General features: G+C 40.2%; 4 protein-coding genes and 1 long non-coding RNA gene across 13 annotated transcripts; 1 reads left to right on the forward strand and 4 right to left on the reverse strand.

Annotated features, from left to right (window-relative positions):
• Positions 1-54044: 54044 nt before the first annotated feature.
• Positions 54045-58477, reverse strand: CH25H (cholesterol 25-hydroxylase). 4 transcript variants are annotated; one of them, XM_027880502.1, is made up of 2 exons: positions 58413-58477; positions 54045-55529 (listed from the first exon to the last, which is right to left on the reverse strand). In XM_027880502.1, exon 2 carries the CDS (start codon positions 55405-55407, stop codon positions 54583-54585), a length of 825 nt encoding a protein of 274 aa, XP_027736303.1. In that variant the 5' UTR covers positions 55408-55529; positions 58413-58477; the 3' UTR covers positions 54045-54582. The 4 variants fall into 4 exon arrangements, with proteins under 4 accessions (XP_027736303.1, XP_027736304.1, XP_027736302.1 ...); XM_027880503.1 differs by lacking the exon at positions 58413-58477 and adding an exon at positions 58285-58404; XM_027880501.1 differs by lacking the exon at positions 58413-58477 and adding an exon at positions 58285-58404 and having other exon boundaries at positions 54045-56809.
• A 1984-nt stretch (positions 58478-60461) lies between these two features.
• LOC114055896 (putative lysosomal acid lipase/cholesteryl ester hydrolase) lies at positions 60462-74077 on the reverse strand. The gene is made up of 9 exons (XM_027880500.1): positions 73895-74077; positions 72244-72364; positions 68254-68452; positions 67798-67907; positions 67003-67139; positions 65416-65562; positions 64126-64197; positions 63029-63100; positions 60462-62394 (listed from the first exon to the last, which is right to left on the reverse strand). Exons 1-9 carry the CDS (start codon positions 73997-73999, stop codon positions 62161-62163), a joined length of 1197 nt encoding a protein of 398 aa, XP_027736301.1. The 5' UTR covers positions 74000-74077; the 3' UTR covers positions 60462-62160.
• A 4543-nt stretch (positions 74078-78620) lies between these two features.
• LOC114055893 (interferon-induced protein with tetratricopeptide repeats 5-like) lies at positions 78621-83739 on the forward strand. The gene is given in 3 exon segments (XM_027880493.1): positions 78621-78826; positions 78828-78865; positions 81728-83739. Coding segments are annotated over 3 exon segments (1647 nt in total). The 5' UTR covers positions 78621-78652; the 3' UTR covers positions 83163-83739.
• LOC114055898 lies at positions 78731-88653 on the reverse strand. Its single transcript, XR_003570858.1, has 3 exons — positions 86119-88653; positions 81731-81821; positions 78731-78830 (listed from the first exon to the last, which is right to left on the reverse strand). It is a non-coding gene; the product is annotated as an uncharacterized LOC114055898 (long non-coding RNA).
• A 394-nt stretch (positions 88654-89047) lies between these two features.
• On the reverse strand, positions 89048-121689 carry SLC16A12 (solute carrier family 16 member 12). Of its 6 annotated transcripts, XM_027880494.1 has the most exons (8): positions 120598-121689; positions 120338-120432; positions 97552-97760; positions 95522-95625; positions 94353-94496; positions 91369-91960; positions 90140-90399; positions 89048-89459 (listed from the first exon to the last, which is right to left on the reverse strand). In XM_027880494.1, exons 3-8 carry the CDS (start codon positions 97659-97661, stop codon positions 89197-89199), a joined length of 1473 nt encoding a protein of 490 aa, XP_027736295.1. In that variant the 5' UTR covers positions 97662-97760; positions 120338-120432; positions 120598-121689; the 3' UTR covers positions 89048-89196. The 6 variants fall into 6 exon arrangements, with proteins under 6 accessions (XP_027736295.1, XP_027736297.1, XP_027736296.1 ...); XM_027880496.1 differs by lacking the exons at positions 120338-120432; positions 120598-121689 and adding an exon at positions 120159-120197; XM_027880495.1 differs by lacking the exons at positions 120338-120432; positions 120598-121689 and adding an exon at positions 118174-120016.
• Between the last annotated feature and the right edge of the window lie 9481 nt (positions 121690-131170).

The following is a 131170-nucleotide window of genomic DNA, read 5'->3' on the forward strand; positions in this document are numbered from 1 at the left end:
ATTCATTGCTGTGTAAGTTTGAGCTTGATTCTCTCTGTTCCAGGGTACACCTAAATTATTAGGTTAGTCCCATTAGTTATCTGGTGGATGAATGTCACTGGAAAGGCAGACAAGGAATTGTTGTTTGTGAACCCAGCAAATGCACAGGGGCTCAGCACTGAGAACTCACTTGTAGACACTGGCATCTAATGAGATGTTAGGTACGTAAATTCTTCTGTGGGACTAATTTGGGTTAGATTGCAGGAGTTCACAAGAATAAAAAAAACGTGCTATGAAGACGGTATTACACTATAAAGTTATTTACTTAGTCACACCACACTGTCCTTTGGGAATTTTTTGTGTATTGTTCTTTTTTCCTAATAAGGTATCTGGGACTTTCTTTTTTGAAGATACAGTACTGTTTATAATATCAAACAGGAAATTAAGTCTTCCAGCTAAGGTGAAACCCAGGAATTTTTCCAGTTGAACAATGGACTCCAGAGAGAGTTCCTATTTAGATAAGAAAGGGCTGGAAATTCCAGCCACCTTAAAATAGATGAACAAAAGTCTTTCTGCTTTAAAAGCTACTGGTTACTTTCTGAGACTCTAAGACTAGAAGGGACTTTGAAAGGTCATTTATGCCAGTCCTTTGTCCTGCCAGTCCTTTGCCCTAAGGCAGGATTAACTAAATGTTTTTATCCTATTTCAGAGATGGAGACTCCAAAATTCCCTAGGTCATTTTTATTGATATTTCACAACCTCTACTCTTTAGAAGTTTGTCTTAATATCAAAATTAACTCAATGAATTTCCAGTCTTCTACAACTTGCCATAAACACAATGATGTGGAGAAGAGATTTCTCCCTTCCTTTTTAAAACAAAGGAAGCTTTAGGCTACACAATACCAGTTTGTCCAGCCTTTCTTTGAGAGCCACATCTTGTGCACAATGACAAGTACACAAAAATGAAAAGAACATTTTTTCCCCCCTTTTTCACATGATCACATTAGCATGATTAAGCATGCTAATTCAGTTACCCTTGAATTTCCCTATGGTTATCTACCTCTAAAACTTACTAATTAGTCTCCAAAGTAAAAGTATACTTTTAGATGTATACATTTCTGTGTACATTGCAATCCACAGATAAAACCAGATTCTCCCTCATGTGGCAGTATATAAGCTTAGGGATATATAATGTCTAATCCAGGATTCTTTTTGAAAATCTTATGCTCAATTATTTTAATTTAATTCTTCTAGTTCTCCTGTCTTTGTTACCACCTCATCCAAGGAAGCAGAATTTATGCAGATAGTGCTTTAGTTCCACAAATACTTGGCAAAAATGTAACACCTGAAATTAATTTCCTTTGCTCCTAACCAGGCACGTTTTGCTAGTGTGAAGGTATTTAACACATGACCAAGTTTGCTGTCACAACCAGACCTTGGCCTATTCTGGCTCTTTTTTTCACATATCCTCTAAATGGTGCTCTGTGAGAAGCCTATGGAGTTGGGCTCTGTACAAAATTTTTGGGTATTACAATGATCTGGATTTCATTTCTGGAGAAAATGTTTTCATCAGGATGAAGTTTGTATTCACCTAGTTTACCTATATGATATAAAAGAGCTCTGTGCATCTGTTTCCTTTATTGTGCTTTCGTGCTAAGGGTCTGCTAAGGAATTCTCTCTTTCCTGCCTCATCCTTATTGAAACAAGGCCACAAATATTCAGTTTATTTATTTGAATGGACACCTTTTTCTGTTACTGTGCCAGGTCCTAAATAAATTTCTTAAATTTTTATGGGATCATTAAATCACTGGAAATGTTAGTATTTATCTCTTTAAAACTACAAGAACAAGACTTAATATTTCATGCTAACCAGAGTCCTTTAACCCCTGCCCCTTGCTGTCACAGTTTAGCTGCTTTACCCATTTAGTTACAAGATATAGACAGACCATTACCAAGGAAATTGCTGTAACTGTGACCCATCAAAAATTAGTTCTTTCCTGGAATTAGTCTTTAAAATTTAATTTCAACGTAACTCTTATCCTCCTTGTGACTGTAGCTCTTTCTGAATCATTGTAGTGGCTTTCTGAATCAACTCTTTTTCCACTGTTGGGACATTGCAGGCAGTCAGAGAAAGTTCTGATTCATTCTTTTAAGACATAACTCTTGGTGTGCTCAATTTTGGCTGCTGTCCCAATAGGGCAGCCAACACTCCATGCTCCACCACACATCATTACTTTGTGGGCAACAGATAACAGTATATGAGACAGAAGAATAGATAAAATCTTTAGATTCAAAGCTAAATTTTCCTCTTGAATATCAGTAACAAATGGTTAACCTCCTGGGAAAGAACCCTAAGCACAACACAAATTCAGGCATTCATTCAGAGCAGGTTTTAGGATGTGTATAGGTAGAAACTCCATCAAGAACACTGCTCAGTGCCAGAGGAAATTCTTTTTAAAATACGTTATTGCTAAAATAAAATCTGAAATTAAATTAGATAATTGGATATTGGTAATACTAAATGCATTAAACCAAGCAAGGAAATAATTATTTGTATCCCCAATTCAAAGGCATAACTTTATATATAAACATATAAATATATAATGGGTTATGAGAATATGTGCAATAATTTAGTTGAACAAAATAATAAAGAATAGTGAGAAGCAGGCATCATGTGCCCTAAATCCTACATATCCGTGTGTCCTGCATGCCATCCATTACTGCTGGGATTCCTTTCACATCAGGGGTTGTCAACATTACTGGTGTATAGATCACACAACTAAGATCCTATAGATGTGATTATTTTCTGTCCATCACTGCCCTGAAGAAGACCAGTTTTCAGATGACAGCAGTGAAGCAGTTTATTACCAGTTTAAGTTAGGATTTCAAATAATTTTTGGACCTTGAACCTATTAGCCATTTGGATCTACATCCTTAGAGATGCTACGTGACTTACCAGCTTGGAGGGAAGCTCTATGATCCAAGCTGGGCACCAGCTCTTTTGGCACCTTTCCCTGCACAAGCAGACAGACTTGCTGCATTCTGATGAAGTGAGAAGGAAAAGAAAAAGAAATACAGAAAATGTTTAGCAGAAAGCCCATTTGAATATAAATAAAGTAAACAGCATGTGCCACAGCAACAGATAAATGTTTGGAAGAACACACTACTAGAGGGCTGCCAGCGGTCACATAGCTAAAACACTTCCAGAATCTGGGACATCAGTCACAGTGTTTATCACGAGCCAAAACACAGACAGATTCAGCAAACCAGTCAAGCACTGAACATGACCAACACCTAAAAAGTCATCTTGAGACCTCACAGGTGTATTGCAGCTTGAGATATGATAGTGTCTGACAGACATTGATCTCAGCAGCCTCTCTGCACACCCACTAACCCGCCAAAGCTGGTTAGTGGCATCTGAACATCCATGTTAAAATACACAGAGCACTACTTGTTATGCACTGTAATTGCAGACATATAGATATGTCATGTTTTGTCCTTTACTTGCAATCATTTTAATGGCCACAGTGGTACAGATGTTCAGAATATAAGCAACAGATGTCAAAATTCACTTTCACCTTCAAAAAATATGTGGGCTTTTTCCATCTGCATATCTGTTACTTTTAGTTATGCCAGATAACAAAAAACTAGGGGCACCTTCAGAATGAAAGCAACAAAGCAACAAAGACAACGTACACCACAATGGTGCAAACACCTCCATTGGTAGCACAACAGTAACATAATGCTTTCCTGCCTCCCCCTGGGATTAGCAGCACTGGTGACAGCCATGCAGACAAATGGCAAGTTTCTCTCCAAGTATTCAAAACTGCATTATCATAGAGCAGATATAGGATAAACTATAAATAAAATAAACTGTAAATACATGATAGGAACCCAAGTAGTAATCACAACTGATTGCATATTGGATGCAAGCAGAAACCTAAGATGAAGCAGAAAAGGACTTGGCAAGAAACCAAGCTGAGAAGAAGACATAGAGGAGAGGGGAGTTCGAACAGATACTCAAAAGAGGTCTGTATTTTCCTGGGAACACAAACTGCTTAGAGATTGGAAGTGCTGACTAAACTGAAACAGGAATTTGTGAAGGTGCCACACTACAACCCCATCCCGCTCCAGAACCACAAATTCATTTCTCCTTGACATCAGAGCCCGACGATAGCACTTTGTGCTCCAGAAGAGTCTCCTCTACATCTACACTGCTACCTTCTGCAAGGAGAGTATAAGGATTGACTTGAGCATCATGGTGTTTGGCTCCTTGCAGCTAAGAGGCAGATATCAGGATCTCAGAGCCTTGGCACATACCCAGAGCAGTACTCTAGCTGCAGGTACCATCAGTCTTATTCTGCACTAAGGTGGACTTTTCAGTATCCTAATCATGGCAGCACTACATGCACCAGTCTCATTACACTTTAGTATATCTAGGGAGGCTCCATGTTGAGTGCCAAGAGGGTTAAGAGGGGTAGTTACCCTGCCAGGAGAAATTAGGGACAAGCAGGTCGTCTGGAGAGCAAAGCAGGTCTAGTGTGAGTACCTGGCAGCTTTGAGATGTGGCAGAAAATTGTAGATATTGGTGAAGGCTCCATATGCTGGTATCTGGTCCATGGTAAAATGAAGACTTTATGAGGAGAAAACCATAGGTAAATAGGTAACTTACTTATCTTAAAAAAAATGAAACTGTAAATTAAAGGCAGAAGGTAAGGGATGCTACCAAAGCACAAAAAATCCTCAGGTCTTATGGCTGCCTGAATATTAATTTGCCACTTTTTCTGCCTTGGCCTGACCAATGTCAGTATAAGGTGTTTCCCATGCCACAGTTGTAGGTAACACAGCTAAACACAGATTATTTTGGATATGTAGCTACAATCAAAGAAAGTCCTTCCTTGTTTTCGATTGTCACTAAATCAAGTCTAAGCCTATTAGAAGAGTCCCCTGGAAATGAATAGATTGGATTTTCCTCACATTTAGATGGCTGACAAAACTCATTCATTTCCACAGAATTACTTCTAATTTTTACCAATATAAGTTAGAGTGGAATTGCAACAGGATGATGTGTCCTTACTGCAGGATTCAGACTAGACCTTCCAGACAGCTGGTCTGGAAGGCTGCCTGTCACATTGTGCAATGGCTGCAGAAACTTTCAGTTCCATCCATGTGGGGAAAGAATAAAAACAGAGAACTGAAGAAGAGTTTGGTTTTGAGATGTGTAGGAAAAAGCCCAAACCAAGAGCTATGGTGCATTTGTGTTATGGTAAATCACAGTAAGAGAACTTACTATTACCTAACACAGAGGAAGAAAGGAAAAGGAACTATAATACATACAAGTTCAATACTTAATGAGATGTTGATTCAAAATAATTCTGGGACCTAAATTTAAATCTAAATTAAATATTTGGAGTTTGCTTTTATTAACTGGATAAATATCAAGATTCATTTTTGACATTTTCAAGTTAAAAAAAAAAAAGTGAAACAACATAAAAGTTTAACTGTCTTTCAGAAGGCTAGACTGCTGCAGCAGCTGCAGCCATACCACTTCAAGTGGAATATAAAACTTTTGTGTGACAAGCAATGGGACAGAGGCTCCCCATAGGCTACATCTGCAAAAATTTGGTTTTCCTCCTTCACTGTTAAATAGAGGTGTCAAGAATAATAATCAAACCGCATAAATAGCCACATATCTTTCTTCCTATCCATCACCCTCCTATCCATTCTTAAAACTCAGGCTATCTCCTTTCTTGGGTTGTACTAAAATTTCTGTCATGGCCTCTGGCATCCTCAGTGGTGAGGACAGAAATACACCAGAATATCTAAACTTTTTTGGTCAGTGCTACAAAGGGGTCATCAATTCAGTTGTACCTTAAAGCCCACAAAGTTCTATGCTAGCCTTGTGCCTTCTCCCTAAGGTGCAGTTTTGTCTAGTCCTCAGTTTCCTTGCCATACCTTTCATGGGTTACTGGGGTCAATGGCCCTGTACATCACTGTGTAGGACAGCAGTGCCCAGCTGGTTCCCTTAGCCCGCTACATTAGGTCACATATGCAGCTTTTCTTCATCACACAACTGCACATGGAACAGCACAGCCCATTTCTGCAAGAACAGGGGGTCTGCTGCTGTTGCAAAAAAATGGATTTGTTGCACACATTGAGACTGGTGTACAATGCACACACTGTCAGTGTGATGCTCCTTGAAAGCAGTGGAGCTACAGAGTGGTGCACCCACCCAGTGAAGTGTGTGCATGCCTGGGGAGGGCACCAGCAAGGAACAGGTTGCCACTGACAGAGTATTTCCTGCAAGCTACTGCCAGCCACCTTCGTCCTCAGGAATAACCTGAGAGCACACAGGGACTGAGCAAAAGAATCGTTCTGGCAACAGAAACAGCTTGAACTTGGCCACCCTATCTGACATATTCCCATCTTTTTCTAGCTTGGAAACCATCATGTCTCTTTGCCTGTCATCCTGAACTGCACAGTTCCCAGTTTTGCTCCCACAGCCTGCTAATATATACCTGAGGCAATCAGGAAGAAGAATGTTGGATGCTTTGCCTGGTCTTGAGGGCTTCTCATCTGGCAGTGGTGCATCCTTGCCAAAGATCATGTTCTGCGCTGAAACTTTCCACTGATCATGTAAGACTGCCCCTGGAAGAAGAGGAATTTTATCAGTCTTTCCTTGAGGTTCTTAATTTTTTCTCCTCCATCACAGGTATGTTCTAGGACAGTGACAGGGACGGAAAAGCTGTGGGCTTGGTAGAAGTGTATTTTCTACTAATCCCCCAGCTTTTCTATTCTAGTTAGCAGAAGGAATCAGAAATCCTTTCAGGACTTGGTCCTGCTTGAAGCGCTGGATTCTTCTCATAGCATTCACCCTTACCAACTGAAATAGCCCACACTTCAAGAATGTTTGTGGAGCATTTCAAGATATTTGCTGTTCCATTGTGACAACCTAGTGTGCCTCTTTGTTGTCTTCCCCCAGGGAAAGGCAGTGACACTCCGTGCATGGCAAATATACGGTGACATATGCCACCATGCATCTCCTAAAAACACCTCACAAAAAGAGCTTATTCCCAATACTGTTATCCAGAGTGAAAGAAGAAGAGTGGAGAAGAAACTATAAGCTATTTCCATAGTGTCATAACTACCTTGTTTCCTGCCTTCTCAGTGCAGACCCCTTAAGACTGCTTTACTATGTGGGAGCAACAAGGTTAACACCAGTGAGATGAAAAAAAAGACATATCCAGGACATGTCTGTGAAGGAGCTGAAGATTATGGCATCAGCTGAAATAAGGACAGAGAAAGCATTCTGAAACAGAGAAAGCAGGAAACAGAGATGGGAGCACATTTCAGTGAACAACAAAAGAAGGTGACTGATTGTGCCATGTTTCTGTGTCAGTAGCTAACAGAGATGCTGTAGAAATATGCCTGCAAGAAGGAGGAGCAGCTATACCCCTTGACTGGGGCAATTCTAGAGCATGTAGACCTCTCTGCCATCCTGACCAAAAGCTCTGCAACGCTGTGTGTTCTCATTTTGCCAACAAGATGCAGAGTGTTCACCTATTAAGCAGCAGCATCAGACATGTTTATTCTGCTTCTGTCATTATTTCATGAAGGGGAAGATATGGATCTCAGCTCAAGCTCCTCCATTGCTCATCTGACCCACCAGTTCAACTTCCTCTTCCTTAAAAAGATGCAGAAAGGATTTTCCACCTCTTTCCCTTAAAAACCCAAGCATCTGGTCAGTCTAACCAGAGCTAGCTCAGTGCTGCTCTCTTCCCACTCTACCACTTCTCACTTCCCCTCCAGAAGAGCTTTTTATAATTGTCTCTGTTCCACAGAGCTGGTGGTACAGCCTCTTCCGCCCCCAGATATTCCACTGGATATGACCAAAAAGGAAAAAGAAGATGTCTCAAGTGGAATCACTGTATGAACATCTCATGTGATGTTTCTTCCTCCAAACATAGCATGGCATACTGGCTACAGTTTTCGGTAATGTTTACATGGAAGTGGTTTGGTTTTGCCTGCCTGCTTAGCTGTCATTTGCTTGCACTGTTTATCTGTTTTCTCCACTCTATATGCTCATACTAAGCAAAATTTTGTTGCAGTGGTGTACAGATCCTTTTCTGACCACTATAAAATCATGCACATGCTGCATCCCCTTCCTCTCCAGTCTGGGCTCTCCTAAAGTCAGGTGCAAGTCTGAACATTAATACATCATGGCACAGGGTCATCTCAGTGTTACAGGAAGGTGGTTTTTTTGTTTGCTTTTGGGCTTTTTGTTTTTTTTGGTGTTTTATTTGGTTTTGTTTTTTTTAAACTGGCCTCGGATAAGGACATTCAAAATCAGGGAATGGTTGTTTTATTTCTTCTCACCATATGCTAAGCAAGACTTCTTTCATTTTCTTGCAGGGTGTGCCAGCTCCCTGCCCCAGATGCTGCCAGAGCCCCTGGCATGGCAAACCCTACAAAGGCTGCTTGTCATGAAGGCGCTGGCACTGATGGACCCCCAGCTCTGGCTCAGTGACTCAGCGAGCAGCTGCCAACAGAGCAGATGCAGTTTCCCTCAACGCCCTCTAGCTTTCCTTGCCCTTAGGCCTGGTGTTGTCCTCCCACCATAAACTGGGGTACCAAGACCTCCACAAGATCACAGGCAGAAGCTGCATGTCTGAAAGCACAGCTTTTCACCACACAGACCCAGAGGAACTGTGGCTGCCAGCTTGGCAGTGGATCTACATCTGTACATAGAACACAGAAGAACAAAACTATGTAGGCATCGCTGAAAAAAAAAAATCAGCAATTACAGAAGTAATTACTGAAATGCAAGTCTTAATCTCATATGCAGTTTGAGTTCACGGTGAAATCACTAAGATTTCCCCACCAATCAAGAGAAGAAAAAAAGCCCCAAACCAACTCAAAGTTTTCAAGATTCAGAAAAATCTTCATTCCCAGCTGGTTAAATGGGAGAAGTTGTGCTGAATTCAATACATCCACACTAATGCGTAAGAAAACTTTCTGCCCATATTGCTTAAATTTGTGGGGTGAGACCTATCTAAATCATCAGGATCTAAATGCAAATTTGTTCTCTGGCCACTGATGAGAACATTCTAGTTCTCAATGCCAACTCTCAACAGATCTCCAGATCAAAACCAGTGATCGCTACAAAAGCTGCAACAAGCATTCACAGGCAGTTGGACTTTCACAATGTAGAGATGTTTTCCTACCTCAGAAACTCAAACCCAACTTTTGGTAACACATTAAAGTGAGAAATTTTCTTTGATGATTAATTTGACAATTCATCTTGTCATAACAAGAGAACTCTCATAAGAATTAAGAACAGTCCCTGAGGGGGGTAAAATTAAACGAGCCAAACAACAAAAAGACCAAACATAATCCTTGTTAAAAAATTAGTCCCATCTGAAATTCTGTATCTGTTTAATGCTAATAAGAAAACTATTAGAACATTTGTTAAAAAGTCAGGAAACAACAGGGGCTACTCAGGAACTTTGCCATAGCAAATTAATAGATTCAAATGGAAACATGACTTGAAAGTAAGTTTTTCATCTCAAATAAAATCACCTGACCAGGAAGTCTCATCAGAAACAAAAATATTCTACAGCCTAAAACAACCAGCCAGGCAAGTCTGATCCTGCACACACAGAACTCAATGAGAGCAATTCTAGTAGGTTCCCTGGAAGTATATCAAACCTACCCTGACTAATTATAAGTACAAATAAAACCTTTTTAGTGAAGAACCATTGTTTGAACAGGATGCATTGAATTTTACAAATTTCCACAAAGCATTCAAAAGCCTGTAGAAAGGAAATTTTAACTCCCCTCACCAAAACAAAAATGATTCCCAGTTTTGCACCTATGAGGATTCCCTTTGCGCTCACTGCTTGGAGCATACCCAAAGGGTAGGGAAGTCCGTTTGCACAGCAGATAATACAGTGAAATACCCAAGTTTACTTTTGGACCATAAATCACTCACCATTTACATAAGCACTCAATTTTGCTGAGTTATAGTCAAGTCTCCTCCAGCTCCCAGAACATGAATAGGGCTTACACAGCCCACAGCCCAAAATTTTACCTTTAGACCTTCCTGAAGGTCTCATGCAGCCAAGATCATTTAAGTGTCTGCAACTGTTCATGCAGGTAACAGGGTGCTCACACTTGGCAGGGTCCTTAAGTTGCATAGTTTCCTTCTTAAAATTTTGTTTCAGCAAGTAGCTCTGGAAATAACATTCAAATTGGAAGAAGAGCCACAAATGTTTTTCTTCTAAGATTCCTCTAATGCCATCTAACTTAATTGGCAACAGCATCAATGATGTTACATAAGGGTGATAAACCCGCCTATTTGCCAGCAGAAAATTCATTAGGCATAAGGTATTTTCCTAACCACCAAATTGTGAAACTTCTCCTCAATTTCTATTCAGCCTCTTTGAAGAGGATGTGCCTGTGGTGTTGGCAGGTTGTTCCTCTGTGTGCTATTCTTGGTCTGTGGAGCTCTCCATGGATCTGTTGTGCATATAAATGCACATTTTCAAGGAACTATAGGGAAGCAATCAGATGATACAAAGTCACTCAAAAAATTGGTGGAATAGGAAACAATTCCTACATACCACATTGCCTTTTCGATTACTGCCATCAGGAAAGTTCTAAACAGTGTTTCACTTTTACTAATCTTATGCAAATTAAGCAACACAGAGGATTGGAACAAGTTATGAAGAGAAGCCAGCAGAGTTGTGTGAATTCAGAGTTGTCCCAAGGGCTAGACTAGAGTTATATAACAGGATGAAGTCTGGATTTTTCCACTTTACCCAAATCAAATCCAGTTAAATACTAGCAATGTACTCTTTAATCTCAAAGGAAAACATCAAGAGCTAAGAAAGAGCAGACACTGAGAATGGTTGTGCTTATGCTGCTCAGGAAGGACCCGATCCCGTGGCTGCATTCCCAAGGCAAGGGCTTCTGGGGATGAAGAAATTCCATTAATTGACCTTTAATTTCTTGATTTCTGGAAAGAGATAGAGGCAAAAGCCAGCAGACTCATCCAGCTCTAACTTTCCTCCTCTTTATAGTAACAAAGGTTTAAGTGTTCCTTCCCTCCTGCAGATGAGAGCTCCACAGTACTTGGAGGCCTCCCCAGAAGCAGAAAGACACAATACCCTGTGCCATTTGGATGGTTGGGGTACCTGCTTCTGCAGCCCATAGGAGTGACTTACTCAAGAGGTTTATGACAAAGACTACCTGCCATTGTCACAAGCAGGCAGTTCACAAGTGCCACTGTCTGCTTTGGTCTCCAAAGCAGGCTTTTGTACGAACTAGAGAACACCCCAGCATCATTTCCTCTACTCCCATCTGCCTTCCTTTCCTGCCATCACAGGGCAGTAAAACTGCCATTTTCAACCTGAAGTTTTATGTAATCACTCCCATAGTGTATGAAAGTCTGTCTTTCATGTTATTGCCTCATTTTCCCAATAGCTTTACATGCTCTGGCCAACCTCAAGCAAATCTGACAATAGGATACCAGCCACAGCAATAGCTTTCTCCAGGTTACAGAAAAGCAGATGGGGAGGCAGATTTTGCAGTGAAGAAAGGGCTACACTGGGGATGTCACTGTAATTAAACACTGGGGAATCCAGGCACAAGCCAAGACTCCACAATACTGGCATGCAACTCTGTTGCTTGTGCAACACTTTGTCAGTCATGCCCACAGGAACATTCACTCGTTTGGGTATGCCATCAGTACAGGAAGTCAAAATCAGTTCTTTACTGCACAGTGTTTTCACACCTGGAGAAACTTGCTATCCTAAGACTATGAGGCCACCATCAGATTTGCTTGAAGGCAGGCAAAGGCTGGGGGGCAAGTTATTGGGAAAGGAAGCAAGTAGATAGCTGACAACTCTATTAGTCACTAACATAATTCTGTTTAGACAGAGATTACCAAAATATAACAAAAGTAATTGGTAAAAAATAAAGCTACTTTTGGAAGTGTTTACTTACAAAGCAGCTTATATAAACACAGAACTTTCTCAAACCTTAATTTAATGGAGATTATACAATTTTCAGGGCAGTATAAGTTTCTTACACAAGCAGAAGATTGATCAAGACTTCTCTGTTTTAAACATGACAGCATTAGGGGAAGTCTTAGAGAAAGGCTAATACAAGACCAAAGAAATCTTGAATTGCACCCTGTAGAAAATTCCTATTTGTCAGGCTCCTGTTTCATGCTACTGGAGCTTCCACTGCCAGTTGGATCATCATTACTGTTTTTGCCAAGAGGTGCAGATATGAGAGGCACAGCCCCAGCAACACCTTACTGAGCAGCAGTTTATGACATGGGTGCAGTACATACCAGGATAGACAGCTTTTCATTAGCCCTCTAGGGACACTTTTCTCTGTTCACATTGCCTGGACCCATCTGCTCGTCTTGGGCAAGAATGGGTGCTTATTAAGCAAGTCTGCAAAAACACAGTTGTGGAACCTTCTTTCTCCATTGCATCTGACTCCCTTAGTACATGGATCTCATCTTTTCAGTCCATCCTACTCACACAAGGGGTCCAGGCTGAGGATCACAGTACTGCTATAGCTACAGTGAAATCACTCATGTTACAGAAAAGCAGCATTCACTTTCTGCCAAAAATGCTACATTACTGGATCAGCACAATTCTGCACTGTACAGTAAGTACCAACAACTTCAAAAGACAGCCCAGGCAGAGAACTGCAATACTTTAAACAAATTAGTAGAATGAAGAGCCAACGGGGAGAAAAATTACAGGTTTTGTTTTCTCATTTCAGGAGTGCTGACAACCTCAGACAAAGCTGGATGACCACTAGTGGCTAATCTCTAGCCACAGAGCCCTGGCATACAGACTTGACTGGAAGCCACTTCTCTTGGACCATGATGTGGATTGAGTATTCTGTGTCTGCCTGAACCAGAAGCACATGACAAATGCACATAAGCATCACACAAAAGCAGAGCAGAACTGGGCAAGACAAGGCTGAGGGTTGATGCAGTGCAGTGATAAGATCACCCCTACAGCAGTGACCTCTTTCTTACCTCTCCAAGACTTGTAGTTACCTCTGTACCATGCAACCAGCCCCTCCAGCACACACAGGACTCATGATCTGACGGACCAAGAGTGGACTGCAAAACGTACCTTGTGTCTAATCATCCATGTGTGATTTAATCCAGTACTGTCACTCAGCAACCTGTCTGTATTGCATTCTGCCTAACACTGAAGGAAGCCAAAAGACAACAACATATTTCTCTCTGCACAGAGGCTGCAGAAGCTTAGCCAAGCCAAGATTCATGCTGCAAGGGTTGCTGCAGTATTCCTTGGTAATTCTTGGTAGGAGGTTAAAGGAGAACACTACTTTCACAATGATAAGTTATAAATAATGACTAACTCTGACATTGCTTAGAAAAGCTGCTTCCCAAGAAAGTAAATGATCCGAGAAACAGAAGGTTAAAACAGCAAGAAAACCGCTCCAAAATCCCCATAAGGGAACAAACCTTATATCAGAAGATCAGTGATACAACACATCTTTAAGTCATACCAGAACAAAAACAATACTTTTCAAATTGTCTTCATATGATCCAGTTACAACCACACCTTAAACTTTCTCAAAACTTTTCAACTGACAGATTTGCCATGGAGACATTTTAAGTGCTCCTAAGAGCATATCTCACCAATGTCTGGACTTCCACATGGTATGCAGATCCTATCACATCTTCTTCCAGCTACTCTTTCTCAATTATGTCAATACAATCAACCATTTAGTAAGTGTTCTCTTTATCCCTCCAGGAACTGAGTTGCAGTTCAGATCACGGTATTTTATGATGGTTCAACCTGCATTAACAAGCAAGAATTCCAAAAAAGAATGCTTAGGTTGGCCAGGAATACTACCACAGTCATCAGAACAGTCACTGTCCTTCATCTGTGACACTTCTGCCCTTCAAGCATAGCTTTCAAAGCCATGGAGCCTCTATTACAGGATATTTCTGCTTGATGACCTCTTTTGTCAAGTAGAAGGGCTTATTCCTCTATGTCAGCCAGTTTTGGAAGGGTATTTGTATTGTCTCAGTTCTCTGATACAACACAATACAGCAGATGGATGACCAAACCGAGGGTATTTAAGTAATGAATGGGTCAATATTGTCTCCTAAGGTTGTTACTGGAGCGTTATCACAGCATATTTACCCAACTTTCGCCATTTTGAGACGCAGAGATTGGCAACTAGTGATAGTTGCACCAAATTAATTTTTTACTTTTTTTTACGTAATTCTGGGGCAATGGGAGGATCTAGGTAAGAAGAAGAGTTAGTGAAAAGGTATTTCACCTTTTATGTTTCCCTTTGGCTATTCCACCTTTTATGTTTCCCTTTGGCATTCAAGTGCCAAGTCCACAGACTTTTTAGCTACTAAACGTCTAAGTGATTTATTTCAGTGAAAGTGTAAGGGCTTAAGTTTGTTTGTGTGACTCAGTTGAGCTTTCTAAGACAGACAATCTCATTATTTTACCAAACACTACAAGAATAAAGGTACAGGATTAAGTGGCAGTGAAGCACAAGAAGGAAAGGCAATGATAGAAGAGAGGGTAAAATTTATAACTAACTAGAGTCTTATAAAAGCAAAGAAAGATGGTGCAGAATGTGACACATGGATCAAAACCAAATATTATAGTTGTTAAAGCAAGACCCTAAAAGTTTAGAAATTATCAGTCTGGCTCATCTGCATGTGGGCAGCAGGAAGGGCTTTGCAATCCTTGCTGTCAAAGCATGCACACCAGCACTGAGCTGCACACTGATGAGTGTCCAGTATATCCCAGGCCACCCCTGATCCACAAAGCTTACAAGGGTTCAACCACTTGTAGGCTGGTGAATGCACCAGAGAAAGCTGGCAGTTGTTGAGATCAGGCCATGTCTCAGCTCATCAGTTCCTTAAACAGATGGATGAGGAAAGCCTTCCCACTGTTTAAAACCTTAAATTCTGAGTCACTTTAAACCTATACTAAAGACTAAAGATAAAATACAGGTAAAAGATCATTTGTTCATCACACCTAAGAAAGATGTAAACTTGTAGATTTTACAGAAATTACTGAGGAAATCAGAAAATTCTTGTCTTGATATTCAGATTATTTGGTTTTCAAACAGGTTTAAAGTATACTGGTCTTGACAGAGACCAGATGTGACCAGCCAGTTCAGGATGATCATTAGTTTAGGATGACTGCCCCCACAATCTTTAAAACATGCTATATCACACTCACGCCATAAGTTCCACACCATACTTTTCACAGACTGGTGGAAAACACTCAGGCTCTCAGGAAGCAGAGATAAGTTTCAGAGACAGAGAAAGGGAAAGAACCAGAAGAAAAAAAAAAAAAAATGAAAAATTAAAAAAAAATATATGTTTTTACTTCTTCCAACTGCAGCCTTACATCTTCATCCTCACTCCTGTGTCTTTTCCCTCCCCACCACCTGGTCTGACTCTTGGCTCCCAAGCACTCAAATGAAGCACAGGGAACCACCTCACAGTCACTTGCCCTTATGAATCAGAAAGGACTGAACATGCCCAGCCACAAGAGACCTTCAGAAAATTTTGATCTTCATTTTGAGAAGCTAGTGCGTGTGATGTTTTTCATTAGAAAAGCAACATACTTCTTACAGAGTCAAAGGCCACCATCCTCTTTTGGTATTTGAGGCTAATGCATAAGGGCAAGAGACCACCTCAAGGAAGGTATCATCAGAATAGTTTTAGCATTGCAAAAAAACTCAGTATCAATCCCTAATGTTAACTTGTCCCTTTTGTTTGTCTATTATTGGACTTATTCCGCTATCGTTAACTATTCTGTTTTATACTCCTAATCTTGAGGAATGATTGACACTGAAGTATTTGAAGCAGATTTTGTGCAGTGAATCTCATGGGGGACTGGCTCACATTTTTTAATTTTTATTGTTTACACCAAAAACAAAGTTGTCCTTTGCAGTGTTGCACAGTTTGGCAAAAAGATCATGTATCCAGGGTAAAGCTGTGTGCAAAGTTACAGAATTTTGGATGTCATTTCTGGCCACACTCTTGCTTTCTTTTGTTAATAGTATGTCATGCTTCTTTGCATAGATATGTGTACATTTTATGAATATATTCTTGCTAATGTACAATTTCTTTTGGTGTGTGGTCTGCAGAGATGAACTGTTGAAGTCTGGCCTCAATGCAAGCTGTAAAAGCTTCCTGTCAGATAGCAACTATCACAGTAAATGGTCAACTACACAGTCCCTTTTGGTATCAAAGGGTAGTGCCCTAATAATTTTCTTAAAAGAAATCTGAAGACATTTCCAGCTTTTAGCAGAGACTGTTTACGGTATTTGAGTATGAGGAAGGTCAAACAGACTACACTTGGCATTGCTGAGAACTGAAAATTTTTTGAGGAAAATCAAGAAAGGTCACTTTAAAAAAGCAGCTGAAAGATTCCAATTTCTTTACTACATTGGTAATAAAATGAGTTTTCAGAAACACTCATGAGAGAGAACAGGGAATTTCCCAAGATTTCAGGACTTTTTGTCTATCTGTAACTCTGTTCATATTTAAAAGCAAGTACAAATTAGGTAACAGAAGGGAGACAGCTATGTTATATATCATTAGCCAGCAGTGCATTTTGAGCTGAGTAGGAGATTATAAGTGCAGAGAAACAGAAGAAACCTGCAAAATCCAGCCAGCAGAGAAAATAGCTTAAATTCACTGGAGATCATTGCTTCAGTATTTTCAAGTTATATAAAATCTGTTTGCTGAGATTATAGTAGTACTCATGTAATGCAGCTGGGCTGTTGTCCAACCCACTTGAGCTTTCCTTATCTGAAATGGAACTACTAAGTTTCCTGGTTTACTAGTAATTCTATTTATAGTCTGTGCATGCTTTCCTTTTACACAGAGACAGAGAAGGAGCAGTTCACCAGGAACTGAATAAAGTGCCCAGAGGATGAAAGCGGAGAGGTAAATGCATGGACAAAGTAGGGAGTGGGGTTTTCTAGCACTGTTCAGGTTAACAGTGAGCTGCTGACAGGGCAGAAAGATGCTCCACACAGCATTTGACAGATCTATGCCACTGGCCTTAACCAGCAACGTGCTTCTGGGTTTTTCCCAGGACTGTACAGAATTGAGCAACAGGAGAACCCTGTTAAGATATATCTGTTAACACTCCCTCTGTTAGGTCAGAATCCACAATCCATACAGATCCTAATGGATTTCTCTGAACTGCTCTTTCTGATGATGACGACTGAAAACCCACCAGAGAATCATATTCCAGTCTTACATGATCCTTAATGCTCATATGTCTTCCTAGCACATTACATTAATATCTAACTAAATCTTCCTTTATTGCAGTTAAAACTCATTATTTCGATCCTACTTATAGTAGATACAGAGAAAAAAAAATCTACTTCTTCTACCTTTGAAGGAGCCCTTTGAGGACCAGAATGTCTCCCCTTAGTCTTCCTTTTTGATTAAGCAACTTATGTGCCAGGTGTTTTCCATCTTTCCTTGTAGACCACGTATCCTGTAAAACTCCTTATTGCTATTCCTCTTCTCTGAACTATCTCCAATCTGTCTACAACAGTGCTGCAGCTAACATTTTGCTAATGTCAAGTGGAAAAGCTTGATGTTCCCTGCAAGATAAGTTTTGTTTATATGACCCAGCACTGTTGATGCGTTTTCACCCACTCAGTCCTTTTTTCTGCCACTTAACCACTGGTTCCCCACAAAAACATGTGAAAGATGACTTGATCTGTTTTAAAAACACGTCCTATTTTTATCAGACCATTTCTTCAATTTATCAATTTCATTTTGAATTGTATTGACCTTCAATTTACTGAAGATATTATCAGACACAAGACATGCTCATGAAGCATCTGATTCTTCCACTTCATTCATGCTGTACTAGATTTATCTACATCATGTTTCCCTGATTTGCTTATCTGAACAACATCAAAAGCCTCAGTAAAATCACAAACATCTGAAACCTACTCTTTGCTCCAGGATCACAAGGCCAGTTACAGTGAGCCTTAGAAGGGAAATAGACTTATCTGTTAGAAGGGAAATAGACATCACCACTCTGTACCACATACATTTTATATTTTATTCAAATAGACACTCAAAGTAAGGGCTGCCAGCATATATTACATGGAATGGTTAAGTAGCAACCAATTAATCTGAGGCACTTTTTTCTCCCATGATGTCTTTGTGCTTACAGAATCACCTATAAAAATCTTCCAAAACTTTTTAGAACTATAGTTCCACATGTTTATGGTATTATTTAGTGTAGGAAGAAACCTTTGGGGGATTAATATAGAATAAGGAAGGAGGATTCGGCATCAGCAAGGTATTTGAAAAGATTCACAATTTTTTGCAATCAGAAAGAAGAAGTTGCCTGTCAAATAACCATGCTGTATGGAGCTATGCAAGTTGCCCTCTGGTGCATGGATAAGTTCTGGCACACCTCACTGGTGGAATGGAAAGTATGAACGCCTCCAAATGCTGACACACAGAAGACGTAGGAGTGCAAAACAATTATAATTCACTTAGTGAAAGCCCACAGGCCTACTTCAGTTCCAACCACCTGACATCACCTAGTATAAACAAGTCTAATACAAGTAGGTCTTCTGGCTGTGGCACAGCTGGAGGAGTGTAGGTACGTAACTATTCTCATTACCAAAATTTCCTTTCACCTATTCAGCTTCAATGGGAAGCCCTTATAAATTGAGAGGAATGCTCCCATATTCTTTCCCCTGTGTTAGGGCATGCAGGTCGTTATAATGCTCAGAGCTCTTGGATTTAATTTACTTAAACTCTCTTCTCAGTTAATCACTTTTAAAGAGGGAGAACCTGATGCGTAAGGAAAACTTACAGTTTTTCTGTACATGTTTATTGCAAAAAAAGTATGAACTAAAACATACTTTTCTAATCTCACAACTATTTTCAGCCAATTTGTTTTATGTACTACAGATTCATAGCGGAAAAAAAGGAAACACTTCAAATAAAGTTAAAATAAAAAAGAAAATTACAAAAGAAATATCAACATTTGAAACTATTATTTTAATTCAGACTCCTTTGAGAAACAATTCTATTTTTAATACATTTCATCCCTGCTTGATTCTGTCACCATTTTACATGTTGAAAGACAAATAAACACTCTGGAAATAAAACACGTGATCTACCACAAAGTAAATATTCTGGTGGATGTGTTTCCTGGGAGAAAAAGGAGAGTTACAGTTTGCTTCAGCTAGTTCAATTCCCATGTGCAGTCATGCTAATTTTTCTTCTTATATAAAAAAATCAATTCATTCTCACCACTGAACATTCCTGCTATTACTGAAACCAAAAATACATCTATGAGATGCAATGAAGCATCAGCTAAGCTTGCCAAGGCCCAGCTTCCCTTAAAAAGTAAAATGAACTGGCTGATCCTGCTTCCATCCATCCATGTCTGCTTTTTTGCTCTCACTGTTCCCATGAGCCTGCTTAGATGGATGCACACTGGAACCCTTGGACAGAGTTCTCTTATAACTTTGCCAGTGCTTTCTGGCTGACAAAATATCCCTTATTTCCCCATCCATAGCATTATCCTACAAGTGTTGCAATCATCTTACTTCTCAGCTCATATTTGCCATTTCAGTGCCATCATGTACCAAAGTAAGATTCCCTTCCTGAAAAAGCAGCACTGGCTTTTCCTGTAATATCAAAGTGTTATTTCAAGATGGTAGGTGGATGCTCCACCCCCAAAATTATCCTGAAATTCCCTCCAATTTTTTTGCCAAACACTGGTTCACAGCTGCAGACAATCTCACACAGATACAAGACCTACCAAGACCTACCAAAGGTAGGTCAAGTTACAGTTATACAACTTGAGGACAGTTCTAGGACAATTCAGTTTTCCCCAAAAGATATTCTATTATTATGTCAGATGGTCTTGTTTGGCCCCCATTTATCTCATCTACCATTAAAGTGATGTTATGTGAATGACATAAAAGAAGAGACTTCATGATCATTGCTACAAATTTCCTTGAAATGCCTCAGCTTTCCCTGCCATACAAATATATGTTTTGCAACAGGAATAAGGGGCTTAGAGCTGAAATCCTATCTAGAGAGCCAGTATGGAAATGAAGAATCGGTCTCAAAATCACCCAAAGTGTTTGGCTGCTCTGGGTCTGGCCAGCTCAGGTAGAACACAGACATGGGCAGAAAGTCTTTGACCAATTGAACGAAGATGCCCTCAGGAACCATCTAAGGAATGAAGAAACTGCGAAACCACTCTGAAGAGAAAGGTAGAAGAGGAATAAAAGCAGATTCAGGGCAAAAAACCCCAACCAATCATGTGAAAAAAACCCAATATGGTATGATATTAGTTTATTGGACAAAACCTATAAGGACTGTATGTGTTTTACCTGTAAAAGTTGAGAGAAGAGGAAGAAAGACCTAAAGGCTTAATGTTAGACACAAAATCTGACACCTGAGAAGTGGTTTGAGCTCCTGAATGCAGGTATCAGATGCACTGCTGGTGAACACTCCTCTAAGGAGAAATGCTAGATTGCTAATACTTAACATGAGGAAACATCTCATTAATAACATGAGAATAAACACTTACCCTGACTCCAAAAGATAGTTCTCTCCTGTGTACATTGCCCTTACTCAGCTCTCACCAAAAGAGGAAACTTTTAGTAGTTTAACAAAGGTTTGAACATCGAGAGAGACAACTTAATGACTCACCAAACACGCTTAGATCCCAAAGAAAAGAGCATGTCCCTAGAGGAAACATCGGGATAGATAAAGGACTTTTTACCTTGTTTGGTTCTGGGAAACATAATCTTTTAAGCCTAGCTTCTTCCCATAAGTACTCAAAAGCGTTAGTGGAAGACTAGTTTTCACAAGAAGTACTTATTTATTTACATTTGTTCAAGAAAATAAATGTACTTATTACAATAAGTGAGTGACATGGAGAATCTGTTAGAGATAAACATATTCAAGGGAAATTTTTCTTCATTATCAGAATTAGTTAATCTTAAAAATATATGGTGTTGGAGTTTATACAGTGAAAATTGAAACCAAATTAATCACATTTTCTAAATCTCAATACTTGCCAAATTGCAGTGTTTCAGCTCAGACTTCAATAAAAGATGGAAAAAAACAGCTGGGAGCAGGCTGAATCTTTGAAGACTACAAATTAAGCAAATACACACACATTTCTCTGACATCATAGTGTTAGCTTCTCAAATGAAAGAGAATTTGGCCTTTACTTACAGTTGCCCCAAATGTTGTTTATATTAGGCTGATCACTCTGCAACTATTTTCTGGGATTAGATCCCACTTATTTTGCTATTTCTCACAAAAAAATCCTAACATTTTGGTTCTCCCTGCTGACACTAGGAGATGTCCACTGCTGTCAGTGGAACTGATTGGCATATCAGGGCAGCACCAGGTCCACTTTTGTAGTCATATCAATGAGCACCACTATAGAAAAAAAAGCCTTATTCTTACTCTCAGCTTATAAAAGGCTTTTCAGCACACTGTGATGAACCACTAACAATTTTCAGATGCCCCTGCAAGATGATACTAATGTTGATACCAACTATTTTCTTAAAATACCTTCCTGGCTCTCCCTTCTGACTCCTGACTGTAAATACCTTGAGAGGGAGCATAACCATTCAAAGGACCACTTCAAACTCGAAATGCGTCACCCCTACGGTGTACAGTGGAAAGGCATGCATTCAACTGAGTAGCAGAAAGTTTGGAAATGAAGCAGCTGTTCTAACAAGTTGGAAACTGTGGGTTATTCAACTATATAATAAAAGAACAAAATGTCTGAAACAGCAGCTTTGAAATGCACAGTTGGAGTTCAAAAGTGGATTTGGCTACAACTTCCTCAAGTACTTGCTGTGATTTGGGGAAAGCTTCATCATAGAAATAAGAACATCTATGGTATATAATAAGTTAAAATGTTTAGTCACAGCATAGGTCATTGTGTCATGAAGGACTAGATCAAAAAATTGTGGTTATTTACAGTCCATATACTTCATAATTCAAATAAAGACATCCAATTGTCAGTAAACATTGCCTTTATAGGAAAATACAGTAAAGTTTAGCTTTTCCTGTATTTACATAACAGTCTGTTCACGGAGGTTACTTGTTGTTACTGACTTGCCTGAAACCATTAATATTAATAAATCTTGTCTAACTTAAAAATCACGTATTAGTCTTGAATATGCCCATAGTTCTTGCGACAACGCTATGACCAGGGAAGAAACATAAAGAAAACGAGCTCTGCAAGGCCCACAAGAAAATGGATACAAGATTCTGTCTGCACTGTAACATTGTAGGCACCTTCTGGCACAACACATTTCTGAGAAAGAGTGGTATGCTGCCTCAACATGTTGTCAAGAGGAAAATAAATAGAAGAAAGAATGCTACTAAAACACACCTGAGGCCATGACCCTAAATCCAAAGCTACAGGTCTTGTATGTACCCTAAGTATCATCTGCCCTGGAATTTCCTTATGAAACAGAATAAGGCAGTAGAACAGAATAAGGCAGTAGACAAAGCAGTCTGATCATAGTCAGAATGTCACCTGGAGTTCAAAGAAAGAGATCAGCTGTGTCATCTGCAACTGAGAGACTCTTAAATGGAATACTTTTGATGTGTCTAAGTAGGAAAAAAGGGAACATGATAAAAATTTGAGAATAAATGTCTTCTACTAAATGTGTGCTTTAGTTTTCTTCAAGACTTACTTTTGTCTATTCTGATGGCCGCAGATGCAGTCTGCAGAGTCCTTATGTACATTGGGTAAGTTACTTTAAAGGTAGGAGAGATTCTTCAGGAAACAATGCACATGAATAATATCTGAACTGTTATTAAGCATATGAATACATCTGCAGGAAGAAATTGCTAATAAAGTAGTGATAGTAATAGTAGTGACACATTCATTACTAGAAAAATCCCCAAACCAAGCAATATTTTACCATTTAGGATGACCTTTTAAGCTATTCCCTGCAGAGTTGATTATTTTGAAGCAAATTGCTACTCTAGAAACAAGAGGGGGAAAAGCTTGCTGCTCTCACTACACCTTGCCTTTTCTTGCAAAGGAATACATGAACAAAAACATTGTTCACCCTTTATTTCATAAAGACGCACAAATTGAATGGCCTTTTGAATAGCTCCCAAAATAGAAAACTTTTATGGTATTGGGGTGTTGAGAACATCTGTTATACTTCTCTCAGAGCCAAGAATAAAAACCTTTAAAATGCAGGAACTGATCTGTATGACGAAGTGCCAAATGTAGTCATAGCATAAATCAATACTTCTGTCCTGTCTTTTATCCTCTGCCTAATATACCTCTAAATAAAGCTCATGAGGGTTACTTCTACATGTTCATGAAAAGCAGAAAGGTCTACTGTGACATTTAACTCATATTTTTTCCCCCCAGAAGCAGAAGTAACTCTCGTCTTCCAATTCACTCAGTTTCCACTGTTCTTTTGTCAGAAGTCAAAGACCAGCATGAGGTCCCAAAGCTTTTTGTCCATTACTGTTATGTCCAAATAAGGAAAGAGTAAGCCTGCAAATTCCAGCTGAAAGGCAACAGGCACCATATCCACGCAGGTAAAACTGTCACCCAACTGCATAAGTACTTCTCCATTCTCTTAGGGATAAGTGATGCGGAGAAACTTAATCAATGTCTGTCTTAACTAATGTGCTTGTTCCTGTGTGCGAACAGAGAAGAGCACATAAACATTCAGATTGCTGTACTGGAGATAATTACTGCAGTTTCCATCATGCATGTTAGAATGGCCTTAAAATAGTCTGAACCACTGACTGTCCTCTCTCGTGTTCCTCCCAGCTGGCTTTCAGAATGGAAAGGCCAAAGGAGGTGATAAGGAGATGGACCAGAAAGATTAACTGCTTGAATAATCCACAAAGTAGATTAGAAGCTCTGGCCTAACAGCTCTCCCTGATGTTTAAAAACCCTCAAACCCAAACCCAACAAAAACCAAGACCCAACACTTTAACTACAAAATTATTTTCTCTGGAATAGTTACTGTGTTGAGGTGAAGCAGAAAAACAAGTTCCCAATAAAGTCAATGAGAATTATAACAGGAGTCCTGATGGAAAAGAGCGTCGTCCAAAGAATTTTTTGCAAGTAGCCTTCTCAACACTTTTAAGGGTTGTTTTTGTGGCATACCTAATGACAAACTAAATTTCAGAAGTCTCAAGAAATGCATGAAGTTACCTGTTCAGGCTAGCCATGGTCTTTCCACAAGAGCAGGCAACCTAATTCACCATAAGAAGGAGATTGGAGGCTGATTGCTGGTGTATTTTCTGAAGAAAGACCTGAGTCCTCCTTGCAGGAGACTGAAACATTTCCAAGATATAGACATTCCTCAGTATTCATGGATTCCTTGGAATAGAGCTTTACGCAAAAATCTGTTTAGATCTAGAAACACCGTCTCCTGTGAAGGAAGTGTTCAGCTATTACTAGTGGCAAAGTTTTGACACAGGAAATGTAATCATTTCCAGCTCTTTCTGGAAAACAAGTCAGACAGATCCATAATGGATGCATTCTTATGAAGGATATGCTCAGGTATAAGTTGTACAGACCTCTGTTGAAGGCATGAAGAGGTCAGGTTTCAGGCAACACACAGCAAAGTTCACATTCTTTTCTTCCAAAAGACATACTTTCAGTTCTAATAGATTGAAAGAGATTTCTTTCTCCTCAGTTTTTAAATAGCCTTCTAAATAGTCAGAGAATGACTTATATGGATGTAGAGATTCAGATATTTAACAAAAGAGAAAAGAAATACTTTACACAGAGCTGGTATCAAGCCCAGCTGACACGTACAGGTAACTGTGTGCTCGTCACTTGGGTGACATGGCTCTGACAATATATTCTCAAAATATATTTTGCTATGTTTCTTCCAGCTCTGCTGCTTGCACTCGACTGAATAAACTCCTGTGACAACTCTGTCTCTGCTTAAGGAAGAGGCCCATGTTATTTGAAGACACAATGTTAAATAAGGGATTGAAGCTATCTGTATCAAAAGAGAATTACAGTCTGAGTTTCTTTGAATTAGAGTTGGGTTCAATAAGACCAGTAATGTGCAAGGCCAGATTTATCAGAAACTTACTAGCCATCCCTATTTGAAGTCTGAAAGCAAGTTGGAGCTGACTATTCCATCCTCCAAAACTGAAATGTTTCTTTCCTCTGCTTGTTTTCTTTTAACCTTAGACAAACAAAAGGTCTTAACTTTTTTACTTACGAATCTCCCAGAAAGAAGATGATTCATATTTGTGTCATCATGTGCTTTTCTCTGTAAGGGAAGTGATCCAGGACTTGAATCCAGCATTCAGTCATTTTGAATCTCTAACCACTTGAGATGTTTGTTCTCATTAGGGCCATTGAAATGATTAGGCCAATCTGACCTCCTGTATATCACAATCCCCACATTTTTCATAGGTTGGTGCTAAACAAGAATGTAAGTCCTCTAAGACAACCCTTAAAGTAGGTGCAGAGAACAGGAGAACTCAAGTGTGGTCACTGCTGCTTGAAATGATGGTGGCACCAGGCAGCTGCTGGGGCTAGACAGGCTTGTGTGTGCTGGCAGCAACAAAGGGATCTCAAGACACAGGAAAGGAGACAAAAGTAAAACACAAAAAGATAACACTGTCTTGATCCAAAATTACCTCTGCTTTTACCTTAATCTCAGAACCCCCTTGCTTCCTTTTATTTCATCCCAAACTGCACTTTACTGATCCCAGCCTTCCTTTCCTTCTCCTCTTCTGCTGAATGTCTTTTTGCTACTGCTAAAAAAATGAATTTGAAAACCTCTAACTTTCTCTTCATAGGAACACTGAAATTGGTCTACCCCACTAAAAAAATTTTGGCTGACTCTGTCAACCAGGAGTTTCCCAGCATATAAAGATTTGATTAATGTGAGATTTGAAAGTCAAGTAACATTCATAATTACATTTTCAAAACAGATCTAAAAATAATAACAGAAGTTGTTATTATGTTTCCACAGCACAAAAAATCCCTAATTTCCCATAATTATAGCTAAGTCCCATGCAGAGAGGGTATAATCAAAATAATAAAACTGTTTGGTGAAACATTCTCTTGGTAGAACTAAAACTGAAGTTTTAAGCAAGATGCTTGCTCTTTCTGAAAACTGAAAGTATCAAATCTTTGAACAGGAATATGGCATGAAAATAAATTTGACGCAGTAATGTTAAGTCAGTTTTATATTGGAAATTAACATTTTCTGGAACGCAGAAAGAAGAGCCTATTCCCTGTTAATGCCAGTAAAGATTGAACCTGGTTTCAGGCAAAGCTGGTACAAGCTCTCCAACAGAAAGAAAACCATTAATAGAAGGTGACTCCCCTCTCGCCTGCACAAAAATGAATTTGTGCTTTATTATATGAACTGGAAAAAATGTATTTTGCAAATATGCTTGTAACCCTGCTCATGCCCTCTCATATATAATTAATTCCCCGCCCTCACTTTTCGAAAGAACAAATCACATATGCTGAGAATGGATTTGAAATTAGAGATAGATTCTACTGCATTATATCTAGTCAGGGTCATTCTCACCTTTATTCAACTCACTTCAAATTATTCCTGAAAATCCTCAAAATGATTGAAAAAATCCCTTGGAGCCCCACTTCAACACTGGAAATGCTATTGTCTTCCAAGAGTCTTGGCTAAAGAGATTACAATCATAAATCTTATCATCCCTGATGAGTTGCACAAGTTGGGAAACTTCCTTGTTAAGGAGTTATGTCAGCTTCCATACACTGATAGCCTCTTCCTTCCCTCCCACACAGGCATATACTCACTGAATTAGTATGCCACTTGCATAGATCCTTCTACAAGTGAAAACATATTCCTACTACCCATATTCCACAAATATGTGGAGGCTTTTTGTGTTGGTGAAATTGTCCAAGAAATGTCAAGGCTGACAGGAAACAGACATCATAGTAAGAAAAAACTAGAACTTAAAGTGTTCTTCTGGGAAAAAAAAAAAACAACCATGCATTTTGAAAATTCACAGAAGGAGAAGGGAGTTACAGACATCAAGAAAACTCAGTCCAGCTCAGAACAAGCTGAGGCAACTCAGTATTCCAGAGAAAACTAAGGCCGTAGGGTTGACGTTCATGTGTGAAGCGGATTGGTTTGATCTTCATTTAGACATCAGTCATAGTTCTCTTATATGCTATCTTGTATGCTTATATGGTAGACCCTCCAGAAAGTCTTGGGGATCCAAAGACTTTGAAAGCTCAAATGAAATCAGAGTCAAATTAGGTGTTCATAGTTAAAAGGATTATCAGATATCATCCCAACAAAATCCACCAGAGTAACAGATCTTCCCAAACCCTTCGCTTATGCCTTGTACAGCCATATGCAAGTACCTGAAGTATGACAGGCAACATAGGTTTTCATTTCTCTCTCTGCAGGCACTACACTTTGGGACAGGTAATATAATCTTCTGGGTTCTGCTTTCTTGAAGGCTATTTTTAAACCCAAATCCCACCTTAAGCCTTCCTCAGCAGACCCTGAACTCAGCACAATCTTCACTGGTCATAGAAGCTCTCTCTTGCTGCATTACCATAAACACTTTATCACGAAACAGCAAGGCCCTTTCTAGGCTTTGTTCTGCAGTTGACTGAGGTACCACGTGATGCTAAAGCTACCTTGCATTTTGGGGACTGGATTTAACATTTGAGAAAGCAATGAAAGCCATTTACTTTCAGAGATCTCAATTTTCCCTTGTTTTTCTTCATAGGTATTATGATAAAAATCAATAACAAACTTTGCTCTCCCAGCCCTACTTTCTCAAATGCTGTCCCTGAACTCAGTTTTATATACAAATGGCAGATATTTCAACATCTCTGAGAAAAAAAGTATAAGGTGTTTGTTTCCAGGTGCTTAGGATCACCCTCTACCTGAAAACATCCAGCAGAAAAACATCTTTTCTGGGCCTGGGTTTCTTCAACCACCTCTCTAACCAAAACCCTAATTTACCTATCTCCATAACCAGAGATTAAGCACATCAGTCACTACCAGACCTAGAGAAAACACGTTCTGAAGCTGTCAGTCAGATCCGTTTCTATAGTTCCCATGAGTAAATGTTCCTGACCATCTCCAGCCACCTCCAATACCGAGCCTAATCCCAGACTATCCCTAGCTCTAACACAGATATCCAAGCTGGTCACTGAATTCAATGTAAGCCATTCTTTCCCACTGGTACGAGTCCAAAGCCTCTTCTTACAGAAAGTACAGGCTCTGTCCCATGTAGGCAAGATAGGCTTGAGGGGGTAAGCTATACCTGTACAGAATGGACAAAGCCCTCAAGGGTCAGTAACAGCAGCAGATCCAACTTTCAAGAGTGCCTTTTGAGAGACAAGGCACGGGACAGGAAAAGGGTTGCCTCACACCCTCATACCTCATGCAATGATGTCAATGTTAACTTCAGTCGAACGATATAAGAATGATGTCTTGTTCGTGGAAAAAAGGAAAAAGAAATGCTATTCAGAATTTGTATGACAATAATTTCACTTCCTCATTAACGTTCACTTTGCTGATTACATTTTCCCCATTATATTTGCTTAGCCAAGCTTTTGTGTTGCACATGAAAGAAAATGGTTGAATGAAGGAACATGCATGCTAGGAAACTTCCTGTCAAGTCATTAATGAACAAAACCTAAAAAAAAACCCATATAATTTCTGAGAATATGTTTTTTAAAGGTAAGTTTTACTACTTTTTATTTCTTTACCTGTCATAAATGGGTCAGCACAACAGGTTTTTATAACTCTCCCAATGTTTTTCAGGGGTTACTCTGTAAAACATACCCTTGATACTTTCTGCTCTCACAAAGTCTAGCTGCTAGTAAGTTAATGCTCAGTAAGTGAATAATTCCATCAAAATAAATTTAAATATTAATATTATATAGTAGAATACTAATATTAATATTACTACAATGTAAGATTTGCATGTATATAATTACTATTATAATTAATCTTATTGTATGTTAATACATTAATTAAGATGATACAGTAAAATTATAAGTTTAATTTTAAAATAAAATTGATTATGAAATCCGCACTATGCCTCATCTAGAAATGTTGAAAAAGATGTCTTTGTTTCTTAAGTTTTGTAATACTGACACTTTGAGTTGTCTGTAGTTCCAGACCTAAAAATAAAGTCCTAAAATATCATTTTTGCTACAACTGAAACCAATAACCAATAAGCCAAGAACAGTGTCAAGCAAAGAAGACAATCAGCAAGAATGCTTTTTGGAGGTCAAAGAAAGCTGTTAAGAGTCCCGAAGCTATTAAAAAGTAAGTAAAATCTTTGGTTCTAAGTTTTCATATAATTTTGATATCAAACTATTACCCTGAAGCAAGGTTTCTTTCTATACTTGAAGGACAAAACCTTCATTTGATATCAACCTCACATTAGATATTTGGGTTTGGAATGTGCTACAAGAAAAAAAGTCAACATCGTTTCAGGTAATATGTTATATTAGCTCATTCACTATTGCTGAAAAAAACCCAGAGACTTATTCTCCAACAACTTTGGCTGGTTTAGCGAAAGATAGTACAACTTCCTACAAATGCTGTTACTTATTTCTATAATGGTTAAATTACTCTGTAGTCTTCCTGGCTTCCTTCCTTCCTTGCTAAAATTAGTTGTTCATACAACAATCCATCACCTCCATCCTTCCTGAACCCAGTAGTGACAGCAAGTTTGGATTTAAATTCTCCTCTAAACCAGTATTTAATGTTTCTCCCTTTTGAGTGCTAGCTGTTTTCCAAGCCCATAAATATACAATCCTTTCCACTGCTCCATTTATACCTTAGCTCTAGTAAATCATAAGATTTACAAACTCAGCTCCCATCTCTAGTTTGACAATTTACAGATCCACCCCTGAACATCAGGAACTTTTGTCCCAACAAAACTTTCTTTCATACATCAAGTATCTTCTTGGGGATGTTAGGATTACATCAGCGAAGTCTGAAAAGAACTCATAATTCCCTTCCAAATATCTTCCATCTTTTTTCACAGGCACAATGGATAAGATGCAATGACATCATTAGAAGGTTCATTTCTGATTTCTGACATGGACTTGTCCTTAAGTTCTCATATTGAGGCTATACCTAAGTCTTGCCAGTTCTTTTCATACAACACTACCAAGATATCCTTTCTTAGCCTTTCACATATCTAAGACTTGCTCTTCAGGTAGTCATCTCATCACTCTAATGTCTTTCTCCTGAAGAAAGACATTCTTGCTCTTTTCATACATAGCCTATCTGATATTTCAAAGTTAGTTTCTTCCCTCTTGTCAGTCCTCTTTGCATCTTTCCTTTGCTGTAGTACATGAAATATAGACTATTGGTCTTCTCTAAAAGAAAATCTGTTTAAAATAAACAAAATCTGTGTATAGACATCATTTCTCATATAATATCAAGGTCAGATTACAACTTCCACTGTCAGTGATGGCTGCTGCCTAACATTACATTCTACATTTGAAACTTCTGCTGTGTTTATATCCACTTTGGATATAAACACAGCTTTGGATATTCCACACTGGAAACTTGAAAGTTTCTTTCCGTTAATATTTACAAAATGAAAATTACTATTCTTCAAGTACCTGCTTAAAACCTTTCCCTTGTTGTGATGCTTATAAAATACTGGAAACAATTTGGAATACAAAGACCACAGTTTGCTGCCCTATTGTCTCTGCACATCAGTCCTCTGGACACTCGTGTTGTTTTACACTTAAACTGCAACCTTTGTGAAGCAGGAACCTTTTACTTTGTTCTATGGTCAAACACCATCTTCCTCTCTAAGTACATTTTTCTGGTATTGCAATAATACTGGCAGAATACTCACAAATAAAATGCAAACCAGAAGGTTTGTGAGCTGGAAAAGAATGAAGTCAGCTGAAGAATAATTCACAAGATATAACTCTATTTATTGAGCTTGAACTAAGTAATAGTTAGTCCCTTTGCACCGAGAAAAATTGTTTTGTTTTTTCCCTGTCTAAATTTCTCAGAATTCCATGGCCAAGAATTTGGATGTGAGGCACAAGGAAGACTTGGAATGCAACCACATTTCTTTAGGAGCTATTCTGTGAGAGCATGGTAAGCCCCTGTTTCAAAGTTGTTCATATAAGCAATTATTGATAACAAAGCTGAAGGAACAAGAGATCTGTATAGAACAGAAATAATTTTGGTACTGGAATGGGTGATAGTCTCTAAAATAAGGGGCATTCAGGAGATTACTTTAGTTACAAAGTTCAATACCCTTTATTGTATACACATCTGAAATCTGATTAAGAGTGAGGAGAATTTTCTCTTAAATGGAAACAGCCTTTGGGGAACAGGGTTCGTTTGGTTTACATTTTTTAGCTGTGACCTTACTTGTGAGACACTGTGGTTTCAGCAACTACATTATTGCTAATCTGTTCTGGAAATTTTCAGATATTCAGTCTGAAAGGGTTATTTCTGCATTATTTTTATTTTTTTCAAAACCTCAAGAAAACCGTAAGATAGGGGTGATAATGAAGATCCTACTTCACACACCGGGGCACATTTTCTGAAAAAGTAATTTCAAGATAGGAAATGAGTGTGTATGACAGACACTTGCAATACTTTTAGTATTAAGAAGTGTTACAGTATGTCTTCAATACAAACATTAAGGAAGACAACACAAAGAGGAAAATGCATATCTGACAAAAAACTAGAATTATTGATTGCATCATTGTAGCAAATAACAAAGGAATCTTGTTTTTTGCCCCATGTAGATTTTAGAAATGAATGCTTAATGAGGGAAAAAAATAAAAAAGGATTACTAAAAAGAACTGTTTGTATTCATGAAAGAAAAATGTGTATTTCTTTTCTTAAAAAATGGTGTTTCCAAAATTCAGAATAATCTGACATACATCAGATCGAAATAGGAAAAACAGAATAGAAAGGGAAAAGGTAGTTTTGGTTACATTTTTTCATGCTGTATATAACAAAGACTGAAAAACAAGTGAAGACCGGAATTGCTAAGACCCCTTTAAGATTGGGAACTGGTACAACTAAACTAGTCACATTTGCTCTGGCATGCAACACTTGGCCTGTGGTGTCCTACAAGATATGAGATTTTAAACCCCAGGAGATAGATTAGGGTTGCAGCTATGAGATCCATAAGCACTGTTTCCCGCAGGAATTCTTCCAGATTTCCTCCCCTCAAGCTTTGGTTCCATTTTTCAAGGTGCTGTTCTCATACTTAATTACACAGTTGTAATTAATTGGTGGATGAGAAGCTGTGCATGAGCTGGCAGTGTGCACACACAGCCCAGAAATCTAACCATGTCCTGGGCTGCTTCAAAAGCAGCATGGTCAGAAGGTCAAGGGAGGTGATTCTTCCCCTTTACTCTGCTCTTGTGAGACCTCTCTTGGAATACTGTGTCCAGCTCGAGGACCCCTAACAGAAGAAGGACATGGACCTGTTGGAGGAAGTCCAAAGGAGGGCCATGAAGATGATCAGAGTGCTGGAGCACCTCTTCTACGAAGACAAGCTGAGAGAGTTGGGGTTGTTCAGCCTGGAGAAAAGAAGACTCTGGGCAGAACTTACAACAATTTCCAGTACCAAAAGGGGCTACAAGAGAGCTGGAGAGGAACTTTCTATAATGGCTTGTAGTGGCAGGACAAGGGCTAATGGTTCTAAATGAAAAGAGAGTGGGTTCAGGCTAGATATAAGGATAAAGGTTTTTACAGTGAGAGTGGTAAAACACTGGAACAGGTTGCACAGAGAGGTGGTAAATGCCCAATTGCTGGAAGCATTCAAAGTCAAGCTGGACAGGGTTCTAAGCAACCTGGTAGTGAAAGATGTCCCTGCTCATTGCAGGGGGGTTGGACTAGGGTTAGGGTAAAATGACCTTCAAAGGTCCCTTCCAACCCAAACTATGCTTTGATTCTATGGTGGCCCCACTTTGATTTTCCTCAGGCTTTGCTCATCACTTACACTGACACAAATCCCTGCACTCCTTTCTTCTAGCAGGGGTTGACTTCCTGCATTCTTTCTCTGTTGGCCTATTTGTGTCTGACTTCACGATAAGCATATCACTATTTGTGTGTAACTGAAGTGTATGCCCTATTTTCATATAAACAGAAACACAAGCATCCTCCACTTACCCCTGTTTGCATTCATAAGAGGGTGAGAACAACAGCAGGACAAAATTTGTTTCAATGAAAAGTTAAAATAAACTTGCTACCATGGGATGCTTCATTCTGTCAAGGAGACCTGTAGCTATGCACATGTACGTCACTTCATGCTTCCCTTTTCCTGCCAGTTTGGCCTATTTTTTGGACCAAAAATTTTTAATAGATTCTTCACTGAAACAGGATTTTAATATAATAAAACCCTTTAAATACATTCACCTACCTGGAAGACTTTCAGTGAGCTTTCTGACAGGTTGGACTGCCAAGACCCACCCCTGCCCATTGCCCCTCACCCCTCTGTACTGTCAGTGAGGGGAAGCACAGCTGGGAAGGGCCAGGGCTCTCCCCATCACAACCAGTGCAGAAGACCTGGAAGAAACCCCACACAGGCTATGTCCAGTGGTCCTGCAAAAGGAAGGGGGCATTGCCTGGTAGAAGCAGGCATGGGGTAAGGTGGAGTGAAGTGGGACAAGGGAGGAAAAGAGAACAGTTTGAACTTGTAATCTCCAGTGGTAACATGGAGATGGTAACATCTTCTCTATGTGATGTTCTACTTGACTTGTCTTATTAATGGCCCACTGCATGCCAGTGGCCTAAGACCAGAAAGGCACTGAGATACACCAAGTACTGGTCACTTCTCTGAGATAAACTCTCGTCTTCTGTTAGTGGAGCCCTTACTTTGAGACAAATGGGTGATAATCTTAGACAAAACAAGGCAAAAAGAAAATTTAACAGCATGTCAGCATTAAAGTATATGTAAAACAAGATGAAAGTTCAGGCCCTTTGCAGGTGATTCATTCAAATCCCTGTTCTGAAGAACTGCACTGACCTTGAGATCTCAGGTTCCCTGAGCTAACCAGGACCTCTCCAAGAGCTGTCTGTGTTAACTGTATACATAGGAGCCTTTTGGCTCCGCCTGAGATTGAAACATTCACTCTCACACACAGGACTGTCCTCACAGCAAAGGCAATTCCAATCTCCCTTCCCAGAACCTATTAACAATACAATAACCTACTAAACAATAAACCCAGAACCAAATAACACAAAGAAAAGATAACACTAAAATGAAGGGAAAATTGATCTTGATTACAAAATGTACCTTCCACAGTGCAGGACGAGGAAGCAGGTAATGTTTATGTTGCCAAGGCAGCTCATTTCATGCGCTGTGCTTCCCAAGGTGCTCTGATACCAATGCACCAACACAAACCATGCAGAGTTGTGCTTACCACAGAGGGGCACCAGGTTGTGAAATTCTGCTCATGAAACAGCCATTCCTCACTGTTTTGGACTGCATAATCTACCTGCAAGTGCAGATCAGAAGTACTTTTTGATACATATAAACCACTGGGAATTTTTTCTCAAAAAAAACCTCCTACAGCTTGTACACTCAAGACTGTAGCAGGAAATGTGACATAAAAGCAGCACAGTCGGTAAATACTCTAGTCAGGGTAAAACCAAGAAAGAAGAAACTGTTTAGATGTAATTTTATAAGCTATACCTGCCCAAGTTCCCACATCAAGTTTCATGGGTTTCTGCTCATATTTTCCTATAAAAGGTATTTTCTCCTTTCACTGTAAAGAAGCTACACTGTCATCAGGGGAAACCAACCAGACAGAGTACTTTCTCTGAAGTCACACTCACTCTGAAGTCAAATTGAAAAAAAAAATACCCTGATAGTTTGGCTCAGAAATTTCTCCCATTGAGCTTAAAATAAAAACAGGTAATGCAAAGTTACATTGTTCCTTGTGGTTGCTGAGCCGATAAAGGTCCCTACTGGGGAAATTGCCAATTTGTATAGAAAATGGCTTTACTTACAACCTGATTTGTATGAACTGTTCAGAGTTATGTATGAATTGTATCAGAGTTAAACATATCTAAATATGTCCAAATATGTACTTTGATTTCAACCTTTACCATTGTGAGCTGCTTCTCATTTATATTTTTAATTTTCTAGTTTTGTGTTTCTGTGTGTTGTTCTGCATGAGAACTGGACCCTTTTAAATCTGATTAGATCAAAATTCAACTCTTGTTACATGCTTTGCACTTAACAGTGCACTTCATTATCATTAAATGAAAATTATACACTCTGGGTCTAGTGCTGACCAGTAAAAAATTTCCAACTGTGAAATCAGCTTTGACTCAGAAGGTTAAATGAAACCTGACTTCCCAGTCACTGGGAGAGGATTGTCCCTCCCTAATCACCAGCCACTTAGAAATGGCAGCGAAAGAATCACCAATGGGACTGCTGAAGTGTGCTCATGTCATTGCTCTGATGAGCTCTGGTCTCCAGCACCGGAAAGAAGGAAATATGTTGCTTTATTTTATTCCCTCATGTCATTGTCCTTCCTTGTATTGTGACTGGACTAACCCACATGACACCCAGAGATGGGAGCCACCTCCTCTGGCAGTTGACTTCTGGGTCATGAGGGATTAATTACCTGCCTGGCATCTGCGAGCCAGATGAGGGGAAATAAAAGTTTCAGTTCACCTGTGGGTGAGCAGATGTTTTTGTCTCTATACCACTACAGCTCACATGTGCTGCTAGCTCACAAGTTGATCTGTCTACAACACCAGCACATAGTTCAATTGCCAGACTTTCTCATGGGCTTACAAGGGATTTTCTCGTAAGGGAGAATTTACAAACAGTAGTGTAAACATCCCAGCTGCACAGGCCTCTGTTTACATATCCATCTGTCAGAACTCTAGAAGTTTCTGATGCATCTGGCAAACAAACAAACAATCAAACTTACAAATCCATTATAAAAGTGAACAAACAAGACCTACTTCTATGCTTTGACTGAACCAAATCTTGGAAATACAACTCTTAGGTTCTAAAACATTGAAAAAAAAATTAAAAGTTTAATAAAATCACAGTAATTGCCTTTAAATGAAAACCAAGGACTGATGTATTCCCCTCTGATGTATGTTGTGGAGCTGATGCTGGGTATTACAAATACAGGTGGTTCGGACAATCTGCTTAACTCAAGAGAATTCCCTTCAAGCTTCCTGCAGAATAGACAGCTTCCTGTAACAGTATGTTTGTGAGAAGCTGTCATCCTCTCAGCAGTGTGTCTGATGCAGATAAACCCTTGCTGAAGAGAAACTGAGCCCCCCTAAGCAGACAGTGAAAGAGTCATTGCACCATTCACACTGACTCGTCCTAGGTTTGACTGATATCTGATAAACTATAAATAGCCTACAGTACCTTTTAACACCCTAATCACTTTCACTCATTATATTTGTTCAGATCAAACATAGGGTAACAAAGTGTGATAAAACTAAACTTCAAAAACCCACCTTCTTTAGACTTGCAAGTGAATCCTCAGTGCTGCAAACAAACACCACACATCCTTTTTCAGATTTTTGGGATTTCACAGAAGCACATTTCATTTTGTTTTTGTTCAATACTGGGGATCAGATGTGTCAGTATAGTCCAGAACTCTCTCTTCACCTTATGACTTGCACTGCTTTTTCTGAACTCTCTTCTCATAATCCATGATCTCTGCTTAGCTCTTCCCTCTGCTTTTCACTTTATCCTCTGTGCAAATACCCTAAACACTTGTTACAAAATTAGCCTGCTCATTAGTGTACATACTAAATCCTTGACATTTTCTATATTTCTATAAATCAGTATTTTAACCATAGTCTATTTTCAACATACCCGACCTCTTGTATCCCTTTATTCCATCCCTTATTCCTTTTCCTCTGTGTACAAGGCACACTCTGATAACCAGTTTCTGTCCTCTGCCTCTAAGTGTTGTTATCTGTTGTCACAATTTTACCAGACAATATAGATAATGGAAGTTTTTTGGCAAGGTACAATCTAATGTACATAAAAACTGAAAAGGGAGTAACATATAACGGAAGAAGGAAATTAGTTCAAAGGCAAGCTCCTAATAAAACCACCTAAGAATGTACCATGCTAGTGTGCAAATGAACTGTAGTGTACACCATGACTATTCAATAAAGAGCTATAAAAAAGCCTCCTGTAAAATAAGAGCTGAAATCCAACTGTTTACTTTTATCCAGACATGCTTAACTCTTAATCTAAATCAATCCCCTATTTTTCCCCTTGTGCTTTTCATAGCTAGCTAGAAACCACTTCCCCAATTAACCCCATGTAAACACTCCAGCTCATCAGTCATATACCACTAAACGTCACAGAAATTGTTTGCTTCCACACTACAAACTGGCAGCTTCAGTAAAGATAACTAGAAGTACAACATTAATTAATAGACTTCTGCTTTTGACAAAAAAAGACGAAACCTTCAGTAAGTAGCTCACCAAATGGCTGATTTAGGCTCAAAAACTGTGAGGGGATAAATGAAATTCAGATGTCTGTTGAGAAGTATTCCCACAAAAGCAAAAAAATTTATTATGTTAGCATCTCCAATACAGCTTTTCATTCCTCTTATTCTCCTGTCTCCTCACTTGCAGCTATGCCTTTGTGAACCCAAAACCAAGGGAAGAGACTTGGAGACTGGTATCTTTGAATCTTCAGGTTTAGCCCACAGCTAAATCACAGCAGTTGCTTTTAAGACATTTCCTGCCCCAGCCAGCCAGCCAAAAATCCTATCCATGTTCTCATCATGTCAAGTATTGCAACATCCTTTTCTTGGGAGTTAAAAAGCACTGTCTTGTCTTAAATTCACCCTGAAAGCAACTCAAAAGATCAACTCTCATCTGTTCTCCATCACATTCTTTCCTTGTTGACCCCCGCATGAAACTGAAGCTTTTTATCCTACCTTTCAAGGCCTTCCTTATTTCTGCCTATCTGTCTAGCTGTCTATGTATAAAGATTAGCTCCCAGCACCATTCAATCTATTCATTACCACTGTTCATCACAGGAAGGCACCTCTTGCGAAGGAGTTAGACAGAAGCAAGAGCCTTTTACTATCCTTTGTCAAGGATGCACAACCCTTTTTCCTTGGTATACAGATAAGAAACTCCCTCCCTTACCTCCTTCCCACTGCTTGGACCTTTCTGTTATCCCATGCTCTACACCCAGTGCATACACTGTAATGGAGGGGGTGTGAGAAGGGGAAGGAAGGATGTTGTAGACACCATATGTTTACACAGTTCCAGCCACAACAGAAGTCTTCATCCGTCAGTGCGGTTCCTGGATGCTATAACAATAAACAAGCAGTAACAGCATGTTCAGCAGACAGGCTTCTAGATCCAGGCTGTGTATGCTGAGTCCCTCTCCAGCACAGCACAAATTTCACAGCTGCTCTCCTTCCAGCTTCATTCCCCTGAAGAGGATGCTCCTGGTGCTCCCGACACTCAGCTCTACTCCCCGCCATCAGACAGGACCTGCCAAAGTTGTAAAAAAGCTCCCTGGGCAGCTGGGGGCTTGGAACAGACCCTGCACTGATGCACCCCAGTTGCTGGCAGGGCCCCTCCCTGGCTGAGTGGGTGTCAGGAGCTCCTGTGCTTGTGGTAAAGGGAAAGCACGACAGCAGCCCCACAGTGATTCACAGCTTCCTAGGAAGCACTTTCTTGTTGAGATGACTGTGCTCACTGCCTCACCCACACTCTGTGACTGACTGCAGACAAGTTCAAAGGGTCAGCGATCCCTCAGCAGACACTGAGGGAAGGTAACCCCAGAGCCAACTTCAACTACACCACCAAAGAGAAGGAAGCATAGTGCCACCCATCACATTGCAAGGGGAGCCAGAAGAAGGGGGTCAGGACTCCTTTCAGGGAGCATCAACTGTCAGTTTTGTAACTCCACACAGAACATTATCAAGATTTAAAGAAAAAGTTTCTCTGCTAGCTGAAAGTAACACAGACGCTTCTGCACTTGGGAGGGGGTCCTGCCGGGATTCATTGCTCCTCTTCCAATTGCGAAGGCTGAGCACAGGTAAGGGTGAGAAATACTGGGAGGGGGAAGAAGAAAACTGGAGAAAATTCAGAAGCCAACCATCTCTCCTGGGAAACAGCAGTGCCTGACACAGAACAACACTCTATGGGCTGCTTTATGCCCATATGGAAACAGAGGAAACCATGTAATTCTGGAGGCTTGCAGGAAATCGCAGCGATCACCTAGTCCAACAGCTCCTGGCAGGGGATTGCATTGACAGACCTCAGGGAGCTCTTGTCTCTGTGCCAGCCTCAGAGAGCTCATGGGTTTCAGGGCCTGAGTTGAAGTCAAATGTTTGTAGTAACTGAAACAGAAGTTGCCTTGAACCAGTCTGAACACAACACATGAATGCCCATCGTGCCGTAATCAAAGGGGCTGGGGAGACCTCCACCTTACACACGTATTTGTTCCTCCACCCTCACTATTGGCTGAAAAGCCAAGCAGCCCCTTCAGCTGTGTGCAAGAATAAAAAGACTAAGTGTCAAAAGTTATTTGCACAATGAAGACATTATGTCACAGACTCCTTTATTATCTGTGCTGCTCGTGAAGGAACAATATCAAAAGCCTCGGTATGGGAAGCATTCGAGTTGACATTCAAGCACAAATAGCTTTGCTCTATTAGACTTTCTGCCACCAGAAGTGATTACATCAGTCAGAATTTGCATACACTCTGACCTAGATTTTCAGAAGCCCATAAAGAAGATGGTTATTCTAATCCACTTTCACAGGTATGTATTGATTTACTAAGGATTTGCTGTTCTAATTGTTGAAAAATAAAAGAAGTATAAAAAATCAACATAAACATATAGTGGGTTGAGAGTTGGGCTTTGGGTGAGGATGAAAACAATCCAAATAGGGAGTGGGAGCAGTAGAATTCTTTTTTTTCCACAGAAATGTCTGGATATTTATATTTTATATCACTGTTTGAATATCAGCAGGAATGTTGTAAGCTGATCCATCCAACAAAATCAGGTAATTTCCTGGTCCTGCTGCTAGGTTTGTTATTAGCCAGTGTCAACTAATGTTTTGGCAATGAGTCATCTCATACTTAGTGATATGTCATTCTTCCTTGTCATTATTTCTAAGTTTGCCCAAAAAGCAGAGTACAATGTATACCTTACAGGAGCCTTCTCCTGCTTCTTTTGGAAAGTTATCTGGCAGACCTGGGCCTTATGGCAGATGCAACCAAAGATCTACTGTTATCTTACAATGATTTATGTAACAATACATTAGTGAGGAGCCATAAAAAGCCATATTTCTTATAATATGAAGATTGAAAAGTATCAAAAGTTCTCAAATAAGTAATAAGTCAGAATTTTATGGTAGTAAAGAACTCACAATTTTTAGTGGAGAGGGCAAATGAGATGATGGTGCTGATCTATTTTACTTAACAATGTTTAGTATTCTCCTTTAAGTTTTTAAAATACAAGAAGAATGTTTCTAATTAAACTGAGTTAGCAAGGAATTCATCTCTAACCTCTAAGTGAGAAAATGCACTATAAGCACTCAAAAATTACCTACTGTTGCAATCTATTTTCATTTTCCTTCTTGTGAGTGTCATGTCACAAGAAGAAGTTATCTTACGCAATTTAGCAATAAGTGATTCTAAACAACTGCTGCAAGCCTCCTCCCCAGCCTCACTGGGGATACAGCAGCTCACTTTAAACCATCTTCTTCCTCCATAAACTGCATTGAATAGCCCTGCTGTTCAACCTCCTTTTCTTCTGCACCATGCTCAGTTCTACTCCCTGTTCAATATTTCTTTCAGTGCCACATTCCCCACTACTCAGCTGGTTTCCCAACCAATAGAAAACATCAGGATTTTGTCTCTTTCCTCCTTAAGGAAAACAATAGCATCTAAAGCTACATAATATTCCTTCACAGTGGCTTGCTTTTCTTTTTTTTTTCTTGTCTTTCTTTTATTTTTCGTTGGGGGGTGGGTCGTTTTTATTTGTAAAGAAAATAAAAGACAATGAGGTCAGAACACAGTGTCTTCCTTCAGTCTCACATCTAAAACATCAGTAAGAATTGTGAAGCATCATTAGGAATCTCAGCTCTGCTTCTGACCATGCTTTTTGCAGCAAGCAGCATCTCAGGATGCTGAACTCTATGTGACTTTTAAGCTCTTTGAAATACAGGCCACCCTTCACTTCAGCCCATTTCCAACATGCTGAAGTCCTACATCTCTTTAATCCAGCCCTGCCCAGCATGTTGCTGGGAGTTTCTTTGCTCAGTCTCAGCCTGGTTCGTGCGATCCACAGTTAAGGATTACACTGGCCTTCAGAAAAGAACAGAGCTCAACAAAAGAGCTTTGTAGACCAAACTCATACAAGCTTTAGTGGCCTCTTCAGTAAAAGAACCAACAATTAGCTTCAATTCTGAATTATATGTGATATTTTCTATGGGATCCAGCACCTATGGTTATGACTCCTGTCAAGTTAGAAGACATGCAATCAGAATAGATTAAGCAAGCAGGAATGAAATTGCTTTGTATGTGGCAAAATAATTCTTGGGTATAAAAAACCCCCACAGCAATTAGGGTAAAAAAACCTCAGAGTGTCTGTAAAATAAACACACAGGGATGATTCAGCTGCAAAATGCAGAATGACCAACTGCTTTGAAGAGAGGCAGTCTGAGGGTTTTGCTCTCACTGATAGAAAACAGAAGCATCATTTACAGGCTTTCCTTCTAGATAATTTGCAAAGATAAAGAAAGTCTCAAGTGAAATGAGCACCCAGCAGTAGAAATGCCACCATTTTCAGTGTCTGCTTTATGTAAATTCAACCTACATATTTTGCACAGCACCTTCAAAACTGGCAATTTTCATTCCCTCCTGATATCAAATCCTGCATCCAAATAAATTAAAGGATTAAAATATGCAATAAACCATAATATACACTGTCAGCAGTCCAACAAGGAAGAGCTTATGAGGTTTAGATGAAATATTCATAATAATTTACAAAAAAAAAAAAATGGCTTGTGTGCATTCCTAGATAAGTGAGAGTAAAGAAATGCAAAGAAAGAAAGGAAAATGGGATTTTTTTAGTTGAAATATGAGAACATATCCTCCAGAAATGATGTCACGCATCAGATCATCACACAGGAGCTAGGTGATTTTTTTCAGAATAAAACTAAATTTTTATTTGCTGAAAAGATGCATACTTGAATTATTAAAAACAATTGGGAAATCTAATCTAGGTGGGGCTAGAAATCAATTTTTTAAAGTAACACTCCTATATGATTCCTTTTTATTTTTCAAAATTAAATGCTTTTAATTTTTTCCAAATTAAATAAGAATTTTGAATTAATAAAAAAATTTAAAATGCCAAGAAATAGGTTATATAATTTTCTTTCTGAAAAATGAAACTTAAAATATCCTACTTGGTTTGATTCCAAATGATTGTTTTTCCAAGTGATGCAATTCAAGTCTCAGAGAGCTGTGATTTTAATGTTATGCGTGCAGCAGTTTCTGGACAGCTCTGCACATCTGGGTATCTTTCCCGTGTGGCCCCCAGAGGAGGGAGGCCAAGATTCTGCCCCTGCAGAGGCAGGCAGGGACACCAGAGCACTGTGTTCTGCTCCAGGCCTGATCCTGTGTCCCTTGGGAGCTCCTCTGCTGTTATGAAGCTGTCTCATGCAGAGACACCACGAGCTACAGATGCACTGTGCTGTGAGTTCAGGAGCTTGAGATAACAAACAGCAGAAGTCAAGGAGGAGAACAAGAGTTTGAGGGCAGAGGAAGAGCCTGTGGAACCAACTAGGAGCAGTGTGGAGATGGTATGGGAAAATTTTACAGGATGGGATAACATTAAAAGAAGATAGGGGCAAAAAACCCAAACCGAAACAAAGCACTAAAAGACGTTTTTAGCAACTGAAACAAAGTGCCAGAGCTTTGCATCCCAGTGCAGTCATAATATTGTCTCGGTTTTCACTTCAGAAAAAGCTTTACATAGATGTAAATTTATCTAAATTCTTGGATAAATTTGATTTATCTAATTCCTTGCAGAATATTTGCATGTCATTAAGCTGATATACCTCAGGATTAATCTTAGTCCTCAGCTCACCTGACTAGGAAAGGAGCAAAGAGATAGACTCTCTGTTTCTGCAACCTTATAAAAAAAAAGAGGTCAAACTGGATGCTAGGCATATTTTGTCCTCAAACTGCAGCTTCACTGCTTAGACAGAAAGCAAGTCCATCACTAGGTAACCACTTGCAAGTTCCTTTCTTCTCACTCTTTTATTTACACCACTTGATTGTCCTACACAAGTCACACGTTCTTCATTACAATTCTGGACCATCACAGCAGCAGCAGCAGCACTCAACCCTCTTCAAAGTTCAATCTACACTTTCCTTTCCACCTGTGGCCAGCCTGCATTCTGTAAAGTAAAACAGATGTAGGCAATACAAGCCGTAGATCTATGCAGAATATATTCAACTAAGATTTAGCATTTGTGTTGCTCATTATTTCCAGTAATTAACATTTTCAATCAAGTGAAGTCTAGTCACCTAATGGCCTCAGTACAGTTTGAAATTTGCTTCAGTTTTGCAGATCTCCAAGAAAATATTTCTATTATCCCAATTTTCAGACAGAAAGTCCCAAAATTATATTACCTATCCAAAAATTTAAAAGTACAAATTCACAAGTGAGCTTTTTTCTTAAACCAGACTGACAATGGTTAACAAGACTATTCCCAAAATCCTGATAGATTAAAATCTTTGACACACATTATCATATTGTCCTCAGTGTGTGATTAGAAGAGTTGTGAACTAGCATCATTTCTGCCTGCTCTCAATTTTCATTCCCTAGAAAGGAGGCCCAGTAATAAAGTTGACCAAGAACCAGAAAGCTTTTGAAGGCAAAATTAGCACTGCAGAATGACGTAGCAATGAAAAGAAGGTTGGGGGGGAAAAAACATCTAAAAGAAAGAGAACTGTAAGTACAAAAATATCAATATTCAACATAGAGCAATTCTCCTTATTGCAAAGGCAGAGATAGTCATTCTCAGCCAGTGTTTGAAGTAGTTATTTCCACAGATTTTGTTCTACTACCTTCTCAGTGCTGCTTGAGGTCTAACCAGGATTTCACATGGACAGGAAACTCCCCTTTTGCCACAAGAAAATTCTGCTCTCTCTGTTCTTAAAGACTGTTATTCCCCTTTTGCATTACAAAGTTGAGAAAACCCCAGAAAACATTTCAGATCTTTGTATTTTTGAGTAAAATTTTCCCCCCGCTCTTCCAGATTCAGATGGTAATTTCGGCTCATGGGAAGCATTGAGAAAAAGGAAGTGCTGATGAAGACTTCAGCAAAGGGGAGGTTTAATCTTCATTTAATCTTTATCTTGACAGGCTGCAAGCCAAAACCAAGCTTCTACCTGGCGGAAAGGATTAGGGCCCACTCAGTTGTTTTTGTTTTTGTTTTTGTTTTTTTCCCTCCCATTCTTTCTATTCCAGATGCAAAACAACTTACACCAGCCAGGATGACACAACTTAGATGAATGCAACACCTGCAGGTGAGGCAAAGTGCTTTTAGAGTATTGCCCAAGCAAAGTAAGGCAGCTTGTTTCAACCAATCGCCAAAAGAGGAAGCATCTCTGGAACTGGTGTTTTAGACAGCTGTCACTTGGTCAAGCTGACAGCAAAATGCTAAAGGGAAACTAAATTAAGAAAAAAAAAAAAGGGGGAAAGAAAAAGAAAAAAGCTTGAGTGTTTTCATTTTCAGATATGCTACAGCACTTGTTCCCACTCTGAGAATGTACTAAGGGACATAGGAGCAGGAGAAGGGGAAGGGAAGTATGAGAAAAGATCTGAAACTACCTTGTGCAAGGGAGGCTTTCTAGAGGTGAGGATGCAGAACTGCGGCAGAACTGGGCTGGATTAGGTGAGGGCTGGTTTTATAAGTGTTCAAGGATCTGTGAATCCCACAATCAGGTGTGGAAGGGAGAGGGCAGCATGTATTGCCACAGTCAAAGAGTCTGGAGGTCAGAGTACTCCATCTGGGACAGATCAATGTGTTTGGATCTAGAGAACAGCCTTCTATAAAGAGAAAGAGCCATATGACCTGAATCTGCACATAGCTTCCTGATGAGTCTACTCAGTTTTCAAAGACAAATAAAAGAAATTTGTAATTTCTAAGAAAATTCTTTACATTGATTTCATGTCCACTTAATGTGGAGTACCTTTGTTCTCACAAAAGGTTATTTAATTTGATGCCTAATGTCTCTACTCCCAGAATTTATAATTGTTTACATAAGTGTAATGCAATCTTGGGTCTTAAATTCATCTAAACTAGATAAATTAAAAGAGAAGTGATTGACCTAGGAAAAAAGTATACAGTAAGGATATCAGAAGCAGTTTTTGGTCAGAGATGATTAAAAACACAGACCGTTACATATCTGTGCAATTAAATCACATTTCTGTGCCTTCACTTAGAGCTGCTACCATTCTGTAGTAAAGCATCCTTGTCTACAATTATCAGTCCTAAAATAACGTGGGCTCTGAAGCTAGTTACCTACTAGGATTTACTCCATGCTTCCTACCATTCAGTTTTCTCTGTGGTCAGTCTGACACCATTCCATCTCCCACACAACTGACCAAGAGCTGCTCTTCCTTTTAGCAGAAAAGAGGTCATGGCCCTGGAGTTCACTTTCCTGTGAAGAAGCAGGACAGTGCTGAGCCATCACTAGGTCTCTTCTGCAGAAATGCCCAGTTGGGATCACGAGTTGGCTCCTGATTTTATTACTGTTTTCAACGAAAAACAAGGAACGTAGTTCAAATCAAAGAAAGTGCTTGAGAGTTGTAAATCCTTGTTTCCCGTGTATTATTGACTTTGTGATTTACACACTACAACCACAAAAACCACAGAACCTCTGTCCTTCGTGACAGAGCAGTATCTCCAGCTACCTCCACATTTTCTATACTGCCCCACAAAACCCTCACTCCTCTCCCATGTCCCCAAAGCTCACCCCACACATACACCCTCCAAAACATCCCACTTGTTTCTCACTTGGCCTGAAGCTAAGGAACAGCCCAGGCTGCAGCTGATCCGGAGCCGCACGCTTGTGCAGGGTTGTCAGACCACTCTCACACAGCGTGAACCAGGGTTGCTTCCTCCTTAAATGTGTTGTTAAAATGATGTAAACATCTCTTGCCTCTGCCTAGCTAGTCATTTCCATAAAATGTAAGAGCACTTACTATCTTGGGACCTCTCCTGCTCTTCCCAATTCTGTTGTGTAACAAGCCCAGAAATTTCTGGAAGACTTTGACATTTGCTCAATTGCGTAACTGTTGTTTCCTTTTGAAACTCAGCAAAAACCAAATATATCATCACCATGAAAGTTTCAGCTGTCTTGTTCCCTGTCAGCATGTCTTTACCCGGAAGAAAAACCCTTAGGTTGCTCCTGAGATTGAGCATGCATGTCCACATCCTGTATGAATGCCCATCACTGCTCCCTCATGGTCCTTTTGGGAGTTGTTTGCCTTTAACTAACTATCAGCCATGACTCTGGTTTATTGTCATCTCCAGCTTTCTTACACCATACCTTATCTACCATAGTTTTATAGATAGAGAGACAGTAGATATAGATATACCAAAAGAAAAAAGCAATGGGGCATTTACACACACACATATATATTTCTATGTTTGTATATAGAAATAAAATTTATATATATATATATATATATATATATATATATATATATATATATACACTGCCATGAGCTACATCACATATTACTGGGCAATCACTAATAACCTCATCCTGGAATTCCCACTCAAGCAGAATGAAAATTCAGTTATACCCTGAGAGCCACTGGCAAAGGTAGTTAGACAAAACACCAGCAACCTTTCTGTGACTTGCATCTAAGCTTTGCCTTGAAACCTATGCTGGTTTTCTTATGCTGCTGTGAGGAATTTTGATATTGAAAGGCAAAAGTACCGTAAGTACACAGCTGTAACAGCCTAATTATTAGAGATCCACTACAACACTGGATTTTAAACCACTGTTCATCTGTATTGCAACAAGCAAAAAAAACTTCTAAATCTTAGTCCTTGCCACAGCCAGCTGGAAGCTTAGTATCTGCTATGTCTACATTAAATAATCAAGATTTGTAATAACAATACTGGGAAATAAAAAACAAACAAACAAACATTACTTGTTTTGTTTGAGTGTTAGTGCTTTGTATATAACACACAACCATAAGCTTTTCAGGTATCTCAAAGGGTCAGTCAAATTTTGATATCTGTATTGAGAAAGTTTTGACTAAGTCCATCTAACAAAGAAGCTAATACAGTTTCACAAAATACACGTTATAGATTTCTTCATCTTGGTTCAAAACTTCACTGTAGCCACCAGGAATAAGTAATTTCTCCATGCAGAAGGTCCATACTATGACTTTAGCCTCTTGGGGGACAAGTCTTTTCCTCTGAGTTTATACAGCTCCTAGCACCTAGAATTTGATCAGGGTTTCACAGTAATATTATAAATAAATAAGAGTAATCAAATCAGTGCTAACTGCAAATATTAGGATGCATCAGTATTGCTGACTTCTAGAAACAGTACTGATGCTAATACATAAGCACTAACTTACCCCATTACCATTAGATTCAGAAGTCTAAAAGAAAAGCAGTGAAGCAGCAAGCTGAAGTTCAATAGACAAAGGAAATAGGGAGTCAGCTTGTTGTGCTGCTATGGCTGAGTGCATGTGCCTTTCCACATGTTACATGCTCTGCTCTTTTGTTCTCTGTCCATAGCTTTCAGAGTATAACAGTGCTTGTCTGCTAGCTGTGCCAAGTGCAGAGGGAAATGAAATTCCTTCTTCTAAAAAAATGGTTCAATTAGTCAAGATACAGATCTAAGTCACAAAAAGAGAAAAAAACGCATACAGCATATTGGTTAAACTATGCAATTAATCTCAAGAAAGAAAAGGAAGCAGAGGAGCAGGCTTAGAGCCCAGGTTTAACAGGGGTGGAAGGGGAGTTTTAGTTAAGAACACAGCCTCAGGAATTTCTAGAAAGCAGATAAAATAGTAAACTCTCACAGTACTTGCAAAAGAGTGTTGCTAAACAGACTAGTTATGTGCCAGTCAGCTGCAAGCTCCAAGCCAGATTTTGCTTCAGCTTTCTGGTTTAGGAAACAGGCCTGCTACATAATACAAAATGGAGATGTCATAAACTGGAAAAGCAATTCTCCACAAGCGAGTTACAAGAAACACCAGACAGTTCTGAATCCAGGATGAGCCATGGTTGTGGGAATAGAGGAAAGACACTGGAAACAATCGAAACCCACAGAACAAGTAATTTCATTATCTTTTGCTTTCCTCACCACAATAGCAGCAAAGTTACGAAGCCATTATTAGCTTTGGGTTAGCCCTGATCACACTGGAACTGTGGCTGACAAGAAAATTGGACACCCTCAAGCACTGCATCCTGCAGCTCTATGTCAGCATGGCCCTACTGACCCAACATTCACAGCCTCCCCCAGAGCCCCTTCCCCTCACACACCATCAGAATGCTCTGCTTCCTCACCAGAGGACCTGGCACTTGATTTACCCAGGGAAGAGACTACACATAGGAGTATCTGAGCCTCCCCCTGCCACCAACGCACCTGCACAGCAATGAAGTCCAAGATGAGTTCAGGTCACTTCAGCGATCACACTGAGCCAAACCAAGACCTCCCTGGACTAGGATTCAGAAGGGGAGAGTCTTCCTTCCAGCTCCTTTGAGCTGAGATGAGCTGGGCTAAAGTGAGCTCTAGAGAGGCAGGTGGGAAGGTAATAGGAGGCTCTCTCACCCCCGGGGGAAAAGACTTTGAGAGAAAACACCTGAAATGCAAGCCATCCTGCCTGGAGCTGAGTAGAAGAGGAAAAGGGACAGAGGAAGAGCTTGACTTCTCACACATAGCTTTCTAGGACAGGTTATGAGGCATAAGCCTCAATTTGCAGCAGGACCTGTGCATGTGTTACAGGTTTGCAACTGATGCAGGCACCTGGGAGTGATCATCTGACTGCCCAAGGGATTAAACATGGCAAACCTGGCAAAGCAGCTAGCAGGACTTGGCCAGTGTCCTTAGAGGAGCTTCTCAACAGCTGCTCAGGAGAATTATTTTAGGGTTACCAGGAAAAGAGAATACCAGTGGAGTAGACTGCAAGGATAAAAAGAGAGGGAAGGCAGCTGGTAGACATTTGGTATTTCTGTAAGATCAACTGAGTAGGCCACCTCTGATCCTGCACATTTTGTAAGCTGCAAGTGTCAAAGGAGCATTCTTGTGCAGAATTAAATCGTTCCAGTGCTTAGCACATATGTATTTCCCATGCTCGTTTGTCTTCATAGATTGACAAATTCCATTGTCTCAGCTATTAAGACTAAGAAGTTTTGTAAATAAATCCCTTAAAAGGGCTGTACAATTAGCCATGTTCTTAGGGGTATAATTTTCCACAGCTACTATGAATGACTGAAGAGGTGTGTAAACAGACATAAACACAATATAGAGCAATGCTTTTCATAATCTTTGGATAAAAAGGGTACATCTCACTCACCTCAAAAACAGATTTTCTATAGCTCATCCTAGGCTTTGGACTACTTAATCCCTGAATTGTCTGCTGCTTTGTTCTGAGGACAAATAAAAGTACCTGTCATCTAAACTCTCCCTGGAAGTATAGGTAGTACATCCTTCCACATCCTGTACTATTGAAGTCTCTTTCGATAGACTGAAATCTTTTAGAAGAAAAAATCTGAAAAGAAGGATTAAAAACTCAACATCATTTTCCACAGCTAAAGGGCCCTCTGCATTGGTCCTGTTTCCTTTAAAGCCTGGAATGCTTAGTTGGTTGGTTTGGGGGGTTGGGGCTTTTTTTCTAAGAACAACTTCAAATTTCCATGAATCAGAAACACATTTAAGTTTTGGAAAACAATTGTTTGGCAGTTACTTTTACAAGAAAACCATTCTGTACACACAACTCCAGACTGTGCTACAAAGACCTTTCAGGTTGATTGCACTGAGCAAGGCAGGACCAGTGTAAATATTTGAGCACACAATGCCAGTGTCTTTGACGCAGTTTATATGAAATGTGATAGTCGGTTTGCACTGATTAGTTTCTCCGCCAAGGAAATCTGTAAGTAAGTCTAGGGGGGTTCATATTTTGAGACTGTCGAAGACAGCTGATTTTTTTCAGCTACAGAACCATAACTGGTTCAAGAAGGGTTGCATGGCTGTAGGTAGGTAATGCAGAAGCTTAATACTTGTGCATGAAAGTGAGATTAAGTAAAACTGCTGAAATGACTGCTCAGTCCACTAAGATAAAACCACATCAAAGAATTATTCACTCCTTCCAATGATAAAACAGATGACAATTAAGAGTTCAGTCATTACAAATTACTTCAAAACCAATTTAGAGATAGCATAGCCCAAAGAGATGCTATTTTTCCATTTAATGCAGATAACACACTAAATTAACCAAGTCACTAAATCTATTATCAATACAATTTTTCAAAAACATGAAAAAAATCAAAAGAAATCATACTTGCAGACTGTAGACTGTGTTGGTTTCCCCCTGTAAAGTACTTACACTTGCTCAGCATGAGGGAGAATCAAGCCTTTGCCAGAGCTGAATATTGACTCAGCATGGCTATAAACATCATACACTCACTCCAAATCACCTGTGGAGTCCACTTTCCAGTGGTGCTGAGAACACACCCACTAAGTAAAAACCTGTCCCTTTGCAGTGGCGGATACTGTTATCTCAAAATTGCCCAAGCAGATATCACTTGAAAGGTAATTTCAGCCTGAATTTCAGGAGAAGTATAGTACTGATTGCCAGTGAGAATTTGGGAACTCCTGCAATTCATAAGGTCAGACAAAGAGTTAACCATGTGCCTAAGAACTAAGACACACTTGCAAAGAGAAATGCATAAAATTCTTATTTCTTTGAGATTTATTACATTTTAAGATATAAAGTCGACAATAGCAGCATCAAAAAAATCTCATTTTATAGCTTCAAGGGTCTCAGCAAACATCCTCCATTTACTCACAAATGACCACAAGTTTAGCTTTCTGTGGATTAGATAGGAAGTCTGTGTGGCACATCGTGTCACATCATAATGAGGAAGGAAGCTAGGAGAATTTTGGAACAGAATAGAGAAAGTTGGTTTTGGTTTTCTTACATAAACCCTTACAAATGAGCATCATGCCTTTCCATTTGTCTGGTCAAGACTTGTGGTAAAGACCATGGGGAAATGCAAATATAGGAAGTAACATCTGTAAAATCCTCTTTTCAAATCTCAGCACTATCAATACACAGAACTTGCTGTCCTCTCACGCTCGTGGCACAGTATGTGCTGAACTTTCAATGAAAACAGGAAAAAACCCCAACTCTTATTTGCTTTATCTTCAGTATATGTTTTTGTCTACGTTTTCATTGAATTGCAAAGGCCAGAAGTTACATGTTTATTTGGGTCTTCTTTGGTTCATGAGTTTTTCTCATACACCCAGCTAAGCTTAGATTATAGTTCACTGTTACAGAAAGCACGTCAAAGTATACACAATATGAAAATGGATTCAGTCCCTCAGAGTTTAGAACTTAAGTTACCAAAAGCATTGGAGAAATAGGGACAAGGTAGGATTATGTCTGTCATGATGCCGAAGTAGAGATGCGTTTAGCATGGGAGTCAAAAAAGCCATTTCAGACATATATTAGTCAAATTCTTATTTGACAACCTTTTTTTTTTTTTTTTTTTTTTTTTTTTTTTTTTTTTTTTTTTTTTTTTTTTTTTTTTAGTATTCCAAATTATTGCAATAATGAGCCTTTGGCTAGAGGTTAGGTACAGATATAACGTGGGGGAAATTCCATAACTGAGGAAATGCATTCTTGGTGTCTTGGTGCATGTCTGAAGTCACTCAACTGTTGAGGATGTGAGGGAGAGAAGAGTAGGCAGGATCATCATGTAGTACCTGGCCTCCTTCCATTGTCAGTTTGATTCTCCTCAGTGCTGTTACGCTGCACAGTCAATGCCAAACAAGACTATCATTTCACTTGACTTATTAAGAGCAAGCACAGTTTTGCCTGCAGCTGACTAGAACTCTTTCCAGGAGTAAAGTACTTATTATATCAACTCTTAGGCTTAATACAAAAAGCAGAATAATGCAATAATCCCTATGGATTCAGTTACGACCTTTCTTGTGGGTTTTGCTCATGGGCTTCCTATAGCAACATAGAAAAGTACCAGTTAGCCTTAACCTTGCTTACTTAGAGAGTGAATAGCACATGAAACAGACTGTTATAAAGTACAGTTACAATATATGGTATAAGGTATAACTCATTGAAGCCGCAGATTATCCTCATCAGATGCTCAGTATTTGCCAAGCTGAATTAAATGGGATTTCTAGAACTGAAAGGATAATTTTGGGATACCTCAAAATGGCTGAACACCTCAAAGAAATCAGAAAATGTATTTTGCCTTGTGTTTTTGGCAGAAAAGAAAGAATACTTCCCTCTCTTTGTTGAAAACACGAAAATATGTAAAGTTACAATCATCAGAAATCCTGGGAATTCTTTCTTACAGTTGAATGGATAAATGGCAAAGATTCCAGTTTTGTACTCTTTTAAGTCTCAGTTTTTGCTCTCAGTATGTGTCATGTTCTTACCAGGGAAAAGAGAGTTTGCTCTTCCATGATATCCAGAGAGCAGAGGGAGTAGTTAAGTACTAAGATTGCAGCATTTTGTACTGTTTATGAAGATGCTTATGAAAATTATTTCCTGTTATCAAAAAGACACAGTGTCCAAAAATGACGTTCCTTTTATAAGTTCACATCATTGGAAATACTAAGGGTTCTCTCTTCTCCTGAACAAACAGCCTCTGTAAGGTCACACAACCCTCTAGGCATAGCATAAGGACATTTTTGGACGATGATGTGTAAGTGTTCTTTACACACTTTCTACATTATTTGCACTTTCTCTGTTTCCATCGTTCTTCTGAGAAGTTTATTAGTAATACAGGATAGATGACTATAAGCATTAAAATGTTATGTAGGAGGCATTAGAAGTCCATGTTTATCTCTGCTGAACGAGACATTGAAGACTTGCTTATCTCTTCATGCTTAATTTTTCCAGTGTGACTTCTGTGAGACTGCATTTTTATCTTCTATTCTAGCAACATGTAGTCATTTTGTTCTATGGCTTAGGATCCCGCAAGGTTTGATTCTATTCCTCTGAAATCTGGTTGAAGCATCTACTTTGTAGAAACCCTGTTTATATTCCTTGGTAGGTTTTTGCATGCAAGTAACAATTAATTGATGTGATTGTGAAGGACCAATGCTCCCTTTTATTTAGGGACTGCCAAATGTTTTGCTTTCACACCATAAATTTAGTGAAAATTACTCAAGCTTCTCGAAAATGTAATAATAAAACTTCACCACAGCTTTTTAAACTACATTCTTCAATATTACATCTCTACAAAATTAGAAACTATTTTAAAATAACATGACTCTGGAGAAAAAGTAAATGGTTTACTTTTGAAATAATATTACAATATTTTAATAATAAAAGTCTGCAGCTCTGAAACTGAAGTGGATGTCAGTCTCTTTTCCCAGGTAACAAGGGAAAGGACAAGAGGAAATGGTTTCAAGTTGTGGCAGGGCAGGTTTAGATTGGATATTATGAAAAATTTCTTCACCAAAAGCATTGTCAAGCATTGGAACAGGCTGCCCAGGGAAGTGGCTCACTAACCATCCCTGGAGATATTTAAAGAATGTGTAAATGTGGCACTCAGGGACATGGTTTAGTGGTGGACTTGGCAGAGTTAGGGTAATGGTTGGACTAGATCTTAGAGGTCTTTTCCAACCTAAACAATTCTAGAATTCTAGAATTCAAATAAATGACACCTATGCAGAAGGAATCATATCTGTTCCTAATATGAATAGAGGAATGAATAAAATGAAACATAACATGATTTTAAAAGAATGACCATATTTATTTTCTATTAAAAACAGACAGCACATCAAGGTTGAAAATATAAATATGAAAATTATTGCACAGTTAGCCAACTACCCTGGTTTGGCAGCAATACTTTACAACATCATTGCGCAGTAATATGCTCTGGCAGATTAAACTCTACAAAAATCCATGATGTGTACCTTTTCTGTTTACATCATAAATCATCCTACAACAGTAGATAATTGTTCTGGCGTATGTATAAAACATCATACAGTAATATGATACACGCTTTATGAAAGCTGGAAAGAAGGAAAAAAAGAGAGAATGTCTCTTAATGCTTCCCTTAAACCTTGGACTCAAATTTAAGCAACAGATATTCACCTCCCCATTTGCAGTCACTTAACATAGGCAGTTCCATGTGCACATACAAATACACATATATTAAGAGGATCTGTTATAAATAGCTATTGCTTTACCAGGCAGATTCAAATATACAATCTTCTGTATGTCTTTAAAAAAATAATGTCCCAGTTCAGTCTATAAAAAATAAGAGTTTGTCCATTCTTAATTAGAATGTGACTTGGTGAATGTCCCAAAGAGTTTGTCCCAGTGGGTGAAGTAAGGAGCGTAGTTTGATTTGAATTTCAGGTGGTGGAGATCATGATGGGGTGCTCCTCCATACAAACCAAAAGGTACAAGTCGGTGAGTTGACCACGGAAGGTCATATCCTGAATGGTCCTCCACTGACAAAAAAATGTTTACAAGGAAGAAGATCATTTCTGTCAAAGGATGGCATCCAAGGAGCAGTGGGTTAATAGCAGCAAAAAATCCCAGTGAGAGTAACTCCCATACACTGGAATACTGTGTAGTAAGGGCAAACGTCGACACATGCTTGTGATGCACCTTGTGGAAGGTCTTGTAGAGCCAAGGCACCCTGTGATGAAGCAAATGCCACAGGAAGTATTCAAAATCAAATAGTAGCAGGCAAACTGTTACTTGCAGCAGGACCTCAGGCAGCTCTGGAGCAATCACTGGTAGATTCATTGGTCTCCAGTACCAGTGGAGAAATGTCACTGGGAAGATCAACACAACGTGGTGATAAACGCTTTGAATGATGCAAGGCACCATCATTCCAAGTGTTGGATAGTTCTGTGGCTGGATTTTGTATTTTCTCAAGTTTGGCAGTCTAATGCTTAAGAAGTCCAGTGTAATATATGGAAGACAGAAAGCCATGTATGCTGTAAAAGAAAACAGCACTGGAAAAAATGGTGACTTGATCAATGGCTCCTTTGCTGTAACAAAGTCCCAAAGAGACTGTAGGCACAGCCTGTCCCGCTGTCCCTCCATCGTGTAGCGGAGCAGCACTCCGTCTGGCAGGCTGCAGTTCATGCTGATCGCAGTCTGAGAGGGCTGCTAATCCCACAGCCTTTATCTGCTCAAGAAGTAGCTCCGCCCCATCAGAAATCCTCCTTACATAGTAACGTGCCGCTTTAAAGAGGAAGTTCCCTTTCCTGTATACAGAGGTGATATAATGCATTACAATCTCAGAGCAGAATCAGCTGGTCAAAGTAATCACAGAGCTCTACAAGAGACTCGCAAAGTAGGAAACACAAGCAGAAGCGCAGAACTCTTAACAGTGGAATTCAAAGGAAGAGCGTTGGAACATTTTCCACTCCACTTAGTGTAGACACTTGAAAAATTGCTGTCTCTTACTAATTTTAAACTGTGTCATCATCCTTCATTATCTTTTTGCCTTTATAGGGAAGGAAATACAAATAGCTTTTTTTTTCCTTTTTATGTGACTGCTACCTAAGATGTATGGGGTACCTAAACACCTGGTCTGACTTGTGGATACGTGGTCAGTAATGGATGTGTGCAAATACAGGTTTTCTTAATGATCCCTTGGTTATACAACAGGCTTAGTCAAAACCTTAAGGAAACCTACACTATGCTTCCAGTCTGAATGGGGTGGCTGTGACGTGTCTCCACCTACTTTTGAGGCGATGTTCTCCTTTACGCACTTGTACTTGACATGGAAAAATTCTAGAGTAGATGCAAAACTGAGCCAATAACTTTTGAAAAACAAAATATCTCCCTGCTTTGGAGAACAATACAAGGTAACATCTCACTAAGCTTCAGGACAGATACTTAGTGACAAGTATTATTGCATTATTACAATATTCACTCCATATCTCAACACGTCTTTGAGCAAGATGATATGGAAATCATCCTTTACGCGAGTATCAAACTAATGTAAGCAATTAAAAGGTGTACCAGTTAGACCTATATCCTTTAAAGGATCTTCCTGTGACCACAGGCAAGCACATCACAGATAAAAGCTAGCAGGCTTGACTCCCAACATTTCTAATTTGCTAAAAATATTTTAGGGGTAAATGATGGAGGTTTTGATTTAACCACTAAGACATCACTTCTTTTGTGCTCTTAGAAAAAGAACAACAAAGCTTTGAACACTTAGGGAAACAAAGCTTGCCACCAGTTTCCTATGAACTCACTTCTTTTGTAGGTACAGCATTTATTCTACTGCTGGAAATGAGCTCAACTTCCTGGATGACTTTATTAGCTTGTTCAGAAAAGAAATCTGATGGGGCAAAATGGGAGGCAGAATTTCCTTGCTTCTCAATAATTAAGAATGATTAATTAGCATTAATTAGCTTTTCTGAATATGCATGAACTTTTAGCACTTCATTTCTTTCAGCCTCAACCATTTTCTCTTCAATAGATTCTGCTCTTAAGGAAGATTTTGCTCTCTCCTTAGGCTTCAAGGGGTTTGCTGAAACAGTAACACTACCTGTGCTATTATTCAGGCAATTAGAATTTCTTTGTCGGAGACAGGTCTACCTGTCCCATATACATTTTGGAAATAAGTTTAGATTCTTTGCTGTTGTGAGACTGTTTTTTTCCCAATTAACTCAGACTGTTAATTGTTGTGAAATTAAAACCCAGTAAGAGACACCAGTCTAACAGATGAGAGTCTATACCCAGGAGCTTCATTTCAACCTTCTGACTGTATTTTTTCCTGATCTCTATTTCACAATAAGGACACGAAAAAACGCATTTGCAACAGAATCATCATCTGAGTCTGGGAATAGTCATGTGATTTCTGTTGATTTATATAGCTACAATCAGAAATTAACTCTCCCAGATGGGATACGTGATTCTCTATTTTATTAGAATTATAAAGGGACTAAATTTATTCTATACTGTATTCCAAATCTGCTCAACCATCTTAAAGACAGTCCTCTGACTAATCCCTACAGCCATGTGAAGCCTCAGGTTTTAGAACCATTGCTGCCTACAAGCTAAATTTTAAAGAATAGGCATTTTGCCTGCAGTTTAGGTCATAGAAAAATATTCTAGGGTCCCTTAAGGAAAAATAACGGAGTTCTGCAGTCCTGTTACTAGTCTATCCTGCAACACAAATCCCAAGCAAGGGGAAAGAGAGCAGCACTTACCTGGGAGGCTAGCGCCGCCCAGAGCCGGGTCCGCACCGAGCCCGGAGCTGCGAGAATAGGCTTCGCCGTGGGAATGGGCTCCGCGGGAATGGGCTCCGCCGCACGGCTCCCCCTCCCCGGGATCCCGACCCTCCCCTCACCGAGCGGCTGCGCTCGGGAGAATGAATCCTCACAAACCCTCATCCTCCAGAAACCGTGTCCAAGCCGTTTGGCTCAGCCACCAAAAAGCACTTGTGACACATCTCTGTTACGCTCCCTTCAGTCTCTTGGTCAGCGCAAGGTACAACGGGAAGAAAAGACCAACTGCACACAAACCCTTTCCGTACTTAATTCAGCAACACAACCCCAGCTTTTTTCACTCAACTTACAATGCTGCCAAACTTTCCCATGTGTTACAAGAATCTAAATGGTTCTCTCAAAAGCTCAAGGCTCCTGCTACAGAGTTTAGGTTGAAGGGCACATAGTTTGGAATGAGGCCCCACAAAGGGTCTTAAATAGATTCCACATGAGCACAAAATGCAAGCACCTACCCCAGGCTGCACTGCTAGGTACAAGCTATAAGGTAAACAAATACTGCTGTGGGTAGGAAAATGAGGAGAAGTTAGCAGAAAATTAGAAAACTAGAATCAACAAACTGAAATTAATACAGCAGCAGAGGGAAAAATCCTTTTTCTTTCCACCTCTTCTCCGCCTCTGTGTGTTAGGATTGTTGTTGAGCCAGAAGTAAGGCAACATCCCCAATGCATGCTGAGCCTTCTAGCGGGAAAAGGGTGCTGGAGAAGAGGGATGGTACCTCGCTCAGGACCAGGAGGAGGGAAGCAGGACAGTCACCAGGGCAGAGGAAGGCAGCGGCAGCCCCTGCTCTCGTTTTAGCATGCTGGGCACACCCGGTCAGTCCGAGGTGCACACACCGTGACTCACCTGATCCCGGGGCCCGAGCTCGGGACGCTCCGATCGCGGAGCGGCTGCGGCTCCGGGGGCGGCTCCCGCAGCCCCCCGGCGGCCGCCCGGCCGCACCAGCGCCCCCCAGCGCCGCCTCGCCGCAAACGCGCCCCCGCCGCTCCCCTTCGGCCCGCGCGGCCGCACCGGGACACGCTCCTTCGGTCACAGCTTCAGCGGTAACAAACTCTGCACTGCTTTGCAGCAGGACAAAACGCTGATAGGCACGGCCTTATAGGTGCACGGGTTTGCGGGGAAAGAGGAGTTTGGCGTATTTACCACTTCTAAGCTTTTTCATGGGTTGGACTCAATGATCCTGGAGGTCTTTTCCAACCTAAATGATTCTATGATTCTAACCTATGGTTCCCTATCTATTTATTATTCTGTATATTCAAGTGAAGGATCTGGATACAAAGAAGGGACATGAAACTCCTCACATCCCAGGCAAGAAGCTTGAAACCCGAGCCCATGGAGATGCTGAGAATTTGAGGATGAAGAACACACATTCCCCTTCAGTTTTGATTAAAACCTTCAGCCTAAACACAAAGTATTTTTCTTAACAGAACTAACACATTTTCTTTGTCAAATTCCTAATCTCCACCTCCCCAATTAAACTTAACTCTGTTTTACCATCCCTTCTTATGCTAAGGCACTTCTGCATTGCTCGAGTTGATGCATATAAACTTTTGTGAGTCTTATCACTAGCCATGGAATCACTGACTAACATAAAAATGCTCTGCCTGGAACTAGTGCATCCTTCAGTACTCTCCGTTAAAATACACACACTCCACCATCTTAGGCCTTCTGCATGGAATGAATACAGCATGAATGTACTTGCAGATGACTACAAAAAAATTCTTTACAAGTTCCAAGCACAAACATGAGGACAAAAACACGTGTCTTTACATCTGTGTTAGCCCTCATAGGTCCAACTGTTGTACATCTCTACGTCAAAGCCCTGGATTGTGTTTTATCTTCAGATGCACATAGGTCTGTGAGTCTGACAATGCATCAGCTGAACAGGGACTACTTTCTTCTGGCTTTCTAGCAAAGTTTGACCATGTCACTAAATGCTGAGACCAAATCAGATGAAGGTGTCCAATGCCCTCTGTTAAGCTAGTACACTTTCATATTATCCAAAGCTGATCTCCAGCCAACCTTCAACATCATATATATATATACACAGACCTGTAACACACATATGTTTATAAAACAGGCACTAAGTATGTAAGATCTGCTTAGCAAAACGTACCATCCATCGCTGCTGATTCTTATTAGATCAAGCTTCTCACTCTTCTCCTCTATGTTCAAGGTGTCTTATTTTGCACACTTCTTTCCACTGACACCTCTGCAACCTGATGCTGCACAGTGCTTGTAACTTTAGTGAGCCAGGGAGAGCATAGCAGCTCACAATTTTCACAACCAGCCCTGCTCCAGGGAAGGAGAGAAGCTCCACAATGGCTTTTATTTCCAGGCACATGTAGGATTTAATACACTCCACTGTCTTGACTGCACAACTATAGTATTCAGAATGTACAGAATGGTACAGACTCAGTATATTTATTATTGAAGGGGATAAAGGTCAAAAGCTGGTTCAGGTGTGCCATGGCAAAGATTAGATCCTTGACTTACTGTGTGGTTATATGCTATTTATGAGATTACCAGGCAGTTAAGCAATCCAATTAGCCAAGGTTTAAGAATATGATACAAGAAGCTTTTCATCTTGTCAGTGGTTTGAAAGAAGCCTCACCTGGAGGCTTAGAAAATTAATCTGTCTTGTGAGCAATTATTTACAAGTAATACCTTACTTAAAGTCTTCCAGAACAACAAGAACGGCCTTTTAGGTTTGGTTTGGGGAAAAATTCTTTCAAGAAAAAAGTAAAATTAGGCTTACTTGGCTATTTTACTTTTTTATTGTGCTTGTTTTATGGACAAAAAGCTGTGAAAAACACACTTGGCTTTCTGGATTCTGTCCCAAAGATTCACATGCATTCACGAAACAGGAAGTGAAACACTCCACGCCACTGCAAATGCCAAGCAGAGCTCATGTTTATTGAAATACCTCAAGCTTAATAAACACGATGCACATGGTTATTGCCATAACACATACTCTCACAACTGCTAAGTTAGCCACCTTGGATTCCTACAGAAGTTTCTTTTCAGCACAGCAAGGTGAAGCAAATCTGGCTGATACAAATATAAAGCAAACTTAAAGGTCCTGCTAGGAATTGCAACCAAAATATCCTGAACCAGTGAACCACTTTTTCCTTACACAACACCTGACATCTCCCTGAGTCTGAGTAAGTAATAAAACAAATCGAAACAAATAAGCCATAATTTATGGTTTATGCATATTTTTGCCTTTTTTTTTTTTTTTTTTTTTTTTTTAATAAAAAAGCATGGCTCAGTTTAAAATGCACAATTTCCTATACTGTGTAGAAAGGCTCTTTATCCTGGTGGGATTAGTGACAGAAATCCGGGTTGAGTCCAATCATGGCACAGAAATCACCTGCACTGAGGCAACCAGCTCTGGAGATTTTTCATTTGGCATGGAACTTTCAGGCATCTCAGAGAAGCAAAAGTCTTCTGAATAGTCAACAGAAAGATCTCCAAAGTAAGAACTCTGAGGCAGATGTGAATCCTCTTCCCCATTAGATGGGGGCTTAGCCCCAGTTTGAAGTGGCAACTGAGACAAATGGAAGTGCTGTTAATACTGTCAGACTTCTCCAGGCTGTTGTACAGTTCTTGAACACACTGGTGGGGAGCACCACATAAACAGTTAAGAAGTAAATTGATCTTCAAAGCAGCACATGATTAAGAGGGAAAGTCCACACAAATTAAGCCACTCAAGCTGTGGAATTAATGCTTTGGCTCTTCTCCCACCAGTAGTTTACTGGGAGAGCTTGTTTTCTAGTTAGTGGTCAGTGCAAAATGCAAGTATATGTTACATCGTTCTCCTTGAAAGCCAAAACCTACTGACAAAGTTAACTAAAAGTGGTTTTCTTTGAACCACCACTCTTGTTCCAGTAACCTGTGAGGGCAAATAATGACCTGTATCCATAGCTGGTATGTGAAACATGAAAGGCTTCAGGGACACCATTAAATCAAGAAAATGCAGCAATGAATCAGTCCCAAAATAGGACATTTTAACTGACAGTGGTAATCTCTCGCTTCATGATAGATCTTCTGGGCAGCACTGAAAAAGAAAGTAATCTGATATGGCTAGCTTTTATGTGATGGCTAAAATAATAACACAGCCAAAAGTTACTAAGTGCTTTGTAAAGTGCCAGCACCAAATGGGTCAATGTAGTACACAGAGTACTCATGAAAGGTACTCAGAAAAAGCAACATACTGGGAAATGACAGTGTTTTATGCACAATTAAATACTTGTTGTTTCAATTTTCAAGCACCTGATGTGCTGAACGGACTAACTTGTCTTTCAGACATGTCACTAAATTCATGTGCACATGACATACTCCTACATGACAGTGCTAAGTCCTACTGCTGTGTTTCGAGTACCATGCCACTGTGTGCAAAATCAGCAGAATACTATGAGGAAAGAGAAATAATACTGAGAAAAACCAACCACATATGAATCCAATTCACTAGTCATTGTTGGCATTTTAAAAATGCATCATACTAAACAACGTAGCATTATTGCCAGAAAAGTGTATTTGTCAAAAAAAGGCAAACTCTTGGTGAAGTAATACTCTGAAATACCATGTCAGTTTAGAGATACTTCCTAATCATGTTAATTATTTCATTGTACATGCGGTAAGGTGCATCAAGGCCCCAGATGAAATCCAAATGTTCCCATTCTGGAATATTTTTGTGGTAAACCAAATTTGTGATCTGAGTGAGCAGCATAGCAATATCCTTTGGGTCTGCCAGCCAGTCCTGTCCACCAGTCCACACTGCAGTTGGCACAGTCATCTCTTTTATTTTGTAGAAAGGGGGAGTAGACTGAGAAGGAGGAAAGGGAAAACAAAAGCATTAGAAACAGAAAATCTTCAGCATGATTCTACTCTGCAGTGTAACATAGCAGTAACTGCAAGGATGTTCCATATTCTCATTTTTTCTTTTGGGCAGCTAGAGATGGAGGTGGAGTCCCAGTTCAACCAAAAATGTAACTGCAAGAGTTACATTGCCTAGCAGTAAAAACATGGTTTGAGGAGTTTACAAGACAGCAGGGTAGAGAAGTCTCAGAGAAGGCATCCTGTTCAAGGTATTGCATGGAGCAAGTTAGAAACAAAAATGCATGAAGGTTAAACAAGCTAAAGATAAGCAATACACATGAACTGACAGTTTATGCCTAATGATGAGAAGTGCAGGGGATCTCACGATCTAGCCTGGCAGGACTCCCCCTCAAGAAACAGTATGCCTCCATAACTTCATATCCAAGGATGAGCTCCATACGGAACTAGGGCTACCTCAGAGCTCTACAGTCCTTTCTTTTCTTTCTTTAAGTCAGATCTCCAGTTTGGTTACTGAGTAACACAAATAGCTCTTTAGCATGCAACATAAACAGTACTGAGAGAAGTGTCCAAGGACTATTTTTTTATGAGACTAAAGAATTATATCTGTAAAAGGTATCTACCTGGTTGTAGTGAGCCATATTTGCAGCCTTGCTTCCCCAGTCATAAGCTTTGAGTTCCCCAGTTTTCACAGCCTAGAAATAAACAAATACACAAACAAAGAACTGCAGCATTACCACAAGAATTACCAAGTGTAGGTTGTGAGGACAACTGGCAATGGCAACCAACACAATTTGGAATGCCAAGTATTAAAAACAACAAATTTTTGCTTTTGTCACTGCTTTGCCCAATGTCAAAGGAGTGGCAAACACTAACATTCAATACCATTAGACTTTGTTCCTTAAGATTCCAGACTCTCTCATAGCAATGGTAGAAAAGATTAAGGAAAACAGTTCAGTGTACCCAAAGCCAGGATGTGGCAACTCTGTGCTTACTTCTGATACATTTACCTTGCTGTCTAAATGTGTATTAACACAGCACGGAGATTTCTTAGAAAGTCTGCTCTGCATGATTCACCATCTATTTTTGAGAAACAGATGTCTATATAGCAGGGATCTGGAAAAAAACCCAAATCTTCACAGATTTCTTTCCGAGCCAAGAGTTGAACAGCCTTGTACAGCAGAACACATTGCTTCTGATTAGGTGACCAAGTCCAGCTACAAGACCACATTGATGACTGTTTCATTTGCCAGCCTGATGAGGAAGCTTCAGGCATAACAGCATCACAGGCATTAAACTGTGCATTGAGATGAAATTCAAAATATACTAATAAAATATAAAATGAAGCCAAACAGAATAGAATAGAAAACCTCCTGCTTTTCACTGGCTAAACATATAACTTATAACAGGGTTTGCTGAAAGGGAAACAAATGTTTGTTACAGCATCTCTGCGAGTTAAGTTATTCTACTGTATTTTTTTGTTGGTCTGAAGTTCTTAGAGTTAGCATATTTTCAAAGAAATAGGGAAGAGTGGTGAACCACCCTAAGCCCTTACCATGAAAGCAGACAACATCTGCTGTTCTGACAACTGTCACTTCCAAATTTCACTTGGCTACACTGCATATATATTTTGGGCATTTTATTCCATTTAAATATCAGAGGCATCAATATTCTACGAACAAGCTAGAGTCACGGGCATTTCAGGTTCTGCAAACTCTACCTGGCTCCAGTGGATCATGTTTTGGACAGATGTTCCCGCAGGGCAATGTGTCGAATACACATCTACTCGGCTCTGCAACAAGATAATTAACATGTTTTATTCCTCATAGTGCATCAGTTCTACTCATTGTTGCTTCCTGAACGACTAATAGAAACTATTCCATTCCTCTTAAAACTGTTATAAACAAAAGTTAAGTGGAAGTACAAATACAAATGAGATAAAAGGTTCAAACATTTGGGGGATTACCGATAATTAACCATAGAACACTAAAGCTGAATTTTAAACCTAATAATGATATCCCTTAAGGTTTTATATATTTGGAAAAGAGAGTGCAGGTATTGTAAGAACTGGGAGCACATTAACTAATATTTAGATGGACCTTCAGAAAAAAAACTTTTGCTACTCTACATTTAAACTAATAGCTCTCAGTCCAAAGTGATTCAGAACTTCATACACCTTTTATGTAGAAGTACTGAATAGCACATGGAAACTTAAATCCTAGCAGAAAAAAATATTATCAACCATTAAAACCATGAAAACTGTATGTTTAGGGCAAGGAAACATTGAAAAACTGTACTGTTTACCTTGATATAGATGTATATGAATACATCTATATAAATAGATAAAAATGTACATTTTTGACACAGAGTAATTAAGAAAATATAATTATCTCACTCCAATAAAAAAATTCCCAACCTTCATCTACCTGTGGTTAAACTGGTATCAGTTTTTACTGATTTCAGGGAGCTGGAAACACTTTAAGAAGCAATATGAAAAAAATGCAGTCTCATGCCACTGGCTGTTAACCAGCTTTTAGATAACAAAACAAGTTCTGTAACCAATTCCTTTGAAACTAGAGATGCAGATGAAGCCATCAGCAGGGTCACAAACTGGCCCCAGAGAAAGTAACTGCACACATTCACCAAGAGACCAGAAAACTTGAACAGTACTCTTAAAAATAGTTGAAAACTATATCTTTATTCCTTACTTCCTTGCAATAGGAGGCAAATACTTGACCCATCATATTAATTATTTTCTCTGATACCCTTCCCCAAAGGATCTAAAACAATGTATTTTAGTTTTCCAGTAACATTTTAAAAGGTTAATTCTATCCATCCCAACTGGGGAACTAATCTATACCAAGGAAAGACATTCATCCAAACTCAGTATGAAGGCAGCATTAGTGGTTTTCTAACTACACTAAAGGTCCATCAGTAGAGTGACACACAGTCAATACTGTGTTAGAGTTCACTATAACTTGGCTATTAAAAAAAAGTCACTAGAACACACCATATTCAAGTTTCTCTCATTAAAACCGCATAGAAGAAAGAATAAGTTGCCACAAAGGTCATCAAGAATTCTGTGGGTGCAAACATGAGTAGCAAGCCACTTCAGCACAGAATTCTGCGGGAGGAACTGCTTCTTTCCAAACATGTCCTACAAAATAACAAACACATAGGACAAACATGTAATTGCACAGAAAGACATGTTTTCAGGTTTTACACTACAACTTTCTTGATGTAATGATTTCCATTTGCACTGGTGACAGGTGTGTCCTATGAAAATTGTTTATCTCCTTATCAGCCTTGTTTACAGTCCCATGGGAATGTCACAGTTAATGCTTCTGCTACAAAGTGTGCAGTCCATTAACTCCACGAAAAGTAAATGGGAACTGCTAATATCTTGCAAGAATCCCAAACCTAACCTCAAATTCAATTAAAATTAAAATTTAAATTCAGTATTTTACAGGAACACTGTATAACTTCTTCTCATCAGAACTATTTAGGGCTAAAGTATATTAAGCTGTGTCTGCTAATGTTAAATGGCTTTTGTACTTGCAACTTCCTCTCTTCAACCCATGAGAGAAAAACAAGTAGCATGAGATGTGATGACCCCTTCCTCTCGATGGGTATTTTTAAAAATATTTTAAAATGGCCCAGTGAGAACTTCCTTAAAAGTGACAGCTCTTTAAAGATATGACTGACCCACGGGTTTGTCACTTTGAGGTACACCATGCACTCCGTTTTTTTGCAAGTCACCATGAGAATCAAGTTTCTCAGTGCAACAGGAACATCTGCACAGGGCACTGATCAGCCATTACTCTCATTTGACAAAGTTCATTATGCAAGGAACAAGAGATCACAATTGTTAGTGTCCCTTTTATGTTAACTGCCTTTGGAGCAGGGAACTAATAATGCAGACAGCACATTAAATCAGTACAAGGTACATCAAAGGAGGGTTTATGTCACAGAACAAACAACTCTGTGTGGGAATCTCCATGGGTGGTGGCAAGAAAGTGATGGTTAAAAATGACACACAGCAGGATGTTCACAATGTCTGGCTTCAGGCACTTACTGCAGCCTGCCCTTGATGTTAATGGGCAAAAGGTAAACTCCTCCAGAGGATGATTCACATCATCTAAATAAAGCTGCTGCTCTTAATCACCCTCTGAAGGATCATCTTCCAATACGAGATGGTTAATTGTGAAACAAATCTGTTAAAGTGCATGACAATTCGGAAGTATTCTGTATAAACATATCATATGACTCTTCTAAAACAGAGGAACTACTTAATTAATGCTGATTTTGGTAGCTTAAATTCTAGAAAAATGTTAATGGAAAAACATATTTTTATTCCATCTATTAAGTTTTAATTGTAAAATATTACTTTAAACAGATGCAAATTGTCTCACTAGACAGTAATAAAGCCAGAGAAGCCACTGCTGACTTCAAAAGCATCACTATGGTAAAACTGACTCAGAGTTCTCGTCATGTTACTCTCTAATCCACAGCTATTAACATTCTTTGCTAATCGCTATTTTCAGCTAGAAAGGGGCATAGCTCATTCGGCTTAAAACATTTACACTCAAATACAAACCTTGAGTAGCAGGTCAGGAAACACTCCCAATTTTACCAGAGGACTAGTGGCAAACTTGACTGTAGCTACTGGTGCCAAGGCAAAGAACATTTTGATTTTCTTAGCCAGCTGTGGCAAAGTTGAAAAAGCAGCGAAAGCTGTAAACAATGTAAGAAAAATTAACAAACCCCACGGACACAAGTTAGATGAGATTTTTACCTAGCAGCAATTCTACAAAAATCTATGAACAAGTGTGCCAAAGTATTTTTAGTTTAATAGTTTGATTGTAGTACCTAGGATCAATTTAGATAATGTAAAATAATCTAGTTACTACAAAACCTAAATTAAATGTGCCAGTTCAGAAGGATTGTTTTCTTCCAAAAAGCAAATTAATGTTTACTTACACAGTATGTCTAACTCTTTCTATTAGAAGGTCTAAAGCACAGTCTTTTATTAGAAGGTCTAAAGCACATTAGAAGGTCTTACATACAGCAAAATATTCTGGAAATGGGAATCTTAATTCTATGTGTCTCATGAGTCTAATTTTATTATGTACAGCTCATCAATTCATTTTAATAGAAGCCATTCTGCTGCCTATCCATGACCTCAATTTATCATTTCAACATCCTTCCACTTTGAAGTAAACACAAAAGGTTAAGTATTTTCATTTTAATGCTGATGAATATTCCAGGAAGCAGTTAAAACCCAGAAGCAGTAGATTTCAAAAGCCCTACTTTTTTATCATTAAACCACATCTGTGGAACTTGATACCATTTCACACACAGTATATTCTAACAAAGGCATCTCTTCACATACCCATCGTGGTGCCTTGTGAATGGCCAATGTAAAATACTTGTTCCTGGCCAGTTTTTGCCAAAATGAAGTCCACTGAGGCTGGAATGTCATACTTAGCCATTTCATCAAAGCTACAAAGCAAAGACAGAAAGTCAGTTGTGTAAGTAAAATGATCAGTAAGTAAAGAGGATGTGTAAGTAAAGAGGAACTGCTGCACAGAGTTTCCCTGCACTGTGGATCAGTTGTCAAGACATAAAGAAACACTTCCTTCGGATGAGGCAAAACACTGGCTTTTGAGTCTTCACACCAAGCACTGGTGAAAGCCATTAATGTTCTATTGACCACTTGTGAATCTCAACACACCGCACTGACCACATAACTCCCCTTTACTGCCCCTACATATGTGACAGCACCTGTAACAAGAAAAAAAAATCTTGTACCTTTACAATGTGATTAAAGATAGCAAGACAAGGATACCTGAAAACCCAGAATTCTTCCTGTTTCACTGTGAAGTGTGTATGTTTTCTGGACCAGGTGTTCCCTCTGCTGTTTCCCAGCCATACGTCATAGCCAGCATCTGCCAGCATAAAGCCAAGGCTGTTGTAATCTAAGTTTGTGATCCAGTTGCTGGCATCTGCAAGCAAACCATGCTGCAGAAACACAGCAGGCCTTGGACCTGAAAAATAAAGCATTTATCATAGCTTCCTGTTCATTTGGAATTGAATACCTAAGAGTAATTCAAGTGAGCCACTAAAAGTCTGGTTTAGACTTGCACTTCGAGTATTTAATTTACTTGATTTCATCTACTAAGACTAGCAATTTGTATAATAGTCATAAAGCTATGAAATCACATGCTTGTTCACAAAAAGCTACTTTTTATCATTAAGGATTTTAAACTAGCAGCTTGTTAGTTTCCTAACCTGAAGCTCAAAACAAATATTCATGAAGCAAATGAGAAAAGCAGGAGCTACAAGAAAAATACAGGTAGCCCTCACAACTGTTTCAAGCTCACAAAGACAAAGCCAAATGACCCAAACACAGAGGCTGTTAAACTACTTAGGACCTTCTCCTACTCTCCTACACGTGGGGAAGGCAATCCCACACATGTGCTACTGAGATCTTTGTTTTCCAGTTAAGACAATGCCAAACAAGTGTGCTGAGCTATGGAAATCTCTGCAACTGCTACTGATATTATCTCGATGCAACTCCGATTATAAAAGCTCTGGCAGAACCTGAAGAGCAGTACAACAGCCAAAAAAAAAAAAATAATCTGTGTTTCAAAGGACTTTCTTCCCTTGATTCAAGCAGTTATAAAATACACAGCTAAGATTCATCTAGAAGGTAGAAAGAGCCTCTGTTGACTTCCCCATCCTGAAAAGGCAAATAATATCTTCACGTGGAATACAGATCTAAAAACTGAAGGTTTCTGCTTCTACAGAAGGAAAATAAATTAACATCTAATCCTTTAGGAGAAGCGACCTTCAGAAAATACCACAGCCTGTCTCTATTTCTCATAGTGATACATGTGTTTTGGGTTTTACTTCCGCTTTAATAACTGAAATCAAATAACATGATAAATTTATCTCAGTGCCAGAGATTACACAGGAATTTACATCCTCCAATGACACATCACTCTTATACAATACAGAATCACACAATGCTTCCTCCATTGATAATTTAGACTTGGATCTGTCAGCAGAAACAGCCAAATGAAAACTATTTCAGTTACCTATACCCTCCATTCCAGGTCATGTCCATAAATATTTGCCGCAAGTTCCAAAATGCAAATTAGCCATATTCCCCGTTTCTGGCAATCTTTATACTTGTGATGGGCAACATTTTGAGTGCCTGCTTTTCCCATTTTGTTAGAAAAGCTCACATGGCGTTCTGTGAAAAAAATAGAGCAAATCTCCAGCTGTGCCAAACTGGCCCTGGAGACAGTACCCTTCAACACAACTGTTTATTCTGCTGCAGTAATATTAATTGATAGTAGTAGGATTTTCAAGCCTTACACTGAATTTGTTTCCCTTTTAGTTTGATATCTTTTTCCCTTTTATTAAACTTATATCAACCAGCTTCCGATTTTTTGAAGAAGAGGCTTTCCTCAAGCTGCTATTGCATGTTTCACAACACTGGACTGGGAAGACCATTTAACTGCTTTAATGCTTTATTTCTGTTCTCCTGTTAACCTCCAGTTCCTCCCAGTTCCTTTTTCACTTTACTAAGAAGTCAGCAGATCTCCACATGAATTGCACAATCATATGACAAAGTGATTTGGATGATAATTATTACTTTCTATCACCTGTGATCCCAAACACCCCAGAGGGGGAATAAAAAAGGCAGGTCCTTAAACTACCCTTTCTGCATAGAACATTTCATTCTCTTCACTATAAACCCAAGAAGTTGAAGATAGACTTATTTTCATGCCCTTCTTAATCATACTATGCAGTTGCTTTAGGTTTTTCGTTAATATTAAAACCAAAAATCATTCATGTTTTGCTTTTATGTTCTCTGGACATTTCTCTTCCTTTTTTTTTTTTTTTTCTCCTGAAGAACTGTGGGTTTTGTTCCAAAACATCATGTGATACATAATTCCAAGGGATCCTATTCACATTATGCAGGTATTGCAAAAGAAAAATACAGCATATATACGCTAAGTCAGCAGTAACACATCACTGGTATCTTTCTGAGAAAAGATACCAAGTCTATAAAAACTGAAGATCAACATGAACTTTGAAATCTTCATTCTCCCAGGAGCTCATACTTCCACAAATGTGCTCAGTAATCCTTGTTTTTAGAATTAAAGCACTCTGCAAAACGTGAACTTGGGGTCGAGGGTGTGGCAAGGGGAATGTGGAGAATTCCCAGAGGTCAGGAAACTTCTGTTTGCTTATGTCATCAATGAAGGATTCAACAAAATCAACAGGTACAAAGGCAGCCTGTCTTTTTCCTGTGGGCTTTTCTGAATTTAAGTACAAAGACACCTGCCAGGTTTGATGGGCCTCATCTATGCACTGATCTTTACACGCCCCTTGTGAGACATAATGGACAGTGCAAACATCCTAATCCACACTAAACCAACAGATAAGGTCAGGAAGAGTCCTGGTTGGCCTTTGACAGGGGAAAGGGTTTTTTTCACAGCTCTTGTTCACACCAAGGCTATAGGACAATCACTGATTTCTTTTGTGAGTTCCATGATTTTACCTCTCATCCTAGTTTCTTTCAGTCCAAAGCATTCTAAGGCAGTGCTTAGAATATGTACAGTTTCTATTCAAATGGGCTGCTCTTGTACAAATGTCTGTATGAATGTTTGCCAAACTCAGCCACTGCTTGTTCACACACTCTGTTAATGCCACATGCAATGTATGAGGATAGCAAGTCAAAGGGTACATTTCTCTCCTCTTCCACATCCACTTGTCTCATTTTTAAAGCATTTCATCATCCAGTCCTCGCTAAAACCTTTGCCCATATCACTCCCTTATAAGTTTGAGCTTACATTCCTCATATCCTTTCTCTCCCCTGCCTCCTCACCTGTACACCCGCTGCATCTCTTCCATGGTTGTACACCAGCTTTCTCAGTAATCCTTACACCTTGTAACAGCACTCTGGTAGCACCTGCCAATGCTCTCTCCAGGCCTCATCAAATCACATCCTTAAAACAACCTGGTTGGGGGTTACTGACATCAACTACCTGTTACACATTGCAAATCCTAATTTGCAATATATTTTTAAACATTTTGTACTTAAGATATTCTGAAGCAACTTTATCCTTTTCTTTTTTAACCTATTTAAGCAGCTGTGTGAAATAAGACACCCCAGAAGTATGCAGTATTGGTCTGGCTTGTATCTTACTATAAAGGGAGCTTTAGAGAGGTTAAATTTAAGAAACAAATTCCTTTTTTTATGCAAAAATCAAGCAGTAATTATTTTGTGAACATTCTAGCGAGAACTCCTGCAGTTTAGTTATACTGCACCAAAAGAGGTACATGACCTGGCCCTACTTCTGAAAACAATCACGCATTTTAAACACTTACTTGTTAAAAGGAAACATTTTTAGAAATGGGGGTTGAAATAACCCACCAATGTTACAACCAATATCTTTTCAAGAGACTTTATGACTTTTAAAACCCCCCAAAATCTAAACCCTTATTTTTCACTTGCCAAGAAAGAAAAAAATAATAAAATCAACCAACCATGAACAGCTTTGTATGAATGACACAAAAAGATAATGCCAGAAAAACAGTTTTTTAAACCCTTTTCCCTTCCTTTACTCAAGCCACTCTACAAGTGCCTAATCTACTTTGGCCACAACATTCACCAATAAAATATTTTAATTGCATAGGTATTCTAATTGCATAGGTCATGTAGTCTTTAATCATTTTCTGGACTATTACTGGAGCAAAAGTTTTATAAATCAATTGAGCTTTTTCACTACTTCCCATTTTTCCAAATGGACAGAAATCTTACCTTTTCTTTCCTCATGGCCTTTTCTTCCATAAGGAATTCTATTAATGGAAAGGATATACCCATCTTCTGTCGTCACTTCATACTCCTCACTAGGATATCCCCTGAAGGTGATAATTTCGCTCTGAGGAAAGAAAAGAAATCATCTTGGAGCCAGACTGTCAGGCTCCTCAGTCCAGGAACATATGCAAAGTACTCTGGGTTTCTTCTAAAGAGAGCGATTCAAAATTAAAGGATGTGGTAGGAATGTGCAATACCACCTGCCCATTCAGTGCAGGCAGGTTTTCTTAATGAGACTTACCCCAGTACAGAGTCAGGAACTAGCCAGCACACAGACCTTATCCCAGGAATCTGGGAGGACTCCTTAGCCTATCCCCAGCCACGTGGTGCTCACAGGAAGAAAGAAGTGTTGAAAAGGAGACTATGGTTACAGGACAAAACACTGAGATGCAAATTTGGCAGACAAAATTTGAAATTGCCTACTCTCAAGTAAACAAGTATCTTCTGGTAATAAACAACAGAGGGCAAAAAAACCTTGCTGGCACCACTGCAGCATATGGAAGGATCTCGAGAAGGATGTGCTGTTTCTTACTCACCTTTCTCCTCAAGCCTTACATCTGTTGCAGAGCTTTTAAGTGACTTTGTTGACAAACCAAACAAGAAAATAACAATAAAAATCTCTACACCCATTTAACCCTAGAATTTCATTATTAGGTTTATCTCCCATCTCTGTGTCTTGGGCTTTATGTTATTTTATTTTGATGCAACTCCATTAGGGCAGTGAGCTTGCTATTTAATTGGTTTTATGACACCAACCATGTCTTGAAATAATGTAAGAAATGCAAGACATGATCAGAGTTCTGCTCACAGACTGCTGTGCAGGGAGGAGGAGGAGAATTTAATTAAGCATGCTATTCATTTTAAATACATCTTTCATTACCCACTGTGACATTAACATTCCAAAATTATTTTAAGGCTAACTTCTATTCAAATGCTATTAGTCTTAGACTAAATTATTATTTTCAGTCCTTGAAAGTATATTTGCATGATCCAAGCACTTCTATTCTTAAAGACCTCGCGCAATTCCTAGCGTAAAGTATCTCCTCGCACGTGAAAAAAACCTGAGGTTTAGATGGGGCAGAGGAAAGGGCAACTAATACCAGTAACCTACAGCTCCCAACAGCAAATATGTTCACGAGTTGGCTACTGCAGCAGAAGGAGAATGAAGTTAAGAGAGTAAATGCCGAATGGGGAGAAAAGCAGTTCTGGGTAAGAACACGAGACCGTGGCGCTAAGAGCACAAGTGTGCTCTTTTTCTAGCAGTTAAGAAAGAATATCCGGACTCTGGCAACAAAACACAGATCTCCGTCAGACAGTATGTGAGAGAAAGATTCGCCACAAACAACACGGGACAGAGAAGAACCTGAAAGGAGGAGAGGAGAAGAGAAAGAGGAGGTGTAAGCAGCGGGTGCGAGCAGCTGCAGCCCAGGGCTGACCATGCACAGGTGGCTGGAGCCTCTGGAGCTCTCTCCGCGGCTGCCGAGGTCGCCCAGCGCCCTCTGCCCCGCTCCTCGCCCCGGCATAGCCCCGGTACCGCCCGCGGCCGCGCCCGCTCACAAGGCTCGAGCACTTTTCCCCGCGCCGCGCCACTCACGATGTTCATGTTCGTTTCGGGGTCCACGTTCCTCCTCCCTACGGCGAAGGCGCCCGAGCCGGCGATGCTCTGCAGCAGGAGAGCGGCGACCACCAGGCCCGGCATCCTGGTCCTGCGAGAACGATCCGGGACGCCGCGGGGAAGCAAACCCCGGCACGGCTACGAGCGGGGCCGGGCGGGGATTATGTGCCGCCTCTCCGGGACAGGGGCGGGGGCAGCGGCGGGGCGAGGGCGGGGAGGCTGTCCCAGCGGCGCAGCGAGCGCGGCGGGGCCGGGCGGGGTGTGTCCCGCACGCCGGCGGTGCCTTGGGCGGAGAGGGGCGGCTGCAGCCCCGCCGGGCCCGCCCAGCCCCCGCTGCCGGCCCGGGGAGCGCCCGGCGGGAGGAGGCGCCGCGCCGGCCGCCGCTCGGCTCAGCGGCGCGGCCTATGGGCAGCGGGGCCCGCCCGCACCGCCCGCCCGGCCTTGAGCCGCCTCAGCCGGCGTGATTCAGCGTTTCTCCAGCGATACCGCCTGCATCCCCCCGCCTCCCCCTGGGCTCCCTTTTCAGCAGCCGCTCAGCCTCCGGAGCGGCGCCCGTGGACTTGCTTCCCAGCCCTCCTCGTCTTCTATATCTGCCCGTCCTCCGGAGCCTGCAGAGCCTTCACGGAGCCGCCTTGCCAGGGTGTGCGGTGTGTTCCTGACGGCCCGCGGCAGGCTCCAGGCAGAAAGCGGCAGCAGCAGCGAGGAGGGAGGGGATGAGCCGCGCCCGCCGAGGGCTCTCCCTTTGTCCGCAGGGAGCATCCCGGGGATGCCTCCCCAGCGTGCCGGATACCTGCGCCTCAGGAGCCGCCGGTCCTTCCTAAGGACTGTACAGCGTTGCCAGCAATCACTGCCATTCTTACACAAACAGATCTCTCGTCCATCATCTCTGAGCATTGTTTAAACACAGCAAGTCTAATACAAACGGGCTTAAGTTACATGCAGGCACGCAGTTACAGCAGGGTTGTCATCACTGCTTCCTGCAAACCTGAGGCAACTAATTGGCAGGCACTGCAGTGCATAGCTATAATTTCCCAGAGAAGCGTGTCTGTGGTCAGGGAATATGTGACTGGACTTGAAAAAATTTGGACCAAATTCAATCCTTCAATATAAATATTCATGTTATTAGCTCAGGCCCACAGTAACATCCATAGAATAATATAGAAACCTGATACTAAACACACAGTGGTAGAGCAGGAGGGTGTCAGGAACTGAAATATTTCTGTTTATTTAGAAAGCATTAAGATTTTAATCAAAAAATCATTGAAATTTTCATAGCATCCCCTTGTTTTGATATGAGGATATGTCAGTAGACACAAATGACACTGTGTGATCCTTTGCATTTCTGGATCCCATTTCTTAGGACTGTTTGGCTTTAAAGAACTTGGGTAAAGAAAATATTGTTCGGAAATTCACTTGGGTTATTTTGTCAAATTACAGAGTATTCTTCCTTCCTAGGGGAAAACTCAAATTATAAAATGCCGCAACTGCTGCTTTCAAATGAATAATTATATATTAACCTAGGCTACATTGAAACCTGCATAATATAGGATATTCAAAGTGATCCTGTCATTTATACCATTTATATCATTTAATGGTATCATTCACTTACGTTATTCTAATAATGAAAGTTTCAGGCCATTGTTTGGCTGGGCTAATGATACAAGGGGGAAATTCTTTGCTGGCATGTATATTCTTCCGTTCTGAGGAAATGTCCAGATATGAGTTTTCTCCCACAAAATATGTAGCTATTTTTGAAGCCTATTCCTATTCCAGTGTATGTACAGAACACTCAAGTAAAAAAAAAAAGTCTTTATATAAAATATGAATGCAGTTGTTGTTCCCCACCCATTTCTGGACACATGGTTTCCAAGAAGAAGCTTCTGCAGTTGCTGCTATGCAGTGCAGCTTTTCCTGGTCAGCCCAGCTACAGCTTTTCCTGAAATGAAAGCAACAGGGATGTAGGAGGATTTCTCAATTTTCCTGTGCAGTGCCCGCCAAATTACAAAGATGGCTGCAGAAAGGCATTGCATAACTGTTCTCTTACCCTATTTGAAGCACTTTCCTGCATTTATTTTATTTAAGAGGCATTTGTGTCAGACCAAAGCATATAGATGCAACTAAATTTATAAAAAACAAGGAAACTGGGGCAAATTTTTGCATTCCAGGTGGAAGACTGCTGCATTTTCCCATATGTACCAAGCAATATACCAAAGAAAACAGACACCTGGGTCAGAAGGAGAGACCAGAAATCTAGAGATACTTAGCAGCATAATTAATCATTGGTGTCCACATTTGATTTTGGCATCACAGAAACTTTATAAGTACATTTTTCTACAACCACCTACAACCTTTATTTTCCATAAAATACATGAATATGTGTAGATACTCTAATCCATTTTCCTTCTCAATTCACTGCCTCTTTTCATCACATATCAGATACCTGGTTGCTAGAACCTTGAAGGTTATTCAGAATAGTAGCTGTACTAACCTTTTTCTTAAGCTCCAAAACATCAACTCCAGTAAGCCCTCCACACAAACACAGTCACTTAAATGAGAAACAAAGAGGGGGGTGTGTGTGTGTTACAAAGCCTCTCCAGATTCTTATAAAAACTAGAAGTTCTAAGTAAGACTGATTTGCTGAGTTTTTTTAAAAGAAGGAAAAAGAAGAAGAGGGAAAGAAGGGAAAGGAAGGGGAAAAAGGAAAGGCAAAAGACAGCCTTGTCCTGGAGAGTCACTGCCTCCCAGGAATTCACTCCATGCAACTGGAACTCACCACACTGCCAGGAGCTGTCCCCAAAAAAGCAGTTCCCCAGTGGCTGCCCCAGCTTCCCCCCAAACAGCCCACGGTCACTGGAGCCAGCTGGATAGAGCCACAACCTGGCCAAATCCAGAGGATAAATGCAGCTTATCACCAGATCCAGAGGTTCCCTCTGCCTTACATACTTGGGAAGATGGGGATATGGACTGTTCATACCACAGAAGATAAAGTTTTATAAGCCAGAATCTACAATTCTCAAAAACATGCAAATTGGCAGTCAGAGGTTTTATAAATTTATAAATAAAAATATGGAATGCCATTAATTCTTGTCTGTCGTTGCAGAGATTAAACATGATGGCAGCAGGAATTCTGAGGTGATAATGAGGTTTGATACTACGTGATTTTTGGCTTGTTAGGACAGAGGGATAACCCGTGCATCCTTCACTAAAAACCTCACAAAATTAGGTGAACTGACACTGTCATATATCAGCAGCAATGAGAAGTCACTTGAGGCAGCCTTATATGCATTTTTGTTTGCTTATGCCTACAAAACAGGGCAGGGGAAACACCTCAAGAATGGCTTCAAGAATTAAACATGTTTTTTAACAAGATGCTCTCATATTTAAAAATGGAATGGATTGAAGAATGGAGGGAGGTTCTGTGATATTTATAGGTAAAGATGAAGCAAATCTCTTAAAGATGAGATTTGTTTTGTTACTGCAATGTAAACCTTAGTCTACAATAAATAAGTAGTATATTACATAGTAATAAATGGTCTAAGAATTATCATTAGTCTGGATCTAATTATTAGAAAAAAGAGGCAGTAATAATGCAGTTAAAGTACTTATTTGCAGAACGAAGTCACAATAATAGTAATATTATGATGAAAATTGTTACAGACACACATGCATGCATGGACACTTCTTAGTTTCAATTCCTTCCCCTTGAGATTGCTCCTCTGGGTGTTTAGATCAGTAGTTTGAGGCTGCTGGAGGGAATAACAACAAAGTTATCAGGCAGTGATGCTGATGGTGTTGTGGTTTCCTTCTTCCTGTCATCAGATCCACTCTGAGTCATTTTTCTATTTTTGTGAACCCACTTTTGTCCTTTTCTTTTTCTTCACTGGTCTTCAGCCTTAGCTAACTTCTGGATTTACTATATATAGTGCCATTTATGTATGTTGGATACAGTTTCTTGGATCTCTTTATTACTCCCAAGATCAATTTTACAAAGCCAGTCTGCATTTTTTTTTTTTTTTTAAACTAAGCATCAATGAGTTGTTCATATCCATAGATACTCCGGTCGCCAAGCTGTGCCCTTCTCTTTGTTACCGTGTATTACCCTGTAACACAGCACTGCTGCTGCTCCCAACAGGCCACAAGCTTTGCACTGAGTTTGCGTGGCCTCGGGACTGAGGCTTGCCAGGTCTGCTTAGTTTGACCTTGTCCTGACCCACCAGTGACTTTGTTTTGCTTGGCATAACTGCGACAGCAGTTTCTTGAATTGACTGCCTACATCTAACTTGATTTACGAAAGGTTAACTCTGGGTTTATGCAGACAGCAGCGACAAACAGTTCCTGCAGGTGGGATGAGATATTTAGTACTCTTAGACGATGACATACTGCAAAGAAACACAGGCATGTACAACAGCAGAGACCTTGTGATGCTGAGGCACAGAGGAAGGAGTGCAGACAGGGGCAATAAGGGGTTGTTATGTGCATGACCCAACACCAATAAAATAGGAGCCTTAATCATGATGTAGGGGTGCAAAGGTGCAGAGGTAAGAGGGGGAAATGACCCTTCCCTAGCCTGTACATGATAACCAGGTCAGCCCATACTAGACTGAAATACTCCCCCATCATAGATGCCACTGCCTTTGAGCAGAGTAAACGCTGGGAACACTAGGAGCTTTTGCCACATTTTCCACAACACAAAGTATCATATGGTACAGAGCCAGGCTGAAAAAGAGCAGCTTATTGATGCAGCAGTTTCAATTCTCCGACTGCAGGCTGTTCTGCTTCTTTGGCAGACTCAGAGAAGAGCTGAAGTTTCACTTTCTGTTTCCCGTGAAATTGGTCACAGACCATATGACAGCTCAGTTCTATAAAATGAGAAGCATAACAACAGTGAGCAGCACTCCTTCAGCTTTGAAGTTACCTGAAGACAAGTGAGCAGAGAAGGAAAACCATGAGGTAAGATAGCAACCCAGTCCCTGCAAGATGCTTTTTCTCTATGCCACAGGAAAGTAATGCTTACTATTTATAAAAATGTAAGTAGTGAGGGACTTTGAGCATCAAAACAACAGAAAATATTTTACAGAATATTTACTAGAAGAATCAAAATAAAATAAGGATGCTTTTGGATATTGTCATGTTATTGCTTCTCCAACAAGGTTCAGTTTCAGTAAACAGAACAGAAAGTTAGAAAGGCTGTGTGCATGCAGTTCAGGGATGAAAGCCAGGCTGGTGCCTAGCCAGAGGGGTCTAATCTGTATCTCAAACCTGGGTTTGTGACATTCATGAATATTCATTTTCTACAAATCTCTTTTCATTCGTTAGTCTCCACCGTTGTTTTCAGCCATGGACACTGTCATGATTCTTAGGTGAGGCAATAAAAAATGACATACATTTTATTTTGAATTGAACAGGACTATTTAAAGGCTTCAAGCTATTCCTGCTGATTTGGGAGCCAATACCTGTTCTGTGAAATTCAACTGTAGCCAAAGCTTTCTATTAAGGTATGAGGATAATGGGAACTTACTTTCACTTCCCCTTCATCCCAGAAGAACTGTAATTACCTCACATACAGCCTTCTAATTAGGAACTGTTATTAATACCAATCAAAGCATCAGTTAGGTAGAGGAGATCATTTGAGAAATGCAAAGAAGTTTGTAAGACAAACTTATGCATTAACAGCCACTGTAAGTACCTTTAATGACCAGTACCTCTGTGTCAGATGGTTTGGGTGGAAACATGTCCTTCCTTCCTACTGTAAGAATTGCTTCCCAATTCCCCATTGGTTTGCCTCCTAATAATTTTGCAATCTTTCCACTCACTCCTTTTTTTACTCAAAAGACATGATTGGTCAGGTGAGCAGCGGCACTCACTGTGCCACACAGGCTGTTAGAAACACTAGATTTTACAGGAGGGACAGCAGAGAAGCCTTTTGAGGACAGAAGGACTTGACTGAGAAGCCTCAGTAATAAAGTTGTATGTGATTCCTTCTTTAAGGGAGAACCCAAATGGACTAAAATGTCATCTTTTCTGTGTTGTAAAGTTATGTCCTTGATAGATTGTGTGATAAAAGCCAGTCTGTGCAGCCACACTTGAGGCACATGCAGGTAATGCCAGGAGGGGAAGTCCAAGTAACACCCTGCCCTGGGTGCTCCCAGGCCTGACGAAGAGCCATCAGCCCACACCCAGACACAGGAGTGGCACAGAGGTGCAAGGGCAGGTGAGGACTCCTCAATGCCTCAGTCAGGGCCATAAGCCACCACCCAGCCCTTCTAGGGCTGCCCCAGGGGACAATCAGCCCCACGGGCTGGGGGGACACCCAGCATCACCAGGGGTCTACAGGAGGGCTTTCCAGTTTAAATTGCCTAGGGATATGGGACACATTATGGGATGTGAGGAAAAGCATTAGGAGATTGCATGAGACTGGGATTGCATGAGGGATGTTTAGGGAGGGGACCAAAGGCAGGGAATTAAGGGATCTGGGTGATTTGGGAAGAAAAAACTGTTGAAAAATAGAGAGGGAATGTTCTGGTTTCATCTGGGATCAAAATTAATTTTTTCTCAGTAGCTGGTACAGTGCGGTGTTTTGGATTCAGTATGAGAATAATGTGGACAACACATTCTGTTTTGTTTGTTGCTAAGTCATGTTTATGCTAGTCAAGGACTTTTTTGTATCTCATGCTCTGCCAGTGAGGAGGAGCACAAAACAGCTGGGAGGGGCCATAGGTGGGACAGGTGACTCAAACTGGCCAAAGGGATATTCTACACCATAGAATATCGTGCTCAGTATATAAACTGGGAGAGTCACCTGGAAGAGGATCTTACTGGGGTGTGGGGATGGAGTCTGGCATCAGGCAGCAGGTGATGAGCAATTGTATTGTACATCACTTGTTTTTTCTTGAGATTTATTTTTCCCTTTTAATTTTTTACTGTTATTATTAAGTTTTATTTTGTTTCAATTACTAAACTGTTCTTATCTTAACCTACTAGTTTCCCTTTTGATTCTCTTCCCCATTCCACCAGGGTGGGGGTAGGGATGAGTGAGCAGCAGCACAGTGCTTAAACCTCAACGAGGATAAAGGGACCAGTCGCATGTAAACAGGGTCTGGTTGGTGTGTGTGTTTGTTTAGGAGTGAATCACCTGGGGAGAGAGAGGCTCCCTGACCAGACAGTGGATGTCCAAAGCCAGATTCTGAGGAGCCATAGGGTTAGTGATTGAGCGTGTGGTCTGTACCAGCAAGTGGAGTAGGCCTGTACACCCAAATGCCAGCAAATGAGGAGACTGCTGCAATCTGGGATCCAGCTCCTGGGTATGTTAGTATAACCATAAGATAAGAATGGTGCTATCATCTGACAAATGAGGATTTACAAAGGCAAGAAAATTCAAAATTAAATTTATAACATAAACCATAAAATGTACAGAGACATAGGAAAGGCACTAAATCACTTTCTCTATATATTAAGGGAATCTTATGCGAGTACCTCTTTTGGGTAGGCTTCAGCAATTGTTCCCAACACAGGAAATACATTTCTGAGGCCCAGAAGTGTGTCAGCTTTACCATAGAGACCAGCCCTCCTCTCTAACATCCAGAACATCCTGGTGCTATGTAAGAGATGTCCTCCTATACTGGCAAGGAGAATTACTAAAAAAACTATTCAGCACTTTAGACCTATAGCTCCTCACAGCTTTGGCTCATTTGAAGTGTTGTGGACTAGGGGCATGAGGTGAGGTATTACCAGCCTTTAAAGTATATCATACCCGGTTTAAAAACAAGAATAGCAAAAAACAAATAGAGTATGTTTTTCTTTGATTTCTTCTAGTACCATTTACAAGGATTCCTTGAAGACTTCCCTGCTGCAGTTGCAATGTCATTTTACATGGACTTTGCTGAAGCAGGATGTAGATCTTGATCCCCTGGAGGAAACAATAGTCGATCACATCAAATTTTTTGGAGAATCTAACATCGCGTATTATAATCTACTATCCTATGTATGTCACCTAAAGAATTCAAATGACAAAGCCCTGAGAAATCTCCAAAAAGCTGAAGAAATTGTTCAAAAATGCCATCCAGATGAAATTGCCAGGAGAAGTCTTGTTACCTGGGGGAACTATGCCTGGATCTATTACCACATGGAGAGATATGAAGAAGCTCAAACTTATGTAAGCAAAGTGGAAAACAGCTGCAAAAAGCTTTCAAGTACTGCTGATGGGAAGATACAGCTTCCAGAGGTCTATGCTGAGCAAGGATGGGCATTATTAAGTTTTGGGGGGAAATACTTTGAGAGAGCAAAGAATTGCTTTGAAAATGCTGTAAAGGCTGAGCCCAATAACCCAGATTTTAATGCTGGCTATGCAACAGCACTGTATCGTTTGGAAGATTTTGCTTCCAGATGTGGTGAAGACACAAGCCCATCCATTGAGGCCTTGAAGCGGGCAGTGGAACTGAAGCCAGAGGATACTTGTGTTATGGCATTACTTGCATTAAAACTTCAGGACTTAAAACAGGTTGATGAAGGGGAGAGGTACATTGAAGAAGCTATGCAAAAAACCCCCGATCTGCCTTATTGCCTGCGATATGCTGCTAAATTTTACAGAAGGAAAGGAGATCTGTGTAAGGCAGTGAATATTTTGGAAAAGGCCCTAGCACTGACACCAAATTCTGGCTTTTTGCATCACCAACTAGGAACCTGCTACAGAAGAAAAGTACTTGAATGGAAAAAAACAAGAAATCCACCTCAAGATGAAGTGGAGAGGCTCATCAAACTTGCCATTTCTCATTTTAAATTTGTAGCAGACCAAAAGCCAAAATTTGTTGCTGCCCATACGGACCTAGCAAACATGTATGCACTAGGCAAGAGGTATGAAGAAGCAGAAAGGATATTTCAGGAACTGCTTCAGAGAAATGATCTGACCTGTCCTGAAAAACAAGAGCTCTACTTCAATTATGGCAATTTTCAGCGTTGGCACATGAGGTCAGAATCGAAAGCCATTGAGTATTACATAGAAGGGCTGAAAATTGAAAAAGAATCCTTTGGAAGAAGTAAGTGCAGTGAAGCTGTGCAGTCATTGTTAAGACAAAAATTTGAGAGAGGTTCAAGAGATGCAACGTATTTTGGTACACTTGGACTCGTTCATAAGCTAAATGGTCAGAAACAAGATGCAACTGAATGCTATGAAAAAGCCATTGCTTTGGATCGCAATAATGAAGAGTATCGGAATGCGTTATTTGAGCTACAACTTTCTATCTCAAGCTAAAGCTCACAAAAATCCTTCACACCCAAAAAACTCCAAACCCAAGGACATTTCAACAGACTCTTTGAACTTTTTTTGTTGTTTGTTTGGTTGGGTTTTGTCTTAAGGTAGACTTTATGACCAGATGAAACACGGGTGATATCACTTTCCAATGATAATGTAGAAACTGCATATGATGATTGTTCATTTGTTCATTTGCTAACAGAGAGCATGCTTAGATAACTATATAATGGAATGTATAATATATAATAATAGCTATACAATAATAGCTCATCTAATTTAGTCTTCAATGCTAATGGGTATAAATGATGATCAGTAGAATACAGAACTTTTAAGCTGAAAATGAAATATTACCTTTTACTGAGAAAAAGATAAGGAAATCATATGGCAGTATTTTGTCTAGATATTTGAAAGGCATGCTTAAACAGAAATGGAATTTCTGATGCTTTTTCAACTATTTCAAAAAATATCTTTTGTAGAAAAAACTTTTGTTGAAGGCTTGTTCAGTTTACTAACTTGTATGCTGTTTAATTATGAAAAATATTAAAAAAGCACTGTTTAAGTAGTTCACTGTAAAGCTAACAAAATGTTTATTATTGTTGCAAACTACTAAACGGCATTAAATCCATCAACTATTGCTTCTGGTATCTCTCTGCTGACCAGTCTTCATGTTAGTAGAGTAGGTAAAAGGAAAACGGTCATTTGAAAAAGTAACAGGGATAGTGTTTTGGCAGGATATGAAAGACTTAGTAGATAGCCTCATTTATTTTTCCTGGAGTCTCAGCAAAACTGGCTTCAGAAGCGTTGTACCAAAGAATCAAAAAACAGCACAAATCAGCATCTGTCTCGTTTACCCAAAACCACACTATCAGGAGCCACTACAGCAAACATCTGGAGAGAAAGGAAAAGCAGTCTATGAGCTGCCAGAGATGGTTATCTGTGGTTGTGAAACAAGCCAGGGATAGCAAGCACACACAAGAAATGAACTGAACTGGGCATGGAGGGCAGAGCACAGCTGGAGAGAAGAGTTGCATGAGCACCAGAGAGCAGGGCAACAGAACACAAGGGGCATGTGGAAAATGGGGTGGGTGCCCCCAGGGTCTAGTGAATGGGATAAAACACTGAAATGACAGAATGGGTGGACAAGGTGATTGTCTTCAGATATTTAACTAAAAGTCAATATTCTTTACGGCAGCCCAACTTAAATCCACAGTAGTGTGCCTTCGTATGATAGACCATTGTATTCAGGGAAAACTAATGCTGTAATTCCAAATCACATCTGAGCCCTAGCCAGTAGTGTAGTACGAAGCAAACTGGTGACAGGGCCCATGTCAGGAGGAATGTGCACTTTAGTTCCCAGGCATCCTGCAGAATTCCTGCCCTGACAACAGCACCACTATATAGACAGAATGAAAGCACAGTGCTGGATCAGAAAACATGAATAAACCTCTTCCTTCTCAGCTCTCCCTCAGAGAATGTTTCCTAATATGAGCGAAAGTGATCAGGAGCTTAAAGTGCACATAATAACAACCACACCTTCTTCATAAGAAAGGGCTGGGGAAAAGTCCGTCCTTGTTTCCCAGCCACCTGCCAACTTCTCTCTTACAAAGGCAGCTCTACCTAGTAAAGGAATGGTGAGGAGAGAGAAAAGGAAGGACTGGGAGCAGGACTGACAGACCACTCCTGGAAGCTGACAGGAAGAACAGTGGGGATGAAGTCAGGAACTAGTGACTACCTACGGTGATGTGCTCAGCTATGTGGGCAAAAGGGTATGTTAGGTGATCTCACTGCCTTTCTCAATCTTGAGCGTTTCTAAGCTCAGCATCATTGCTATCCCAACCCTACTGAGGGAATAGAGGGTGGAGGACAGCAGGGAAGGATTTGAGGAAGAGGTGGTGGCAATCTATTCTCCCTTCCACATGCTGCCACCAGGACCTCACCTGGAAAAAGAACCTTGCAAAAAAACGGATAAGCTATAAATTATTTTGAAAAAAAAAAAAAAGTAAGCTGAATTTTTATGAAGAGTCAGAGTGGTTCAATCTTCTGCACAGCGAATAAAATGACTGTGCCTCACCTCCTTTGGACTCTGAAGGACTGAGCTGGACCGCCGTAGTATCTGGGGATGCTCTGTACTAACAGCCTTCAGTGTGTCTTGTAAGTGAGGAGAAATGTTATCTCCCACAGGGTGGTGCTGCTGCACTGCCTGGCATGGCAATAAGGGGAAGAGGCTGAGCTTGAGCTTCAGGAGGTGGACAAAATGAAAGACAGTTTGGAGCATCCAAGTCCATTGGGCAAAACCAGAACCACACAGAAGGTGACTACCTCTCAATTCACACCCAAGTATGAATTTATCAATGGAGCCTATGCTAGTGGTGCAGGGAAAAAATGACTAAAGATAACCCTTCAGGAAGTGTTAATTTATGAATCAAATCACCTTCTAAATTATATAAAAATTCTATTGAAATACACCAGATTAGTCACCTAGAAGGCACTGTTTATTGAGGCAATCCCAGCTAGGACTTTGTTATGCTAACTGTGAAGTACTGTTACAACTTAAACAAGCTCTTTCTTCTTGCATAAATTTGTAACACTTTAGAAAGCAAACAAGGAATTATTGTGGCAATATAAAATATATTCTCCATATAGTAGCACAAACAGCCTTTGTTTTTCAGAAGATAAATTATTATCCAAGCTGGCAGGAATATTTCAGGAATGTTTTTCTCAGAAAAAAAAGAGCAATTCTTCAGTGGAAGGTAATTTTCCAGTGCTGTTTTCACACAATTTTTCAATGTACAATTTATTAAATGTTCCAAATGATCACTAAAACATAAATAATTTCATAAATAATTTCATAAATTCTAGAACATAAATAATTTCAAAAGAGTTATTACTACCCCAATTCAAACTTCATGGAATGGAAACAGATGGGATAACTTCAGCAGCTGTAAACAGTACCTACGCTGAATTTCCATCCACTGCACAGAACAGAGCATTATACCAGGCAGGATTCAGCTGAGGTAGAATCTTTCTCTTTCTGTCTTGGACAGATCTTACCCCAGTCAAGTCAAACCACGCTATCCTGGGAAGCCAGACAGGCTCAGCAGTGCAGTGCTTCATCCAAGCTCATATCCATCGATACTTGTCTCCATCAGGGCTGACGGGAACACAGAATTACATGATCATTAAGGTTGAAAAGACCACTAAGATCATTGAACATGCAGTGTTAGGCTGGCAAATTGCTCACAGCTATCCCAGCTATCTCAGTTTACTGCTGCACTGTGCCATGCCAGAAAATATCCTCCTTGAAGGACAGCCTGAATATTATCATGTCTGAAAAAAATATTACAGATACAATAAATCATTCTTTAAAAATATTGTAAGCCAGAGACTTAGATAATGCGTTGCCTGAAATATTTCACATGGCAGGATAAAGGTGAACTGTTCAGCTTGGGTTGTGTGGATTAGGAGGTAGAAGTCTAGTGTAAGGTTTCACCAGCCTGGATTGCATTCCCATTTCTTCTGCTTGCAGGTTGTTATGCTTCCCTCTGTTTCTTAGTGGGGACATTCATGACAGGGTTGATATTTCACAGCGTGTTTTATGCACAGAAGGCATCATTTCAGCATTTAAGTTTTTCTCCATTGACTTAAGTCAGAGCAGAAACAGTGTTAGAAAACCCTGAAATAATTCTACCATTTTCCACAAAAGGTCTGCGTATAAAACCAATTGAATGTTTGTTGCTAAATAAGATATTTGAAACAAGAAGTACTACTTTAAACACATAAAGAGAAAAGCCTATGAAAAAAATATCTTGAAATAAAAAACTTTAAAATGCTACTAATGTATTACACAGTATAGTTAATTATGATAAAAATGCATATCATGTTATTCCAACAGGCTTTTACAATATGCAGCTCTGACATGAACAACTAGTGACTTGTTATGATGTGGTACCCTGGATACCAGTAAATTTTTGTGAAGTAAATAACAGTGGTTGTAACTTGTTTAAAATTACTTATATTCTTTGTAGATCATACTATTCCCTACTTCTTTAATATTAAAATATTGCAGTAAGATCTAAAACATTATCTTCATCAGTATTAATTAATAAAACTTCTTTATTTTTTCCGAATTATTTTTCCTAACTCACTAGGAAAAATTCATGGATAATTTTTGTCCTTTTTTAATTAATATATGTTAAAAACAGTATTAGGGACCAGGACTCATTTTTCATGCAGAGCTGAAGAAAGGTTATGTCATTATCTTTAAGCAGTTCTTCCATCTCTTATTCTGTGGTCTGTGCACATGTATCATACTACTGGCTCTGACTACACTTCTGAAGCAGGGCAGCGAGAAATGCTTTATTTAATCACAGACAATTGCAGTCAGACAATTTAAATATTTTATATTTGAAATATGCTTGAATAATAAAACTACATGCTATTCATATATATATATATGTTAAAAAAGACATTATACCCCTATGGCTGTACTCTTGATCTAAATCAACTCAGTGAACATCAATCTATGTTTCTTTCCCTTCCGAGGCACAGGGTGGAAAAGGACACCATGAACAGCCACTGAAAATACACTGCAAATGATTAACAAATCTACTAGGTCAGTGTTAATGAAAATTATTTGAACTCTGATCAATTTGTTAATGAACAGAAGACAGCTTTATACAGCATCAAAACACTGAAATTATTTGTATAGCGGAATGTGAAGTTCCTCCATTGCTGAAAACATTTTCAGTCTGGAAATGTAGAAACAAACCATTATTTATTAGATCATCAGATCAGTAATTTAACCCATGATCTACATTCAGTCCCTAGCTCCTGTGAAGCAGCCAGCTTTAGTAAATTCCTCACACAAGCAGCAGGAAACCACCACCAAGTCGCAGCTGTTGTGTTCTGGCCATCAAAGACAAGTGACCTGACAACTCTTCAGATGGCACAAACCACTACATTGCACCACCTGAAGATACAGCTCCTGGGGCTGAAAGGGGACACACTTGCCACTGCAATACACAGCACAATCCTCTTCACTCACAGCCTAGAGAGGGAGCGTTCTCTCAGTCATCTGGTTGCATGGATGCTGAAGTTCTCCAACAGCTGCTGATTTTACAAGAGGAATGGACTCTGAAAACACACGAGCCTCTCCTCCTGTCTCCTGGGCTGCCTTTAGTGCAGCTAAAGCAGGTTTGTCTATCAGCATGCCTAGTCCCCTGGCACAAATTCACTCCTCTTCAGATAGCAGACCTGCCACAGTACCTCTTCTACACTCCAAGATGAGGATCAGATAGAAACCCATATTTGAGATGTCAGTGTTTAGAAATTCAAGCTTTAAAGATATCCAGGAGGACAACAAATTTTTTTTTCTGTAGATGGCTTGGGAAAGTAGGTCTAAAACCATATTTGAAATTATATTGCAATGTATTTACAAAGTTCAGGCACATTGCAAAAACTAAAGCTGCTCCAGAGATACTTTCAGCATAAATCACAGTTTTCTGCCAAACTAAAAAAAAAAAAAAATAAAAAAAGAAAAAGGCTTTGGCATTCGAAACAGTTATTTGCAAAGAGTTTAATGCAGTCTGGTAAGTGTGGAGTTTTTTGGTGGTGTATGTGATTAATCCATTGAAACATACTAGACCACAACATCAAAAAGCTTGACAAATCAAAAAGTCATTATAATATTTTTTAAATAACGTAAATGTTATTGTTCAGTTTTGATGACTGATTACTTTATAGTTTTCTGTTGAGTACAGCCAATTATTGATTACCTGTGGAGTGGACATTGCATTTGAAATAAATCTGTGAACATTTTTATCTACAGACTATTTTTATTCTAGCTTTCCTCTATTACTGCATTAACTTGGTATGACTGTTGCTGGATGCAGATTTTAGTCAACTAAAGCATGACAGAAAAATCTAATTGAAAGATGCCTTGTTTCACAGGAGTAGTATCCTAAGCAGCGTTAACACTACGGAGCCACCTCTGTCTCAGTCTTGGCTGTGTCGTACTGAATCTTGATGGCACTTGTCACCTGTTGCTGCATCTGTTTGTGTCCACAGCCAAAAATTCAACATCCTTTTGGTCTAATTCTGCTGTGACAGAATAAGCTATTGCTCCATTTGTCCACATGTGCTGTTTCATGCCTGTATCACTAGTGAGTGACCGCAAACACGTTCTTTTGATTTTCTTTGCCAGTCTTGCAAAGCACAATAGTGTTGAACTAAATATCATAGAAAATCCACACAGGAGGAATGATGCAGTATAGCTGCCAGTTGTGTCTACCAGCCAACCTGTAGGAAAAAAAAAAAAAAAAGGTTTTTTAAAGATCCACCAGTATTCTGATAATTTCCAAATCCTGTGATCAATGGGGTTTCATGAACTTATCAACTTGTAAACTTGTATGATACCATATATAAATACAATCAAACAACACAGGTTTACATCACCATCACTATATTCTTCCCTCCTGGGGCAGGGAGGGATTTGTCCTCAGCAGGCAGGTAAGATTTTTATGGGCTTTTGTTTGGAGCCTGAAATCTCAAATCCATGAGAAAAGGGACAATAGTACTAAAGATAACGACTCCACAGCAAAAAAAAATTTTAAAAATCTTGGAAGTAAACTCCCTTTAGGTTACATTTTCAAAATCTTGCAATTTTACAGTGAAATATTTTGCTCCTTTTACTTGGGCAATTTCTAAACTATGAAGTAGTGATGTAAGAGCTCTTAGAAGCTCATTCCATATGGGTTTTGTTTTCAAATTTCATCTCACTCTATATGCAGAAACTAACCCATCAAGACAGGGATGGGAGATCTAAAGACTTACAAAGATCTCGGTGTGTGTTATTTCTCTGCTCAGAGGCTACCTCCACATTTAGTGCACATCTGCTGTCCTTCCTCTCCTGTTACATCACACTAACAGGCAAATCTGAAGTACTGATAAGATTATAGGAAAGTCATTTGGGAGCTGACCTGCCACAGGTGGGCTCACTAGATATGGTATGGCATGCAGGAAATACACAACGCCCAGTGCTGATGATAACGAGGAAGTTCCCACTACATCTGCTGTCATGACAGGGATCAGTGTTACATAGGCTCCATCAAAGTAGCCAAAGGTAAATGAGAAAGGCACAAGCAAGGGGAAGTTTTGGAGGACTGGCAGGAAAAGGCAACAAAGGCCATCCATTCCCACAGCAAAGAGGTAGCAAAAGTACCGATGCTTCTTCAGACACCTGCAAATTTCAAAACAGAAAAGAAAAATATTATCACTGAACACAGCATCTCAGTTCCTATGTCCTGGCATCCAGTGCTTCAGTCTCTCTCTTATATAGCTCAAATTTAAGTCCGTTTTCTTATGCAGTCTTCAAGATTAAAAACTCAGCACTGATGAGCCCAGACAGGGAAAGCTGCCCACCTACAGCTGCAGAAACATCTGGCAAGCAGCAGTCCATGCTGTCTGCAGTGTTCTTCAGAATGCTCCTACCGAGGAAAGCCATCCTGCTGTCAGAATTTTGCAATCCCCTGAAGTTTCAATGTTTGAAGCAGTATTTCATTGGGCTTTGCATCCCAGCTCAGCAAGGTGTTCCAGTAGTATACATAAAATATTGCAGCATATCTCTCTTAGCTGTCACTCTTCCAATCAGCCCTTAAACATGAGTTAGCATGAGCTAAGCAAGATGGCAATTCCCTTCCTCCCTGTTACACAAAACCAGTAATTGATTTTTCCTACAAACTGAAGAAGCACAAAGAATACAATACATCTTTTAGAATCAAAATCCCTGTTAATACTGGAAAATGTACAATTTTCAGTCAGTCCTTCCGAGTATGTGCCTGACAGTGTTGGGCCAGACTCTTGGCCCTCTTCCATAACTTCTGTGCCTCCCAGCAGCACAAAAGAGATGGAAAGTCAGAGGCAGAAGGGTGAAATCCTCTAGGAAATAGATACAAAAAATCATGCTCAACATACCTCAGGCAGGAGGTTGCATTTCCACTGTCAAATGCACAAACATAATTTCTTCAGGAAAAAAGATCTTAAACCAGCAGAATTGAGCAAACTCAGAAGAGACGAAGACGTTAAATAGTAACCATTTCTGAAAGTTAAGACTGTATGTTGTGGGATTTTTTTTTAAGTTGCACATACTTCACTTGCATCCAGGCTCCCACCAGCTAAAGCTTACACTTGCTTAGTTATAAGCCCTTACCTTCTGTCTGTTAGCCATCCAAAGGTGATATTACCAATGATGTCTATGACACCAAGTATGGACATGAGGAAGGCAGCCTGGTGATGACTCACTCCAACACTCAAAGCATAAGGCACTAGGTAGACAAAAAGGGGGCTACAGCCATATGCCATAAATAAAACTGACACTGCCAGCACCATGAAGCCTGGCATCAGTAAAAAGTCATATTCCTTCCATGAACAGTAGCATAAACATTCACGAGACCACACTTTGATTAAAGGTGAACAGACGGACATTTGCTTTAAGTCTTGTTTCTCTGTTTCAGAGACGTGATCCTGTTCAAGAAACTCAGGAACAGTTTTACGGTCCTCCTTAAGAGAAATGGGCCGCATCAAGGCACCACAGACACAGAGGTTTAAAACAAAACCTCCCAGGATGAGTAAAGCTCCTCGCCAGGAAAACTGCTCAATTAAGAGCTGGACTACAGGGGCCAGGATGAAGGTACCAATTCCACTTCCTGACATGGCTATTCCATACGCCAGTGCTTTTCTTTTGTTGAAGTATTTGCCCACCATCGCAATGGCTGGAGAATAACAAAGTGCAAACCCAAGTCCTAGAAGAGAAAGCACAGTGCAGATGGCTTAGTACTAAGCATGACATATGGAACATATCAAATTAAACCACATAATGTATTTTCATTAGCACAAATGAATAGGAAATTTTTCTGATTCTGTATCATGCAGCCCAGTCAGAGTGTGATGAGGAACTAGGATGACTTCTTTCTTCCAGTGGCAGAGTCACTGTCCTGACAAACCTAACTGATGAGCACTAATCCACAATAATAAGGTTCAGAAAAAACTGATAGGGTTCTTTTAATAACAAGTATGATCGCTAAACATCAGAGAAATTTTGTGTCAGCCTCTCCTGCATGTAAGATGAGGTCTTGCCCCAGGGTCTGCACCAATATTGGCACTGGACACACTGTCCTGATGAGGCACCACTTTGTGTTTCGGTCTGTTGCAACCCTGAACACTAATTTTCAGGTCTCTGAAACATAGTACAAAGAGTCTGGCTCTGTTACTAATATTCTACAAAAACCCCTTCTTGGTCAGCTAATCAAACTCCATGCAACAGCTGTTTAGAGTCCTGACCATTTTAAATCCCTGCCTACAAGTAAAGCGGGGAGAAAAGCCGCAGAGAGCAAAGTCAGATCCAGTTGAGTAAACAAATAAGATTCATTTCTTGGACTGAGAAAAAGATTGTGGTCTCTGTTGCAGAACCAGAGAGCAGATTTTAATCATCAAGTGGTTGTTCTAACACTAAAACTGAATTTTCTGAATCAGTCATAGAAATGAGTTCCTGACCAGGGTTTTGGAGCATGTCCTACATTGCGGGTAAAACAGACCCCACTGCCAATAGCGGAGATAATCACCCAGTGCTGTAACCAGCTTGCCATGTCCTCCTCAAAGGCCACACTGTGTAGGACAGGCACTAAACCTGCCAGGATGGAATAAGTGGATTAGAGGGACTCTGGGCGGCGGGTGCCTGGTCTGGCACCCCTCAGGGGGCAAGGCGAGAAGCAGGGCACAGAGCTGCGGTTGGACTTGGACAGGCACCAGAGCCAGAGGAGCAGCCCTGAGCTAGACATCATCACTTGAGAGTTGTGAAAATCATACTCTATTTGGTGTACGTGCCATTTATTTTTTTAGTGAGTTGGCAGGGAGAAACATCCCAAAAAAAGCAAATCAATGTCCTGTGAAAAGTGCAAACGCAAAGTTTAGGGCTGAAAACATTTTCATACCTCTTAGGAGGAACTCTGTTACTTATTGACACTTCCCTGTCTCATCTCTGCTTCACTCTTCATAGTTTCAACTGCTGTAACTTTTATGGATTTAGACATTCACCCGTTACGGTCCCACCTCCTCTCTGGGTTGGGGACACCACCTCTAGCCTTTCCCAACAGTTCATCTTTCTACCAATCAGTCTCCGCATACTAGAAATTCATTGCTTGTCGCTTGTCGAATTGGCTCTCTACAACTCCATGTACAAAGTGCAACTGCTTTTCCACCTCAGTATTCACAACAGTTCCCAGTAACGAAGCCTCAGAGGCATTAGCATGGTATGTGGCAGTCCCTCAACTTACAAGAAGCCTTTTTATTTGTTATGAACACATTTGTCAAAGATTAACATTGTAATACAGGAGTGACATGCACTACAATAAGGATTTTTTTTTTTTTTAAACAAATAAGCTGTTGGCAGCATGTGAACTGCAGTAATTCCACCAACTCATTACTAAACAGCAGGGGACCAAGTACAAGGTCTTATATCACCGTGGCTACCAGGTCAGTATTAATGAGGAAGGAATGTCAGTGTGACCACGGGCCCCTCTCAAGTTCGTCTGTGCACAACAAACACGGGCAGATAGGAAAGAGCAAAGATATTTATTATCACCATACCTGAACACAAATGGAAGAGCTGCTACAACAATTCTACCAACCAGCAATTCTTTTGTTTTTCAAATGGAGTGTAATGCAGACAAAAATCAGATGCACACTGAGCCAGGTATTCACCCAGTGATCGTCTGCCTCTTACTTACTCATGTGTTTTGATTTAAATTTTTTTTTCCTAAATATGCAAATATTTTGGGGCAGTCTAGAATTCCTAGTATAACAAACTCCTCTCAAATTACAGGCAAAAAAGGAAACCTTTTTATGTATGTCACCTGCAACAGCAGTTCTTCTTGACCTCCCATAATTTCAGAACTTTATCCATAGTCCTCTCTCTGACAGAAGTTAGAGTTGCTTTTGCAGGGTGCTGAATTTGGGTTACATGAGACTCAGTGTGTGCTGAAGCTCTCACAGCAGCAGCCAAAGCCTCTCTTTTACAATGAAGGGAACAGGTCTGAGTGTTTCTATTAGACCAGTGGGGTGTCAATATGACATCAAGAGATCAGCCATCATGTGTTGCATTCCTGGCAGCAACAAAGGGTATGAAATGCATCCTACCTGTAAGGACTCCTAATGATAAGTAGAGATGTTCCAGACTGGTGGCGAATGAACTCAGAATTAGTCCAGAAGATGCAAGCAGCCCTCCTAGCATGATACCAACTTGGCAGGAGACATGATTACTGATTAAACTCCCAAGTGGGGCTTCAAAGAAACAAACAAAGGTGGTAGTTAATGGCAGGTCCTCACACACTTCATTTCAACAGTCATAAAGGACAAGCAAGCAGGAGGCAAGCAGGAGAAAATGGTGATAGCAGCTACACAGAGAGATCTTCCAACATTCCCCCTATTGCAATGGTATGAACACCAAAAACAATGGAAACAAACCTTCTAAAAACAATTTTCCTGAAAGTCACAATAAACCTGAAATTTACAGTAGCTTTCTCAGCAGTCATTTTCATAGATCAAAGTCATTACAGGACACAGTCTGAAGTGCTGGGGTCAAGAGAGGCCACAGCAACATCCCACACTGTTCATTACTCCACACTTACAACATTCCAACCTACTGCCACCAGGAATTTGCACTTCAGACCTCAGTAACTTCACGTTTCCCAGATATTCCCTGGCTGACACAGATCAGTTGCTATGTCTCATTCCAGCTGGGTCCCCCTGCCTTTCTAGCAATTCTCATGGATTAATCCTCTTCCACAGGACTAGGACATGGATTTTCACCTAGCTGTATAGCTTGAAAGCAAACCCATGAGAAATTCAGTACAACTGCTGCATTTATACTGACACCGAATCTTCTTTTAGGGGAGAAGACTATTTGTAAATATAAATGTATGGTAAAAGGAAGATGACTGTGACTTGATCTGGAGACAAGATGTACATCCTGTGCTGAGTCTCAAATATGACTCCAACCAAAAGGCAAAAGAAACATATGCTCTGTTAGGAGCTCTCTAACGCAACATGTCTCACAAGACCTCCATAAAAGTACATTTCTGAAAACTTAGATCATCGAATAAGAAAAAGTTCTGCTTCTTTTCTTCAATATGAGGACACTCCCTTCCTGCACAACTATGCTGATGGAAGCAGCTTGGATATACCATGCCCCAGAGAGCCCACAGTAACACTCTTTCCCAGCTGACTCCACCAACTTGTGAATATACTAAAACCAGACGGAACTGATGAAAAAGCAACCACATTAGGCCTGAAAGGGTAATACACACCACAAAGCATTGTAGCACAGTCGACAATGGAGTGGATCCAAGCAGTTCTGGCATAATCCTGCCCAAAGTATGCCTGGAACTCCACAAAAAATATGGAGATGCACCTAGGACAAAAAAATATGAACACCAATTTGTTGAACATGAGACATTTGCTCACAGAAAACACAGGTGTCACTCTTCAGGTATAAAAAGCACCCACTTCTCCGGCTCCCAGGAAAATCAAATCTGTGGTTTGCCTATATGCCAATGAGACGGAGAAATGTTTAAACAGTTTTTAAGGAATATTGGCAGAGAAGATCTACCTTAATGAATGAGGGACAAGACATGGAATATGAGAACAATCCTTGCTTTGCATTGGCAAAAACTGAATCAAAAACTGGTGTCCAACTATTATCTCAACAGTGGGATTACACAATTAGGCTGCTGTAGAGCCTAATTCAGACATATAGCTACTCCAGAGAGATTGCAAATGTTATAATACCACATGTTTCTTGCTGGGTTGTCTGCCTCTAGAGTTTTTATACCTCACAGTATTTTAAACTTAAATGAAGTTGTAATTATCCTCAGCAATATCTAGCCCATATTGTGATGTTGCTTCCCTGGAACATAAAGCCCTAGCTTTCCACTTCTTCACTGACCTGGTTGTTTGCTATTCCACACCTGCACAAACTGGCTAATGTAGTACCTATAGAGCAAACACTACCAATGTGTTGTTCATGGATGGACAAGTGCAAAGCAAATCCTGACAAACAGAGAAACAAAACACAGCAGGAGCCCGTGGACCTTCCAACTTTTAATGAAAGGCTTCCAGGAGATGTCACTTTGCTCTTCTTAACAAGTGTTACTGTTCTACCTGTCTCTGCAGGGGAACAGATTAAAAGGCTGCATAGTTTCATCCTCATTCCTGGATCAACAAGAGATGCCTTTTCAGCCTCTCTTTTTCTCTCCAGCAAATCAATGAATGACCACTTTCTTCAGCTTTTTTTCTTGCACATACTTCATTCTTCTATATAATCTACTGTGTGTCAGCCATTATATCATTTCTTGGATGTAACACATTCCACACATTAAAAATTAATTAAATCCACAAGGAATTCTCTACTGCTGTTATGGAATTGGTACACTTGCATACATTAACTAACACTATATCAGTGTATCTATGCCTCTTTTATGTTTTTGAGTACAAGACCCTAGGCTTTAAATCCCTAAACCTGGTAGCTTTATTTTAAAAGAAATATGAACTTGAGGTAGGAAACACTGTATTTACATTATATTGACTGCCCAACAAGACACTGATTCAGTGTTCCTCACTTACCAAGGTGCTTATCTCTCTGCCTAATATAGCTTAAATGTCCATGTTCACACACACCAGGCTCTTCTGTCTCCAGTCGATATCAAAGTCATTGTGGAAGTAATCTCATCTCACATTGCATTATGTTTATGCAAGGCAGAAATCTATTCCTGTTCTTTCTATTTTTGAGAAATATTTTCTGCATATTTTGGATACCAGAAGGGTATAGAGAGGGGCCTCTTCTCTAGGGCAGAACAGCACCTGAAATACTTGCAGTAGGAGAAGGGAGTATTTATGTGTTTTTCAGAGAGACTCAGGAAGCTAATTCACTGGGACTAGCAAAAATGAGCATGGCTGTGGGGTCAGAGGAACACAGTGAATCCAAAGATACCCTACTTGATTCCTCCCTCCCCAACCAAACCACCAGAGCCTGAAATAGCTCTACCTGCTCCAGGTCTTGATTCTGTAAGAAATCAAGTAGAGGGTGCTGAAAGCTAGAGCAGCTGTCAGAGGAGGCAAGACTAAAACCAGAGGTCTCATAATCCCTCAGCCATCCCTACAGTTTTAAGGGTTTCAGGAAGCCTTTAAAAATGTAGCAAGAGTTTGTACCTAACCAGAATAACCCTGGCAGCTGTGGGACATCAGGGGAGATCTCAAACCCCCTTCCTAAGGTAAAAGAAAAAAAGGAAAAAGATAATGCCACAAACAGGTCAACAAGACAAGCATCAGTTGCCTTTACCTTGTCACGGCCCTGGTACAGATAGTGACAAGGAAGCAGCCAGCAACGATCATCCATCCCCAGCCTCCATCAGGAGGGCCAATGTGCCGGGCCCGCTGGGATGAGGCCATGGTGATTCCTCCCTCCTCCTGGCCTCAGTGGCAAGGGCTGACTCCAGTCAGCATGCCAGGCGTGGGCTGGGGCTGCTCGGCACATGGGTCACTGGCCATCTGAGGAGAGAGAGAAGAAACAGGCAGAGAGGGAGTCAGGGCTTGTTGTACACGCTGTAACCTGCACAGCTGGGCAGGACATACTGCTTCGGCTCTACTGCACAAAAGTGAGAGGTTTCTTTCAAATGCAGTTTATGAAAATTTGTTGGAAACAAGAGGGCCATCAGAATTTGTCTGGTACCATGCTTTTCATGATAATTTGCCCAGCAGTTATATCCTAGCACATGATACCCTCTTCCCCCTACATGTCACAGCATGTAGCATGTAAGTCACACACGTTACCACTGCCAGTCACCCATCTAGCTTCAGCAGGCTCCCCCTGATCATGCCAGTCCCTGGCCTGAACTGTAGTTTCAGTTGCAGTCTCCACACAAACTATCTACTCTTCCCTGTAGAAAATTTAGTGCAAAATTTTTGTTTGACAGAATACATTTTTCACCGTTCTTACTAAAAGGGAATATTCACTGCAAAATCATAGCACATCTGATGATAAAATGGCCTCCTTTTTTCACAAGCCAAAACCCAGATGAAGGCTGTGATCAGCAGGACACAGCAACTTCCTTTTCTGAGCATGAACAATTCACCAAAAGTTGGAGCTAACCCATGCCCTTCTCCTATCCACTTAAATCAAAGTAGTGTCTGCATCCAGGCTGTAAAGTAGTCTCTAAATACACACTGGGTGCTGCAGGACACTGCAGGAGACCAAATGACACCCACGGGATCCTAGGTGAGTAACTGAGTCATGTGCATTGGGGTAGGTTTGCCAACACTTTGGGTGTCACCAGCAGCGCAGGACCAACAGCCCTTAGTCCCTCTGCACCAGTGACTGTATGACAGGGCTTGATCGAGGGGCCCAAGACATCCCAGTTCACTCAGTGCAGGAACACACAGTGCTAGCTGTCAGTGGTTGATTTCAGACCACATTTTTGCCATCATCAACAAGCCCTTAGCCCCTGGGCAGATCAAAGATTTATAAGACGTAAGTAAACTATCTGGGATGCCTTTCAGCTTTGCTTGGAGAGAAAGCTCAAATAGCTTCTACATCACCTAACTATGACAGATACTAAATATGCAACATTCCTACTGACGAGAACGACAGGCTTCACGGGAAATGTATCCTGTTACAGCATGTCAGAGGTCTGCAGAGCCACTCAAAAGGGCAATTCAAGAAAGCATCTGTATGGCTAATAATGTGCATTCTTGGTTCTTGCAGCTGCTCAGAGAGGTGATAGCCAAGGCTTGACTTTGTAAAGCCCAGAGATCCCTGACCCAAAACAGCAAGGCATCTCAGAGCCAACCCTAAATATCACCACAACTGAACCTTTGAGAAATGTTTGTCAGTGGCCTTCCTATCAGAAACTGCACCTCAAAACCATTACAAAATTATTTTAAGAAAACATACACAGATTGCCAAATTCAAAGATGAGTGAAGTAGGAGAAAACAGATATGACAAAATAAACAAAACCCACAACATGTTGAAAGCTTTGCTGAATTCCTACTAGGCTGTAAATAATACCCTGTAATAACACTGTACAAGAGAGTCAGTGGACTACTTAAAAAAAAACAAAACAAAAACAAACAAACAAACAAAAAAAAACCACAAACAAAAACTTAGGTAGTGTTTTGATTGTAAATGGATAAACAATTTTATTCTAATCTACCTGCTTGGTTTTCAAAGCCCAAGAATTGCACCTGATCATACAGGGTAGGATGAAGCCCTATGTGTCGACACAACTCAGTCCATAAATGTTAAAAGCTGAAAACCCTAGTGCAACTCAAAGACAGGAGTTAAGTCCAAAAGTCAGGAGCTGTGCTGTCACATGAGGCATCTGAACTGCCACAGGAAGTGAACAGTGAAGAAAACCGTTCATAATCTCTCAACAAAATGTGTGCTCGTCAACGTTTTTGAGCTGGGACTTAAGCTAACCATGTTTGAAACAATATGCTTGAAAAGTATCAGTGAATAAGAATATCCACAAAAGATGCCAAAACTGTATTATACTGCCACCCAGTTACAAAATCTCAACAAGCTAACATTAAATATTTGTTCCAGGTCTTTGTGTACCCCTTAAGTACCATTTACTTCTCCCTCTGTGTTAGTCCATCTGTATCACACATTTTACATTAGGCCAAAGCTGTTGTATGGTATTTGGAAATAAAAATTACTGTCCTATTTTCTCTCTTCATGTAATAGGCTTTGCTAATATTTATTTATAATTAAATATTTCTATGAAGCTTTCTAATTATTTAGAGCCCAAAGACATGCCCATTCCAAGCATCAGAACATGTACTAATGCTGTTTTAGTGTTCTCTTCTCCTCCATTGTCACAAACATCTGTTTCATTGTAAGTTAAATTGTATTATAAAGCCTTTGCAAGTTCTGTGTTATTCTCTGTGTTTATATGGAATCTAGCACAATAGGGATTTTCATTTCAGCCTGAAGTACTATTACAATATAACCCACACTAGTGAACCAGAAGAGAGCTCAGGTATGATAAAAAGAAAAACTCTTTTGAGTTTTGCTTCTCACTTCCATCGCTCTTTGGAGAGACATGTAGTATTCTGCTCTGCTTGATTATACAAACCATTCCCTCTTTGTATGAAGAATAGGCCACATCTCAGATAGGACACATGAAATAACTAAAGTTCAGATTACGTATCAGCGGTCACAGTAGCTCACAAAGATCAAACAAGAATTCATGGCTGGGATTACAAGAGCTTTTGTAAGGAAAAAAAAGTGATATCTCATGGATAAAGGCTCCTAAGTGAGTTTAAAAAGTCCCAGCTGGATGCAGTCTTTCCAAGTTCATTCCTACAGCTGATTAGAAAAATCACACAAAGCAACTTAAACCCAAATGAGTTTATGATTTCAAACCTCATCTTCAAGGCATTCAATCACTACGACTCTGGTATATAAAGGATCAATGAAACCTCTGGAATGGAGAGCAGGATGGTTTGTCATTTCTGACACAGTCTTCTAACACACAGCAAAAAATAGCAATGGCACCTGACAGAGCTTTCTGAGAAGACTCTGCAAGTGCCCACATGACCGGCAGGACATCACCACCCTCTTCACAAGCCTTGAACTTAACATTTCAAGCAAAAAGTCACTTTTTTTTTTTTTACCTTACGTAATTTGCTTCAGGGCAAACATATAGCAGTGACACTGTGTACCTGCACCCTCCTTTCCTCCCCATCATACTCTGAAACAAACTTCTGACACAAACAAATTGAGGGAAAAAAGGGACAACAGCCTGGCTAATGCAGTAAAATGAGAAAGCATGTTTGTAGCCAAGTATAGCACTATTCACAAAATCTGAAGGAGGCTGAAAATGTCTGCAGTCAGAATTTAGAGGATGCCAGGCACATGACACAGAAGACACACCTTATGTATTTGCCTTCCAGCCCACACGGCTAATTTGTAAACAGACCATATTTCTCATGTGCGGATTCCACCCAGCTGACAGACAATTTTGCAGGGTTTATGTTAGGTTTTGAGTAAGCTGACATGAACTAATGACTGATCTTTTATTTTTAACTGATAGAGTCAATTATACATCCCTTTCCATACCGCTTCAAGCAACAACTGCCTTATGAAATATGTGCCAACACTGGATCAACAAGTTATCTGATGGCTAAGGCAGTGGTTACGTGATTCTTCATGTTGGATCAGTGAATGACCAGATCGTCAAGCAGCACAGTTTGATGCAAACAACCACCACATCCCTGTCTGCTTAGATGGAAAACAAAATTCAACACTTTTGTGAGTGTCTGTGTCTAACCTAGCCACCAAAAAACCCCACTGCTATCTAATCTAGCATGAAGCCCTGATTTGGCAGTGAAGTCTGCCATTAACTTATCCTGCCAAATTCACTTGAACAAGCAAAGCCGGTACCAGTGCTTTGCACCGTGGGGCTACCACATTTTGCACCTAGTACTAACAGCCTCAAAGGTGGATTTATTGCATTATTGCAAGTTTAATATGTTACGTTCAAATACCTGGATGACTGAATAGCCCATAAGAATCCACAAGAGCCACCTGAATTAACAGGGCACTCATAAAGTTCAAATTATTTAGCTCAAGGGTTTCCTGTCAATCATAAATAATGTAATTAGGTGGAATCTGCATAAGCATGTGATAAACCACAAAGGGATCCTGAGCTATTCAGATGTACCTCTGCAGCACTTTTGCAGAGTCTTGGCAAGGCTAAGCTTCTTATTTTGGATCTCAGCAGTATCCTTCATTGCCCCTTCTAGAGAAATGAAGGGTTTTTTTCAAGTTCTGATTATTAAGGGTGGAGGAGGAACTTCCAGGAATGCCAGAAGGGATAACAGTAACCATTCAATAAGCAGAAATATACTCAAAAATTTTCAGAGGAGTCAACAATCTCCACATGAAGAGCCCTAACTAATTTTAATGCACAAATAGCAGTAGCTGGGTTCCACGGCCTCTGTCTGGATCTCTCACCCACCTTCCCAGGCAAGCTTCAGATGGGAACAGAGGCCCTAGTTCGAATTTTAGCTGTACATTAACGTGCTTGGGAAGAATTTGAAGACATATCAGGCTAAGCAAACATAGATAAGCTATTTGCTTACATGGTTACTTGCTGTTATTTTCCCAGAACCCTGCCTGCCAACATACATACAAACAGCAAACATTTAATGAGGTTACAAGCAACCGAAAACAATGATATTATAAGAAATGCCTGGCCAAGATAGAAATAGGCCACCCAGCCTCCCTATAACAGATCAGTGCAAATCTCAACTCCTTGACTTCCCTCTCACTTCAAGGAGTACTGTGCCTTTCACAGCCACCAAACTAATGGGCAAGTTAAATAATTACCTTTCCTCCTGCTGCACATGTCTAAAAGCACTTATTACGTCAACCTGACAATTTCATTCTGAGGTTAGAAAACTTCATTTGCTTACTTGTTTTCTAATTACTTTTATCATGGATAGATCCGATTGTGAACTCTGCAAATGAAGCTGAACGAGCAGAAAGCATACTTTGTCTGAGCAATCACGTCCTCCCCCTTCCCAATCCTCAGTTTTCTCTCATGTTGCATCTTTTTCTTAACCTTTCTGGTACAGGATAAGACTCATTTTGCATATAAGGCCTGATGCCCTCTGGTAGTGCTGGCTGCTCTTATAACACATCTCATATGCATGAAAAGATCCTGCTACTTGAGACAGCTAAAAAAAAGGGTTAAAAGACAATCTTGTGAAAGATATCTGCACTTTGCAACCTTTGCTAGATAATTTTCACTAAAGTATTAAAATTGTGCTTTGCTGTGAGTTCAAAAGAAAATGCAAGCGGGGAGAAGATGGCAACATACTCTGCTGATCCCTAAGAAAGCCTTAGTTACCCAATGTGCCCTGACAGCTCACTAAACATTGACTCTTTTTCCCCAAGATAATACATTAGGGTTAATATGGCAGGATAAATAACATATTAGTTACTTCAGCAGCTGCTTTTGAGAACCCTGGAAAGAAAACAAGTGCTCCTGAGAGCATCTCCCTTACTCGATCTGCTCAGCGAGCAGAAAGGGCAGGTAAGTTTACTGAAAAGGCATGGCTATAACCTTGCACCTCATCACGAGGTCTCTTGCCAGGGAAAGGAGCACAAAAATCCACAGCAGCCTAGCAACTGGTCAGCACAGCGACAGGAGCCACTGACCTTTTAAACACAGCTTGCAGCTAGCAAAGAGCTCCCTGCCCCCTCTGCCCACCCCTCCTTCCACTATAAAGGTTTTCTTCTTTAATTCAAAAACCATATCACAACAGTGTGAAGCTGCAAAGCATGGTATGACAAAGGACAGAGGAACAGCAGGTACAGTCAGACTGGCCTGCCTGATTACCAGGGGTTGGTTTTTTCCTACCTTGTTCACCTGCTCCATTTACACCGTTGATGCACCTGGGCAGCTCCATCATCTCAAGAAATACCACTTCACCTGTCAGACAGTTTGGATGTTTTTTTGAAAATGCTCCATTTGTAGAGGGATACAGCTTCAGCCAGAGGAACAGGGAGAAGGTCAGGTTTGTATCACAGCTGCCCCATAGCAAGAGCATACAGATCTCAGAATATACTGGGGGTCTCGCCCCACTACTTTCTGCTTCTTCACACTGTTCTGACTACACAAAATCAAAATGGCTGTGTGTTAAGATGCCTTTGTGATTTCTGTCAGAATTGCATTGAAGGATTTTGTGCAGTTTATCCCAAAGGAGCTGGCCCAAATATGTATACCAGCATAAATAAGCACAGAATCCAACACTTATTTTTACCTGTTTGATAATACAGAGATGCACATGACAGAAGAATGAGAAGGAAACTTACCTAGAGTTTTCTTTCTGGATGAGTGAGACACATACATATACACATACTGTACGTAACATCTGCTACCTTCATAGTGGAGATGGGTTGGGTGAGGCCTGAGAAACGTGTGACAGTGTCTGTGTCCAGAATGCCAGGACACACTCCCAGAACAGGTTCATTGTCACCAATGAATTTATTTTGTATTTTTGTTGTGAACAACAACACACATAGATTTCAAAGTCACTTTAAGAACATTCGTGCAGATGAATTTTATGAAGAACAAGTATAAAGCAGTCTAAGCGTAGCTGGAGAAAATTCATTAATGCTTAGAGTGAAAGGTAACAGAATTGCATATATTTACTACATTTAACCTATGCACCTAGCTCTAGGGCAGTTTTAATAACTTCCTATATTTACTTACCCTATTAACATAGCTCTAGGATAGATCTCTTTTTCTCAGTTTTCTTGTTCCTAAGATTGCACCAAATATTATTTGAAGGCATTTATTTATGTTGACCTCTTGCTTTAATGCTCTCTTGCTTTTTGTTCCCTTTACTCTGACTACTGCATCTTTAACTATATAAAAAAATAAAAGAAGAAAGGAATTATGAATAAAAGAAAAAAAAGGGGGGGCACAGAATGAGTAGCAAAGAGAGAAGAGGAGGGGAGAAAAAAGGAAAAAACTAGCTAGCAAAGAGATGTATGTTTCATACATCTTTTACAGATCTTTTGCATGTCTTGAAGGATCGAGGATGACCAGATCTGACCACTGACCAGTGTCCTCCCCAGAAGCTTGCTAACCCCCTCATACAGTAGAGCACATTTAAATGGGACACTATGTGATACGAGCATAGAGGATGCAAACAGCTGCAAAACTTCTATCAGCTGGACTGTTAAGCAAAAAAGAGGCACTTTCTTTTTTTTTCTGCTTGGAAAAAATGAGACACTTTTTCATCCTCTTTTTGTTTCCCTGTGCTCCCACCCTAGCAATTGCATACCATGGTAGGCACTACAGTCAGCAGTCTGGCAGGCAGCTAAATCCAAAATTGTGTACAGCTCTTGGGATGCAAAGGCTATTTCTAATCTAATGTATTTTCTCCAGCTGTCCCCTTCTGCACTGGAGGTTAGCTATTTAACTCAAAAAGAACAGCTTGGTTTGATTTCAGCAGAGACTGTTTATCAAGAGTTGCATGATTATGACTTTGACTTTTTTATAGCAACCCAAGAGGTCCTTTCCAAACCTATGTTCCTAAATAAAAACAACTCTATTGAGCATCTTAAGACTGCTACTCTATATTCTCAGCTTTCTTCTCTGTTTAAAGTAGTGTCTGTTCAGTCTCTAGACAAAATCAAAGTTTATGCTTTTCTGAGAAGAATGGCAGATGCGTCCACAGAAATCTTCCTTGTGTGAGCAAGTAACCTTGCGGATTATCCACATCTACATAAGCAGGGCACACGTTCAGCTTCTCAACTTCCATAAATTCTGTCTCCCTCCAGCACTGTTACAAATGGTTAAAAAAAAATAACTACTTACCAGAAACTTCATTTAGGGAATTTTACCAGATTCAGAGTAAACAAACAAACACATAATAAAAATCTCAAAACAAAACCAAAACCCCATCTGACTTTTAATTACTGCCATAGCACCAAGACAAGAAGAGCATTAAGACAAGTTGCATTAAGTGCTTCACCCTTTCCCCCTTTTTTTTGTAACATTCCTGAAAAAATGTGGATGTTTTATTTTGAAAATCTTTAACCACTTTTATACTTTTAAGGAGGGGTTTCCCTATGATTCCAAATAAGAGCAACATTAATAACCTATTTGTATTGTAGTAGTACTTTGGAGATTCTAATCAGGAAGCAGTGTCACAGTGTTGGGCACCACACAAACATCTAATTAAACTTGCCCTCCATCCAAAACATCTCAAGATAAAGAAGGATGACAGCCCAACTTATTAACCCCTATCACTACACTGAACAGAAAATGTTCTTTGTTTGCTTCAGTTTATGCATATGAGGGAGGTGGCTGGTGGAGAATACAGATTGAAGAGAGCATAGATGTGGGAACAGGAAAAGCAATCTGGAAAGTGAAGGGATGTTAAACAGCTGGTAGAGAAGGGAGATGCCAGAGAGGTGCACAGGTGACTGAGGAGACAAAACAGGGGCAAAAGTTCAGAAGACTCCATTTTACCGAAGAGTAGAAATATTCAGAACTGAAACATGAAAAAGATTGTAAACGTAAGGGTTGTAGAGCAGCGCATTACCTGCTGCCCCCTGAGCAGTGAGTCTCTGGGAAGGGATGAGTCATGCTTGCCTCCCACAACAATCACTTTGCCACAGTGGCTTCCTAATTTGTCAAATTTGCCAGGAATTGCTAAACCAAACAGTATAGCTGGAGCCACAGCAGAAATAGCTGCCGTCTGCTGGGTCAGTAGTGAGAAATGTACTATTAACTTCCCTTGTCTGTCAAACCATGGTAGAGGGCTTACAGAAAACCAATGGTCTGACAGAAAGGGTCTATACAATAAGGTTAAGCAAATCATAATGGAAACCTCTTGACCCTTTTACATAGTTTCTGGCTAGGTTAATCCTTAAATAATGTAGTTTAACTATAGAGGGTAAAAAAAATGTGAAGGAATATTTTTCCAGAGAAAGATTGACTTTAATTTACTTCCTCTGAAAATGTGCATTTTTGCTCGATATTCTGAAAGGTTTTTAAACTAACAAGCACAGGACTCACCATTTCATTTTTCACTGTGACAAAAATAACATAGAGCCAGATAATTTTCCTTGAGTACATGACTGTTACCGAAATCCAAGCTGGGACTGTCAGCGTGCACACCCGTAGGAAGGTTATGGTCACGCATGTTCCACCAAACACATATTTTCTCCCTGAAAGGAGAACTCCACTAATTGAATAACTGAGAGCCAACAGCCAGGCTGCTAGGGTAGGGGAATGGTACCATCACTATCTCCATTTTAATGTCGTTGCTCCCCTTCAAGCAAATAAGTGAGAATAACCAAAAATGCTTACAAAAAATATCAGGAAAACTTTTGGGGAGGAAAGAGTCATTCCTGCTGTCCAGTAACTTCAGTTACACAAGACAAGATTTTAAAATTTCAGTTGAGGGACTGTTGATGACATTATCTTATGATGTCAATATACAGATGTACCTGATGACACATAGAGAACTTTTTGATATTTGTTATTTTTCTCATATCTCTCCTTGTTTCAGTATTTCTATATTTTCCTAATTTTAAACAGGTAGTGGGTAGGCAGTGGTTGTGGAAGGGTTTTTTGTTTGTTTATTTATAACTACATTATATTTATCTGTTACTTTTGAGTTTTATAACATACCACTAATTATTAAACATTTTGTCCAACCTTCTCATTTATTGTTGAGCTTAAATATGTGATAGTACAATCATTTTTACCGGCCGTTCCTGTCTGTTTGAGGATCTGTGCACTTCTCTGGATCCTTGAAAAAATGTTAACAACTGACCATAATTGTTTGGAAATTCTGAAAAAGCTTTTTATTCAAAGCATCTTCAGCTGACGCTTTTCCCAAGTCTGGTATATTACTTTTTCTATCTTCAGGAAAATCTTGCCCTGGGAAAGTACACCACTGCAAAGCTTCCATGGAACATGTGAGAATGGGACAGTTTTTTCTCAGACAATTACTCAATCAGTCTATGGAATCACTACTCTGCTTCTTTTACTGATTCTGCACCCCAGATTCTACTTTAGTGATAAGGATCCAAAAATCAACATCTCTTAGGTTAGCTGGAGATGACCTGGTACAGGATATACCAAGCAAATGCTCTTCTGATTCCTCCAGAGAAAATGAGGATATTATCAGGCACACCAGGAGTGCTCAAGCATCAAGAGTGCAGCTGTGCCTGGATAAAACTGAGGGGCTACTGACTATGGAGACATATCTCCTGGCACATACCTGGAAGTGCCAAAGGCCACCCAAAAGCTGTGGCTGCTGCCAGCTTCTTTGTCTCATCTCTGATAAGAAATGAATGCTGATGGACACCATGTCCAGCAAATATCCTCAGTGGGGAGTCCCAGCCTAGGGAAGCACCGTCAACCATTCTGCAGTGTCCTGGGAGAGGTGTCACCCACGGTGCAGGCACTCGCTTGACAGAGGAAATCCAGGAAATCAGGAGGCAAGTCAATGGGAAACTGGTACAACTCCACCTAGAAAATCTCAGTGATGAACCTACAGAATATGTACCTGTACTTGGAGCTCTTTCACAGTTATCATCTTTTTAGCCCTTCTGTTTATAGAAAAGCCTTGTTCAAGCTTTGCAAAATTAATTTGGTTTATAGTGTTCTCAATGTTCCTGTCTGGGTTTTAGTAAGATAAGGAATTGTACTTAAACAAAGACATCTTTTCCCCACCTTCTTGATGAGTTCAGAGCCCAGGTGGCATTGTTGGGTTTTTAACAATTCACACAGAAAAATACTCTTCATGGTTAATTTTCAAGATGTGAATCTTACACAAGTGCTTTCTAAAGGGAAAAGAGACGACTGTTTTAGAAAACAAATTCTGTACCTACAGAACAAGCTATCCAGAAGATTGCCTCTATTTATCTGATGATTTAGGGCTGCTGTTAGTGTCAATTCATCACCTTCTTCAATATGCAATATGTGTTTGCAAAAACTAATCAGGTGTGGAAAGGCAAGACAGGCTATTTCCTTTTGTTCACACAAGCTTATGTTCTGAAATAAAGCTATTAGGACACTTAATGCCATGCATGCTCTTCTACTGGACAATATGCACCATACAAGAGCAAACTCTCACTGTGGCTGTTATTTTTCTTGGGAGGTTTTCAGTTGAAACCCTGAGCTCCACAAAAATAAGAGAGCCCTACTATCATGTCAAAGGCACAATTAATTTTCCCTTTAATAATATTAGTATATAATTACTGTATATACAATAGTGCATTAATATAATCCCCAGCAATATTTGAAGAGAAATCTCTAAATACTGGAAAGACAACTGTTAAAGACAAAATCTAGGATGTCTGCCATTTCCTGAAGCAGAGTTCCAAAAGCAACTACTGATCAATGTTACTTTACAGGGTTAGGTATTTCTGAGAAGTCACTGCACAAATCACATTTACTTTATTAAAAATGCATAACACATCATCATATAGCTACAGGTGCATTCCAATGAACCTATCTCTGCACATAGGTAGGCTTATATATGTGTCCCTGTACAGAACTTTCAGAAAGTAACAAAAGGGAAACTACTAAGCTGGGAAGGAAACATTAAATACTAAAATGAAAGACAAGGAAACAGATGGAAGTCAAGAGGAAAAACTGTTAGCATGCTGTACAAAATAAGTCTCTGACCAGGAAGAATGTGTTTGACTGCGTGCACATCATGAAAACATACATCTACTCACAAGTAACAGTTTGTCTTGGTGAAATCACACACTGAAAGTTAACAATCAACCAACGCATCTTGGGCAGATCAGCACATTCTTCATGCTCAGTCTTCCATTCAGCTTCACGAAGCCATCCATGTTTCAACTACATCCTGGCTTAACAGCTTATTTTAGTTTTTAGGAAAGCTTTAAAGCTTTGAGAAAAGAGCCTCAGGTTCCCTTTGCTGAGTGAGTACTGGTGCAGCTGCTTGATTACATCATTTTCAGAAATGCTTAGCGGGAACTTTCCATCCTACTTAAGGGTGTACTCCTGCTAGTTAGTATTGCAGCTCAGAAATATAGTTTCTCAATCTTATGTTAAAGAACATTTCTTTCTGTAGATAATACTTCTGTTTTGGTAAGTGAAATGTGGAAAAAAAAAATCTACCTATTCCATTAAGTATGTTTTACCTTGGCTTTCCAGATTTCTATTTTAATTCTTTAAAAATTAATCTCCGTTTTCATTTTCTCTGGTGTTCGCATATGGATCCTCAGCTTGTATCCTCTCAGGTCCATAGACACACAGAACTGTCAGCAAGCAGAATATTACACTAAGTGTTCAAACATGTCTATGATGGAGATGTAGCTGGAGAGAATACTTGAAAAAATACCTGACCACAAGAAGCTTGGGATTAGTTTAACTCATAAAAAGCATGAGAAAAAGGGCTTTGCAGAAAAGGACTCAAGGGTGCCTCTGTCAGGAAAACTAACTTTTAAGAAGCAAGGGCAGAAATTTTACTGAAGAGAAGTTTGAGTTACATTAGGAGTAATGAGACAGTATGTAGAAAAAACAGGAAACCACTTTCCCCAGATTGTATCACATTTTGTCTCTTCTCTTCAACATCTACACTGCAAAGGCAGAGAGCTATAAAAGGAGGAAAAGAGCCTATAAGAAGCAGCAAGACAGGACATTAGTCATCTTGTTAAATGTTAGACAGTAATGATAAGAGAGCCTATAAAAGGTGAAATTTTAAAGATTTTGAAAAGGGAAAAAAGGAAAGAGGCTGATGCTATCTAAGAAAAATAACCTAGAAATTTATGTAAGAACTGGTTATAAAAGCACTGATAAAAATGCTCCATTTCTTCTTCCTATTAAACCCAGTCCTAATTACAGCAGCTGAGCATTTACAATGACAGAACCAGCACAGCCTGCCAAATGCCCATAGAACACCCAAACACTCCTATCAGAAACTCTCAAATGGAAACACTTCAGAAGCAAACTACACAGGGTCTTGTTTTTCATGTGATCCTGCAGACCAACTGCTGGCCATTTATCACAGCATCTTGAACCACTGCATTGGAAAGTTTATAAAAACAAAAACCTGGCTAAGAAATTTTAGGAATAGATTGCATAACTTAGTGTAGGCTTTCAACCTGGTACCATGCTCCCAGAGGAGTTACAAGGAAGTTTTTTTTAAAAAAAGTTATCCTGGCTTCTCATTCTCAGCTTCCTTACTAATGTTATCAGTCAAGGAGCTGTTGTGAAGAAATGCATTTGCTGCTTAGAGTGTACAGTCATACGAGTCATATGGTTTGTTCAGTCTTACCACATGTCAACTTGAGAATAAAACTCCAAGAGACTTAAAAGGAGGACTCAACAGTTATCCTCTTATCCTGTTATTCCAGCCAACCTTGTAATTGTCTCTTAACTAGATCTCATTATCAATAATCCTTTTAGTGGGATCAGTTTCACTTTAAATAGCTTATTACATGAATGACAGAAGGAGAAAAAATAATTCAGGAATTACGAGACAACAAAAATTATTTCTAAGAACAATGTTCATATATTGATACACAGAGGATGATATTCCTTAAAAATCTTCTCTCTGTGAAATTAAGTTTTTTCTGTAAAAGTGAATAGACCCTAGTGATTTTTTCAAGAACATCTTCTATTTAAAAAGGAAATTCATCCCACCTAGGGAATAAACTATAACAATTATGATAGCATTATTTGAATTGCATCTTCTGAATTACCTGAGAGTGTAACTTGGAGTATACTGAAGAAGAGTTGTTACAGGGAACTGCTGGTTCACTCAGGAGTTCATCAACACCTTAATAACAAAAGCATAATCTTGATCTCACACTAAAACTGATAAAAAAATCCTAAAGTCAAATTCAATTACTATCTGTTTCTCAGCTAAGAAACCTCTCACTAAACTAAGTTTCCATTTCCAATTAAATATCACCTGTGTATCTTGGTACCCTGAAAAACACTGGAAAGATGTCAGTAGCAATGCCTGGCTATGAACTTACCTGAACAAATCTCTATTGCACACTTCAAATTCTGCATTGTTAGATAATTTTTCTTCTTGAGCAGGCATTTCATATTAGGGCAGGTAGTATCTGATAAATTTTAAACTACTACAAAGTTTCAAATTCACCTGAAACAAAAAAAGAATCCCAACCAACTTTTACTCAGTCCTCAAGTGCCACCTCATTTCCTTTTTCTCTTTCACAGCCACCCTAAAATACTCTTGCATCACACATTGTCCTGTCTGTCACTCCCTTCACATCCTCTGGGCTTTTTCCAATTTTTCCCTGCACAGATTTTATTTGGTGCATTGGTGCCAACTGCACAGTTCTTCCCCTCCAGAAGGCATTGATACACTGACAACATCAATTACATGCTGGCTATATTCTCTAGGAACAACAAGAGTAAATTTTTTGTTGTTTTCAAGGAGTAGCTTCATGTGCCAAGTTTTCACAACTGTCACCCAAGATTTACTTTCTCATTTGGTTAAAAGTAAAAAGTGCCTACTAAATACCTCTGCAAAATACCTCTGCTGATGTGCCCAAGATGCAAGATCCCTCATCTGAAATATTTCGTTATCCCATTCTTTCTGGCACACAAGCAGAGCTTGGAAACTCTCATGAGTGCCATTTTACCATCAGTCATGTGCAGGTTGATTCTGTGTAGCATGCACCATAAGCAAAAGGCAGAATTACATCATATGAGTTGCAACCCCTCAGAGATCACTCTCCACTCCATTAAGTTCATTAAAAATAGACCAGCTGTGTGGGATAATTCTATTTATTCTTTCCAACCTGGTACTCCATAAGGCTAAATTAAATGGGCACTGATGGAAAGAACTCTGACCACAAACAAGAGATGAAACACTGGCTTCATGAAGAGCAGAGGATGGTAGATCAGGCAGGGGATGAGCCACAGTTCATTCAAATTTCCCATTCTCTTTTGCACCGCTTTGCTCTGTCACCCTGCATACTCTGCATCTTCATCCCTAAGCTAACCAGGAGGGTAACTATTCAAAGCTTTGGATCTGTGCTGTGCATCACTGAGTTTCTAAGGCTACAGAAATAATTATTTGCTTCTAAAGGGAACTGGCTCTGTCTGGGATTCACAGGGAGGTCTCTGCTACAATGCCTTTCTGCCCTGCCACTCTGCATCATGGCCACATGGCAACTTACAATAATAAAAATTAAACTTGACCAATTTAATTGTTCTCCAATTGCATCCTGTTTTGACTGCTGAGATTTTCACATCTTTAAGGTGGAAGGCAGGTCCTTCAATACATAATGACACAAATTGCATTTCTTGCTGAGAGTTTGAGGGTCCTTTGTGATCAGCTGTGATGCCGCACTCAGTGCATTGTTTATCCAATACCAGTTTCTCTGCTGTCATCCAATTGTATTTCATGACAGCTCCATTTCCCAAATAAAATATTTGGGCCACTTTTAATACAAAATATCAGATGCACAGAGAAATAGTCTTAACTACTTTAGCTGAGGAAACAGAAAACAATAATTCTATACGTAATAATGAAAACACCTTTCATACAAAACGCTCCAGCTTTGATATCACTCAAGTGAAGAAACTACCTGGTCTTTGTATTGACTCAGTCCTTTCAAGAGGGAAAGTACTGCTCCTCTTGGCTGGTTCTTCTTGCTCAGCTGATTTCCATTCTAATATTCTCTCTGTCCACAGGAGAACTTTTTCAATCCCTTTAAAAAATGCACTTTGGCTTGCTGCTGCCGGTATCACACTATAGCTGCCCCAAGGACCATTCAGACTAAGTAAATTAAAAAACGTTATTGCAGAAGTTTAGAAAGAGAGAAAAAGGGAGTCAACAAACATACAAGAGGACACTTTATGAAGCAGCTTCCCACATACCTCTGGTCTTTAGCTGAAACAAGTAGTGTTGGCTTGTTAGATTAAGCAGGTCAGGTAGTGTAGCTTTCAAGCTTTTATGGAAAAAAGTGAAACTTGAGGAGATGTTTGCATGAAAGCCGGGTTGCCAAGATATACAATCAAGAGAGAGAGAACTCTCCAGGAACATGTGGCAGCACAGGACAAGATCATGGTGAGAACAGATAGGCAGTGGCTTGTTATCCAAACTGACAGGATTGTAACTGGAAGGCTGCAATGTTTCAGCATGTTTACCAGAAATGTTGAATGTTACTGCTAATGAGAAGTGTAACAACATCAGCACATTCAAACAGCAATAGCACATCAAATAGATTATTTAAGGGCCAACTCACAGCAGTTAGCCCATATGATGAAAAGGGAAGTCTCTATTCCCACCAAGTTCAGTGCTGCAGCACATTCTAAAAGCAACTATAGGTATTTATTGAACACTGACACTGAGGCACAGCTGTATAGGCAAGGCTGAGTGTAATGTCCCTGGCCCAGAAAATTTCAAGCTCAGTAGCTGAGAGACTGGATGCAGCATTTTAATTACAGAAAGGTGAAGCTGGCACATGCCTTGAACATGGAACCATTTTGGTTTTGACTCTTCCTATTTCAACTCTTCCTTTCCCTGTTCTTTTATTGACTTTTATGGGGAAATAAAGGTGATGAGCTTGAAGGGCTCATCAGGGGGCTCTGGAGGAATAAACACAAAGTCAAGAAATGACCAAACCAAGTACTCTGGTACCTTGGGGAATGCATAGGAGTGATGCAAACATGGAATCCATAGTCCGTTGCAGGATCAGCAAATGATCACAGAACAGAGAGGAGGAGCCAGGACAGTGACTACAAACAAGCAGCACGGGCCTGTACTACCACCTTCTCAACTGTGCACCAACCAGCAGGCTGCATGAACAAGCTCTAAACACACCTCTGTCAAAAAATCTTGATATTGTCAAACATGTCAACTTGAAAAGACAAGCCCTAAAACAGACAGGAGGAGGAGAAGGTATTTGACTATGTCTACAGACTAAATTATTAACTTTTGTGTGGTTTTCAAGAAGCTCTTGAAGCCAGCCAAGTTTAAGATGCATTTACAATGAACACTCTGAGACATGACTTATTAAGTACTGTAACAGCCCCCCAAACACTGTGGCCATCAGGAAAACCATTTGAATAAGGAGAAACTTTTTAATTAAGAAACTCAGCAGCACAGGCTCTGAGAAACCCCTGGAGAGGCAGAGGAAAGATCCCACTTCCCACATTAACATTTCACATCTGGGGAAATATGAATCATCCCATCATCACTGGGAGCAATCCAGAAATTGCAGGAAGGAAGGAAGCTTTGAGTTAAGGGGAGGGGGGGCAGGGGGGGAGGAAGTGCAAGGTGGGAAACTTCCTTTCTTGAACAAAGGGAGAGAAAGAGGTCAGCACTGTCCTGCTGAAGACTGAAGATGAGGAGCTGAGTTCCCAACTTCAAAAATATTTTTAGGTTCTATTCAGAAAAGGGGATGCAGGAGTTTGGTGGTTCCTAGCTAAAACATCATCTCTGGGTTTGTACTCAAAACTTGCCTCTAGGATCTTCTGCAATGGCTGGGAAATTACTCTGATTTTTTAAATATCCCAATAAAATGTTTTCTTTTTCTATTTGTCTCCTATCAGGAACTTTGCTTCTGACTTTTTAATGAAGAACTGAAATTTCTTTTGCCATATTTTCATCTGCCCTCTTACCTAATCATTTAAATGAATTTAAGAAAAGCTTCCGAACATGAGGTACATTGCTACCCCAGCAGAAAAGAAGTATAAAGGGTATGTAGGCAAGTACACTGGCAAACTGTGATAGCTGAGGAATCTCAGAAGTTTGTTCATGCCCCTTGGCAAGATAGGGATATAATTTTGATGGTAATGGCAAGACCAGAAGAGACATTTCTTCTGACAAGGACAGGTCAGCTATCATCTAGCAGAAGAAAAATTTGTAATTCCCAGGCACTCACAAATTGCACGAAAGGCTTGGAGAGTTGGAAGGAAAAGGGTGACAAATTGGTTCTCCATAAATTATCTGCTAATAAGTTAAAAGAATGATAATGTGCATTATAAATAAAAAGCCGCATATGGTCTAGGACTGCCCATTATCATTATTTCTGGACACTTTTGACAATCCTCCAGCAGCAACTAATGTACTTACCACTCAAAAAGCATTCAAGGGCAAGATTCCCCAGAAACTGAATAGATTCTGGGGAGCCAGAAAAGGTAAAAAAATAATATTTAATAGTAAAAGAAGCCTAGATTATCTCAGATGCCTTGTTTTTTACATTAATTTTTAATCCTATTCACTTAAACACATTAGCAACTTGCTGGTTGATGCAAAATGTAAGCCTATGTAGCCCTGGTGCATATAAGCGTGGGTTTACATCCCCCACATAAATAAGACATAAAACACACATAAAAAAATACAGTTGCTTCATTCTTCTCTGTTATTTACATAATGCTCTGAGACAGCATTTACATTAAAGCCCACAAAATCATCCTACAATAAAACATCAGAAATGGGAAAAAAAGAGACCAACAATCCTTCTATGGAAAACAGGTGATATTGTCTAATTGCAAACACTAAAGACTACTTCATTTACTTCCTTCTCACTCCATTATCCTATCAAATGAAACAAGGAGAAACTAATAAATATCACATCTAAACCAAATACCAACAAAAAGTGGTGCTCCATTCATTTCGAGTCCCATAGAAAAGCAGCAAGAATATCCTGGATAACCTGTAGTTCTCCAACACTGAACTGCAGCTGAGAAACAACTATTCAGTAGCTTTTGTACTATATGCAAAGTAGCCAACAGAGTTTTACTAATGAAGACTAAGATCAACCCCACTCACTAATAAAATATATTGTCACATCCCCTCAAGCCAGTTCTACAATTCTCAGCTGCTGCAGGCTCTGGGGAAGAAATCTGCCACAAACTGCTGGCTAATCTTAACAACTAATAAGTTATCTTGCTGCTGAAACGCGGATCTGTTGCCTCAGGGGCCTGCACAGCTTAAAATGCTCTGCAGACAAAAGTGATGGATTTTGCTTTTACAGTGCAAGGAAGGATATTGTAATGCCTTCTGGCTATACCTGAATTGTGTGGACTCGAGCTGTGGTACCATGGAATCTATGACTGTACCAGACTGTGCCACCTGAGCAGCTGGGCATACAGCACCACCCACCTTACAGTACTGAAAATGGAGAATGCTTCCTGCAAAAACAGGAGGACGAGCAACAAAGATTTCATATTTGGAAGATCATAGGTTGCCCTGTATGTAGTTATATCCAGAGTCCTACAAGCCTAAGAGAGACAAGGAGCCAATCTAATAAAAGACAGTCTTCACCTGGGTATCTTCATCCAGAACAATTGACTCGGCATACAGTCCTATTGGCAACAGCTCTTCCACATCCCACATCACAGCAAGTTCAGCTTCCAGAGAGGAAAACAAAGCTATCTTTGCAGTTCAATAAGCTGAATAGGAATCATTTTCATTTTCAGTAACAAAAAACTGAGTTATTAGCTTAGATGTCTACAGTTTTGGTTTTTAAAAACCATACCTTTCCAAATCTCTCCACACTGCAGGTTGGCAATAACTTCTATATAGTTTCTTGGGTTAGGTTGGAAGAAAAGGTCTATGATTTTTCTCTGTTGAATAAAGACCATCATAGAAAGTAATTAGTCTCTCAAGTTTTGTGAACAAGAGAGTGTACCACCATTCTCTCAATATGCACACGTCCTACACAAACAATGTGCTGTGATTTCTTTCTCGCTACAATAGGATCATGACAGAAACAAATTATCTAAAGTAGGAATGAAAACAAGTCCTAAAACAATGCACAAAAGCATCAATGCTTTCCAGATTAAAATAAATAGTAGGAGATTATAACAAGCTTACACTCCACTGACTTCTCAGTCTCACCATACCACTTAAAAATGCTATTCGCCTAATCATTTCTGTCATTCATAATTTCACAGGTCTACTCTACATTCAAAAGTATATTTAACATTTTATATACATCTAAAAGAGAGTACAGGTGACAATTATGCTCTAGGACCAGAGGCACTCTTTTAGGGCCGGTTCAATCTTCCCTTTTAGAATTTTAGGTATTCACCTATCCAGGTAAATATGATCTGATTAATAACATAGCCTGATGATGTCTAGGTCTATTTTCCAGAAAAATGGTCTTTTGAAATGCTCATACTAGAAGAGAGAGTAGATAGAGAATGTATCCTGAATTTACACTCACAGATATACATCACAAAAGTAAAATCATTAGGTGAAAACTCAGAATTATGATAGAAACACAAAATCAGATCTTTGCGTATACATCCAACTGCATGTGCACATGACTGAGATATCTGAGCATTCAGCTATGTTTTGCAGGCAACTGCCTTAACCACATGTCATCTACCACAAACCACAATTTGATAAGCAATTACTTCTTTCAGCAGCAGTGATGCTGGCAGAAACAGCCCTTACCTCCTGCTCCCTGCCACACGTTCCCTCCTTCCTGGCCACCTTCTCAGCCCTGACACAGCAGCCACACGGTCAGACAATTCAGAGTTAAAAGTAATTGATAAAAAGGAAGAAAAGGTGCTTTTGAATCCACTGCAGTTCCTCCAGTGCAACTCACCACCATCCCCACAAATGGTTGTACTAGCACAGCTCAGAGGGTGGTAGGGGGCTGCTTACGCAAGCACGGTTCTCTCAGGAAACACATGCCAAATTTATCCCTCGGGAAGAAATTGTGTTTGCACCAAAACATCTGAAAAATCTTCCCCCTCTGTGCCCTGTCTGTAGGACCTTGGCCTGAGAATACAGATGTGGACGGGATCCCTGGGGGTGTCCTAGTCCCCTTCCTCACAGTTGCAGACAAGAACCAACTCAGCAAATCCAATCAGTCAGGAGACATCCTGTAGCAAAACACTTGTCAGGTAAATAGTGTACAGCCTGAAGCTGAAGTGCATGTGCATGCTGAGGAAAAAAGAAAGTTCCTGAGGTTTCTCCTGTTTACACATCAGTTGAATCAATTCTGATAAAACTTTGTAAAATGAAATTACACACTGTGCTATGTTATCTTTCATTGTCACTTTCCAGCTTGAGGTTAAGGCAGAAGTTAACGATTGAATTTTAAAGGGATTAACATGGAAAACCCTAAGCCCAGAGAAACTTTCCATTAAAACAGAGCTTCTGTTACACTGCTGCAAAAGATGGAAAAGTAAAAACCAAAAATAATACATCTGAAAAAATATAAACCAAAACCACATAATGACCTATATATAGCTAAAAAAACAGATGTGAAAAGGCAATAATAGTTAATGATTTGAGGTGAGCAATAACATGGCCCTAACTCAGGCGTAATAGGATCACTGAGCAAAATGCAATCCTGTTTCACTTCATTAAGTTCCAAGTTATCCTCCAATTTCCCAGCACTAACGGAAATGTTTCCTCATTGCCACTGCAGGAGCAGACTAACAACAACAAACACACTCACTGCCCCAACCAGCTTGTTAACTTAATGAAATCATTTCAGTCAGAAATCACACAAACCCAAACTCATCCCAAATACCTAATTACTTACTTACTCCCAGAGATATTAAACAGAACAAGTCAATAAATGAATGGCAAATTATCAGAAAATTCTAAATAAGGATAATACTCATATTTCTGGGCTTTTTTTTTTTCATTGGATAGTTTCTCTGAACTTAGCCTGTGAACACAAAATTTCCTGCAAGGCATGCCAACAATACCATTTAGCCTGAGCCAATTACTGCACACCTGGCTAAGTCCTACAAGGGACTAAGAATTCTCCTGGAAATGAACTATATTAATATCCCAGAAGAAATATCAAGGCCATTCAGGATAAGGATCACTGTGATTACCTACTTCCGCAGCTGACTTATTTCTGGGGAAGGCCACAGGCCAGCTCTCTAGCCTGTCACTGAGCAGTCTGAGCCTGGGTTTTTGGAGCTCTTCTGGGAGCCTCTGGCACACACACACAGCCGTGGGGATCCCGGTGACAGCCGCGAGTCCGCACGCACCGGACGGCGATGAGGCACAGCACAGCCTCTCACACCCGCCTCTGAACAGGTACACTTATTCTGTTTATGCAACATAAATAAAAGATGATTGAGTTTCCTCGTACCTCTAGCAACTTGAAACGCTGTTTACTCTTTAACTGACCAGCATCTCACCTTACCAACAGCTTTTTAATATATACATATATATATATGTATCCACGTAGATACAGTTTCTTAATTAAACAGTGGCATTTAAAGTGATTTTCACTTATTTCCCAGTGTTTCCGCAGTTCTAAGGCAGGGTACGGGAGCGACCAGGCTGAAGCCCGGTCCGCGCTGCCCGCCCCGCTCCGCGCCCCCGAACCGCGCTGCCCCGCGGGGTCACTCCCCGTCTCCCTCCTCGCTTTTCCCGGGACGAGCCCCGCCGCCCCTCACGGCCCCTACCTGCAGGCTGCGGCGCCGGCAGGAGCCCCACGGCCTCCTGTGCTGCCCGGGGGGCGGCGGCTCCGCGGGCCCGGGGCGGGTGGTGCCGGCGCGGCAGTGACCGCGGCCCCCAGCGCAGCGGGCGGGGAAGGGCTCGGGTTCGGCTCAGCCCCCACCCCACAGCTTCCTTGGCCGCCCACCTGACCGACCGGGTCCCCTCTCCGGTGGGCTCTGCCGGGTGCTTCTCCTCGCCCGGCTCCCTCAAGCTGCCATCGGAGTCCCTCCTTCGTGGTACCTTCACCGACAAGAAAAGCGAAAACCGCGTCTCACCAGTGCCACGGGTGCTTTCATCGCATTAGGAGGGCTTTCCCGGTGCCCCCCCCCCGCCCCCATTCGAGGCAAAGTCTGCACTGGGATTTGTGGATCAGTGCTCTCTGGCATTTCATAAAGTATTTTTAACCTGTTGCAAAGTCAGGCTACACTCGAGAGTGGAAATAACACCAAAACTTCAGGATAGGGATGGCCCTCTGTCACATACACCAACCCTGCATACCCCATACGCCATTAGGAGTCATGCTGCCATCGCTTGCTAGTCTTTAAATTTTCAAACAGTTCAAAACCCCAGACCAGGGGAAGGACTCACAGAGATTTGGACCCTAGACTCTTGGAACAAGTTTCAAATTCCAGCAGCCTTCTGTTTATCCAAGAAAGATAAACTAAGTGGCTTGCTGAATACTGCATGTGTTTTCAGGCGAGATCTGGAAAACAGCAGGTCTTTGCTCAGAAAGGACATTAAACATCCTGTGACACTTTCCATGAGAACTAAGATAAAATTGGATCTTTTCTTACCCTTCCCAAACACTGTTGCCGACAAGAGCTGCTTGGTTCTTGTCGTTCCCCCAGGACTTTGCTGACTTTCAGTGCTGCTTATAAAGAGCAAGTGCAAAGCTCCCAGGAGTGTGCAAGCCGAGCACTTGGAGAGTGACAGGGAGGCGTGTGTTATGCTGGTCTTCAGCATAAATTCAAAATCCGTCAAGGTAAAGGAGCATACATGATTTCAGTAAGCATGGCAGCTTTGGGGTGGATTATTAATTGGAAAAGGCTTCCCTTTCCAGGTGACAGAGCAGTCACTCTGTGCAGTACAGCCACACAAGACAGATAGGATAGACTAATACTTTCCCTTCTTCTGCACACCATGGGATGAAGCTAAACACTGGGAAGCCCACACCATCTATGTACATCTTCCCTAGCACAAGTACATCCCTCCTGCAGCGTGGCGGCTCACAGCAGCTCGAGAGAAAAGAGGCTACTTTTCCCCACCATCTGTGTGGATAACAAAACCTTGTCCTTGAATGAGAAAAAAGTGCATCTCTTTTGGTGAGTTTTGAGGGTTTTTTCCCCTCCTTTTTTATAGTTTTTAATATATATATATATATTGGAAAGATTTTTAATCTTATCTGGATTAAACTATGCTTCATGTTGAAAGATTTTGTCAAAATACACCACTAACATAGTTGCAATGTACTTTATTGGAACTGTGTAACACTGCAAGATAATAGCTCTGAACAACATGTGCATTGAGCTACTGGTCAAGAGACTTGGGATCTCAACATCACAGGAAACTTCCTCTGCAAGTCTGGTTGGCAGCATCTCAATGACAACTCCCCATCAGCAGTGGGAATGACAGTGGTTATCTGTCATGACAGTGTTGGCTGCTGACACTTTGACGTCTGGGTCAACAACAGGTAATGCGTCTCTGTGGTGTGGAAAGGATATTGCCAGAGTGCCACAGAACCGTGTGTATTTTACATATCTGGGATATCCAGAGACGCAGGAACACCGCTCACACCCTGCTGACCTCCCGTTGGCACTACAACAACTTTAAAACACTTTTTTGCTATTTAATTTTTATATAAATTATTTTTAAGCACTGACATATCCTAAGCTAAGATATCGCCGAAACAACATTCATGACTTCATTTGGTTCTTGGAGCAACATTCTAACAGTAATAGAAATACAAGGTTTTGGGTTACATGCATGTTTTACACATTTGTGATAGGCTTCCTTTTGTCACTGCTAGAAACAGCTCCTTCTCATGCAAGTTTCAGCTGCTGACACCAGATAAATGATCCATTGCATGGCTCCATTTGACAAGCAACAGAATAGGACTCACCTGTAACAGCCCTAATCCCTCCAAAGTTGCAGGACTATGCATGCTGCTTTTTCTAGAACTGCTTTAATCAAGATATGAAAGGAGCACATGCCCTCACCTGGAGTGCCTGACCAGGCAAAGAAAACACAGTCATGAAAGGACTTGTTTTGGTTTGGTTCCTATGCAAACAAGAGTAATACTTTTGCACTCTTTTACACTTTGCAGAACACAAAAATAAACAAAGTATAATACTATAGAATTTAACAGGTAAAATAAGTGTTTTTGCAGTTTGGAGGATGGTTAGGTGCCATGGTACAGTTGATGAATGGCCTTCATACGCAATGTCTTAAGTTCAACCTTTATATACCAATATCTGTTGTAAACTAAAAACCTCATTGCCCTCCTTCCACTGCCCTCTTCTCCCATCTCCCTGTTACAGCCAGCCAAAGTACAGGTGTATGCTCTAATGGCATGCTCAGAGCAACATTTCCAGATCTGGTCACTAACGTTTGGATCTACAACCTTTGGCATTCTATACTCAAGGGAACACAGGTTCCATGGCATCTCTGGAAATGAAGCCAAAGATAGGAGACAATATAGTCCCTATGGTTCCCTCAATCACCCCTCTGCAGCTACAGTCCAAATATTGCTGACTCTAAGGGAAGAAGGTAAAGTACCCACCACTTATGAGCAGAGGCTCCTTTCTGGAGGTGAAGGCAAGCTCTGCTTCTTACTGACATAAAGGGCTTCAGAAAGGGATCAAGAGACTGTGATGAAATCCTTAGAATATGTGGTTGTAAAAGTCATATATGTAATGTGGGATAGAAAATTATTATTCCATGGCCTCCTCACTTTTTCATGGACACTAGCAATTCCTGGAACATAAGACCATCATGTGGAATCGGATCTAAAAATCCATTTTAAATCAGCAAGTTTCTAAGAACACTCAAAACTAGATGCGATTATATCTTACAACCTATTGAGTACATCATCTTCCAGAATCTTTGAAAATTTTGGCAGAAGTATCCTCCCTTTCTTGATAGAAAATAAGTATAGGCAGATCAATACTTAATATTAGCTGAACAAGATGACAATTCGCCTCCTTTTAGCGATTACAAGCTTCCACATTTCAAACCTCCTGCCTTGCTGCTGTTAATCTGGGGTAACTCCTCTGGCATGCCAATGAAGTCCTTGGTCCAAGCACACACAGTAAACTTTTTAGACACATTTAAATGAATGTATTTTACAAAGATCTGCACTCCAGCTAGCCAGTGCAACAATGTTTCACTGAAAAAGAAAGATTCATCACTACAATTGTCCTATGGAAACATGGTTTAAAAAACTTTTGGCTGGACAGGAGCTTTAAAAAAACCTTGTATGTCAAATGACTTGCTTTTGGCAACCTGCTAGGCTTCCTGCTAGCAGGCTTTTTCTTTGGTGGAAAAAGTGAAATGAAATGTAGACATTTTGAAATTTCCCATCAGAAGAAAAACTTAAGTAGATGTTGGAAGTTTTCACAGCATGGGAATAATAAATTTGAATTAGTTGTACTTGGAAACAAGCCTTTGCGCAGCTATTCCAATCTCTCTTCCATATTTGCTTCACTGTGGACCAGAAGTTTGGGCTACTTTAATCCATACCGGAATCTGACACCAGACATAGGCTGTAATGTTGTTCCAGTCCGAGGAGACCTAACCATTTCCATTTTCATAGCATTATGTTTTTATTCTTCCTGCTGGATGATGAGACTTGCTGCGCTCTGCAGAAGGGATGGTGTTAGCAGCTTATCCTGCTCATCATCAACACCCTTCCCAGTACAAACTCTGAGGAAATGAACGAGCTAAGGAAGGCTGAAGTGCAGATCAAAGCCTGAGGGCAGTGCAGGGGGTTTTTCTCCTGTTCTCCAAACCAGCAGGTGATACCAAGTAAAAGAAGATGGTGAGCCACCACCAAGTCTTCAAACCTCCTCAACACAGAAAACCAGTAATTCAGCAATAATGGGCTGTACCTCAGACAAAACTCTGGCTGGTGTTTGCTGACTGCTGGGGCTTTCAGTGAGAGCTCATTATCCAACTCAGGGTATGCTGTGCCCTGGACATGTTTTTGTTCCAGCTCACCGATAAAACCCACAGCTTAACACCTAAGACTACTTTCAATTCAGTTTTTACTACCTAATTGTTGTAGTTGTTGTGTTCACAGGCTAGGGGAGGAGTTTCTTTGCTTTAAACTTTAGTACATTCCTTTAAATAAAATATCCCCATTGATAGTATCTACAGCAAACATTTACAGAGTAACCAAACACAGAACCACTGTCATTCCACACAGAAACTTAAAAGCATAAAAGATTTTTGTTTTATTTGGAGATGTACCAGATTATTTCCAGGGGCACTTATGCAACACAAAATCTTACAGATAAATTTTTTTTCACCCTGTGCTTGTGCAAGGTGTTTTTTTCCCCCCTCATTCATTTGCTTTTTTCTCTCCAAGTTAAGCATGTACAGACAGAGGCCTAAACCAGAGCAAGCTGAAAGTACATCATGAACTTGCTCTGCATAGCAAGATATTTTGGTAAATATTACATGGGTTATCCATGGCCTTGCATTTTGCTATCAGCCATGTGGCTGCAAAGCCAGTCACACTGCCACCCTTCTGATACTGCAAGGGCTCAGTTTCCTCTTCCCATGGGGCAGTGCCTGAGCATGCTGCTTCATGGGTTTCCAGTGGCCTTTTTAGTATGGCAAGACTTGTCTAGTATGACATGACAAGTACATTTGTGAGTCAGGCTTCCATCGGGAGCTGTGGGGTTCTCAGAGGGCCATGGGTGCAGGCTGGCTTGCAGCTCTGCTCACCCACACAGGCACCACTTTGTCTTCAGAAGGGGCAGGAGCTGAAATCAGGCTGGTGATGCTGGCAGGTGGGAAAAACAGCATCACAGCATGGTCCCTCTTTGAGCCACTGACAGTATGAGAGTGTTTGATGCATCACCCCTTCAAGGGCAAGCAGGTCAGCACAAACCAGCCAACCAACCCACCAACCCACCCACCTTCTCCCCAGCTCTCCTGCTGTAAAACCACCCAGATGCTATACAAGGTCTGCAGATTTGGCCATGGGCCTGCACAGCATGAGAGGCCTCCTCTGCACATGCATTCACCCACGTGTGCTTTCAGCAGCCTGAGTAAAGGCATCCTGCACTACTCTTTAGGGAGGAATTCATGCCTGTGCAAAGGCTTAAAGCCTCATCTTACCTTCTCAGGACTTGAAATTTAAAACAGTAAGGAAACGTAGAATGGTATTATCTACCATTTAATTGCTCTAAGACTAATTCTTTATGACAGTTGACAGACAGAAGCTCGTTTCCTTATTGACAGATTTCTAATTCAAGCCTGAGTAATATTTTATTAAAGCTTGTTCGTTTTTTCAAAAAGTTCTCTGATGTTTATTTGGCTTGCTTTTTTTTTTTTTTTTTTTTGAGTGTCCCAAAGTTCCCCTCACTGAGTTGCCAGTCAAACACCACTACCTTCTGAGCACAGCAGGGAAAGAGGAATGGTCAAGGACTGAAAGGGAACTGACTCTAAATGATCTACTTTCCTCCACTTGGTCTGCAAGGTAAATAGTTAGAAAAGGAAAAGCCAGTTCTTTAACTCTTGTGAATAAAGATATTTCAATTACCTTACAATCTCCATACATAGGACAGACAATTGTGTCTTATGCCAGTAGTCAGTGGACTCCACAGAGTGGTATTAGTAACAGTTCTTTTGCTCCTAGCCTGACAAAGGGGCTTAGAAGTCTAGGGCTGGAATCTGAGAACCTTATAGTAACGGGTATAAAATGAAATTTTAAACAAATTCCCATAATGTTTTGAAGCAGATGTTCATGGAAATCTGACAAAGAAGATTTTATAACCCTTTAAAGTAGGAGAGTTGGAACCAAGAGATATGTTGCATGGCGGATTAAAAAAATCAAGCTCCTAATAGAGGAGAAAAATATCAGAAATTGAAAAAAAAGTCTTTCTGAGTAAAACTAAGCTGACCTTGATGATTCTTCCCATGAATAAAAAGTGAATTAATTTGCAGGAGTTGGTGCCTCTTATACCTAATTTTTTTTCTGGATGCAGTTTCTCATGTGATGAGAGCAAGGAGTGAAGTTCAGTTCCTGAATGTTTTCTGCCCTACCTGTAAAAGAGCAAATGTAGTGTGAAGTGGGTTATGGGTCAACCAGCAGCCATCAGCAGAAAGCAGCTTTAGTTTCCCTTGCACTGCTCTTGCCCCTTCCAAGAGGCAAGCTACTGATGCAAAGGGAGCTGCCATTCTGCACAGGCAAATATGCTGGAGAGAAGTCTTCAAACCTCATACATCTGAAGAGAACAGATAACTTACTTTTTTAGCTAAAACACTGTGACGAACACTGGGAAATTCTGGGAGTGTTTTTGGCTTATCTTGCAAATAGTTCTGGATCTTTTTGTGTGCAGCCTTTTGTAGCCAAGTGCAATATGCTGAAAGCTAGCTGGGTAACAGCATGCTTAGGACATAGGAACAGCATGTTTTTGTTTACTTATTCAAATAGCAATAGGGGTGAAGTTGCTCTAAAAACAAAACAATTCTACTAAAAGGAACTTTTAAATTTTTTTTAATTACATTCAGAATTTTGTGATTCATTTAGCCAGTCACCTTTAAAAATGATAAATTAATTTGTTCATTTAGGTTTTTTTAAAATTAATATTTTACAGTTAATTTTTAAAACCATAATAAGAGTAAGAAGAATTTTCAAACAGAAGAGAGCATTCTCACTGTTCAAATAGATTACAATAAAATAAGTTTTTATTTCAATATGCAGGTGAAGCCTATCCAGCCTTCTTAGAGGCGAAACCTCTCATAGCTTCAGTTGCCTTGTCCATATTACACTGTTGCACTTCACAAAACAGATGTTAATGGAACACATTTACTGTCCTGCTTCCATTGCCTCCTTCTGACAATCAGGGTATCGATGGGGTAATGCCATTGGGAGGAAAAAGAGGGCAGATTCAGCAGTCTAGATAACAATACTACTATCTCAACTCAGTGTTACATTTGCCAGTTGGTAATAATTTCCTGACTTACACAAGAATATTTCAATTGCGGCCTCCCAACTGATGCAGCTGTTATGAAGAACATTTTGATCAGCATGGGCTTGAGGCATTAATTTCCTCATCCTTACTGACACACACATTCAACCTAGCATCTGCATCAGAAACTCCTACAAGCTGAGACCACCTGTTTTATTTTTGTGCAGCTGGCTAACATATGAATGGAAAACAAAACCCCTGAACAAAAAAAACCCCCAAACCCACCCAAGTCACAGCATACCAGCAGCCACACCATCCTGTTGCTTGAAGCACTCTGTTGTGACAATCTGCATTATCAAAACAGTGTCTGTCTGTGATGGACTCTGTCTTGCTCTAAGCCATTGTTCCTTGATGCTTTGAATGCAGTAGAGAATGTGTATTCCTTCACAAGGGAAAGCTCCTCTCACAAAAGATTTTAAACAAAAAAAAAAGCATGCCACTTGGAAAAAATAAATTTGACATCTTACGTGAGAAAGTGGTAATGTGGTTAGCTGAGGCTACATCCTCATGGATGGGTATAAATGGAGACCTCAGTAACAGATCAACTCCGTACATGCATTGCCAAGGCTGATTTGGTACATCAGCATTTGTTAATGGACTACTTCTGGTTTGTTCTAAATTCCCAGATTCACTCAGACTTTTAAGAAAAAGAGATGGATGGGTCACCCATCCAAAAATCTGGAAAAGTGAAGTTGTCAGCTTGGAAACCTGAGGCTGGAAGTGCCCTGATCATCACAACAAAATAAGCAAAACCACTTAAAACCAGGGAGTGACATATGGTTTAAAGTGCAACATGATGCCATTTGAGGCTGTTTGTCCTCCTTCATTGCCTTAAATCATACCTATTACTTGGTGCTTCGTAGTTGCAACAGGGTGTTTGGAAATAAACCAGGCAGGACCAAAGGACTCTGCCCTGGCATGATCAATGGCTGCACCACCCTGACGTTTGTGAGCAGCTTGGGGCACTCTGCAGGAGGCTGCTGAACCCCCTGCCACCACCAGCCACTTGGCACAGCTCTGCACAAAGGAGCAAACTGCTGGAGGCCAGCAGAAAAGAGCTGTGCTTCTGCCAATGTCATAGCACTGGTTTTGATGTAAAAGAAGAAGAAAAAAATCTCTATCGTGTGGAGGCAGTACATCCCCTGCTGTGTGTCTCACATGCTGAAACAAGCAATGTTTGAGACCAAGCTTATTGCCCACACGAGAGAACATCTGCATCTCAGAAGAGACTTAATGCTTCAGCAGGTCGCTGGGTACTCCAGGGGTGCTGCAGCCAAGCAGTAACCATGCAATGCTCTAGCTCACGACCACTCACCCATCCTTCACCCTCTGAATTAGGGCACCTCTGCCATTCTGTCAAATCACCTGCCCTCCCCACCTACACCACCATTCTCGCACAGGTTGCACTAACAAAGAGCTCGTTAATTACTCACCCTGCAGGGCCCTTCCTACCTCGTTCATGTCACCCCAGAAACTTCTACAGATGCTACTGCTTTGTCCTTTTTCCAGGCTCAATAACTTCCCCTCTTAGGAACTTCAGCTTTTCTTACACATTTCTCTTCCATCTCTCCCAGCACCACTACCTCTTGTTTGAGGCAAATCTCGATTCCCAAGGCAGCTGACAGATTCTCCAAACTTTTACAATCAGAACCACAATTTTTACTTTGCTTTTTCTGGTTTTGTTTTTTTGTTTGTTTGTTTGGGGTTTTTTTGTTTGGTGGGTTTTTGTTGCTGTAGTTCTGTGGGGTTTGTTTATTGTTTTGGTTTTGTGTTTTTTTTGGGGGGAGAGAGGTGGTAGGAGAGGTTTGAAGGACTCTCTTCTTGCACAGTTTCTACATCTCTTTTTCTCCAAAAGCACTAATAATCACGCAAAGTTGCAATTAGCACCAGCAAATCTTAAAGAACCAGAAACTGGATTCAGTTTTTAAGTTTAGACAAGCATTTATTTTCCAGAACATCCTAGCGATCAGATGATCTCTATCTTTCAGGTGCCAAGAGGTAGCAAGACACAAAATGGACTGTGATCTTTTTCATAGCCTGTATTTCATTTATTCCCAAATTCAAAGACACCTTGTACTTTAAAAAAGAGATCCCAGTAGAACTCCTCATCCAACTGGAAACAATCATGTATGTTTATTTTGTCATCAGTTCAACCCCATATGGTTCTCCCCTCTCTAAAGTTCTGCTGTGTCCTGCCAAAAATCACTTGCAAGTATCTTGTGACAGTCTAATGGGAACAGAAGTGCTGATAGCAGTGAAACCCCAGGACAGCTTTGCTGAGGTTGGAATGCATTGTAAGCACCCTACTTGCCCTAGAAGTCAGATTCTTGTACTGCCCCCATGCATCCCATGCTACCCTTCTCGGACAAATCTGATCAAGTGAATACTCTTAGTTGTCCCTCACACTTCAGCCAGCATTAGAGACTTTACCCCAACACTTCAGTCCAAAAACTACTTTGAAACACAGACCCTTCTTTCTACTGGGACATAATTTGCCTTTTTGTCAAAACCATTAAAAATCTGGGGTTTGCAGTGGCAGTAGGTAATGAGGAGAGTAGCATGTGATTCAAGAAGAACCAGTGGTCAAGTCCTAAAGAAGCAGATCTTGGCACAAGCCATCAGAATTGAGAGGAAGTAGTCCCACTCACTCTGCTCCAACTTACCTTAATGATTACCTTACCATGTTTCAGAAAGAGAAGCTCATTAACACATGGCCTGGCTTGTTAAGATGTCTCATCAATTCGTACTGAAACAAGTATTTTCAATATATACTAAATCTGCAAACTCACTGATCTCCCTTAGGGAAGTCTGCTTCTTCATTGTCACCATTCCTACCTAAAACAGAAATGATCCAAGGATCATTTCTAGGTTCTCAATACTACTTGTTGATAGAGCTGCAATTGAGCTTTGCTTGCACTAATTTCCAGTTTGTACCAGTTATACTAGAGGTTCATTTCTGTAGTTGAGCAAGACTGTTTTCAGACTCTTTAGATACCTCTGGATGATGAAGAGAGTCAAAGAATACTCCCAACAGATGACTGCAGACAGCAACTGGATACCAAACACAATCAGAAAAGTTCAAGACAACAGCAATGCTTTTAGAACTGCTCAGAGTGTTCCCATATGGCAAAAATACTGTAACAGTGCTAGAAATCGACCTCCCTGTCATTCCTCCATTACTTTACTTATGGAAGGGGAACACAGAGAAGGAAAACAAAACTTGGGATAAGTGGAGGAAGGTAGAGTTTGAAGGTAAACAAGCAAGTTACAGTACTAGCAGATTCGTATGATGGTGCTGGTAGGGACAGAGAAAAAAGAAGTCAGCTGTAGATTTCAATGTAACAGAGAAATAGTTTTGTAGTAGGTTTTTCTCCCTCAGAAAAGTAAGAATTGAACTAACATTTTCCTCTAATTTCTCCTACTTCAGGCTTTCCATAACTCTATCCTATTAATTTAGTTTGGTAACCTTTTCCCCAACCAAGTGTACTCATTTGTTTAGTATACAATTCAAAGTAATTTCCCGTTCTTTTAACGATACCAGTTCATATATTAAGCATTTTAAATTTTAAAATCAGTATTTTCAATTATTTTGTGCTACTCTTAGAACTGCTGTGATCAATTTACCTGACAGCTGCTGGAATCTTACAGCTAACTTCATGGCTACCAGGGTTGTTCTTTTCTTCTTTAACCACACAGCCTCATTTGTGCATCTTCATAGTCCTTATATATTTTTCTGGATGACTTGCTAGCGTTTTTTTGGTGGGGTTTTGTGTTTTTTG

The sequence above is a fragment of the Empidonax traillii genome, unplaced genomic scaffold (assembly GCF_003031625.1).
Source record: "Empidonax traillii isolate 1590-97213 ecotype Southwest subspecies unplaced genomic scaffold, ASM303162v1 scaffold70:size1330859, whole genome shotgun sequence".
NCBI lineage: Eukaryota > Metazoa > Chordata > Aves > Passeriformes > Tyrannidae > Empidonax > Empidonax traillii.

Bases quoted from the DNA above. Each gene is read 5' to 3' on its own strand.
- CH25H (XM_027880502.1), bottom strand. From the start codon at position 55,407: ATGAACTGCAGCCTGCCAGACGGAGTGCTGCTCCGCTACACGATGGAG.
- LOC114055896 (XM_027880500.1), bottom strand. From the start codon at position 73,999: ATGCCGGGCCTGGTGGTCGCCGCTCTCCTGCTGCAGAGCATCGCCGGC. The intron at 68,453-72,243 runs GTAAGATTTCTG...TTTATTTTTCAG, and splicing joins AGGCCATGAGGAAAGAAAAG to GTCCAAGGCCTGCTGTGTTT. The intron at 65,563-67,002 runs GTTTGTATTTGA...GTTATTTTGTAG, and splicing joins TTCCTGACCTGCTACTCAAG to GACATGTTTGGAAAGAAGCA.
- SLC16A12 (XM_027880494.1), bottom strand. From the start codon at position 97,661: ATGGCCTCATCCCAGCGGGCCCGGCACATTGGCCCTCCTGATGGAGGC. The intron at 94,497-95,521 runs GTGTGTATTACC...GTTTCTTTGAAG, and splicing joins CTGTGCTACAATGCTTTGTG to CCCCACTTGGGAGTTTAATC. The intron at 89,460-90,139 runs GTCAGCTCCCAA...TTTTTCCTACAG, and splicing joins AGTGAGCCCACCTGTGGCAG to GTTGGCTGGTAGACACAACT.